The 116297-nt window shown below is 39.8% G+C and overlaps 8 protein-coding genes across 10 annotated transcripts; 3 read left to right on the forward strand and 5 right to left on the reverse strand.

The window, feature by feature from the left end:
- Positions 1–5420: 5420 nt before the first annotated feature.
- Positions 5421–27519, reverse strand: LOC310958888 (AP2-associated protein kinase 1-like). 2 transcript variants are annotated; one of them, XM_083930040.1, is made up of 20 exons: positions 26576–27519; positions 24471–24589; positions 23289–23397; positions 22835–22977; positions 21909–22030; positions 21452–21533; positions 20969–21101; positions 20725–20828; positions 20316–20398; positions 19992–20152; positions 19430–19551; positions 18757–19095; positions 18209–18348; positions 17903–18111; positions 17717–17806; positions 15438–15533; positions 15055–15162; positions 14746–14916; positions 13449–13556; positions 5421–7800 (listed from the first exon to the last, which is right to left on the reverse strand). In XM_083930040.1, exons 1-20 carry the CDS (start codon positions 26736–26738, stop codon positions 7082–7084), a joined length of 3321 nt encoding a protein of 1106 aa, XP_083786166.1. In that variant the 5' UTR covers positions 26739–27519; the 3' UTR covers positions 5421–7081. The 2 variants fall into 2 exon arrangements, with proteins under 2 accessions (XP_083786166.1, XP_083786167.1); XM_083930041.1 differs by lacking the exon at positions 5421–7800 and adding an exon at positions 11263–12901.
- Positions 27520–29045: 1526 nt separating this feature from the next.
- anxa4 (annexin A4) lies at positions 29046–40184 on the forward strand. Its single transcript, XM_083930048.1, has 13 exons — positions 29046–29160; positions 30918–30967; positions 32236–32323; positions 33047–33141; positions 34405–34518; positions 36525–36615; positions 37094–37173; positions 37569–37625; positions 37713–37806; positions 38070–38165; positions 38676–38734; positions 39607–39729; positions 39940–40184. The coding sequence occupies exons 2-13, from the start codon at positions 30959–30961 to the stop codon at positions 39994–39996; spliced, it is 963 nt and encodes a 320-aa protein (XP_083786174.1). The 5' UTR covers positions 29046–29160; positions 30918–30958; the 3' UTR covers positions 39997–40184.
- An 8664-nt stretch (positions 40185–48848) lies between these two features.
- On the forward strand, positions 48849–50769 carry LOC310958894 (prolactin-releasing peptide receptor-like; the record flags this gene model as incomplete). Its single annotated transcript, XM_083930047.1, has 2 exons — positions 48849–49297; positions 50136–50769. 2 exons carry the CDS (start codon positions 48849–48851, stop codon positions 50767–50769), a joined length of 1083 nt encoding a protein of 360 aa, XP_083786173.1.
- Positions 50770–53804: 3035 nt separating this feature from the next.
- brf2 (BRF2 general transcription factor IIIB subunit) lies at positions 53805–57600 on the reverse strand (the record flags this gene model as incomplete). Its single annotated transcript, XM_083930046.1, has 4 exons — positions 53805–55121; positions 55409–55730; positions 55856–55915; positions 57450–57600. 4 exons carry the CDS (start codon positions 57598–57600, stop codon positions 54290–54292), a joined length of 1365 nt encoding a protein of 454 aa, XP_083786172.1. The 3' UTR covers positions 53805–54289.
- A 1125-nt stretch (positions 57601–58725) lies between these two features.
- Positions 58726–73150, reverse strand: rab11fip1b (RAB11 family interacting protein 1 (class I) b). The gene is made up of 6 exons (XM_083930039.1): positions 72704–73150; positions 65061–65485; positions 62991–64974; positions 60845–61693; positions 59853–59967; positions 58726–59646 (listed from the first exon to the last, which is right to left on the reverse strand). Exons 1-6 carry the CDS (start codon positions 73066–73068, stop codon positions 59440–59442), a joined length of 3945 nt encoding a protein of 1314 aa, XP_083786165.1. The 5' UTR covers positions 73069–73150; the 3' UTR covers positions 58726–59439.
- Positions 73151–75232: 2082 nt separating this feature from the next.
- On the reverse strand, positions 75233–76967 carry gpat4 (glycerol-3-phosphate acyltransferase 4; the record flags this gene model as incomplete). Its single annotated transcript, XM_083930134.1, is given in 8 exon segments — positions 75233–75337; positions 75526–75616; positions 75786–75875; positions 76080–76154; positions 76256–76500; positions 76504–76529; positions 76532–76555; positions 76961–76967. Coding segments are annotated over 8 exon segments (663 nt in total).
- Positions 76968–79591: 2624 nt separating this feature from the next.
- On the reverse strand, positions 79592–86194 carry cabp1b (calcium binding protein 1b; the record flags this gene model as incomplete). The annotated part of the gene is made up of 7 exons (XM_083930261.1): positions 79592–79617; positions 80568–80640; positions 80778–80852; positions 81033–81142; positions 81398–81541; positions 81630–81660; positions 86153–86194. The coding sequence occupies 7 exons, from the start codon at positions 86192–86194 to the stop codon at positions 79592–79594; spliced, it is 501 nt and encodes a 166-aa protein (XP_083786387.1).
- Positions 86195–106759: 20565 nt separating this feature from the next.
- ggt5b (gamma-glutamyltransferase 5b) lies at positions 106760–115017 on the forward strand. 2 transcript variants are annotated; one of them, XM_083929829.1, is made up of 12 exons: positions 106760–107001; positions 108753–108880; positions 108962–109057; positions 109554–109749; positions 110889–111049; positions 111210–111356; positions 111466–111596; positions 112091–112278; positions 112390–112481; positions 112592–112701; positions 112779–112889; positions 113262–115017. In XM_083929829.1, the coding sequence occupies exons 1-12, from the start codon at positions 106829–106831 to the stop codon at positions 113406–113408; spliced, it is 1680 nt and encodes a 559-aa protein (XP_083785955.1). In that variant the 5' UTR covers positions 106760–106828; the 3' UTR covers positions 113409–115017. The 2 variants fall into 2 exon arrangements, with proteins under 2 accessions (XP_083785955.1, XP_083785956.1); XM_083929830.1 differs by having other exon boundaries at positions 112190–112278.
- The last annotated feature ends 1280 nt before the right edge of the window (positions 115018–116297 follow it).

Below are 116297 nucleotides of genomic sequence, written 5' to 3' on the forward strand. Positions count from 1 at the left end.
ATATAGTAAAATTGTGACATCACAACTGTACAGTGGTCCTGACGGCTCATTTAAAAGGCACCGTTCCTTTATACGGACTGTGAACATTTCTCCGTGGACTGAGCATTTGGATAATTTCACAGTATTTATGTAGCACCTCAACCTGCTTAATTATTTTTAAAAAAGACCTGCAAATCTCACTTTTTACAGTATGGGGCCTTTAAAGAGATAAATATGCTTCCAAGTGGCCTCAACTTGGCCGGTGTCACAGTCTACCTTGGCTGCACAAAAAATGGTAATCATTGACGTCACACAGCTAATCAACTCCATAGTAAAACAAGTTTGCCAGCCACAGTGTAACTTACACACACAGTCTTGAACTCATTTACAGGAAAGCCTCAGACTTTTCTATTTCCATTTACGTATACAAATCCTGACATGTTTACTGTGATGAAATCAGCTCGCAAGCTGGTACACCACTCCTTTTCCCATGTGCTCTTAATCTCTAACTAGATCTAAGCTCACATGACATTTTTCGAATTGTTGCATAAAAGCAGCTCATCTTTCACACAAGCTCAACTCACCCTTTCCTTCCTCAAGTAGATAAGAGGTTTAAGCTGTAGCTTGCATTTTTTAGTGCTGGTTTATTGGCGGCTCAGTCCGACAGTCGCCACCAGCAGACACCTGTTTTTAGTCTTTTTTCCATTTTACCTCTGCATTTTGTTTAATCTGGCATTAATCAAATGCAGATAAATCAAAAACTTTCCTGGAAAGACTATAATGTTGGCCTCCCTACCTCAGATTCAAGGATGACACTGCCAGAGTAGCATGACGAGCAACAACATTCTGCTGAATCTACAGGAACAGGGACTCATTGTCCTCATAAAGTAAACCTAAGCAAGTCTATCAACACAGCAGAGACACAAAACAACATCTTAGCCTCTCCAAGACCATGTGATGCTCTACTTGCCATCATGTCCCATCTCAGGTAAAATCTGGCAATAAGGCACAAGCAGAAAGACCAGGATGCCATTATGTTTACAAAGCTTTAATAAAGTTTAAGAAATATGCAAATACTGTTAGCATGGCAAGGCAGCATGGTTTACAAAAAGTATAAATCAAAATTACAAGCATAATTTGAAATCATATCACTTTAAAATAAACTTACTAAGGAGACAGCTCAGCAGAGATGATGTTTCTTGAGAATCCCTTCTGACATGCCGCCTTACGCTGTAACATTGTAACCACAGACATGATATGTTTAAGTTAAAATACCAAGACCAGACAAGATTAGCAGGTAAAAAGTACTTCCAAGAGAACTAATAAAGGTCTGTTCACAACTATGAACAATTGTTAAGCAGTAAAGCAGGTAAACTGAGCTTGAAACCAAATCTTAACATCATACTGGTTCCAGTACAGCTCTCGTGATCAGACATTTAGGATTTTATGTAACTTGCCTGTCTTTTCTTAAAACCCTTGTGAAGAGTTTACAGTGCTTCCAAGTAACAACAGTTCCTTTGGCATGTTTGGTTTCTTTTGCAGCACATAAGAGGCTTGCAACCATGTTGGAGAAACAATATGACTGCTATTAAAGGCACAGTCCGTATCTTAATTTCAAAAACCAAGAGGGCAAACAACTAAACTGCAATAAATCAAATTGATCTACTTTCTTTTAATACAAAGACTACGGTCACAGTGCAAGCCTTAGTGCTCAATTCAGACTTAATGCTCAGATTTGATCTGTTAAGAAATGATCCGCATGTGCAAAAGAGCAATAACATGCAGCAGGCTGTTGTAAGGACATAAACATGGAGGCCATTGATGTCCTTGTTCATGGCTTCACTTATAAGTGAAGTGCAGTGATAATGGTAATGAGGATGAGGAGAAAGAGAGGCAAAATGTTTTTGTTTTGGTGGAGTGAATGAATGAATGCAGCAAAAGTCAGATGCATTCCAATGTGACTGTTCAGATGGAAGTTGTATTGCAAAAATATCAGACCTGCATCTGATTTAGGACCACGATCGGATCGATGGAAGAAAATCGGAATTGAGCATTAAGGCCTTAAATACAGTATGAACGTAGCTAAAGTGGCCCAAGTCAGAAGTGAAAAGATCAAATTGCATGTGATTTGTGCTGTTCACAATGTTTTGAAAAATCAGATCTGAGCCACATATGATTACTATCTGATTTGGGCCACTTTGGCTGAAACTGAAAACAGCTGCTTTGATGATGCTGGTAAATATTATAGCATTAGAATAATACAAATTAAAACAGTACTGTTTGTAAAGGTTTGAGTAAAACAGACCCATATATCATAAAGAAAAACACTGAATGCTGTTTATTCATTAACTGACTAAAACTGCTATTTACATGGTAAGATTGGGCCTTTTAATCAACACTGTTTTTGATATCCTAAATTTGGTTTTAAACTGATTCCATGACCAATCCTTCAAGTTCATCATAAGAACTTCCCTGTCCAAGTTCACACTGTTTGTAAAGTGCTGAAATGATGCACTGTTGTGCTGAGACTGGAAGTAAATCAATGGCTGAGGTAGAACATCAAGTTTAAACATGCAATCATTTGTAACAGGATCATTTACTTGTTTTAATACTGCAGTAATAGTGTAAGAGAGACTACATTAGAAATGTGGGTAATACTGCGACTCAAGTGTACTTTGGCTCTTTCTTAAGTCTCTAAAAACTCTGACTTGGACACGATTTTATAATCAAGGTTTCCCCTGGGAGCATCTCGGTTGAAAAGGTGCGGCAGCGAACGGATCATCCAGAGGTCTTCCCCCGATAGTCCAGGAATGCAGAGGCCCCACAGCTACCGAACCAACGGCGGCTTGCTGACCGATCCTGGAGACGACCCGGTGCACCGCCACTGGCTGTTGGAGCAGTGGTGCCTCTGTGTGCAGACGACGGGCCCGAATACCAAGAGACTGAGGACCCGGAGGAGGTGATAATGGGACCAGGTGACACTGTTTGCTGGTTTGAATCTGCTGTGTTCCAGATGTATATATGTGAGTATTCGTAGGAACTGCCTTGGTGGTTTCTTGCCTCTTTCCAAACGGTGCCTGGAGGAAAACATCAGATGTCTCAGCAGGTTTATGAGATGCACAAAAAGAGGAGCAGCTGAATGCCATCTTGCTTTCTTTTCCTGGCGTTTTAAAAGGGGCCAGCTGGAAGACATCAGAGGTGACTGGGCTGTTCGGGGGCTGGAACTGGGATACTTGGTTGACAGGTATGAAAGGCAGGCTGGTGGAAGTAGCTGGTATTGTATGGTGCTGTATGCTCCTCTCATCTGATGGCAACATGTGTTTATTAAAGACATGTGCAGCAGTCTCCTGCTGGATCCTCGGCCCTTGATTCTTCGGAGCGAGCTGCACAGAAGCCACATCCCGAGCAGCTCGCAGTACATTACTGTGGAGCTCCCCCTGCAGGTCTGTATGTGGAAAAGACGGGAGAGAGTTCAGATATGAGGATACATACTTGAAAGCTTTGCTGAACTCTGAATCTGAAATGAAAGAAAATATAATATTCGCTATCTATTACAGATAGGGTTGTTGAGGAATTTGTACTCTTTCCATGTGAGCTTTAGACTTCTAGAGTATCATATTTGTTCTCTTCTTGTGCTATTTTGGGTTTTGTGAGCTAAAGAATAATTTCCACTCTGGTGGAAAATAAATGTTTGTCTGGACAATCTTTCTCAAGTAGATCAAAACCCATTAACATGAACTGGTGAAAGGAAAATCCTGTTGGGTTTTAGGAAAAGAAAATCAAAGTAAAGTGGCAAAGGTGAAACATGTTCTTGAGTTCTTTTAATTAAATGTCCTGAATCTTCAGGCTCAGACGGGTGATGTGAAAAATATCCACTGGATATCTAGTTCTGATCAATATATCAGAGTTCCAATAATGATATATCGGTCGAAATACACGTCTCTGACACGCATTTTTTTTAATAAAGACCTCTTGAATTTTGTTATTAGAGAGTTGCGACCAAGATATGTATTTAGCAGGACATTTTACATTTAAATAATAAAATAATGGACGATTTGTTGGCAGGTCTGCGGAAATGATCCTAACACGCGCACAGGTGCAGGTTTATGCAAGCAAAAACTGATGACCTCTTAAAAGGTAAAGACAAAGAAAAAAAACAAAAGAAAAAAAACAATGGATTGACATTTTAATGGGGCATGGATGCCTTACCTGAGTAGAATTAACCTGCTATCTGAGCAGAATAAGAATTTGATTAGTGCATTACACAATTAAATCTCCCCGATTATATTATGTTTCAAATGAACAAATCATTTACCAGCTCATTCAAGCCCTCAGTATCTCAGCCAATGCAGATATCTTTGCATGCAAGTCTGATGAGAAGCTATTGAAGGAACACTCCTATCAAATTAGCATTGCACTTCTTTAATATCGTCATAACTCGTGATGGACAGTTTTTAGGGAAAAAAGGGACACAAATTCATGCAGCAGAAACAAAAATATCATCTTCTCCTTGCCAAAACCTGGGGCCTACATTGTCCACTATGCAACTCGACCACTGAGTTTGGGCAGTTTCAGGTTTCTTATGCTAGTAGCAGCTAATGTAGCAAAGAGCCGCTAGCATTGGGAGATCTATCAGAATTTTAAAGTAGTAGTCCCTAAATGCTGTAAACAGACTGTAAATACTAGTTTAAAGATAAGACAGTGTCTACAGCAAAGTGGTTTAAAATGTGGAATAGACCTATAAAAGCTGAGTATCATGTACATTCATTGAGTCATATCAACCAATATTCTGGACAACAAAAAGAATCTTACAATCAATACTCAACACGTTGACATTCACATTTGTATTTTATTTGCCATCCCTTTATAATTCTTTAATTATCTCACAAAAATAGAAGGAGCACACAATAACACAGCTCTGACGCAGGTGTGGGCCAAGACAAGAGGTGTCTCAAAACACTCAATAGTATCAGATAATTGACGGATTTCATTTTTGGCAAAAACAACAGAGAAAATGAGGGGCTTCTGTTTCACATCGCGTGTTATTCTCACTAGCTGCGTGGCTTTACCGATTACAACAGCACACTGGCGGCTACAGGGAGAAAGCTCAGGAGTTGCATAGGTTCAAACAGTAACTGCAAATGAGTTGTTCAGAGGAAGGATCACAAAGGGTGATAAATACAACATAAGCCTTCACTTACACATGCAGTACCTACAGTGAATACACCTTTGAAACCAGCCACTCCTTTAAATTTATTTATTTATTTTTTTTCCCAAGAGGACGTCATTCAAAAAGTTCTACGAAACGAAGATGGCCTCTCCAAGACCATGTGATGCTCTACTTGCCATCATGTCCCATCTCAGGTAAAATCTGGCAATAAGGCACAAGCAGAAAGACCAGGATGCCATTATGTTTACAAAGCTTTAATAAAGTTTAAGAAATATGCAAATACTGTTAGCATGGCAAGGCAGCATGGTTTACAAAAAGTATAAATCAAAATTACAAGCATAATTTGAAATCATATCACTTTAAAATAAACTTACTAAGGAGACAGCTCAGCAGAGATGATGTTTCTTGAGAATCCCTTCTGACATGCCGCCTTACGCTGTAACATTGTAACCACAGACATGATATGTTTAAGTTAAAATACCAAGACCAGACAAGATTAGCAGGTAAAAAGTACTTCCAAGAGAACTAATAAAGGTCTGTTCACAACTATGAACAATTGTTAAGCAGTAAAGCAGGTAAACTGAGCTTGAAACCAAATCTTAACATCATACTGGTTCCAGTACAGCTCTCGTGATCAGACATTTAGGATTTTATGTAACTTGCCTGTCTTTTCTTAAAACCCTTGTGAAGAGTTTACAGTGCTTCCAAGTAACAACAGTTCCTTTGGCATGTTTGGTTTCTTTTGCAGCACATAAGAGGCTTGCAACCATGTTGGAGAAACAATATGACTGCTATTAAAGGCACAGTCCGTATCTTAATTTCAAAAACCAAGAGGGCAAACAACTAAACTGCAATAAATCAAATTGATCTACTTTCTTTTAATACAAAGACTACGGTCACAGTGCAAGCCTTAGTGCTCAATTCAGACTTAATGCTCAGATTTGATCTGTTAAGAAATGATCCGCATGTGCAAAAGAGCAATAACATGCAGCAGGCTGTTGTAAGGACATAAACATGGAGGCCATTGATGTCCTTGTTCATGGCTTCACTTATAAGTGAAGTGCAGTGATAATGGTAATGAGGATGAGGAGAAAGAGAGGCAAAATGTTTTTGTTTTGGTGGAGTGAATGAATGAATGCAGCAAAAGTCAGATGCATTCCAATGTGACTGTTCAGATGGAAGTTGTATTGCAAAAATATCAGACCTGCATCTGATTTAGGACCACGATCGGATCGATGGAAGAAAATCGGAATTGAGCATTAAGGCCTTAAATACAGTATGAACGTAGCTAAAGTGGCCCAAGTCAGAAGTGAAAAGATCAAATTGCATGTGATTTGTGCTGTTCACAATGTTTTGAAAAATCAGATCTGAGCCACATATGATTACTATCTGATTTGGGCCACTTTGGCTGAAACTGAAAACAGCTGCTTTGATGATGCTGGTAAATATTATAGCATTAGAATAATACAAATTAAAACAGTACTGTTTGTAAAGGTTTGAGTAAAACAGACCCATATATCATAAAGAAAAACACTGAATGCTGTTTATTCATTAACTGACTAAAACTGCTATTTACATGGTAAGATTGGGCCTTTTAATCAACACTGTTTTTGATATCCTAAATTTGGTTTTAAACTGATTCCATGACCAATCCTTCAAGTTCATCATAAGAACTTCCCTGTCCAAGTTCACACTGTTTGTAAAGTGCTGAAATGATGCACTGTTGTGCTGAGACTGGAAGTAAATCAATGGCTGAGGTAGAACATCAAGTTTAAACATGCAATCATTTGTAACAGGATCATTTACTTGTTTTAATACTGCAGTAATAGTGTAAGAGAGACTACATTAGAAATGTGGGTAATACTGCGACTCAAGTGTACTTTGGCTCTTTCTTAAGTCTCTAAAAACTCTGACTTGGACACGATTTTATAATCAAGGTTTCCCCTGGGAGCATCTCGGTTGAAAAGGTGCGGCAGCGAACGGATCATCCAGAGGTCTTCCCCCGATAGTCCAGGAATGCAGAGGCCCCACAGCTACCGAACCAACGGCGGCTTGCTGACCGATCCTGGAGACGACCCGGTGCACCGCCACTGGCTGTTGGAGCAGTGGTGCCTCTGTGTGCAGACGACGGGCCCGAATACCAAGAGACTGAGGACCCGGAGGAGGTGATAATGGGACCAGGTGACACTGTTTGCTGGTTTGAATCTGCTGTGTTCCAGATGTATATATGTGAGTATTCGTAGGAACTGCCTTGGTGGTTTCTTGCCTCTTTCCAAACGGTGCCTGGAGGAAAACATCAGATGTCTCAGCAGGTTTATGAGATGCACAAAAAGAGGAGCAGCTGAATGCCATCTTGCTTTCTTTTCCTGGCGTTTTAAAAGGGGCCAGCTGGAAGACATCAGAGGTGACTGGGCTGTTCGGGGGCTGGAACTGGGATACTTGGTTGACAGGTATGAAAGGCAGGCTGGTGGAAGTAGCTGGTATTGTATGGTGCTGTATGCTCCTCTCATCTGATGGCAACATGTGTTTATTAAAGACATGTGCAGCAGTCTCCTGCTGGATCCTCGGCCCTTGATTCTTCGGAGCGAGCTGCACAGAAGCCACATCCCGAGCAGCTCGCAGTACATTACTGTGGAGCTCCCCCTGCAGGTCTGTATGTGGAAAAGACGGGAGAGAGTTCAGATATGAGGATACATACTTGAAAGCTTTGCTGAACTCTGAATCTGAAATGAAAGAAAATATAATATTCGCTATCTATTACAGATAGGGTTGTTGAGGAATTTGTACTCTCGAGCTTTAGACTTCTAGAGTATCATATTTGTTCTCTTCTTGTGCTATTTTGGGTTTTGTGAGCTAAAGAATAATTTCCACTCTGGTGGAAAATAAATGTTTGTCTGGACAATCTTTCTCAAGTAGATCAAAACCCATTAACATGAACTGGTGAAAGGAAAATCCTGTTGGGTTTTAGGAAAAGAAAATCAAAGTAAAGTGGCAAAGGTGAAACATGTTCTTGAGTTCTTTTAATTAAATGTCCTGAATCTTCAGGCTCAGACGGGTGATGTGAAAAATATCCACTGGATATCTAGTTCTGATCAATATATCAGAGTTCCAATAATGATATATCGGTCGAAATACACGTCTCTGACACGCATTTTTTTTAATAAAGACCTCTTGAATTTTGTTATTAGAGAGTTGCGACCAAGATATGTATTTAGCAGGACATTTTACATTTAAATAATAAAATAATGGACGATTTGTTGGCAGGTCTGCGGAAATGATCCTAACACGCGCACAGGTGCAGGTTTATGCAAGCAAAAACTGATGACCTCTTAAAAGGTAAAGACAAAGAAAAAAAACAAAAGAAAAAAAACAATGGATTGACATTTTAATGGGGCATGGATGCCTTACCTGAGTAGAATTAACCTGCTATCTGAGCAGAATAAGAATTTGATTAGTGCATTACACAATTAAATCTCCCCGATTATATTATGTTTCAAATGAACAAATCATTTACCAGCTCATTCAAGCCCTCAGTATCTCAGCCAATGCAGATATCTTTGCATGCAAGTCTGATGAGAAGCTATTGAAGGAACACTCCTATCAAATTAGCATTGCACTTCTTTAATATCGTCATAACTCGTGATGGACAGTTTTTAGGGAAAAAAGGGACACAAATTCATGCAGCAGAAACAAAAATATCATCTTCTCCTTGCCAAAACCTGGGGCCTACATTGTCCACTATGCAACTCGACCACTGAGTTTGGGCAGTTTCAGGTTTCTTATGCTAGTAGCAGCTAATGTAGCAAAGAGCCGCTAGCATTGGGAGATCTATCAGAATTTTAAAGTAGTAGTCCCTAAATGCTGTAAACAGACTGTAAATACTAGTTTAAAGATAAGACAGTGTCTACAGCAAAGTGGTTTAAAATGTGGAATAGACCTATAAAAGCTGAGTATCATGTACATTCATTGAGTCATATCAACCAATATTCTGGACAACAAAAAGAATCTTACAATCAATACTCAACACGTTGACATTCACATTTGTATTTTATTTGCCATCCCTTTATAATTCTTTAATTATCTCACAAAAATAGAAGGAGCACACAATAACACAGCTCTGACGCAGGTGTGGGCCAAGACAAGAGGTGTCTCAAAACACTCAATAGTATCAGATAATTGACGGATTTCATTTTTGGCAAAAACAACAGAGAAAATGAGGGGCTTCTGTTTCACATCGCGTGTTATTCTCACTAGCTGCGTGGCTTTACCGATTACAACAGCACACTGGCGGCTACAGGGAGAAAGCTCAGGAGTTGCATAGGTTCAAACAGTAACTGCAAATGAGTTGTTCAGAGGAAGGATCACAAAGGGTGATAAATACAACATAAGCCTTCACTTACACATGCAGTACCTACAGTGAATACACCTTTGAAACCAGCCACTCCTTTAAATTTATTTATTTATTTTTTTTCCCAAGAGGACGTCATTCAAAAAGTTCTACGAAACGAAGATGTTTAAACCCAATTGTCTTACCTTTTACCATCAAAGAACATGTGAATCAGTCAGTAACTGCGCTCCATGCATCTGGTAACTACATTGTATTTGATATTACGTGTACGCAAGAGGAATTAGTATTAGTGCACTTTATCAGCATTAAACCACAGTTTGACTGATTTGTTTAACGTTCCGAATTCTTGTTATGCTTCAATACCAAATAACAAAAAAGAAAAACAATGAATCCTGGTTAATCTTTTTAAATCACAGAATTGTATGGAAGCCCCGGGAAGCAAGTGTATTTTTTTGGCGATACATTTTCTAAAATTCTGTGTTTATGACTTGAGAACAGATGAAAGAAAAGTTTTACCAGGATTGTTTATGTTGTTCTTTTTTTTCACCTGTGAAAAAAAGAGTTTTGGTCGGTATTTTTTTTAATTGTGATAGAAAATGGATCACCAGAAGAAAAAAACAAACAAAAAAAACACTTGCCTCTCAGGCCTTGCCACCTACAGAAGGAACTATTTTAAGTAGATCCTCCAAAAACAATGAATTTCTACATCACAAAAAGGAAAAAGAGAGTTGTCATACCACTGTCATCATGCATGAGAAACAAAACACCTTGGTCTGATCCTAAAGAAACATTTTTATTCCTAATTCGAGCTGATTATTTCAAACCCTGGACAGCTGATTTAATGCTGAGTGGTGTGTCTCCACTGTAAGACAGCTCCAACCCTTTCACACTTCACAGAGCCCCTCACATGTGAACCTATCAGACAAGTTCTCTTAACTATAATATGGAACGCAGACTTTCAGAGGACAGCGAGACTGGGGAGCAGTAAGCCAATATCCAATTCTCAGATGTAGCTCGGACTTCCTGAGAGAATTTAGAGGGGATGGGGTGCTGTGCTTTCAGAAGAGATTTTAATGACAACATGACCGTCGTCATATTTGCAGCAAACAACAACACAAGTAGGCTACTGGAAACACATCCAACAATTCTGACTCCACACACACGCACCCATACCCACACGTACTCATAACACTGTATAACAACACACATGAACATAACATTCAACAACACCGCCATGCTTTTCGATATGAATTATGTGATCACTGAAGCCGGTAAAGCAAAGAAACAAAACTTTACAAAGCACACATTTTTCAGAAAAAGTTCTACTTTAGGACTAAGATTCAAAGAGATTAAGCGCCAACTTTCCAGAAAACTGTCAACTGTTTTGAATAAAAATATAATCCTTCATCAGTCCATATAAACAAACGTAACACAGGCTCACTTTCTTCTCACAAAAGGTAGAGGAGGTGGAATAAGACATAGGATTCAGCCTAATCTCCAGGTAGAACAAAGACCAGGATTATCATCTATACATTTTAATGTACTGACAATAATTGAGTAGATGTAACCAAGAAAAAAAACTTTCTCAACACACAATTCCACAAAGGGGAATGAAATATTTATATAGAGTATTCTTCAATATTATTCAGTGATTATGGTGTCAGAATCATAGATATTTTTAATTATAGACTACTATTTATTTCTTACATTCATTCTCTAACACTCTATTCATATTAACATTTATTAACAGGAAAACAATGTCATTTTCAGTCATATATATGTCTATATATCTATATATCTATATAGATATATAGACATATATATATATATGAGATTCCACAAGTAAAGCAATAAGTTTTCCACAAGTAAAGCTTTATGACAATGACTTAATATATATATACACAGGAAGAATAACCAATTCTATGGTCTGGATAAGAGGCTGCAGGGGTTGCAGATATCTATTTACATAAATCAGAAGTGAACAAATCACAGGAATGTATGAAGGATTGCACAATGCGGAATGAATGTTTATGTTGCCATTTAAACAAAAAGTGCGAGTGAGTGATCTTTTTTCAAAATCCCATATAAGACTGTTTCTGTTAATGCCAAAAATGACCTGGATCGTCATAAATAGTCTGTCTCTTGATAAAAGTTACTGTATTTCTACGACTTACTATTGCTGCTGATTATTCAAATTATTTTCATGATTTCATGCATATTTTTTGATTTATATGGTACACTGCATGAACACTGTGGAATGATTCCGATTTGTCATTTAATCCTAAAACAAGCTGTTGCTTTCCTCATGGATAAAATTTGAAATGAGATCAAAATATTAGCAAATGAGAACTGGTCCTTGCTTGGATTAATTTAGTTTTCTAGTTATATTTAGAGTTAGCTCACAAATCGTCTCCACCTGTCAGCATTTTATTCACAGATTATTTTATGGCACTTCACCGTTACGTATGATCGGGGAAAGTTTAACTGCCCTTCTCTCCATCACAAACACTCAGTATAGTGTTTGTAGTGTAGGTCGTGGAATTATGGCTGTTTTGTTTCCAGATTGTAGTTTTTCCTTCTATTCTATAGCAGCTTTAAATTGTTAAAGATATTCCATCCAACAGCTCTTGACAGAGGTCACATTTATGCTACCGTGCAAATCAGGCTACATGACTAAGTTTCCCTTTTATAGAAGAAATAAACTGACCTCGTTTGGATAAATGGTCATTTAACATTTCCATGCTTTTTACTTTAAAAATGTGCAAATAAATCTAGGGAGGAGGATTTAACACAAGGCAAACAACGACAATTTCACTTGTGCACGATAAGAACTACAGCCACTTATAACTATGCCTATTGTACATTACAACAATGATCTTCTATTGTTTGCTATTAGACATAATGCAATATTGCTCAAACAAACTGGATAGCAATAATATATCCTGATTGACAGAAAGACGGAATGGTTTAATCTTTAGAAAGGATAGTGTTAGTGCTCTGGCCACTCTTTAAACCAATGGATGATACATGATGTGTCGAGACTACAACAAAGAGAAAATATGAGTGAGAGGGTGAGAGATGAGAGGTGAAGAGAAGCCAGATAATGCAATTGATACGGCGGAGAGGGGCAGGTATGAAGAAGCGCTGAAAGGCGAAGGACGTTTCTACTGTAGGAACTAGAATGGAGAAGACAGCCGAGGGGGTTGCAGGAAGATAGCTAAGACAACAGTGTTGATTGCCGTTATGCTATGCCAATCTATAATCCAGTGTTACAGCTTCTACGGGAGGGGAAGGGGGCGCCGCCTACAAGTCGATGAGCTGGTCCACCAGCAGCAGGGAGCGGGCCAAGCTGGGCAGGCTGGATTCAGAGCCACCACTGTTACTGCGCGAGTGGCCTCCTGAAACTGGCCGGAGAGACAAGAGGGAGGGGGGGAGAAGCGGGGGACGAGACGAATACAGGCAAACAGAGGGAGGGGGAGAAGCAGAGGAGCAGGAGTTACAACAAGCAACATAGCAGTCAAGGAGGGGGGGAGAGAGGTCAAGAAAGAGAGAGAGAGAAGAGAGAAAGAGAGGGCAGAATTTACCCATTTACCTCAACTGGTTTTAAAACATTCTGAGGATGTAAAATTAGTGCAGGCAACTGATCCCGTTATCAGCAGGTGTGACTATTGCATTCGTTATTTTAGCTAATCAGCATGCAACTGAGGGAAACCCAATAAACAGCAAATCACTGTATCTTTAAAGGAGCAATAAGCGTAAATTCATTATTTCTAGACTGGAGGAATTTAAAAAATTGACATGTTCCATAAAATGGTGATGTTTTGCTCGGTGTAGATATTTGCTCGCAGCAACAGCAGACCTAGCGGTGAAGTGATTTCGCTTTTTGCTCCTTTAAGCTTCAGTACCAACTTGACCAACCTGTGCTTGCTGTTGGAGAATGCAGAGACTTACCCTGGGAGTTCTTTCGGCCTGTGACGGGAATCGGATCAAACTCATCCTCTGTGCCAGCCTCTGCAGCGGCCTGCTGGGGCTCCAAGTCTGAGATCAGGAGAGACGAGTCTGCGGAGGATCAAAGAAAGGTGGGTGGTTAAAAGTAAGTATGAAAGCCCAGTTGTCCCAAAAAACTCAAGTCAAAATTTTTTTAGATAAGGGGCGAAATGATAAAGATGGATAAACATTTTCAGAAATCAGCAGTAACTGCAAAAAGCACACTGGAAGCTCTGCAGCGGTAGAAAGCCTGTCTGATGAGATATTATGAGGAGAGATCAGGAGTAATTAGGATCATGCAGCTGCTGCACACAGTCAGGCAGTGAATTAGAGCTGGCACTGGTGTCAACAACAGCTAAATGCCGCCGTTCACCAGCCAAGAGCCAACAACTAGACCACAGCTGTGGCGCTCTCGATTCGGTTTGGATTTTATAGATTATTCCATTCAAAAGAAGCACAAAAAACTTTTATTAATGTGCAACAGATAACATTTAGGCACGACCATCATTCTATCATACACAAGAAAGCCAGTGTTTGAACAACTAAACACATTGCACTTTGCTTTCCTGCTCAAGTCTCCTTCTTATATAATAGAAGCTTACAACCATCACCTTGGTTCTGTCAGATCTTTGTGTGCTTTTTATTATTCAGTATTGATGCTGACAACACACTGTCTACCTATGACCTATGAGGTACGCCGCTGGTTTCTTTGGTTTATCTTACTGCCGGTGTTCAGTACCGATATCAGACTGGCAGCTGATGTCAGTCAAACTCAGACATCGACAGGTTCCTTCAGCCGGGAGATGAAAAGGAGCATTTCTGAGAAATCACCAAAACCCTTATTAATCTTATTACTTAAAAATAAAATAAAAAAATAATCAGTCATTTTATGAAAAAACTGGTTGACATCATTTTTGACTGCAAAACTGGATGACTAATTGAGATTTAAGTTGTGCTTTAATGGAACTTTACAGTTTCTTCTCCTCTGATCTTAAAGGATCACAGTTTAAAATTATTTTTTAGAACAGCAATAAAATAACTCTTTCTGGATAAAATGGATAACATAGAACAGATTAAAAATGATCACTCATCATCATGAAAAACAATATCGATTCAAAGCGTATGTAAACAAGAATTTGTCAAGCATTCTTTGGCAAAATTTGGATCTTTTGAATACTTCTTGTAGGATAGACACATTTCTGTCGCTCATTAGAAACACTGGCGTTCATAATCATGTGAATGTAGAAGTTTTACAGCGTACCTGATATAGGCTGTGCACAGTCCCCAGACAACAGACTGAAATCATCCAAAGCAGAGGCAGCGGAGGTGGGAGCAGAAGAGACAGAGGATGTGGCACTGCTCGCTACCGGAGGGACGGACGGACCAGAGATCAGAGAGCAGCCCAGAAGAGAGTCGTCTGTGGTCAGAGGGTCTGGGGGGAGGGTAAAGTTTAGTTAGCGTTCTAGAACAAAGAGGATAAGGAGACATGGCCCTAAGATCTACATTGTTTCTAAAATGCACTAACCCTCTAACATAGGTTGCTTCTGTTCTCACACACACACACACACACCTTTTGCAGACTCTTCCACAGAACCACCGAAGGGATCCGACAATGACAAGAGGTCAGGAAGCATGAGTGAAGATGTGTCTGGAGACTTCAGTCCTTCAATTAGCTTCTCTGAAGGCCAAGGAAGAATTAAGAGATGATTAAGGACACACACTTACATATATTTTTTATTATTATTTATGAATTTTACCAAGGATACATCATGACAACACATGCTTTTTTCAAGTTTTAAAAGATTTCTGATATAACTTGTTTTTTCAATGGCTTAAAGGAGACAAAGGTATTTCATGAATGAATCCTAATTTATAAATTTGACAAATAAAAAACAAATCATATACAGGTGAATTGTGTGTGTGAAGTATAGATCCACAGAGGGAGATATTCACCTGGTGCATCTGACAGTTCGAGGATACCAAAAGGATCCGGGACAACCAACAGTGAGGCTCCTGAATCCACATCTAGAATGCTTGATGGTCTTTCAACTAGGAAACAGAAAACAGCAAAGAGTTATAATCCATTTAGTTGGTGTGTTTCAATACAAATGGTTCAAAGATGGCAGAAGAATTTAATTATAGTACAATATAGTAAAAGAAAAAAACATTAATATAGCAGCAAACTAATATTCTCAATGTAAAGATATACTGGAGTCATAGTGTCCTGAGCAAAGAATGAAGTCACTCTTCCTCTATCCAGGTTTCTCTGTTGTTTGTTGTGACAGTCTGGCCGCGCATGCATGTCAGTGCATGTTAGTGCGTGAGAAAACATTGCTATTTCATATATTGTGGTGAGAGCCGCCTGGAGGCAATCCCAGTCCGCTTTTTTCAGTTAGAATAGAGCACCTTTAAATCCAATTTAACACAACACAGCAATTCCTTGTGAGTGCATTTGCATCACCCCACAAGCGACACTGCTGCCTAATATAGTTTATGAGCAAATTCATTCTTAAACTTTTCTTTCTCGTTAAAGGAAACCTATAAAAAATAGTGGCTTACTGTCAGAACTCTTTACATTAACATCATTATAGTCAGGTCATTTAAATGTTGGAATTTCTTTCATTCTGACCAACCCCTTTATTTATGTAATGGACATGGGAAGCACTTGCTTTTCAAAAGCTTCTTAAAGCTATCAGATTAATCGATCAGGTGCATTAACAGGTTTACATTACATTATGTTCCTTTGAACTCATACTGTACACTGCATTATGTGGTATCAGCACAATAGTGAGGTATTGAAGTGGGATGTCAAGATATCTTTACTCAGTCCGAGCTACCTCGCCAAAGCGATGATAATGTCTGTTAGTTTAACCACTCGGACCAAGCGTCCAATTGCTGCCAAGTGAAGGGAAGTCCTTTTACCCAATATATAAAATATGCAAATGTACAAAGCTATTTTTTTACTTGAACACTAGTAATACTGCGCACATTTCCCATCAAATTGGTTTAAAGTTCAACAAAATATTTTTCCACAGTTGAAACAAGATTAAATTTCTATTGTGTGTTTGCTTGCTACAGCCTCTCGTTCAGTGTTTCAAGCTTTATCACTCTTATTGAATAAGATAATAATAATAATAATATTTCAATAAATTAAAGTAAAAGACACCATTTTTTGAAGCAGAAGAAAATGTAGCCGTCGCTGTGTAAGAAAAGCATTTAAATTGGTTATATCAAGCTGTGTTTTGACCAAACACAACACGTCAGCGTCACGCTTGTGTGCCACCGGTGTTTATCCCACACAGAAACGAGCTTCTATAACGGTTCCGACTGCGTCAGCAAATTTCAAAGCATCTAGCAGCAGGGCAGACAATGACAGACAGTGAAATTGTCAGTATATGTACATTGTAGATTACAGTTTGCCCTTGAATAAACCTGTTCCATTCCCCAGTCTTGCTTCCAAGCCACTGGGCCAAAAATCAAGGGAGAGATTAATCCATAGCAGAGTGTACTTCTCCAGACACAGCATGCTCTGCTCTGCCCATGTTGCAACATGTAAATAAATAGCCTATTTATGAACTCACTATTATCAGCCTTTTGTTTGAAAAATAGACTTGAAGTAGTGATAGAATGATACATCGGTCGGCCGATATTATCAGCCGATATTTATGGTTTTTTGGTTTATGAAACGTTGCGGGCTGCTGCGTTCGCCGTTTTTTCCCAGCATTATTTACAGACAGGCGTCCACAGGCAGCTCAGTGTTGCTGGAGACACCTTTTTTAAGTCAAACAAATATTTCTTTTTTAAAAATTGAGACTCGTAACATTTGTTATCATCATTGTGTAATTTTTATGTTGTAAATTGAGGGAGCAAAAGTAGTATCGGCTCCAAATATCGGCTCAAGAAAATCGGCAGTCCGTATGGGCCATTGGCTAAGGCAAATGAAAAAGAAATCAGTATCTGCATCGGACCTTAAAATATTCATATCGGTCGATCCCTAACTTGAAGTGTAAATAAACGCAGCTGAGCCTGACAGAGCTGGTGCAGACAGCTAGAGAGATTAAAATATGTATCTGTTGAGTGAGACATGTGAATGAAAAGTGCTTCTGAGACGCCTGTGGTCTAGACACCGTTTAGGTCTGGGTTTGTTGGGACAGTGTGGCTGGGTCTATACAGAAGCAAGAAAAGAAGAAAAAACATTGATTCTGTAGACGAAAGGATAAAATGTGACATGCCAGTATCTTGGGTTGTATCATCCACAGTCGAGGTCTGCAAGCCTGGGATCAACTCCTCTGAGAAGGATTGCTCATTTTCTAAAGGTAGATCTGGAAAAAAAAAAAGTAAACTCATAGTTGTAACAGTTTGCCACATTAAAAAATACCACACATATACAATATTCACAGTAGTACTAATAAAAGCACCAGTAGGCTTTTTGTCCTCAGCCTTGAACTCCTCTGCAGTGAGGTTGGAAAAGTTGTCATCATCAAATGGGTTCCATGCAGGCTGTGAGGGGGTGTCGGTGGCATCGCCGGCCGCAATAATAGTGGGTCCAGCTTTGTTTTGATCCTGGTTTGCATCACCAACACCGAGCTGAATAAGCTGGGCCGTGCTTGGTTGCGATATAAGTGATCTATGGTTTAAAAAAAACACATAGAAAATATCATAAATAAGACAAATGATGATTTTTAACTATTCTTCAGTTTTATTCCCGTGCACGTGCAACTTACTGGTTGAAGGCGGTGTCTCCGTTAGCTCCTTGTGACTGCTGTGAGGAGTCACTCACTCCAACAACGCTGCTTGTTGTGCCGTCACTCGGTGTGCGTTGGTGGCCGCATTCTTCGGTCGTCTTTGGAGAGGCCGGTGGAGTCTGATTAACCAAACACAGAAGTTCGAGACCAAGTTGAGAGGATCTCACAAGTCTCACAGCCAAATGGTTTAAATGTTTTTTAATTTTAATGTTAGACACAAATTGTGTTGACTTGCCATGCTATTAAGTTTTTCATTTCACTGAGTCACATTTATTTGAAGCAAAAAGTCTCAGACCAAATAAAGAGAAGATGAGGAAAATGATTGACAGATTTAGAGCGTAACAAACAGGGATAGTAAATATTATTACAAAATGTTTCCCCCCACAAAGTCACAATTGATGGACAGATGGAAGAAGAGAACACCAGGCTATGCCGCTTAAGAAGTAAAAAGGAAGTAATTCATCCAGACAGCTCTACAGTGATGATGTTCAGGAACTGGTTGAAGCTGGATGGTGAGCAGAACTTACCGTCTCAGCTGCTTTTTGGCTGATCTCGGTGGAGGCGGGCTGAGCCTGGGCAGCTGATGGCTCAGTTATCTGCTGCTGCTGAGCTGCAGTTGGCTGACCAGAGGCCAGTTTGCTGGGCGAAAGCTGAGCCGCTGGCTGCTGAGCCTGCTTGCGTCGAGCTGGGCGTTGAGGTGGGGCCGGGCTTGATGGAGTCTGAGCTGCCTGCTGGGAGATGGCCACAGAGGGAGGGGTGGTCTGTTGCTGAACTACTGGCTGTGCTTGTGGTTGGACGTCAGCCTTGGTGACTGGTGATGCGATGGCTGCTGTCTCTGCTCCTGAAGCTGCGGCTGGTTGCACCGGCTATCACACAAAGATAAATGACAGAATCTGTTACATTTGCAAACCAACTTTGTGCTTCAGGTTCTGCAAGCAACTGTGGATTTACATTTGTGTAGGGATGATACATTTGGTTATTTTCATCCATTCATTTTTTTCATCCATTCATTTTTTGATTCAGGATATAGTCTATTATATAAAAAAAAACAATAAATTTCTCTCGATCTACTAATGCATTAATCATAAGCACTCAAGTAGAGACCTTTATATGCTCACCCTGACACAAACAGCCAAACATGCATTTTACTTGGTATAGTACTAAGCTCCTGTCTGTTCAATAGAATTTGTCAATAGGCACCTGCTTCTGTTGAGCCACAGCCTGACTTGAGTTGTTTTGTGACTGGACGAGTGGTAGAATTGAAGTCGGTGCCTTCTGTGACTGCAGAGCTGCAGCTGGCTGAGAGAGGTTTAAACTGACTCCTGTGGGATGTTAAAAAGAGCAGACTGCAAATTACTCAACAGCTTGGAAACATTTTAATCTCTTAAATTCACTTAGTTATAAAGATGTGCAACAATGTAAAAATAAAGCAACATAAACAGGTCCATCTGACCATTTTTTTTAGGGGGGGGGGTTATAATCTGTTAAATGCTGAAAAAAAGGTAACAGGTACAAAAACTGTTATCAGCTGAACAACATTTCATAGTGTGGAGAAAATTACTACATAATCAATTTGGGCTTGTGGTTGGATTGTTTTAATTGGCATGAGTCTTAACCTGCATACATGATCTGTTCCTGTTGAGAATTGCAGTAATCAATGTGTGCATAAAGGATTAGAGGGATTCCTGTCTTTATGCACATCTTTACTCAAAAGCTCTTTTTTTTCCTATGACGGGGAATAAGGATGGAGTGCTGTACATACCCACAGGCTGAGCTGCACCACCAGGGAGATTAGCCCGCTTGCGAGGGGTGAGAGCAGCAGGCTGGATGGGTAGGATGCCAGCCGCAGGCTGGGTATGTGTTGCTTTGGGCCTCTGGCGAGGGGTGATGGAGGTTTCGGTGGTGGGAATTGGATCTGTCAGTCTGGCAGCAAAGGGAGCATGTTGGCTTTCTTGTTAATCACGGCAAATAGTGTTAACAAAATTATTTAATGAGTATCAGAAAACTGACTGTACCTTATTACTTCCACAACATTCTGTAATACAACATCTTTAATGGTGATACAATATAAGCAGGTCATGCTTGCCTGGGTTTAGCCTGGTTCTTCTTTGCAGCCGCAGCCTCACTCGCTTTGACTGGCTCAGGAAGTTTAGAAGGAATTGGAGAATTCTGGATTATGGAAAGAAAAATGCCAAATCTTTTGTTTTAAGGTTGACTTTTCATAAGACAACTACCAGTGACCATGGTATTGACATCATTTGACAATGTAAGCCTCCTGATTCTTGCAGTTGGTAGTAATAATGAATAATGAATAATGCATAATGTTAATGCTAACAAGCATGATCAACAGTTTTTAACTGATGAATTAGTCCAGATTTCCCTCCCACAGTGTGACAACTGGTTGGTCAGGCAGACAGCCCATAGTAGATTCCACTGAATAAGACACATGAGAAAGACAAATATTTCAGCTGATGCTGGTGCTGAAAGAGACTGACCTTCACATTCTGAACAGGGCAAGTTCGCTGAGCTAGTTTAAAAGCAAAGTGGGACACCTGGTAGATATCTGGTCTTTTGTCTGGTTCTGGCTCCAGCATGTACCCTGAAAAAACACCATGGGGAACCAAGAGAGTTACAGTCTTCAGTAAGTAGATATTCACACTTAAACTACAAGTGCATGCCTTTGTGAAAACTGAATTTGATGTTGTTGAAAACAATAATTAATGTTTAAAAGGAACTAACGAATGAGGCAGTGAAGATCATAAGAGTAGCGGGAGTTGTCCGGAATGGTGAAACTGCCATCACAGATGGCCACCTGGCTTTCACCAAAGGGCAGAGTGAAGAAGCACACTTTGTACAGCAAACAGCCCAGCGCCTGGAGAAGACAATTACATCCACGTGCCGTCACACAAAACACAAGAGACAGGAGGAGAGGACAAGAGGGAGAGGAAGAGGAAGAAGGAGGAGATTATTAAAGAATATCAATATCAGCTGGTCTACTGTTAAAAACTTGGGTTCCACTGTACAACGTACAGTAATCGTGAATGACAGTTATTAGTTTCCCAAAGTATACCATAATCAATAGGTTAATCATGTTTTACGTCAATGGAGGCTGTGGTGTTTAGTTTACAAGATATATACAGTATGTGTTTTAAGTCCGGTAAGCTCTATGAGCCATTCTGCACATCCGTCAAGATTAAAAAAAGGTCTGTCCTCCTCACTCACCCAGATATCTGCTTTTGTGGTGATAATCTTGTTATTGTAGAGGTTCACCATCTCAGGGGCACGATATGATAAAGTGGTGTACCTGAAAGAAAACATGAATAAATAAGTATGACCAAAAAAGGAAAAAATTAGCAAGAAGAAATAAAAAGTAGCCTAGACAGTATTATGTGCTCATAAATGCATAAATGATGATGAAAATAGTGATTTTAACTATTCCAAATTACATTCTGGATCAAGTGACAGGTTGTTTTGCACAGAAATATTAACAATGCTGTGCAGAACTCTGCAATCCATATGAGGATGAAAAATGCAATTAGTCTATAAAATAACACCGAAGCTGCTCATGAATGGAAAAAAAACCTGCTGACAGTTTTGTGTGCAGCCATTCTGTAGCTGAAAGGAGTGCTAATGAATCGAAGCTGCAAATATTGTCAGAAGGACAAAAAGAGGCACAAACTTTTTAATCTCTTCCTCCACGGTGGCCACCCCTTCAGTCTGTGGGCTCTGGAACTTGTTAGTGGCGCTGCCAAAGTCACACAGCACATAATGACCCTTGTCATGCAGGAGGATGTTCTCCACCTGTTGATATAGAAGAGATGAGACTCACACCCAGTCATGTAGGGCAACGTTGGGAGGGAAAGGACCCTGTTAAGGTGGTGCAATGTTTGACCCATTCACTAACACTTCATATTAAGGTCCATGTAATAATTAGGCAATGTGGACCTTATAAAGTCCTCATAAAAATGCTTAACTTTTTAACTCTTAGCTTAACTGCTAATAAATTAAGTTTTTCTAAATGTCTTATAATATAACAATAAATGTGTTTATGATGCTATTAATAACACGTATATCTACACATAATGGTAATAAGTATCTTATAAAGGACCCTATAAGGCCATTATTACCGGCTCACCAATGCTTATTGAATCCTAAACTCAAGGTGAGGCCCCCTTCATATTATGACATGCAGATTTAAGTCAGAGTCAGTACTGGCATGTTCCTTTCAAAATGCTCCAACGGAATTCAGAGTTATATGTAAATCAGGGAATCTGCACTGCAATAAAAAGTTGTGTTTCCATATGGATCAAAGAGTGACAGTGATGTAAAATTAACGCAACAACCACAGATGACTGCGCTCGGAAGAAATGGATAGGTACTTGAAGTATTCTGAAAACTGACAATGTCGTCTCCCTTATAGAACTGTGCAAAAAACACAGCTTCACCTCACTCGAACATAACAAACATGATTCTTCAAACACGCAGCATGGTGATCCACAGTAGGCATTGCCCCTGAGTTAACGCAGAATGAGCTGCCTGTCCTGTCACACACACACACTGCAGAGCAGAGCATTACTCAGAAGAAAAAGTGTCAAAATGTGTCACCTTAAGGTCTCTGTGGATGATGGGTGTCTTGCGCTGGTGCAGGCGAGAAACAGCATCGCAGGTGTCACAGAAGATCTGCAGCACCTCAGCCTCAGTGAAGCCGGTCTGCAGCCTCTGATTCATCAAATTGACCACCTGACCCCCTGCAAAACCATATCCAATTATACAGCGGCACAAACAGCAGGGAATTAACCTCATTGATATGATTGAACATTAAAGGGGGCATCTTATGTTCATTTTTAGGTCCATACTTGTACTTTTGGTTTCTACTAAATCATGTTTATATATGCACAGTCAAAAAAACACATTATTTTTCTGATACCGTCTGTCTGAATAAACCTGTATACATCCTAGGTCTGTAACGCTCCATTTTATCGCCTGTCTCTTTAAGCCCCTCTCCTGAAAAACCCAGCTCTTTCAGTAATTGAAGATACATTTCACTTTCAGCACTCACCCTTGCAGTAGTCCATAAGTATAAGAACCTCCCATACATCCCTTGATCCCATAGCTGTAATACTGGAGTCCAGATAACCAACAATATTCTTGTGACCGACAAGGTCTTTCTGCAAGAACACAAAGGCACATTCAAGAGCATTAACAAACCACTGTTCAATAAGGTTGCAACAAAAATCCCAACCACTTCTAAAATGCTGCATAGTGTGCACGTAGAATGTGACCAGGGAAATGAATGAAAGTATTTCATGATGGCTTGATTTTCTACTTTGAATTCAACATTTAGAAAATATGCCACAGAAGTGACTAAAGGATTTGCGACACAAAATCAACTACAGAAAGGGCAGGAAATATTTCCATATTTTGCTGAAAAGAGGTTAATAAGAAGTTTAATGTCATTGCCCTTTATTTTCATTCAATCTGATCAGTGTCTTGCAATGCAGTTTGAGGTCATCACCAGCAGAGGGAACTGGGATGGGGAGCTGAAATCAAGAAGCGATTAAATAATGAAAAAATGTCAAGGATTGCGGCTGAGGTGAAGCACTGTCTGTCTATTAATGTGTGTGTGTATGTGTGTGTGTGTGTGTGTGTGTGTGTGTGTGTGTAAGAGGGGGGAGAGTGAATGAGAACGAGAGACTGACAGGTAAAGAAAACATGTCAATAAGAATGACACCAGATATCTTTAAAGTAAGTTTTAGGGTCCCTTAGCGTTGGTTTGAAAACAAAACTAGAACCTAAGTTGTTAGATTATACTCTACGTTATTCTGTTAAATATTTAAACAATCAGCCATTTTTTTGTAATTTGTGCATCCATTGCTTCCTTCCTTCCTGAGTGGTCCTACAGTGGTCCTGAAACTCACTGGACAATACATCCCAGGAGGGAGGCAGAACATGCAATACAAAAACTATGAAAACAAAAACAAAGCACAACAAGAACCAGATGAATAAATACAGCATGACCATCCGAACAATCCTGCTGCAGGCTGTATGTGTACCGGATAAGAATGTGTTCTTAGTAATTATTGAAAGAACAGAGAACTTGCATGTTTGGTTGTTAGAGATTTGACAATTTTAGAATCAATTTGTTTTTCTTTGTAGTTGTATGATCTTTTAACCCCCCACAGAAAAAAATCACACACGCTCAGAGTGAGAACAAGCACAAACATTAATCTCAGCAACTCACCATTATTTGAATCTCGCATTTGCACACCTGCAGATCATGCTCATTGTTGACATACATCCTCTTCAGGGCGCAACGCACCCCTTGATTTGTCCGCACAAGGAACACAATTGCAAAGCCACCTGCAGGATTAATAAAGAGAACAAAGGAAAATGTCAGTAGATTACCAAAACCTACTGTAGATGCACTCTATAAGATCGTAACCAGGTTTCAAGGCAATCAATACAAAAAGTAAAAGGTGAAATTCTAGCATCATCACACCATTCTCACAAGTTTTCTTATGATTTTGGAAATGTAGCTGGCATACTAAGTTTTAACACCCAAACACTTCCACAACTGTTACAATCTGTGTCCATGTAGCCTAACATCATTACGGACAATCAGGACCAAATGGTGCAGCCTTATAGCGTTATGTATTAGTCATGTCATTGCTGCAGGCTTTACGTTGAGGCCTACATTGGGGCCTAACCATCTGGTATAGCTCAGACGACAAATTCACTTTGCAGAGTTTAATTGTGACAGGGTCAGCGATTTCAGGCAGACATTGCGGCTTATACTGCATCGTCAACTTGAGATGAGTGAAATGGTATTGTATGGAACTGTAGCACTATAAATTTGAGAACATGGGTGCCGGTTTAGGCTGCATCGATACTAATAATACTGTAAAGATGTAATTACCCCAGCTATGGTTAAGAAGATTGATTTAATCAAAAGTCTATAGAGTTAAGGAATGCCTCGGTTTGACAACAGTCTTACGAGTATTTAAGCATGTACATCACTGCAATATTCTGACATTTAATCTTTAAACTGTACTTGTATTAGCATGTATGCAGTCAGCATAAAACTACTAGGTACTGTTGGCTCCCATGATGTTTAAAGAAACTGTTTTACTTATCTAAAAACACTACAAACAGGAATATAAGAATAACAAAAAAGGTATTCCCAGGTATAAAGGTTCCAAATTTAGCTAATTCTCAGATTCATACCTGTATTTTGCTCTTCGACTAGAACATGTTTTCTTTAAATGTTCAAAAACCACATTATTTTTTTCATTCTTTCAGTCTAACTGTGCCTGCACTAACACACGTGCTGAAAAGCTTTGTGTTAGCAGCTGTCTCTTTAAATCCAGTCTGCTGTGATTGATAAGAGGCCTCAGCATCTACGCTCTCTGTGTCTCTGTCCTGTCATTGCACCCGGGTAATGATCGCTTATGTTTGTGTGTGCATCGGTGCTGCTACACTGCTATTTCCCAGCTTGGGAAAGCTGCACTTTCTACCTATTCAGTAGTTATGACCTAACAACTTACATCACATCCTATTTAAGCGCCTGTCTCTTCAGTCTGCTCTGATTGGTCTACTTTTCCGGGTCTGCTACATCTGCCCTGTCTTTACCATCAGCCAGGGAATGACTGTAACGGCACTGTAGTGGCACTTTCTATCTAGTATAATTGAGGGATCACTGTACAGAACCCCTGACAGCTCATTCAAAGACATAGTTTTTGAATACGGGCTGTGTGCATTTCCTTGTGGATTGAGTGTTTTGATACTTTCACATGTATAGCACCACAACCTGCTTTATATCAAAAAAAGCCAAGGGTCCCATTTTAGAATATGGGACCTTTAAATGATGTATAAAATGTCTGTTTTGATCTATTACAGGCCTCAACTTCAGCATCAGTGATTTGGTGCAGATGCTGCCACCGGTATCTATAAAGAAATGTGCCATCTATTAGCTCAACTGTACACTAACATTCAGTTATTCATTTTAAAAATGTATCAAGTAACTTCTCCAACCGTCTGGCACCAGGTAGGTCCCCATCTCCTTGAATCACACTTCTGAATCATAAAACAGCTATAAGAGGAAACTGTTGTGTTAGTCAGAGTACAGGAGAAAGCAGCAGGCCTCTTTTTTTTTTGCATTCATGTATCCAAGATACACAAAGCTGCATCATTCCAGTGCAGATGGCATAGGGTTACATCCCTGCTGTCATTTGATTCATGCATTTGGCTTACACAACAGACATCATACCCTGGCTTCAACAACACAAATATATGGGAGGGAAAAAACAAACAAATGGCATCATTCGGGCTTGTGCAACCCATTCTCACCTTCAGCAATTATCTCCTCAACAGTGACTTGGTGCCGCCCGACAGTGAAGGCTCTGCCAATGAAATTTCCGCCTGCATGACTGGACCCAGAGCTGCCGCCTCCTCCTCCAGAACCGGGCCCAGAGCTCACCAACTCCCGACGAGAATCAAAGAACTTCCTCATGTTGTCCAAACGACAGGTGAGAATATATGTGCGGCTTTAATCAGACAGAGGAAGTGCTTGTTTCCTGTGCACTGAATTACTGCACTGATGAAGGTAATGCAGATGGTAAGACCGAAGGCTTCAAGAAAGTCTATTTGCAGTGGTGCCTTTTGTCACTTATGATGTTGACAGATTTTTTTTGGTGGCAAATGTCCCATTTGCTTGCAAGCCAGTTGGTGATAGCTATTAGAGCGGTTGCGACTATAATAGCTGTTATGTAAGTGAATTACACCACACAGGAGGCTAAAGCATCTCCGGAAGAAAGTCTTTCTTTTAGCTGTCCATCCAGCTGTTCATGGTCGGGCTGCTGCTGCTGCTGCTGACGATGATGATAATATTAGGTCCTTCTTCTCCATCTCGTCCAGCCATTACCAAGCTAGCTAAGTGCTAGCTACTTACGCGCTATGACATTTCGTGTAAGGTTATCCAGGTTATCCTTGGAAGATATTGCGACGTATCCGACGTGTAACTTGTTTGATAGCGTTAACCGAAAAAATATTTCCATTCTCAGTCAAGAGAAGCAGCCGTTACATGGCACATAGCTGCCCCCGTTAGCTATTTAATTGCTCCCATTTACATTAAAACTGTGATTTTTTTTTTAGTAAGCTAACGCATTAGCGCGAGGCAGCCGTTCACCAACACAAACACGCGCAGACTCGACATAAAAATAAAAGCCTTAAGTGTTACTAAAAAAAACTGAATTTGACATCTATTAAACACGTTAAGGTAAAGGTTTCAACCCAGCAGCCTGATGTCTCTGCAACCACAGCAATCTTTTGGCTGCCAGCGATATCGCAACATCCTAGCTGTTGCTGTTGACGCGCGGAAGGAATTATGGGTAGTGTAGTTCAGAGCGCCGCTGCTGCAGCATCAACCCCTCTCGCGTATGTGGTCATATGCTGCGTTCATGGTCCAATCGCTCGGCTCGTATATTTCATTTTCTGTGGAAAAAAAACCTTAAAAAAACAAGTTTACATTTAAGAGACATTAGGTTAAAAAAAATAATAATGCAAAGTTGCCAGAAATCAGAACTGACATGATGGGGTCCCTACAAACATTCAACAATATTGAAGTCTCTCACTTGGTGAAAGGAACTGCAGAGGGTTTAACAAATCAGTGGCAAAATAGCCAGTATTTGGTTAAATGTAATTTGTCTAATTAAAAAGAAACTACAGTCTGTTTTCTTGTTTCTCTACAAATGTGTTACATGGTAAAACATGGATAATTTAAGCTATTTAAATTAGATCTATACCAGGGGTGGACCAGATCACTAGTGTAAAAGTACTAATACCACACTGCACAAGTATTTCATTGAAATTGTTACTTGAGTAAATGTATATCTGGGAAAATGTACAAAAGTTCAAGTACTAAATGCAAAACAAAGGCCACTCTGTACTCACTGGTATCGTTTTTTTTATCTATAAGGCCCTTACTGGACAACTACCATATTACCTTCAAAACTGCTCTGGAACTCATATGGACTCATTGCTTCATGTTGCACAAGCTCGGTCTGAACTTCGAAAAACTGCTTTGTGCATCTGACTCCTGGAACAAAATATAGCACCTCCTATAAAGCATTATATATTTATAATATGATATTTTCATATATAATAACTTAAAATCAACTCACTTTGATGTTGGGGCACTTCTGAAATCTGATTTTAAACCTCCCAACCCCTACCTGTTACTGTTTTACATAACTGTATTTTATTTTAAATGTTAAATTTAACTATTAAATTATTTCCCAAATCAGGAAACTTTAATGACTTTCAATTCTTTTTATGGCAATTCTCTTTGTTGTTGCTCTGTTTTTCTTTCCTTTTTTTCTATGTCTTTGTAATTTACCTTGATGTCACTGTAAATGAGGGTCGCCCCTCTATGATTAACCTGGTATAAATAGGTTGGATGAATGAATGAACTCTGATGTCATTAGATAGCCTACTTATCTATGCAATAATGTAAAGGCGTTTTACACATATACAGTCTATGATTTTACAGTTAGAGTTGAAGGAGGTAGAGCTTTATTTACAATGTTATTCAGGAATGCAACACATTCTTCTCTTGGTTGTTTTTGCAAAAACAATAAAAAATTATTGTGAAATATTTGTAGTGAAGTAAAAAAAAGGGGGAAAAAAGCATAATGCCCCCCTCTGAAAGAAAAGTCTCAATAAAAGTGCTAGTACCTCAAACTTTCGACTTTCCGTGAATGCATCAGTAACTCGTGAGCGCGTCCGGTCCTAACGTGCACGCGAAAGGAGGGTCCTGTCATAATTTGCATCCAAGTGGGTGGGACGCGAGAGCAGCTGTAAGTTATAAGGTTTACTTTTCCGGTACGTTGACGCTTTCTTCGGGGTTCACGCGGAGTAATTCGTCTTCAGGACAGGTGAGGTGTTGTGCAGACTTCGGTCAGTCGTGTTTTCGAGGTGTTTTGCGGAATGTGATTCCGGAGAAGTAGAGCTCAGACTGAGGCGGTTAGCCCGCAGGGTGTGCCCACTAACTTCACGCCGAGTTAACTGTTAAGCTGCTAAGTGCTCTGCTTCCTGAATCTCCTTTTCTTTGCATTCTGCTATCTCTCTAATGAAAGCTGTCCTGGACATTATAGTGTAGATTTGGGGCGTACATTTCAGTTGCAATCCTAACTTTGAAAACATAATTCTAGTGTCTTTAACTTGGAGGATGAATTCCCTTTCCTACCATTTCTCCATTGCTCAATTTCCAATGACGTTACAGGGTTGGGATCCAATAACTCGGGATCAAAGTAAAAAAAAAAAAAAGCTATAACCAACAATATAGTAAATACATTTTTTGAGATTAATGCAGGGACAGGAAACAGTTGCATCCTGGATACTTATCCCAGATATAAGTTTGCCAAGTTAATGTGACCTTCAAGCCCTGTCAATGTACACATTTACACAAGGTTCATTTAAATACATTGTGTTGATACTACTGTGTAATACCTGGAGCTATTTAAATGAAGAAACACAAGCTGTCCTTGTGTTTGTACAGGTGAGGAGTTCATTGCATTTACACCTTTTGTGCTGTAGAAATAGGATCCACTTTGTGTTTATTGACAGTGTGTGTGTAGAAGTCACCTGCCCCGTATTTACACAACAGACCACTCAGGTGTGGCTGTTGACCTACTGTACAGTGTACCGCAGTGTTCATTGGTAGTTATTAGGATTGTCAAAAGTATCGATACTTTGATACTTTTTTTTTATATATCACATGTTTAAAGTTAAGAATCTACATTAAACATTTGATAATCTCGACAGGACAGTATTCTCCTCATTTAATGATATGTTGTTTGGTCTAAAAAATGTCAGAAAATGGTAAAAAAAGGTTGCTCGGTGTTTCCCAAAGCCCAAAACATGACACCCACATGTCATGTTTTCATCATTACTAAAATATATTCAGTTATCTGTCATAGAGGAGTAAAGAAACCAGAAAATACATTAGACATTAGATGATGTCTTTGGGAAAAACTGATCAACATGTTTCACCATTGTCTGACTTGTTATGGACCAAACAACTAATCAAGAAAATAATTAACAGGTTAATAAAATAATGATTTGTGTGCCTGTAGGGCTACATTTCTTTTTGCCATGGTTTCCAAAGAGGTATCAAGTATTGTTTTTATTTTTCAGTAGTTTTAAATAAAACAGACTCTCACTGTGTTTAAGTGTAAAGGCAGGGAAGTCTCCCCGACGTAAGTCATCTGGGCAGTGTGGACATACACTTTCTGCAGCACTTGTAAACAAAATGAGTCATCTCAATATGTTTTTCACTAAATGTATTTGGACAGATACATGATAACTGCATCCGTGGGTAAGTTGATCCCTGCCTGAAGGGAAACAGGAAGGAGTGAAACCCCACTACTCTTGATCTCAGTGGAGTAATTACAGGTGTGTCCCAGTCGTCCTATAGGACGTCAGCACAGACACAAGAGAGCCCATGAGCAAATGTGTGTGACTGAAACCCCCTCTGAGAAGATGAACTGCATACAATATTGATCAGAGGTTAATGAGGGTCACCTTTAAAGCTGAACAGTTTACGTCCCCTAAACCTGATGCTGCAGCTCATTAGTTCTCTTTGTATCATAAACAAGTGATAAATTATCACTATGTATTTTTTCTTTTGTAGCTTTCTGCATCTCCAGTTCCGAAATCCTCACTCTTCCTACAATGGCAGCGGTAAGTCGTGTCCCACAGCTGCTGTTCCACCTGTGCACATTGACAACAAGCAACACTAAACCACTACATTTACATTTATTTGCACCAGTAGGGACTGTGCACTGGGCACTGGAGGGTTTTGCTGCACTTGGTTTTTGCATAGGGCGCTGGGCTGCATCTTTTATTCAAATTCTATTGCAATGATATGGTGCTGTTGTGATTCACAGTTGCTACTGCAACAGGTGATAAAAGTCTTAGGTTTGTTTGTTTTATTGTTTATGTCACAGTAAACAGAGACACAGATCAAAAGTGCGCATTTTCTTCCTAAAGCTACTTATAACACCACTGTGCAGTTCAGTGCAGTTATCAGCGGTTTAGCCCATTTAATGATTTTAACTCAAATTTCCCGACCCTAGCTCTGAAAATTATTCCCCCAGATGTATTCAAGTTTGCGATTCATTTCTCAAAAAATGCATTTAAATTTTGTCCTGTTAAATGATAAAATGCATCTCTTTGTGACACACGAACGGATGATACTGTGTACTTGCATTATACTTTAGCTTTATAGATTTAGCCTTTTAAAGGTCCTTTCCAGATGTTTTGTTCTTTTTAAACAACAGGTTATGTAGTTAGTTAATAAGCAAGAAGGCACTATTGCATTAAGTTTTATGCATTATGTTCTATGGTCATTTTTTAAAATGTCTTATAATGTATTTGTATCACACTATTTATTTCACAAGACATTTTTGTTGTATGTAATATTTCTAACTGTGTCTCGGTGTACCTCTGTGCTGTCTTGTTGGCTATGTGTTTAAAGTGGATTGCAGCTCTGTGTAGCACTATTGTCCGAGCTAAAACAAAAAAGGATGATGTATCTAAAGACATATTTCTGTAAACTACTTACAAATTCTTAAAACTACATCTTCTTGAATATGCAAATATTGGTCATTTCAAAAGTTTAACTGCTGGATACAAAATGCGTCCTGCTTCGCTCAAAGGTACATCCTGTCTGTGAGTCTGTGTAATGTTTTTTCTTTTTATCTGTATGCCTTAAACTCATATTTACTCTGTACGGTGAGCACAGGGAAACGTTCCCCCTTCAGCAGATACATGTGAAAAGAGCCTTTTAGTGTCCATCTGCACTTACGTCGTTCTGCACAGCCGAACTCAAATATCAAATTGAAGTAACAATAAGAAGACAAAAAAATGAGCGAAAGGGGCCTTTAACCTTTGTGTGTGTTTCCAGTTGAATAGATATAATTTTGTCATTAACTGTCATTAACTACCAGATTGGAAACCGTGGAACAGTGACTGAAGCGGCAGGTTTTGACGCAGAGGCAGATGTCCAGAAACTTAGAGGAGCCATGAAGGGAGCTGGTGAGTGATCCAGAAACCATCATTTGCTAAAGATATGTTTGACCGTGTCATTAAGACCAAACCTCAATAGCGGAAAAAATCTATATTTTTTCTTTTTTTTTCAGTGACTCTCCTCCTCTCCAGGAAAATTTGAAAAACTTTATTTATTCAGTGTTGCTTGCGTTGTCATGGCAGCTTTCTGGTTTCATAGTCCATTCATTGTGCCGAGCGCGTCCTTGCACTTTGCCTACCTCACCTCACCTCTACACACTAATGTTGTAAATCTTCCCCCACTGATATACAGAGGAAATTAATCTTGACTTTGCTGATCAGGCAGGAAGTAGTCAGAAAACTAATCGCATTATGGGTTGCACTGTTCTGAAGCAACGTTAACAGGTATGTACCACTCAACGTGGTACATCTTAACGAACATTCAGCCCCTTTTTTCACTTTCAGCCTATTTATAGCCTGGAATGTTGATGTTGTTAGGGTTTGCCAGCGTAATCATATTCCCCTGACTCTAGTTTGTGCTCTATTGCAAACAGGTGGTTTCTATGAGATACCGACAAACAGCCGTGTGTTAGGATCGTCTCCAGGGTTGCAGGGATAGAGTCGGATTCTCTGTGGACTGCTCAATATTAGGGCTGAACCATTTTTCTTTAATCAAGCCCTTATAGGAACATTTCCTTTTAAGACATATATCAATCAAGGCTATAAGATTCTATAATGTATTATTTTTTCCAGGCACTGATGAGGCAGCTGTCACCGAGGTCCTAGCACACCGTACCATTGCCCAGAGGCAGCGCATCAAAGAGGCTTTCAAACAAGCAGTGGGGAAGGTGAGAGTTTTGACGGAGCTGCACTTCAAGGCAGCAAAAAAAAAATGTATTTGTGTTTTTCACCATAAATCAGTCTGTGAAGCAGAAGAAGCAGAGCTTAGTGATATTGCCAAAATCTTCTTTTCTGATATAGGTCATGTCATATCTCGATAGTGATATCTAAAACAATATAGCTTGTTTTCTGGTAACTGAATAAATAAATAGTCTATATGAAATAACCACATGGTAAAGCCTTGTGGTTTACTCCTGTGTGAATTAAATTAAGTATTTTAAAGTAGTAAGAATTTTTAAGTATAAGTATTTTTTTTCATTTTATAAAGAACTTTTTTGCAATTTTTAGTTAATGCTTTTCATTATCAATTTCGATTACGTGATTGTGTATCATGGTATCTCCATATATAATTTGATCATTTATCATCTTCCAATGTAATCGTATTATGTGAATTATCGCCCAGCCCTGAGAGGAAGTGAAAAAAATGACAGTCAGAGCAGCAGAAGAATAAGAAAAGCAGCCTTGAGAGAGACTATTGGCCGCAGCAGTGGATGTGTCGTCTCTTAGCCCCTCATTCCATTGTGTTCGCTCTTTCACTCAAGGTTCCCGTGCTGACATAGTTGCTGATAATGTGCAAGTTAACCATTAACCATAAAGCATAAATGTATACCACCTGTAAACAAATAACAGGACAGAGAGGGCCTTGTATTCTGTAGGAGAGGAGACTGTTCCCCTTCCATTAAAAAAAAATTACACTGAACCCACAGAGGTCTGCTTCCCTGCTTCCCCGATGATGTGGATCTATAGATTAACCTAAAAGGGAAGTTCTGTGTTTATTGTACTGACACAATGAGATAATAACCAGCCCACTGTGAAGGGTCCGGTAAGAGGTTGATAAAGTTATATGAAAGTTCAACTGAGGGAGCTGGGGAGGGAGGGCGAGGAATCCTAGCAGGCAGAAAGAGTGAGTCATGTTGACGCCCACATGTGGTCACACAGGCGAGTTGTGTGAAACAGCTTTTACAAAAGTGTGTCCAGAAACCACACCCTCTAGTGGAGACGCTCGTCCTGCTGCTGGAATGTCTGAAGTCATGTGTAATGTCCACGTTGGCAGCATAACAACCCCAACAACAACCCCATAGGGCCAAGATTATTAGCAAAGATAATACGCTTTCATTACAGATTGCCCCTCTGGATTTAAATGATTGAAGTACTGGGGATGTCTGGTGGGCTGTTTTCATGTTAATCCATCTGCTCCCATCCTCCTGCAGGACCTGGCTGATGAGCTGTCCTCAGAGCTGAGTGGGAACTTCCGCAGCGTTGTTCTAGGTCTGCTGATGTTGGCGCCTGTGTATGATGCCTACGAGCTGAAAACTGCAATGAAGGTCAGAGTTTAGAAAAAGTCTAGTGACAGATAAGTCTATATTTTTTCTGTTGTCAACACATCCCAGGAAAAGACCAAAACTAACAATGAATTCATCCTCCCAACAGGTGTTGTCTGTGTATTGTCCAAAGCCTGATTTCTCTTATTCCCCTGTGCCACAGAGTTTCATCTTTGGCCCAAAACACATCAGTCACACCTTTTGCATTGTGGGACAGGTTCCTTCATTACTATGAGCCTGGGCACTGTGGTTTCTTTAGAATCAATCTCACATACACCTATCTGCTCAAGATGTCCTGATAACACTTTTTCCTTAGCAATTCCAACACATGAACTTGCGGTTTGGCCGATACAAACTACCCCTTTGATACCAGCACGTAAAAAATAAATATAGATGCTGTAATGTGTAATGTTAGCTCTGACCATCATTACACTCTCAGACCAAACCAGAAATCATTCCTTTTTTTTCCCGCTCTAAAAACAGTAGTTGTGATAGTAGGCTAGAAGAACTGTGGTGAAGAAGAACTGAATTCTAGTAAAATGGCTGTTTTATCCAGATCAGATTCAGAATTATAATCAGAAAACTTTATTGTCCATTGCATTGCATTGGGAATTTGGTAGGTTAAGAATATGTATAAGAAATGAATACATAAAATGCAGTAGGCTGTACAACACACAGGAAACTAAAAACACTTGCCGTATTGTATGGGTGAGTCAAACCCTTAAGATTTATTGATAATTTTGATTGCTGTTGGAATTAATTATTTCTTTACTATGTTTTTCCTTGCTAATTGTACAAAACTACTTTGATTTTACAGTAAGTGTATCAATTATCAATTTAGATGATTTAATTGTGTATCATGATATCTAAATATATAATTTAATCACACTACGATTGCATTGGAAGATGATACATGATCAGAGTGAATTATCGCCCAGCCCTGAGAGAAAGTGAAAAAAATGACAGTCAGAGCAGCAGAAGAATAAGAAAAGCAGCCTTGAGAGAGACTATTGGCCACAGCAGTGGATGTGTCGTCTCTTAGCCTCTTATTCCATTGTGTTCGCTCTCATCACTCTTTCACTCAAGGTTCCCGTGCTGACATAGTTGCTGATAATGTGCAAGTTAACCATTAACCATAAAGCAGAAATGTATACCACCTGTAAACAAATAACAGGACATAGAGGGCCTTGTATTCTGTAGGAGAGGAGACTGTTCCCTTCCATAAAAGAAAAACAAAACAAAACACTGAACCCACAGAGGTCTGCTTCCCACTGACCGTTTCTTTATTTCATGATGATGTTGGTCAATAGATTAACTGACAGGGAAGTTAGGTGTTTATTGTACTGACACAATGAGATAATAACCAGCCCACTGTGAAGTGTCCGGTAAGAGGTCGATAAAGTTTAGTAACTGAGGGAAAAAAAGCAAAATCCTCGCAGTCATGTGGTGAAGAAGAATTGATTTCTGCTGAAATTAGTGTTTTATCCAGAAGAAACTACTTTTTTGGGAAGTTTTTTTTTTCAGGACTAAATGATGTCATAACTGATTGGTTAGGCCATATCAGAGGTATTTACTATACTGATATATAATGGAACAACTCATCAGTGCATCAAATGTGTATTCATCCGCGGCTGAAAATAGTCCCCAACAAATACACATTTTACTCCTGTTTGGGTAACATTTGTTCAAAACTGCATCTGCCAAGCTCTTTAAGGAAATTATTTAGCCTTTTTTAAAATAACGGTTTGCATCTGTGTTTTCTCTTCAGTACATTTAGGAACAAATGAGCTTTGGGCCTGAGAGCCACAGACAGGGTGGGGAAGCTGGAAAGTATTTAAAGTTGGACACACGCAGTTGACAGTTGACAACAAAAATCTAGATTAACAGACTCACGTTTTAAGTTTCGTTTCCTTTAGTTCAAAATCTTATCTCATGTTTTCAGTGAAAAGCGTCACACCCTTCTTGCGTCTTCATATCTTTTTTTTTAACACATTTCCCCTCATCGACAGGGTGCTGGAACAGAGGAGGCCTGTCTCATTGATGTTCTTGCTTCAAGGTCAAATGCTGAAATAAAAACCATCACTGCGTTCTACAAGAAAGGTAAGTGCGTTCCTTCTATGAATAGTGTCTGTTAACGCCCATGGGTCCTGTTTGACATCCGATATTGTGTATCCGTGACAGAGCCTCTGTTCTCTGTTTGAAGATGAACGACATCTGTTATTAGAAAAAAGTGGATGGTATAAATTATTCATAAAAGCCATGGCTGTTCTCTGTGTGGCAGTTTATTGTTTGCTTATTAGTTCTTCTGTGGTAGCAATGAGTCTGCAAGTGTGTCGTGTTAAATGTACATGTTTTGTACCAATTAAACGGGCATGGCTTGTGAATTTCGATGAAAACACAAAGAATATTAATGAAACTATTCCGCTGTAAATATTTCATTTCCAAACCTCCTTTATTTTTACTAATCTCATAGGAAACTCATAGAAAGCCATGTAGGCAGTTTGTTGAGTCCTTTTCTAACACGCATTCAATACTATGCTTTATATTTTAATTGCTCCTCCTGTGCTTTTCATGGCAGAATATGGAAAATCCTTGGAAGACGCGGTGTGCGGGGACACATCAGGAATGTTTCAGAGGGTTTTGGTCTCTTTACTCACGGTGAGTCAACAGTAACCCTTAACCTCTGCTTGCTTGGGCCGATGTGGATGTTTTAATCGCACATTATTATGGAAAATGTAAAAGTGCATTCTATAAAATTGTAATTCAAAATCAAGTTGATGAAATAAATTTGATTCAAGTATAACAATTCTAAAAGTAAAGTATTAGTATTTGCGTCCTATCTGGAAAACATCCCTTTCACTTGGAGTTGATTTGTGAGGATTAAAGTGTTTTGAGATGATTGTGGAGGAACCAGATGACTTGTTTGTTTTACTAAGAGGAAACAAAAGTAATTTCTGCGTCATGAAAACACAATTTCTTCTTTTTTTTCCTCTCCATTGTTGTGCAATCCTTCACCGGTTTTCTCTCAAGCTTCCGTGTCTTCTGCATTGCAGGCCGGACGGGATGAGAGCGACAGCGTGGACGAGGCCCAGGCTGTTGTAGATGCCAAGGCAAGATTTCAGGTTCTTTAGATCAAAGTGTGTGTTTCAATTATGACTCCCAGGTTTCAATTTTGTTTTTATCATATGTGATAATAGGAAATCTATGAGGCTGGTGAGGCTCGATGGGGCACGGACGAGGTTAAGTTCCTCACAGTGCTTTGTGTGAGGAACCGAAACCATCTGCTGCGAGGTATTTTTACAGCAGATTCACAAACACCGTGTTCAGAACTGCACACTTAATATCACTGTGTTTATAAGTGTCATTTGTCACATGAAAGTACTTCCTTTTAGTCATGTAGTAGACTCTGGGGATTTGACTGACCCTTTACAGCAGTTCTTGGAGCAAACACTCTTTGTTGAATCACTTTCATATTTAATCGTGCAGTGTGTAGTCATGAGTTGGATAATGACAAATCAAATCAGTGCGTGACAGTCATTGTTTTCTTCCTTCAGTGTTCGAGGAGTATCAGAAGATTTCTGGGAGAGACATTGAGGACAGCATTAAGAGGGAGATGTCTGGCTGTCTGGAGGACGTCTTCTTGGCCATAGGTCTGTTTTTGCTGTGACATGCTCCATCAAATACACATCTATTGCTGATTTATAAAGAGTCAGCCCTTTAAGAGTCAACTTTTAAGTTCACATGAGCACAGAAAAAGAAAAAGCTAGAACCCCAAAACCTGTTTTACTGTAGACATAAATTAAAAGTAAATACTGTAGAGTGTAGTACTTGGAGTGCAGAAAAACACCGCAGTGACTGTCTGGCACCAAAGATCTAACAATTAGAAACGTTCAGCCACAAGAGGCAGATGTTTTCAGGACACATGTTGTTACGCGCTGTTTAAGCTATTTGTTGGCTTCATGTAATAGGAGTATCTGTTCAGTCGGTGGTGAATCACCCTCATTGTAAAGCCTCTTTTTAATTTTTTGGGGATCACCCTCTCTGCATGGAAATAGAACATATAAAAAAACATAAAAACATTGGACTACTACATACTTTTAATATATACTGTTGTGAAAGCATTGCACCTCATGTGCTGGAATTTTCTTTTTGCTCTACAGTGAAATGCTTAAGGAACAAGCCATCGTTCTTTGCAGAGCGATTATACAAATCAATGAAGGTAATTACTTTGCTCCTCCTCCTCAGGAAAATGTATGTATGAAAATGTATGAAAACATATTTATTCAGTGTTGCTTGTGTTGTCATGGCAGCTTTCTGTTTTCATAGTCCATTCATTCTGCCCAACGCGTCCTTGCACTTTGCCTCCCTCACCTCACCTCTACACACTACGATGCAAATCTTCCTCCAACTGATATACAGGGTTTTTAAAGTGACCATGGTGTAATAGGTGGGATAATGCCTTCCGAGGTGTCCATTATGAGGAACTATTACTTTCGGATAATGGACACCTCAAAGGGCATTGTCCCACGTATTATATTAAAGACAAACTGAGGACGCACAAGCTTGTCTTAAATCGTCTGAAGTCTGAAGGTGAGAAGACAACAGACCAGACAAAAACAATGTGCAAATATTGCACAAGAGCGATAAACAAACAGCTCAATGTGATGGAGAAGCTCCGACCACCTCTGCTTGAGAGACTTTACTAAAGGCCAAACCACACTGACAGGGCGATTTATAACCCCTGTTAGAAATCACACAAGATTAGATCTAACAAGATAAAGATGTGCATTGGTGTTTATATGAGGCTTTTTTCTGTAGTTTTTAAAGAATGTCCACCTTTTTCCCTGGGAAAGGTTCGACAGCACGAACAGTGTGAATTTGCAAAGATCTCAGCCTGAAAATGTAGATATGCTGATATTCCTTAAAAAAACATGTAAATTATCCGATTTTAATATCCCTTACATATATCATGTCATTTGGTTCATTAGTTATCAGTCCACATTCTAACAGGAGTTATATCGGCCATCAGAAAAGCAGACTCATGTAATCATGCTTTAGCACTGTGTAAACACAGTTTCTGTCTCCTGTCAGGGGCTGGGCACTACAGATAGTGTCCTCATCAGAATAATGGTTGCGAGGGCAGAGATCGACATGTTGGACATTAAAGCGCAGTTCCTGAAGATGTATGGCAAAACTCTCTACTCCTTCATCAAGGTGAGGCGCCTAAAACTAGGGGCGGTAAATACTGTAGTCAGCAAAAGCTCTGCAATGCACCAGCTGTGATATTATAATAACATAACTGTGATTCAAACTTAACGTAATGTATGTACACTTTGTTATCGATTTTTGCTTCATGAGACTGATTGCAGTTATTCCTCTAAACTGTTCCTTTGAAGTCTCACAGATCTTTCTCTCCCTGCACAGGGAGACACATCTGGGGACTACCGCAAAATCCTACTTGAGCTGTGCGGAGGGGAGTAAAAAGAGCCATCACAACGACGTCAAGCTCTTTCTTTATTCCACATTCTGAGCTTTTATTCATTTTTATTTTGTCCTGTATCTCAACTTCTCTTCTTCTGTGGTCTTCACATTTCACTGATTGTCCTCAGTGCCTTGTTTTACTGTTTGTACTGTAATCCCAATTAAACCAAAAACCAGTGACCTTTTTACACATGTCTGTGTTTTTGTTATTGATCCTGTGCTAAGGATTAATTAATGGTATTAGTTAGAGAGAGATATATATGCTTCTCACATCTTTAAGAACATAAAAGATTACTGTTATTGGCCTCCAGCTCCCAGTCTTGTTACACCACAACATTTTCATCACTGTCCAGTCAGTGAAGTCCATTTGTTTAATTGCCAGCAATTACTCATTTGTTGAGTCAGCCCCTCTTCATTTGACTCAATTACATTAACGGGATGCTAGCTTGATTTGGCAGGCAGTAAAGTGTGCTCTAATCAAGTTAAGGAGAATGTCCCATAGCTCATACAAAGCTCCATCTCAGAGCAATACTTGGGAAATCATGTGCAGTGGTTGTACTCAAGGTGACCACTAGGTGGAACCAAAATAACTACATGAAGTTAGTAGCAGTGCTAGTGAATCTATCAGCATCCTGTATATTTGTGAAAAGCACAGATGTCTTGTTTTTCACTGAGCTGCAAAATATGACTCGAGTGCATTTTAGTTTCTCAGTAAAACTCTTGTGATGTAAAATGTTTGTTCCACCACAACATAAGCCCAACTACTCTTGAAACTTGCATGTGCTGCATATACACGTTAATACAGAACCAGTGCAGGCGTTACAGCAACACACTCATCTCTGCAGGCTATATGCTCATTCTGTGTGGCACCAACAGGAAGGAGAGACATCATCAGACTGGTTTTTCACTAGTCATCATAACACACGGACAAAAGACTGCATCCATTTATGTATTTCTCTGAGGGCGCCCCCCCTCCTGTGGCCATCTGCTATAAGCCTCATTTAGTAATTTCAGAGGTTTTCAAGGCGCAAACTGTGAAGTTAATCCTAGAAAAGTAGTTCATTTGTGCCAGGATCTTGTCCCTATATCCTTACCTAAAGCAACTGAAGTCCCTGTTGTGCAAATGTTATTATCGGACACTATAACAGGAGAAATATATCAGTATATCATTCAAATGAAATAGTTTTTAAAGAAATGCATTTTTTTTATTATGTTCAATATAAATCCTTTTTTACAAGCACTTTCGATTATTTGTATTCATGCTTGAAGTCTATTCATTAGACACAAAGAGGATTTGTTTTTTCATTGTGTACAATAAAACATGCTCTAATGAAAGTAAACCGTTTGGAAAACACAGTAAAAGATCCTTCTTTTTTTAAACGAACTGCCCCACAAAAAACACTTCCTCTATCAACTATTCTTGGTAATAATATGAAGAAAGTTTCACAGCCAAGATTTTAAATGTTCATTAAAAATAACAAGTTTGAGGCATGTAGAAAATCCTTGATACATTCAGAAAAGCCCTGGCAGATGTGCTAAACAAATGAGGTTAAGTGGGTACAGCAAAAAAGAACACCAGCACTTCACATTACTGAAAGGATGTACTAAACATAAGGTGACATGGGAAGGTTGTCCATAGCCACTCTCGCAGCATCATCTCTTAATATTCCTCATAAGAATGAATAAAATACTGCAAATATCACCATGGCAACGGACATGCACGGCAACAGCAGACATCCTAGTGCAGGCGAACTCAACTCCTAGTGCAAACTAGAACCTCAGTGTAGGGGAAAATGGTGAACTGTTCCTTTATGGTGAACTATACAATTATTGTTGTTAATTTAGCCTTTGTGTCGTGTCTCATTTAAATTTCTCTCACAAATAAACTACACAAACATTGTCATCTTCATATTCACATTTAGTGCTGCGTACATCTGAAGACAGTCTGGGGTGGCTGTCTGAAACGTGACCACAAAGACAAAATTCAGGTGGTAAAATATGTTACAAGGTTTCCGAGACGAACACCATCAATCAAAATATTGCAGTGTTTTCATTGCCGGGGTGCTGAGTACATGGGAGACAGAAGAACAACAGAAGATAATGTCAGACAGAGGACGGGCCTTTGTTCAAGTCACAAGGATGGCAGAGAAAAAGGAGGTGGTGCCTCAGCAGTCCACAGGACGATGGGATAGGAGTTGGGGAGGGATCCCATTATGAGGACCCTGCAAAAAGTCATGAATAGATTTTGCATTTCTTCAAATAAATGATGAAAATATTCATCTATTTTCTAACATTTAATCACGAATCAAAGCCAAATTACAGACTTAAGGTGGTCGACAAAATGCTTTAGGTCCTTATAGGTGAATAGTAGAAGGATAGAAAGGAGTAAAATGTTGATTCATTGAGTGAAATCAGGGTAAAAGACGATCAAGACCTGATTAAAGGGGCTAAAGTTGAGCTCCTGGTTTTGATGAAAATGAGTATGAGTATGATATATGTAGCATAATGTTGATTATAATGTATATAACTGATTAACACTGTCTAAAGCGAGAACTGATGGTATACGTCATCTGACATGGGGTCCATCCCATATGCTGTGTCATTATTTAGTGTCGTCCTCCTTCATATTGATCTCCTATTTTAATCTGACCATATATCCTTGAGTGGGCTTAAAGTAATTTCTCATAGGCCCTAACTAATTCTATTTGTGGCCCTTTTTTAAAGGGGGGGGGGGGGGTGTTATGTATTTGAAAAGAGTATTGATTATTGTAGCTTCTCTCATCCCTCTTAAACAATACATTTCTCCAGAATCAGGTAAAATAAATCGTTGAACATTGAAAAGATAAAGTTGTCTGGTGATTTGGAGAGAGAGCGATTGTCTGAGCTGTTCCAAGGTTAAAAGAAGCCTAAGGGTTCAGTTCCTGACTGACTGACGGACTGACGGACTGACGGACTGACTGACGGACTGACTGACTAACTGACTGACTGACTGACTGACTGACTGATGGGCTCAGACCCACTGAACACACACAAATCTTTGGAAAACAGTCACATGGAAAGGCCAAAGCTGTTGTTGAGAAGTTGAATACGATTAAATACAAAACTCAACTAGGTTACCATGGGCCCAGCGGTTCCGACTTTTTCAAAGACCATGAAGCACCGTAATGCCCAACAATCAGGAGTTTTCTTACTCCCCGGGAATTTTTATATTTCCCCCCCGTCATCAGGCCCCAGGGCTTGAGCCCTTGCGTTCGTTTGATGTAGCTGCAAGTGTAATGAGCTGGAATACAAATGATGTGTCAGGAATTTGCAGACAGCAAGAGAATGACAGGCCGTCACTGGGACACACTGATATTTAAAGACAACACCTGACAGACATTTACATGTGATGCTCACACACACACACACACACACACACACACACACACACACACAGATTTGTATCTTGATAATAATCCTTATCATTAAATGTTCATAAATCATTAAATCACTTTTCTTATTTTTGACAATCAAGACAAATTAGGCAGAGCCAGTTATTAAGTGTGATCAGCTGTAGTTATAGTATAAACAGGAGAACAGGCAATGAAAAGTGTCAATATGAAATATAACGTTCATTGGGGAAAGTGACATTGTGAAATAAAACAGTACTAGCATTAAACAAAATGACCTGAAATAAACTCAATGTGAAAAGAAGCAGGATGTATTGTAAAACACTTCATGATGAGCTGAATTTGAAACATTTATTTGCTAATTGTGGTGGTTATATATTCTGTCTATATTTATTTTATAATTCTTTTGATAATCAAGTGAAGTGAATTGAAGCAGCATCAACAGCACTTTTCAAAAAGTTACAAAGTGCTTTACATGGTTGAACCACGATTAAAACATTTCAGGACTGCATTGAGACAAATAGCCTTCAATCGGGCAATTAAAGATCCCATACTGGAAAAACTGAGATTTCCCTAAAAGTGATTTATTATAAAGCAGGTCGGGGTGCTGAATAAATACTGTGAGTAAGTATCAAAATACTAACTCCACAGAGAAATGTACACCTTCCGTATTCAGACACTGAAACGAGCTGTCAGGACCTCTGTAGGGTTGTGTTATCACAACTATATTATTCAACGTGTCTCTATATAGGCTGCAATGACAGTGCAGTAATGGAAAGAGCGCAGGTGCAGAAGATCCAGAAATGCTCTTTTGGGAGGTGGGCTTGAAGGGACGGAGTGTTTCAGACAGAGGTTGAATACAGATAGGTTCAGACGGACAGAATGAGAACAAGACTGTGTCTTTTTCAACATTAAAGCATGTAAACATGTTCTTGTACAGTGTTTTTAAAATGGGCATATTCATTATATATACAGGAATATATACAAGTACAATAAACCACAATTTATTTTCAATATTCCTATTTTCAGTGCAATCATTAACTGCTGTAAGCTTCCAACAAACACACAATTCACAATTACCTTTGTTCAATGTAAGCGGGAAGGTTACACGGAAACTGATTGCACGAATGTGTTTCTCATTCAATTATAAGTTCAATGCAGCTACGGTGCCGTGTTAATGTTTTTGCCATTAATTAAGTGATGAATTCTAAACAATTGAAACATAGCATTTAAGTGTGAATTTATTTAATTACAAGGTTGTTGCAGCGCTGTATTGTCTCTTTAGGCTTCTTTTTTACTACCAAAAATGTTTTGCACTGGTCAGGGGGTACATTAAAGCACATTGAAACCATTTTTCTAGTAGAAACCAAAATACAAGTATACACCTGAAAATAAACATTAAAATGCCCCTTTTAAAACCCTTAATAAAGCATGCCTTATCTAAATCAGCCATATATTACTGCATGTGAATGTCATAGTAGTTGGAAGATCTTCTGCAAACAGAACATTAAAACTAAAGTTAAACTATAATGATCTGATTTTAGTATCTACACTCAAGACATCTAATTACCTGCCCTTTCTGACAACATTATACGCATTTCAAGTCAAACATTAGATGATTTTGTGTAAACATTTCAGTTTATGTAATTAGCGTTTCTCATTGGGGAAAACACTTTGAGACACACTTGGGTAGTGATGATGGCTTAATAGTCATGCCCCTGGCAGCAGGTGTTCCACCTCCTTACTGATCACTCCACACTGGATGTATTTACATACACTCCCACTTACGCCGCTAACTCCATCTGGTATGACCTCTGACGGCAGCCACAGGCATGCTTTTCTTTATGAAAGCATTGCGCTGGCAGATAATTATTTTGCTTCCTACAATGCCGTCATTAAAACCTGTGGTAATATGTGACTGTGAATAGATTCCTTCAGAAATCATAAAATGTGTTTTTTCTCTCTTTATTGTGAGGCACTGATTGGCAATCTCGACTATATGAGAAGGCAGGGCTGTCATTATAAGGTATTGCAGATGTGATGTTTAAATGTGTACGGAATATGTTTTCACAGCCTTGCTCATCAAATGAACATAGAGTAAACACACTGTATGTGTGTGATACAGTGATTGAGTTTATAAAGCCTTTTTCATGTCTTTTATATGATTTCATAAGCAACCAGAATATGTGAAATGGGTTTCTTTTTCTTCTGTGGCTACTGTCGGACATTTGGGGCAAATTTCCAGCTCATGCTCACTTCTAACATCTATTGTCTTTCTGTAATGAAAAGGTCATTTCCATTAGTATTTTTTAGCAAAATAAATAACATGTCTTAACTTCACTCTGCCATTTAGAACCAGAGGACATGCAATTGTGAATCACAGTGCACTTTAAAACCTTTTATCCAGTGATGCTTTATGGACATTGGAAGCACTCACATAACAAGGTAGGTAGGTATTTTTTCTGTCTGTGCCAAAGTGTGTTTCAAAACAGTTTCATATAATCAGTGCAAACAATAATCGAACCGTTCTCTGATAGAGCCCTGCACATGGCGCTAAACAGATCAATAACTACCGTCACTGTCAGTATTGAGATCTATCGGTCCTGACCACCAACTAATCAGTTTAAGATAAAATGTCATCGTCAAGTCCAACCCAAACATTAATCTTCTTGGTCTCTGCCATCTTATTGGCTTGCTGTCATTTCCACAGACACCCCCCCCCCCCAAACACACACACACACACACACACACACACACACACACACACGTCTCTATGTCTCTCCCTCTCTCTATCTTTCTCTCTTTCTAAAACAGCTTCATCCCACTCACTGTGGAGAGGCACACAAGGAAGGTCGGCTCTTCATACTTAGTCCTCAACTCAGTCTTTACACTGAGAAACACTACCAGAGGTGAGTAACTGTATGATTCTGTTTTATTCTCTGTGTTTGTTTGCATGTTTATTCTTTTACATGCCTAAGGTCATAGGCTGGATTACCATCTTTTTATCCAAGACAGAAGACAATAAGTGAATAGAATAGAATAGAAATATAATTAGTAATAAAGTAATGAATATGTTCTTAATATTTACAATCACTTTTTACATTATCCTTGTACAGAATTCAAAAGTCACACTGCTTATGAATGCACACCATGGATTATGCATTTCTATTTCCAAAATCCTCTTTTTTCTCTTTACCCAAGAAGTAATGACAGATATATTTATGTATCAGTTCTGTGTTATGTAAGACTTCTTAACATTATAATCCACAGGCCTTTATCTAGACTTCTACAAATAAGCCTGATTATGCAAATAATGTTGTAGATGCATATGAGGCTTTGAATATGCTATAGAAATAATTCAGGAGGGTACAGACTCTGTGAATATGAAAATATCTATTCATCATCTTTTTTATTACTCTATTATTTAAAGCAAGTCCCCACAGACTGAGCTCATTTTAAAAATGAAATTACTAATTTTTCTTATGGAGCATTTCATATCTGTGAGAATGATCTTTTGAACCTGATTTAAAAGAGAATTGTTTCACTGATAATTAGCAGTGGACAGCCCACAAGATGGGCACAGTGAAGTCAGCATCCTTTTATAAACTATGCATAAAAGATATTCTCTGCATAATCGATCATTTCATTTTCAAGTGCAGAGCTCTCTACGTACTGTGCAGTATGTGTACTTGTTGACTGGTCTAAACACTGAGACTCTCACTGTTTATGAAAGTCTTTGCATTCATTAATTACATACGGAAAAATGGTTCCACTCGCCCCCCTTTGTACTTGCTTGATATCAGACTATTGTGGAGTGGGCGGATTCAAATGTCTGGACGCAGGCAACCTTTGTACCTCTGCAGTGTGCAGCTGTGGCTCAGGAAGTAGAGCAGGCTGTACTTTAATCATAAGGTTGGAAGTTCCACTCCACTGCACTCCACTGTCTGCATATCCAAGTGTCCTTGAGCAAGACACTTGCAATGGGCAGGCTTCTAGCGATGCATGAATATGTGTATGAATGGGGGAATGAGAGGCAAATTGTAAAATGCTTCCGTTAAGATAAAAAGGACACTATAAACATGCAGTCCTTTTACATAGCCTACTCATCGGTAACAGGAACTTGACTGCAATATGAGTGCTATAGAAAGGCTAAACAGTTAGTGTTGATGCTGCATTTGGAAATTATGCAATATGGTCTGTTAAAAAAGATTTGTTAAAAAGTGTGATTAAATTATGTGAAAACCATTTTTAAAAAAGCACACACGTAGACCACTACATTGACTGAATGACTCTCTGAATGAAAAAAAAAAAAAAAAAAGGAAAAAGCTATGGCTTAAAAAATGTCCTTCAGGATGAGTCATTACAAAAATCTAAATTATTTGGCTCCAGAAAACAGTTTGTCACTGCAGGAGTTTTATGTTTTAAGGTGTGTGTGTTATTTAATCCACAACTTGTAGTTTTCATTCAGTAATCTCATTCACTATGAGGCACGTGCTACAAAATAAAAGCATCAGGACATTGGAGTTAGGTACTAAGTCTGCTCATATCATAAAATGTATCGTGAATACATCTTAAAAAGTAAAACTTATTCTATAGCCTATATTCATCCATAGGAGATTGCACATATGTTAGTTGCATTAAGACAAGAAACTGAAAACCCTCAGTTTCTGTGACTATGATCAAAAAAATGTTGCTGACGTTGCTGCACGTTTAAGGAACATGACCATCATGGGAGGGACATTTTATAGTTTAAAAAGCAGATCTTGCGTCAGATTTTAGACATTCAATCAGCAAGCTGACTTTGTACTCAACATAATGCTTTGAAGTGATTTTCCACTGCAGGTTTAATATTTAGAAAAACGCACGTCAAAGGGAATGTTATATTACAATTTTCCTAGAATTCTACCTGTCATTCACTCTCCACCGAGTGATTGTAATATTAAAGTCGCAGTCTGTGACTTTTGTTTGATCATATTCACTGAAGCCAACACTATGTTCCCATAGAACAACATACATCATCCGGATTTCGAAAAAAAAATGTGCCTCTATGTGCACCTAAAACACTTTTAATGTTTAATAAAATGCATCAAAATCCAGCACATCAATCATGTTTAATAAATATTCCAGGCAAATGGTCTGTAAATCTAATTGCAGACACAACCCTGTGATTTGACATTTTCATCATATAAGTGGAGGATGCCTAATGTTGCATTGCTCATTTTCATAATGCCTTCATAATAATACACCTTTAATGGTGTGCAATGTACCTCCTACTGTGATAATATGTTGGTAAAGGTAATTAAATGCAAATACCATGAACAGGATGTTGTTCGCAGTTACATTTGTATGCATCCAGTTTGATTTGACCCTTAGAAAAATTCCTAATGTTCTATCATAACAGCGGCAAACCTGTTTTATTGTATTTTGGGCAGTGCAGGTACCGGGGGATTGAGCTTTGTTGCCATGGAGGGTAATCACAGTGGCTTGGCTGGAACCACGCAGCCAACTGCGTCAGGAGACCACACAGATGGGCACATTTATGAGGTTGCGGTGCAGAACAGCTCCACCAACCGCAGCTCCCAGTTTGCAGATGTGGCTCTGCTGCAGACGTTCAAGCCTCTCATTATCCCTTGTTACGTGCTTGTTGTGGTGGTGGGCGTCTTTGGGAATTACCTCCTCCTCTATGTCATCTGCCGAACCCGCAAGATGCACAATGTCACCAACTTCTTCATCGGCAACCTGGCCTTCTCTGACATGCTCATGTGTGTGACCTGCGTCCCTTTCACTCTCGCCTACGCCTTCAACCCACACGGTTGGGTTTTTGGCCGACCGATGTGCTATCTGGTGTTCCTCATCCAACCGGTCACAGTCTATGTTTCAGTCTTTACACTCACTGCTATTGCTGTGGACAGGTGGGTGGATCTCTCTGCACTGCTGACACTTCGCTCACAAGTGACATTTTGAATTAATATTCAGTGTTTTCTGTCCTTTCTTACTTTCTATATTTACCCACTCTATATAATTTATTTCACATTTTACACACCATTAGCAGTATGACTGGAGTGACAACCAGGATATTCAAGTCATTGATTCATCAACAATACATACAGCTACATGAGTCAAACTCTCATTTATTTGTCAAAACAACAACTTGTGAATGCATTTGTGGATTCATAAACATTTGGCCCGTTCACTGCAGTTTGTGCCTGAAGAAGCCAGACAAAAAATCCAATTATCCAGCTCTACAATTCCAGCACAGGAACTATGTATGTATGTCCTGCAGCCATGTCCCCTGGTAGACCCTTGAGATCCAAACTGTACTAAAAACAGCAACAGTTTTTGCACTCGAATTGATGATTTTTCTCCCTTTAGAGCCGATTACAAACACAATAATGGAGGCTTTTAAGCACCAGTTGTAAACGTGCCTTGACTTATTACTGCTCCACTGCTGTTTTATTATGCATGCCTCTGCTCTGTTTTAGAAGCCTTTTCAGAATCTAAAGCTCTGCCCTGATAATTGTTTTAGGTTGTCTTGATGTGAAGTTTGTGCTGCATATCTTACATAAAAACATACTATATAAATGAAGCTTATTGTAAAAATTACTATAATTCACTTTTGTTTTTGGAAAGATCAATTAAACGCACTTCTTTGCATAATAATGAATAATTCTTGTATTGGATCATGATAAGACATGCGTTCATTAAACATTCCTTCCGTCTTATTATGTAGTACTATTTTTTTCATTGCAGATATTATGCGACAGTTCATCCCCTGAAGAAGCGCACATCTGTGGCTACCTGTGCCGCCGTCCTCACCGGCATCTGGCTGCTGTCCTGTGGGCTGGTAGCTCCTGCAGTCATCCACACCTACCACGTGGAGTTCAAAGAGGAAGGCTTCACCATTTGTGAGGAGTTCTGGTTGGGTCAAGAGAAAGAAAGGCGTGCTTATGCATATAGCACCCTGTTGGTCACATATGTCCTGCCATTGTCAGCTGTCTTTGTCTCATACCTCTGTATTACTGTCAAACTGAGGAAGTGTGTTGCACCAGGCCATAAGACACAAGATCAGGCAGGCGCTCAACAAGCTCGCAAGAGGAAGATCTTTCGCCTGGTTGCACTCTTGGTGTCTGCCTTTGCGGTGTGTTGGCTTCCTATTCATGTTTTCAATGTGCTGCGGGACATAGACATTCACCTCATTAACAAGCGCTACTTTTTACTCATCCAACTGCTGTGCCACCTGTGTGCCATGAGCTCATCTTGCTGTAACCCCTTCCTCTATGCATGGCTACACGACCGCTTCCGCACCGAGTTGCGGAAGATGTTCAAGTGCCGTCATCGCATTGGGGTGCCTGCTAATCACTGTGCTGCCAGTGTGGTCTTGTAATTACCTGGTGAAGATAATCCTTTTGTCATTATTTCAGTGCAACGTGCTGATTCATCGTGAATATAGGTGGACGCTTTGATTTGCCAAACTAATATTCATCCATTGGCCATCAGTAATCATCATTTGATGTTCATCCTCTGTGATTCAGCCTGGCATTCATCCATCTTCAACCTCTTGTCCCTATCGGGGTCACGGGGGGCTGGAGCCGATCCCAGCTGACATCGGGCGTAAGGCGGGGCACACCCTGGACAGGACGCCAGTTTATCGCAGGGCACATAGAGACAAACAGAGACAGACAATCACTTACCACCACTTATTTTCAATTTCCAAGGGGCGTTATCAACTGTGTTGAGGATAATACCTCTGGACACAATTGGATAGGCCTACAGTCAATCAGACCAATAATATGACGAAACAAAGAGCCTCACATGCATTGCGTGGTCCATTTTGAAGCAGGGAAAAAATATGGCAGCCGGGTCACAAAAGCCCACCACAGAGGCGAGGTGAGTGGCTGTTGGTGCCTTGCTGACACACTCCAGACATCTAGCACACCTAAATATCTGGAGCTGTCAGGGACTCCAAGAGCCAGTGAGGCTGCAAGACGCAGGCTGAGAGGGACAATCATACATCAGGGATTCTTTCTGGTAAAAGATCTTGTAGTTGGTGGCTCCTTGTCACCCGGTCAGTGCGAGTAGTGCGAAGACCACAACTTCAAGACTCCAGACACAAGACAGCAAGTTGTGTTGTGTGAACAGTTCAGCAAACTGATGACTTTGAAAGTCTTGTAGCGGGTTTTTTTTTTTTTTACATAAGTTGCACTGGATGCCAGTTCCATTCAGTACATTCAAGCATGGCACTCCTCTATCAGTGATCGCCCCACATGGGATAAACAGTTGTGATTGGTCCACACAAGGCCAGTTTGGCTGAACAGGACAGGGACCAGACATATCTGTCAGTGCAAATGAAACATGAGCTCTGCAGTTTTGTCTGGTTTCAAGCCTAATGAATATCCATAAATTTGATTTCAATCCAGCCATTAGAGTGTGAGTGTGTGAAGCATGTGTGTGCCCCGTAAACTGCATGGCAATCTGCCAATTTCATCATTATATAAGAGGACATGATTGTCACTAGATAAAGGGTCAATGGGTTACTAGTAACATTATGTCGTATCCTCTGGGGACTATAAATATCAGCAGCAGGTTTCATAAAAAGCAGTCCATTTGTTTGTCATTGTAGATGTAAAAAATAAGCGTGGCTAAAAGATAAAAGTTTATTACAAATGTATTACTCTTGATAGTTAATTCAACATTGATAAATGATGCCAATAAAATCTGAGAAAGCTGTGAGAGAAAACTGTTGGGTTGTAGAACCCGGAGAAAACTGGATATCAATGCTAGTGTATTTGAAATACTTGAAGGGATAGTTCAAATTATTGAAGGGGAATTGTATGTTGTAACTACAGTCGATTGCAGCCGGCAAGTCCCCAATTTGAAGAAGCACACAAGAACCGTTTTACTGCTCCTTTTGTGCAGCTAATACACTGACAAGGATACAACATCCTTTCAAAAATCTGAACTATCCGTTTAATGCAGTGTATTGTACATCCAACCTGTATAATGTCGAATCTAACTTGAATTAATAAGAAGATAATGACCTAGTGATGCAGAAGAAATTAGCATTTCCTTTAACGAATGAATGTAAAAATATAGAATGACCTAGAGCAAGCTATATATGAGTTTTGCATGATGAACGAAAGAAATCGGTATTCGATATGAAGAGAACATGATGCCGTCAGTTCAAATTGTGTTTGGAAACGTTCCCTGCAGATGTAATTGTTTCTACCAGGGCATTGATGTCAGAAATTATCATGATAAAATTGCATTTATTAAACTGCTCCCTCTGGGCTTTAATTTTCTTAAAGCCCAGGGCATTCTAATGCACCCTTACATTATAATTCATCAAAGTATATCTGATAGCATTGTATAACTGCTGTAAAAAAAAATAGTTTGGTGGTTGGTTCTGTGTTGCTTTCTGTGTCCTCGGGTTTCGCTCAATTGCTTCTTAAGGTTTTATACAGAATGTGCAAAAGTAATTAACATGGTTGTTTTCACTTTATTCCATTCCATTATAGCTGTCATGTTATCTGGTCTGTATTCTCTGAAACGACATTTGTCTCCCTCCTGGAGACAGATTGGGCAGATTTATCTTGACAGCGGTGATGATGCAACAAAGTTTTAAGTATTTCCGTCACTAAAATAATGAAACCTCTTCAGCAGCGGTGTGGATGTCAAATACGTAGTTTTATTTTTTCTCTTCTAACCATTTGCTTATATGAACGGACTCAGTGATCAAACGATTACGGTTGCAACCTGTATTCAGTGTACTAGTCTTATGACTACCACAGAAGCGTTTGTAAATTTTGTATATGATTTGGGGTGTGAGATTCAAAAAGGTTTGATCTGTAGCCTGTACTTACAATACACTGTGGAAAAATTGTGAATAAAAATACAGAAATCGAATGACCTTTCTGCTTCAGATCAGTATGACTGCATGATGAAATTAAATTATATCCAACTTGCTGAGAGTGCAATTGCTCCACTGAAATTACATCATTGGGAGGACAGAAGTGTTTTATGCATATTAACTAGACCTGTTCAGGACACAATGTGAGAATTCATTGATCGTTCCATCATGCTTGGGTCTTGCCAACAATGATGTAATTTCCCTGCAGTTGAATTATGTTAACGCTACGGGTTTTCATCCTATGAAATTCCAATTAAGCACAACCCTCTTGCTGTTCATCACATGGGTTTTATTATTCTGTGTAAAATAAAAATAAAAATTATAAAGAACAGGACACATGGCACAAGGGCACAGAAGAAAAAGAAACATGTGAAAACTAAAGAAAAATGAGCCTGAAAGCTGTTCTATACATACAGAGGCTGACTTTGTACACTGCAGCGTGCAACATTGAATCATGAGCTAGTATCCTAGCTCATATTCCAAAAAAATAAATACATATTAACTTAATGAATCCAAGACCCCATTGTTCTTTTCTTTGGGAAAAAACAAACAAACAATAAATCACATACTCTGCAGGAGGGTCTTAATCTGAAAAGATGGATTTGGACACTGTAATGAGTCACAGCTAATAATCAGACCCTCATGTTGGCATTTTCATTGAACTTGAAATGGAGAAGTAATACCTCATAAACCTTTCAGCGGGTATGAAAATACTCATTAAGTAGATATTCAATCCACAGAATGAATGCTTCACTGGAGGCTGGGCATAATAGACCTTTTTGTCAGCAAATGTCTTAATATGTCAGGAAGCAGGAAAAGTGCAGGTGTTCCTAATAACATTAACAATGGCTCTGTCCTATCCAAGTGCCCCAGTTAGTAGTGCCAGTGAGCCAGTATGCACAATACCAGGACTCTGAAACTGAACTAGTTAACAGAAAATCATTTCACAGTTTGAGTAGATATCCTCACACTGAATTTTGAATGGATGCACTGCAGGTTATGATTTATCACTCTCAGACAACATCCTCTGTGTCAGAGCGAACTCTCGAGCTTCCCGGGGTGTGCGGATGTATGAGTCAATTTCACTGTCTGAGATTTCCTCATCGCCAGTTACATCCTTGAGCTCGGGCTGCTCCACTCTCCTTCTCTTAGGATGAGTCACACACGGTGGAGCAAACAGCACCCTCTTCCCCCAGTTTGGGGCTGGACCGTGGCTCTCCTGAGTGTCACTGTGCAGCTCAGGCACTGTGCACAGATTATCATCTCCATCTCCTGGTTGCGTGGCCCTTTCCTTGTTCAGTTCACATTGCTCCACAGAGAATGCATTTGGATTCTGCTCAACAAGCTCAGAGACTTGGGAGGGCCCCGTCTCTTCAGTCAGAGAGTCCTCACAGCTGGCCTGACACTCTGCTAACTGAGCGTCCTCGTGGGCTCTCAGAGCCTTCCTCAGCAGGGCGTACCTGTTCTTTAGAATATCCTCCACCTGCTTAACAACATTGTCTGGCGTCACTGGTTCCCTGACCCAGGGAATCTCCTTACCCAGCTCACACAGCACCTTCTTTATCTCAGCTATTCTCTTCATAGCTGCTCTGTGCTTACTCACTTTGGCAACCTGACAGAATTTGTCCAGAGAGATTTTCAGGCGGTGCTTGTTGGGTTTCAAGGACTGCCAGGACAGATAGAGTGCCGCCATCATTATGGGGATGGGCTTACGGCCAGTCACAATCCAGGAATCTGCGGCCAGCTCCACCAGGGCCACGGCTCGTTTGGTCAAGACCTTGGAGCTCTCAGCCAATTCTTCAGGAACATGAAGTGAACTAATTTTGTACCTGAGGGAAAGCAAAAACCTTCAGTACAGTTACTCAACAACTTATCTTGAAATCTTTTTAGAAATGTATCATTTAAAGCATTACTGGTGTATGATTTAGAGCACATCATGGTTTTCAATTCTGCGTTGTAGCTTCCCAGATAGACAGTTAACTTTAAATTACTTCCATGAGATCGACTGGCATTTGCAACTTAGATCTAGGTTAAACTCAGTAGTTGCCCTAAAGAATTCAACATTTAACTTCAGAGGGATCAACTTGAGGTTATAACCCTTCAGTCATTCACTTACTCCTGACTGTAGGTCTCGATCACATCAGTGACGTTGACGAGCGGAGCCTCAACATTGAGAATCTTCACCATCTCTTGGTAAACCACTCCCACCACCATTGGGTCGGCCTCGAGCAGGCAGCTGATGGTTCCCATGGTTATGGGCCAATTGAGCAGTCGGCAGCATAAAAGCACACAGCAACCGGCAAGAGCCTCTTTCTTCTGGAGGCTCACTCTGATGAAACTTTCATGCTGATAGGCCCGGTTGAAATAGGTCTGCGAGAGATCCTCGATCTCGCAATTGACCCTCAGAATCCGACAAATGGCTTTCACACGCTGCACACCTGCAGAGGTTTAGCAATTAGATATGAGCATGTGGTAGATTTCTTCACTGACCAGCCAAAAAAACAATAGTAATCTATTAAGTGGTTGGTAAAAACCGAGAAAATCCTTGGAGAGAAGATCTTACCTTTTATCAGGTTCATACACGGCTTTTTGGCCACAGCTGTGGTCCGACTGTAGCTGACGTCTGTAAAAAGCACACAGATTCAAGTCAAAGACAAAAGGTAAATGTAAAAGTGTCAAGTGGTTGGGATTATCAAATATATCAATGCAAGTAGAAATTGGCATGCTATTCAACTATACAGAAGTCCTGTATAATGCAGGCGTCACTCATCTGATTCACTTTACACGAACATAACTGCATCATAAATGGAGCAGTAGATAACTCAGTGCTTTGAAGTTTCCCAGAGCTTTTCAGGCTCTGAGCTGGATTGCCACCTGAGCAAAGCGGGCCCTGGGGCCCCAAACTCTCAGGGGTCTTAAAGCTCCCACATTCACTACGTGTCATTTGCCTTTTGGTAAATCTAATTAAAATGTACAACTGGCATATGAAACATTACAGTACAATATATCAACTCAAATAAAGAGGACATGAAGGTGGCCCTTTGTCAAAATGTATACATGGTTCATATTCCTAAAAAAAAATCTGTATTTAATTAAATTACCACTACAATCCCCTGATGGATTAATCTGGCCCTGTTTAGATCCATGACGATGTTGCTGCAGGGCGCACTGGGCGACATGTTTATCTTACTCTGGACAGTTCACTCCTTTGCCCTTGAAAGAAGATCTACAGTGACGCAAGGACGCTGCATAGTTGTCATCTTAGGGATGCCCACTACATTGTCTCATTTACCTCTAATGGTGTCTAGACATGCAAAAGAAATGCCTGGGTTTTTAGATATCTGTCTCAAACGTGTATGCCTTTATCTCCATAGAATGAAGGTGAATGAGATTTTGTTTATGGTGCTCACAGTACTGTAAAAAATGACATCAGGTGTGTGGAATTTGCAGTGAACAAATTCATTAAACCAAAGCCTCACTGAAAGTGGTTCAGGTAAAATCTTCTCCTGCTGTTAGGACGCAACAGTCCTTGTAGTCCCTTCAAAGTGGTTACAGTGATCAAAGTGAAGTCTGGTAACACTACAGGACCAGTACCTACATTCAGATATAACTTTTGGGAATAGCATGACCTGTGTAAAACCTAAAAAAAATACCAATATGAGTTTAATGCAGATATATTAGCATCTGTAGTTTGAGATGCTTGAGCTATTAAAAACTATAAAGGCTATCTACCAGAGATCCCTTAAAAGTTGATAATAATAATAATAAAAATGATAATAATAACTTTAATTATGTAGCACGTTTAAAAGTGTTTTGACAAACAGACAAAACACATAAATCCATACACATATACAGACCCAGAGAAACGATAGGACGCTTTTGATAAACAGTAAAAACGACAAATGAACAATAAAAAAGTGAAGATAAGGTTAAATGACAGTAAAAAGACAAAATAAAAATAAATAGATCAAATAAATAATAAATAAATTAAAAAGACATCACGTAAAAGCAAGTCTATTGAAATGTGTTTCTGCCACCCACAGCTCCTTGTATAGTAAGCAAATAGGATGTATCAACATTGATTATGCTGCCTGTGTATGTATATATGTTGTGCATGAGAATTAATGTTAATTGTAGTAATTCGTCAGTGTTCATACCTGAAACTCCGACGTACTCATCGTTGGTCAGAAGTCCTTCAGACACCACAGAGCCGCAGTCCACACACACCATCTGGGTCTGACAGTACAGGTCATCGCCCACGACGTTTGAGGAGCCGCAGCCCGGGCAGCGCAGCCCCGCAGGAGACATCCTCCAAACACACAAGGGCTCAGATTAACGATACTTGTGAAACTGGGGTTAAGTCATTTCCGCACACCTGCAACACACGGGAGAAACTGCAAACTGTTGTCGGACTGAACGACCAATCAACGTTGTAGCAGGTCTGACGAACGCGAGTCAAATATGTCCGGGTAGATACAAACGACCCGATGTCAATGGTTCCGCTTGGTTGTAGATGCAAAGACGGTCATCTGAGGTTACAATGAAGTGACAATCTTTAGCTATCCTCATAATAAACCTATAACCTTAAAGGATGAATATGTATCTTCATTAAAAGCTATATTAAAAAAAAAAATACACCCACAGGGCGTTTTGAGCGGTACAGAATGAAAGTATTGCTTTTCCATTAAAAAATATTTAGTCTGAATTAATATTCACATTTCCTATTATGGGTTTGACAATGACTTTCTGTCACTTTCTGTTTTTATTGTACCTGCCAATAGCGTTGGGAATTGTGGGTTGCCAGGGTTGCCTGTTGTTGGGTGCAGCTACTGTAGGCTGGCACTGGGTGAAATGGAGTTTTTCCAATCCTGCAGCTGCTTATTTGTCCCAGCAGCTGAGTGACTGGAGACGGGCAAAAACCAGTCAATATAGGCCAAGCATTCACTCCATGGACTGAGATAAAGGAGTTCAACAGAATTAAAACGCACACCGAAATGACAACGTTCCTCCTTGATCGGTAAGCTAACTTTAATGTTCACTCAGCTGTAACGGTTAATGGTAACTGTCCTCAAACTCCTCTGCAACTTGTTTTTATGGTGTGGTTTGCTGGAGGGAATGGGTTCAAACAGGCTCAGGTCTCCTGTAGGCTAGTAGGCCGGGTCTAACCAACCTGGCAACCTGAGTGATGGATTTCTGTTGTTGCGACTATGATCTTGAGACACTGGATGTCGCTGTTCTGCTCATTCTCCATATTCAACCTTTAATATTAATCTAAGGAAGTATATCCTACTTAATCCTACTTTCTCCATTGAAAATTATTTTGCGCAGATATTAAAAACCTGAAGAAAAGTACCAGAAGGAAAAATATAAAATAGTGAATCCCAAATAGCACACATACTAAATTCACATTAGAAAAAAGAAACTTCAGAGAGCTTGCAGAAAAAAATATATTTTATTATGCATATTTCAACACCATCAGCTAATTCAGTGTGCATCATGTTAATAAGCTGAGTAAAGTGCATTTTGGGGGTTAGTAGAATCATGTAAACTTTAACATTCAGTAGAATAGCAAGACATGTTATCTACAGTACATAACTAGTGCATAGCTTTGACAGTAAATTAAGGCTTTTCTTCAAATTGGAGATAGACAGAAAGCTGTTTTTTTAACCATAAATACAGTAATGAAGTTTTTTCAAGTTGGCAACATTTGGCATTTATCAAAGTAATGTCTGACAAAATGTTTTGCTCAATATGAAGATAGTCTGGACAAATAGGCCTACACAAAAGAGGTTGTTCAACACATAGCAAAGTGTCACAAATACGACTGGAAAAATGTTAAATATCTTTATAGTCAACATCTTTGATTGCAAATCGACAATCCCTCGATTGAACAGATCTGAGCTGAAACTGCTCCAGCTTCTGCAAGATTTCTTTTACAAAATATATTTAAATCATTTTTCATTGACCAGTATGGGGAACTTGAACTCTTATCTGTTCAAACCTTGTAAACCTAAACATTTACTCCAGCTACCTTTCATAAAATAATCCACAAGTAGGCCTACTTTGACATTTCTGTTGCAGTACTGTCAGATACTGGGTCTGAACTGATCGGGTACAGTGGGGATAAAGTGCCAGCTGTGGATCCACCTAGGCAGCTTTCTTTGGAGAGTTCAAGGACATGAGAATACTTGGCTGCTCTTCCATAACACGCAAAAGCAAGTTGTCGATGTACTGCTCCAGCTCAGATATCTTTTTGTCTCTCTGTGACAGCTGCTTTTCCTGTTTGAGCACCAGAGTGATGAGTTCCTCCTGAGTCAGCTGAGAGTAGGGCCCTTTCAGCCCAGTGCCATTTACCTGTGAGAGTGCATAAAACATGAAGAATATGTAACTGTATGTTAAAACACTAATATTAAACAAAACACTGATTTGTAAGATCTGAATGTTGATTCTGTTTAATGAACCAGACAATCAACCACTTCAGGATAAATACAGAAACTTTCCTTTGTTATTTTGGGAGCGTAAATCCTTTAATCGCCATAAAAGCTTTGAAAAAAAGATACCTTTGTTTTCTCCTGAACTCCAGAAATTATTCCTGTGGATTTGTTATCTCTCTCCCCCTGAACGACTGCAATAGACTGCTCTTCCAGAGGATTAAGGGGCTTTACGGGATGAAGTCTGAAATGACAAAATAAAAAAGAAAGACGTAGGCATTGGCTAGAAGGTAATGAAAGGAAATTGAGTATTGGTGTGCAAGTTGGACTCAGTAATTGTTTTTCTACACATCAAAGAGTAGGCTATTTAGCCTAAGGACAAAACAGAATATGGTAGTTTGTACTTTTTTATGTACACACAAACATCAGATAGAACACAATTAAGAACAAAAAAAGCAATGACGCAGGAGTATGAATAATAAATGAAAGGATGAATAGAATAGAAATACTTTATTGATCCCAAACTGGGCAATTGCAGTGTAACAGCAGCATTACACACAAAAGTAGTTTTATTGCCCAAAGTGGGACTCCAACCCACGACTCTGAGATTAAGAGTCTCACTCTCTACTGACTGAGCTAACCAGACAATGATAAGAGACTCTACATTAGAAATGTGCAGCGTGATCTTTTTTCTTTTGTGAAAGGGGATGATATTGGGAGCTACTGGTGTTTGATCTCAAATTTATGAAGATAGACGAGTTATATAACTAGGGATCATCACTGGAGCTGATCACAACAGCCTTGATGCTAATTCGGGCCAGGGATCTAAAAAGAGGTGGGGGTGTGGGCAATGGCCTACTAGTCCCCCTTCTTTCAGCACCCTTGCTTGGACCACACCGACCCTTGACCAGGACCTTCATTTTGATCTCAATGACACACCTGTAAAGTTTCGCAACAGCATCTTCTGCGGTTGGAAACGCTAGCGAGGTGACAACATCTGTCCACAGACAGACAGACAGACGTATAAACACCTAGCAATATCCTTGAAACTGCCTGTTTGTAGTTCACGCTATTGTTAGTGTGACTGGTAAATATTCTCTAGGGGAACTGAACCTTCTCACCTGCGTGAAGTTACAGGAGGCCCCTCCTTCCCTTCCTTCTCAGCGCTCTGCACTGTCACAGGCTGGGACTCTTGTTGTGGAGCATCCTGGATATGCACAGGACTTCTGCCCCCTGCCTTGGGGTCACATGCATGGGTTACACCGTTATCAGTCACACCTGTATCTGGAACATGGTCTCCCTCAGTGTTTGGGTTGATTGAAGTGCTCGACGTGGCGTCTCTCTTTGCAGGAAGTGGGGCGGCGCGAGCCTTTGAGGATTTGATTTTTGTTTGAGAGGCGCCATCTTTATCAGGAACTTGTGATGCGACTGGAGGCGATTGTACCGGACCTGTGTCACCAGAGGCTGTCGGGTCATCTTGGGGTGCATTTTCTTCTTCGTCATCTTCAAATGGATTTAAGCCATAAACAATTGGAGCTCGTTTTGCCTCTGAGCCATCGGAAGACGGGGCTGTTTTGTGTTCAGATGATGGCTCTTCTTCCACAGAACGAGGTTTAGATGGCGCAGGACGTTTACTGTGTTTGGCTGCATTTGATGTTTCTTTAGTGGAACTTTTCTGCATCAAGCTCTGGGTGTTCTTTGTATCCGTAGGATACCTATTCAGAGGAGTGATCATTTGCACTGAGCGCTGAGGGAGAACGCTGACAGTTTTGATGTCTTTGTCTTTACTCTTCTTGTTCATTTGTGCCAAAAGTTGTACAGAGCCGTCCTGCTCCCTCTGACTCTGTGTCTCAGTTTCATTCCTTCCTGGAGGCTGAGGAGCCAGTCGCCTCTCCCGTTGAGTACTAATGGGATTCTTTTCATCAGTGGAAATGGGTTTGCTTCCCACTGATGATGCAGTAGATTGAACCCTGCAAAATTAGACAGACTCCATGAAATTTAGGCAAACTCAAGCGTTTAATTAAAAGAAGTCTCATGAGGATGACAAACAAACCCTTTTTTTAAGGATGTTGAAAAGGAGATTCATATCTAGTAAACCTTTGTGTTGTAAAATTAGAGAGCAAACAAAGGAGAACACAGAAAATTACTTAAATTTATAGTAATGCAAGTATGTAGTGAAATAAAGGACAAATGCTTTGACAGGAGACATAATGGTACTTTTCAGGTTCATACTTGTATTTTGAGTTTGTCCTAGAAAATTTAGATGATATTTAAGTTATTTTCTCACACTGTCTGTCTGAATATACCTGTAGTCATCCTTTGTCTGAAACACTCAGTTTTAGCGCCTGTCTCTTTAAGCCCTGCTCCCGATAAGCCCAGTGTGTTCTGATTGATGCGTTTCCACACCTGCACTCTCTGAGTCTCGGCACCATCATCGCAGCCAAAGAATGGCTGTAACGGCACTGTAGCAGCACTTTCTACCTATGTATAATATAGTTGTGACATCACAACAGTACAAAAGTCCTGACAGATCTTTTAAAGACAGTTTCTCTATACAGGCTGTGTGCATTTTCTCTGTGGATTGAGCATTTTGACACTTTCACAGTATTTATAAAGCACCTTGACATGCTTTATAATAAAAACAAACATTTAGATCTCATTTTTTTACAATATGGGACCTTTAAAATAGTAAGCAAATGACACCCTAAGATCTCTGTGAAATTACAGCCAACTTTCACTGTCAAACTCTTAATTACCATCGTTTCAAGTGATTTTCTCTCTACGTTCATATGACACCTATTCTAATAAGGTAAGACTGCACAATGAGCCCTTAATCTCAGTTGACAAAAGAAACATTCTCCTTGTCTCACACGTGTATGTGTCTGCAGGCTTGTACCAACTCTAACACACTCAAACCAGCACAAAGCTATGCAATTTTCACGATGGTGTCAGGTTGCGTTAGAGGAGAAGAGTTGCGACTGACTGAAAAACAGAAGACAAAGATAACACTCTGCAGTGTAATGCGTGTAATGACTGACTTTACATCGTTTTCATCAGGCATTCAAATTCAGTTTGACTACCTCATGTGCCGTTCTGCCCCTGGTCCTGTTCTGTTAATGATAACTGAGGCAGGTTACTCCATCTAGTCAACACCCACAATCTTCACTGTTTCCCACAGGTGGATTTCATAGGGTTTCCAACTACTGATGGTGTAAGAGTGCATGTCAAGTATATTTAAAAACAAAAAGGGGGGTTGTAAATTCTAACCTTTGTTGTACACTTGGCCCCCTGGCTGTGCTGCTGTCAGGTCCAGCAGGTGAGTTGGGAATCTCGTCAAAGGGATTTGAAAAGTCTTCATCAAACGGATTAGTCGAAGACACTTCCGCAGCCACTTTAGGTTTCTTCCCTGCAGCTTTGTGTTTGGTTTTACTTTCCTTCTTCTTCTCCTCTTTCTCCAGCCTCCTGGCCTCCTCTTCTCTCCTGCCCTTTTCAACTTTCTCCTCTTTCCTAATCCTTTCCTCCTCCTCAATTCTTCTCCTTTCTTGTTTTTCTACTATCCTCTTTTCCTCGGCTAACTTCTTACGTTCTTCTTCTTGCCTCCTAACCCTCTCCTCTTCCTCTTCTTTCCTCCTTCTCTCTTCCTCCACCCTTATCCTTTCCTCTTCCTCTCGTCTAATTTCCTCTTCTGCCACAATCTTTTTCCTTTCTTCCTCCAACCGTATCCTTTCCTCTTCCTCTCGCCTAATTTTCTCTTCTGCCACAATCCTTTTCCTCTCTTCCTCAGCCCTTATCCTTTCCTCTTCCTCTCGTCTAATTTGCTCTTCTGCCACAATCCTTTTCCTTTCTTCCTCCAACCGTATCCTTTCCTCTTCCTCTCGTCTAATTTGCTCTTCTGCCACAATCCTTTTCCTTTCTTCCTCCAACCGTATCCTTTCCTCTTCCTCTCGTCTAATTTGCTCTTCTGCCACAATCCTTTTCCTTTCTTCCTCCACCAATCTCTCACACTCTTCCTTTTCCCTCTGAGTCTTCTCATCCTCCTCTTTTCTAATCCTTTCCTCTTCCTGCCTTTGTATCCTTTCTTCTTCCTCAAGTCTCCTCTTTTTTTCACGCTCTTCTTCTCTTCTCACCATCTCTTCCTCTTGCCTCCTTGTCTCTTCCTCAGCCTTCTCCTCCTCCCTCCTGAGCCTCCCCTCTTCCTCCTTTTTAACTTTCTCTTCTTCAATCTCTCTTTCTTCTTCCTCCAGTCTATTTTGCTCTGCTAATTTGTGCTCCTCTTCTTGTCTCCTTGTTCTCTCCTCTTCCTCTCGTCTCCTTCTCTCTTCCTGAGCCCTTTCCTCCTCCATTCTAATCCTTTCACCTTCCTCCCTTTGCCTCCTTTCTTGCTCCTCAAGCCTGCTCTTTTCCTCACGCTCCTCTTCTTGTCTTCTCACCATTTCCTCTTCCTCTCGTCTTCTTCTCTCTTCCTCAGCCCTCTCCTCCTCCATCCTAATCCTCTCTATTCTTACTTTCTCCTCTTCAATCCTTCTTTCTTCTTCCTCCAGTATCTTTTGCGCCGCTAATTTACGCTCCTCGTCTTGTCTCCTCACTCTCTCCTCCTCTTGCCTCTTCCTCTCTTCCTGAGCCCTTTCCTCCTCCATCCTAATCCTCTCTATTCTCACTTTCTCCTCTTCAATCCTTCTTTCTTGTTCATCATGTTTCCTCTTTTCCTCTGCTAATCTTTCACGCTCTTGTTTTTCTCTCCTTATCCTCTCCTCTGTCTCTTGCTGCCTCCTATCTTCCTTAGCTCTCTCTTCTTCCTCCCTCCTAATCCTTTCCACTTCCTCCTTTTTAACTTTCTCCTCTTCTGTCCTCCTTTCTTCCTCCTCTTGTCTCCTAACCCTCTCTTCTTCCTCTTCTTTCCTCCTCCTCTTCTCTTCCAATCTAATTTCCTCACCAACATCCTCTTTTATATTTTCTGCTTCCTCCTCCTCCTCCTCCGTCCATGGTGAATATTGCCTCACCACCTGTAGTGAATCAGCAGATGGAGAGCTTTCAGGGACGTCCTCCATGGATCCGTGGCCTGAACTGTTCAGACTGAAGTTTGAGCTGACGCGAGAGGTCCGAGGCTGCGGCTCTTCACAGTATACATGACTGCCATTGATGCACACGTTGCTCTGTTCCACAGCTACATGTTTTTGGTGAGCAGAGGAAGAATCTTTGCTGTCTGAACTGCCTGAGCGTTTATGGATCAGGAACTTGAACTTCTTTTTACCTGAAGGGACATGGGGAACGTTAACATGTAACATTTAATGAAACAGGAGACAATAGAGAATAAGTGAATGGTGATATAGTAATAACCTTCAGAGGAATCCACATTTAGACCAGATGACTGACTGCCGCTCAGTGAGGAGTTCTTCGCAGGTAGAACGGACATGGACTGAGACATGTTCCTCTGCAGGTTAGACTTGGTAGAGAACAAAGACTTCATCTTGTGTTTTTTCTTTTTCTCATCCTTGCCCGCAGCTACCTCACCGTCCCCCTTTCCCTCCTCCTCGCTGTCTGTCAGAACCTGGTTTGATGGCACCAAGTTAGACGTGGCATCGGATTCCTTTTTCTTGCCGCGGACTTTGTCCTTAAACTTGCCCAGGCGAGATTTGGATTTTCCGGCAGCGGAGAGGTCAAACATGCTGGCGGTCATGTTGTTCCTCATGAACTGGATGTCCACAAGCACCTCTCCTCTGTCTTTGTCTGCCTTGCCAGTCTTGTCCAGCAACTTAAACCACCTGTTTAAGAGAGGCTTCTTATAAGAATGCATGTTAACAGATATGTTGTGCAAACTTTTTTTCAATAGAAAAGGACATTCAATGTTAAACAAGATGTCACCAACATCTTGTTTCATTGTTGGCTCTCTAAAGGTAAAAACATTCTTCAGAACCATAACAGCTGATGTTTTCTGACATAATCACCTTTGAAATTGATTATTTTCATTATCAACTGATCTGCAGATACTTTTCTAGATTAATCATTTGGGTCTAATAAAAGTCAAAAAGTAGTGAAAATGTCTTGTTTTGTCAGCCCAAATGCCAAAGATATTCAAATATGACACAAAAAAAATTGGAAAATATTGTTGGCAAGCGTTAGGTAACATTATCATTCACTTTGAGTTTGTGTCCCCTGGTGGATGTAAATCCAGTATTCATTCTCTTTTAGCTCTGTCTTTTGTCTATATCAACTACTCATAGCAATATCTGGCTCTCTAGCTGATAGCAGGTAGTGTAAAGTGTTTTTTTGGAGCTTTTTAGCTAAAAAACAAAACAGCTGCCTGCTGTGTCTGAAAAAAAAAACTGCTATGAGAGCAGTGAGATTGAACCAAAAAAAAACAAAAAGTTGCAGATTGGGCAGCTAAACAATGAGGTGAATCGCTCTTAAAAATTAAAATACAGTCTATATAAAAAAAATATATATACCTACCTACCTACTGTCGATTTACAATAACTTAACTAACTTTTAAGAGCTGATGCTCCGCACACTGCAATAAAAAGGTGCCACAGAGAAAAGAGTTATATTAATGGGGCATCATTTCCCAAGAGTGCTATTTATTATAGAGTGTAATCTACTGAATGGCTTCAAGAAGTCACAAAGACCAAGATTCATGTACAGTATGTTGATGTTTAGTCCTCGTCAGTTTCTTTGTGGAAACTATGATCTATCCCGTAGCAAATGGAGAGTGACTCAACAGCTTTTGGATGTTTTTGGAAAGTCTGTGAGGATTTAAGCACAACCAGCAAACTGACCATGGAGGAAAGTTTTATAAATAATAATACTGTTCTGCCTGTGGCAGCCTCTAATGTGGAGAAGTTATGAATGTTTCTACTGTGTGTACTTTTTTCTTTTTTTTAGAACCGATATTTGAAAGGCTTTATGAATGTTGTTCCTTTTTCATCCAGTGTCACGGATGATAATAAATAGTGCTACTTTAAGATTAGACTTGTAGTGTTGTTTTACGTAGCAGGCTCTCTGATAGCTCGTAACCAACTGCCCTGGAGACATTCATTGTCCTGTCTCCACACTGAGCATATACCGCCCATATATGCCCAGAGATCTAACCCTGCAGATAGTCAACAGACCAGTCAGCCCCTTGAAGGAGGGTTTTTTAATCTAACAAGATTAGTCTCTGCTCATCAAGTTCACAGCGAACCAATCTGCCATAAACCTAATCATCAACCTTTAAAAAAGCACATTTAGATCTAGCTTAACAATAAATTAGCAAAGTGACAAACACTAGCAACTTAAAATGTAAGTCTTGCAGAAAAATCTGAGCATACTCAGGAGGATAAAGGTGGACAGATGTCTATTGAGACCAGGTTGTGTCAACTTTGCACTACTTCTGCACCTGCGTCATGGTCCAACACTGACCCAGAAGGGTCCACGAAAAAGCAGAATACTTTAACGGAACAACGAAAAAGGAGCAGTCAGCATAAAAAGTGTCTATCATGCAGAAATCTGAGGTCAGCTCACCACTGAACAAACAACTCCAACTGAAATCTGGATTCCTGGGGAAATGAGGAAGGGGCCGTGGGCACATTTGTGTGTGTGTGTGTGTGTGTGTGTGTGTGTGTGTGTGTGTGTGTGTGTGTGTGTGTGTGTGTGTGTGTGTGTGTGTGTGTGTGTGTGTGTGTGTGTGTGTGTGTGTGTGTGTGTGTGTGTGTGTGTGTGTGTGTGTGTCTACACGAAGAGCATATTTCTGTGTTGTAGCTGCATCAAAAACTTGTCTGTTCTTACGATGTGAAAACAGAAGTTTACCTTCAAAATGCACATTTTTGGTTAAAAAAAAAAGTAGTTTTAAAAAAGAAAAAGCATTACTTAATATTCTTCTTATCATGAGTTTGTTTACCAACATCCCCCCAGCCCCATTTTTACCTACCACCTCTCCCTGAGATGCAATTGATATATAAACCGAATAGTATCTTCCTTTTAATAAATCAGATATGATGTTGATATTCACCCTCCTACTCCCTCAGCAATGCTCAGATGTGTTGCACAAGCAAATTAAGGAGGGAAACATATTTTCCTGGAAGTTGCCAAATGAGTGAGATTGCAGTCTCAGCCCCCATGCCGCCTGCTGATGAATAATGGGTTGAGATGTGCAAATTTCAGGCTTCGACATTAGAAATGTTCTACTGTGGGATATTTCATGATTTGCCTGATGGACCCCCATCAACACAACACTGCTTGGTAGATATTGCATTTATTTATCATGCAAATGAAGAGTGTTTTCTATAGATGTTATGTCCTTACTCCAGTGCACATTTACATTGACATTTACAAAGATGTGAAAAAGAATATCTATTCCATTTCATCAAATCCTCTTTGGCATCATCTGTTGGAATAGTAGTTATACAATACCTCTCCCTCCTCATTATGGTCTAACAATACAAATTAAATATTGGAAAATGTTAGCTGGAGGGACTTGACATTAAGTCAGTGTCCAAGTCCAGCAATCACTCATTTTTAGCTCTGTATTTTGGTCTCAGGTTTATTTAGCTGCTCAACCCTATGTTCAACAGCTATTTGCTAACTTCTTATAGTGTCTGTTTGCCATGGTGTGTGAGAGGTGGTTTTCAAGGCTTTTTCACAGAAAACAATTACCTGCTATAGCTGAAAAGGATGATAATGGGAGCGGTGAGAGTGGACTAAAACAGTGAAAGTACAGGCCTTAAAACCAAAGCCCAGCGCTGAAAGATGAGTTTGCTTAGTTGAGCTGAGGGGAACTGCAGAGTTATGCAATAATTCTCAGTGGGTTCATAATTACAAACAGTCAGTGATCTACTGTTAATATTAAAATACGGATTATACCTTCTTTAAAAGGACTTTGAATCCGTTTTGGCACAAAAGTTGAGTTTCAAAGCTTATTATTGAGCGTAGCTGGTCTGAAGCTTTCAATATTGTCATAGATTAGACTAAACTGATATTTTACCCCTACTTCATGGGCGACTTTAAAACACCTTTATCCATTTTTAAGGAAAATATAAAATCTACAATTCCGTGTCAACTGCACAAACTCCCCAATCCTTTGAAACTCATATTAGACTCTATAAGGCTTCACAGAGATGAGAGGAACTGCAAAATCTAGTATAAACTCTGGGTTTATGAAGCCCTTTTACGTACAAGTATTAACGTAATCTATTGTTAACATATTAACATCGATCGCAGCATATTCTTATACAGTATCATTTCACAAATGTGTTTCCTTATATTAATGATTCTGGAAAACCAGCGATTAAAAAAACAACCATTTTGTACAATATAACATAGTATTAGTATTTCATATTAGTACACTATTCTGTAAAATAGTATAACAAAATACAATTACACTGTACAACTGATAAAGTATTAGTATATTATAGTACTAGCACTGTGCTTTACAGTGCAATACTATATAGTATAACGTGGTATATAACATAGGGAATATTATGGTAAAGCACATTATGCTTTACTGTAGCATAGCACAGTGTGGTATGGTATAGTATTTATATTCTTGCTGTATATTATTAACACTGCAGCCTATAGCATGCTAAAGCATTCTAGATTAACAGTGCACAAATAGCATATAAAACTATATAACACTTTATCTTATAGTATAATATAATGACATTTATGGTATAATCACAACCCTGACCTTTGAACTACTTTCCTGATACCAACACATGCCACTAAATCAAATACATCCCACATGAATTAAAAAAAGAGAAGTTGTAGGCTAGTTCAGTTTCAACAGAAGGAAGTTGCAAAAGTGTCAGGGTGTTGAGCGTGTGCAGGAGGAAGAATTTAAAGTGGCTTTCACTTAACAGTGCTGATTAAACACAGTCATGTGACAGCCCTGTGAAAAGTAAAGAAGTGTTCTGCTCTTCTGTACAGACAGAACCACAATAGGATAATGCATGACTCAACATTTTAAAAATGTATTCTACTTTCTGCACACACACATCCTTCCCTGTGAAGCCTGAACTACTGATAAGACAATGCGCCGCTCAAGCCTTTCTTATCACTGAGCACAGCTGTGTGAGTGGGAGAAGAGCTGAATGAGTAAAAACAACTCAACTGTGATAGTGTCCAAGGCTCATTGTATCAGCCCGCGAGTCAGAGAAGACAAAATTAAGGCCTCCAGAGGAAATTTGTAAAACTGACTTGTAATGTGCTTTTCAGAACAAAATCAATACATGCTAAGGAAAGATTGACGTACAGTAAATGTGTTTCAAATGACAAAATACAGGATGAAAGCTGTAATTCAGACTCGCTGTGCTGTACTGCGCACGCACACACATGCGCACCACAGCTTCACAGCGCAGGTGCTCTCAGGCCTGACAGCACTACAATAAATGTCATTCAACTCGTCAGCAGCCTCAATGATGTGGGTGTTATAATGCCCTTGTAGTTGATAGTGTTATAAAGTTATTAAACAGGCCTTTTTCAAAAAACATATTTTGTCATGTCAGAGTAAGAAAAGCACGGGTAAATAATAAAACGTGAATCTTCCTCCAGTAACTAAATACATATCTGTTCATTCTGACCAGTTTCCACCTGTGCTATCTACACATTTCTGTAGACTGTTGAGTGAATACTAACAGTATTGCCTTCTTAAGCAAGCACCACGTTCAAAAAATAAATAAAATAAATAGTAAAACTTGATGAAATAATTGCTTTCGGCGTAAATCATGTACCTTAAACAGTAGAGCTGTGTACTGGTAGCTCATGGAACATGTTTGTCAGTACAGACCTTGCTAGATTGTCTCTGCTGCCTTCGCTGTTTGCTTTTCATAGATAAAAACAGTGAGGAATGTGAGACTGAAGCTGGATTTAAACCTCAGTGTCAAGGTACATTCCCTGAGCTCACAGAGGACTACAGAAAAATCAACAGAAAACAAGTCGAGCATTTGTGCAACGTCTCAAATCACCTCATATCCTCATAAAACTATGCATGTATAAAATGCAAATCTGAACCTACGGTCAAGGGAAACCAATATCGGATTTTTAAATCAAACAGAAGCCATGTGATCAGAGATACACACACTACAAAACCCAAAACCATGCACGGTTAAACATGCACTGTACACCCAGGTGAAGTTTAGCGTAGCATGCTGAGCGTTGGACACAAGCCAAACCCGAGGAGCAGGCAGAACAGTATGAAAGGTTATTTGTGACCAAATGCATTTGAAGCACAGTTCTCTTCATGCTTTCAGATCTTACTTGAACTATGGATTTTTCACTGTGATTTTCACAAAACAAACTTAGAGTGGGTGGACCGTTTGCTCCGTTTGATAAAAGGCTTAACGAAACATGAGCAGTAATGAAATCGAGCCTTGCTATGGACTACATTGCAAGTCATGCAATTATTCAGGACATCAAACAGATCCAAACAACGACAAACAACCCTGGAGAAGGAAGTCTGTGTTTGTGCATTTAAACTGGTATGCAGTCTGCTCTTGTATAATACCTGTCACACGGTGGGGGACTAAAATACAGTTTAGCGTATCAAAAAATGTTCCATTTTTTAGTGAACTAGAGATATGGTAGATGGGTCTTGCGTTTTAAATTTTAACAAGGATGTCTTGGATTTAAAGGTTAAACATTCTTATTTGACTTATTTGACTTATTTGATGCACTGAAGAGCCTATTTTCTGCTTAAAAGGAGGAGATATAATGGTTATTACTGCCCCAGTAGCACCAGCAACCTGTAAAACCTGATCACCTCATTACTTCACCTACTTTACTCGGTGTGAAGGCAGTGTAATGTGAACCTGAAACTCTGATGTTGTATCTGAACAAAACTGTGAGTCACTTGGACTTCATAAGAAGTCTGGGTATTCTTTGGGGAATCTGCCCGTTGTTCACAAGCTCAGTCAATGAAAAAGGTGAATCCTTCGACTCACGTCCTTTGCCTGGAAAGTAATGTTGATCGGGACCCTTGAAGGCTGCTGCCAAGGGAACAAATCCCTTAAGCTGCACCAGAGCGAGTGGACAGAATTCATAAAACCCACCAAAGCAGGTCTGTGTAGTGATGCGTGGCTGTGTGTGCGTGCTCAAATACCTCACCTCAGTGGGAAAAAAAAGGGCAAATTTCAGAGGGAACTCACCTCCAGAGTCATTCAAATGTAAAAATGAAGGGAAACATATTCATAAAATGAATTGGGTTTCAAAGATGCGGCATAATGTTATTACTAAATTTAAAAGAAAACATGGCAACAACTGTAAGTATTAAGGATTTAATATGGATTATAGAGTTTTGCCCTCAGACCTCAGAGCTGAAGTATGACAGAACCAGCAGTTGTTCCCCTGTGGTGCAGATGGGAAAAATACCCAGTCTTGATTTCACCTCCCATGATCCTCATTTACATGCAGAAGACTAAAATCAGTCCAAAAAGTGCATACTGTACATGTATAGAACATACAGCCTTGTATTCAGAGGAATAGAAACAGATAAAGTGATCATGTATAGTGCCAGATTATTTTTCAAGGATAAACGTTTTGTTCACATAAGCAGCACTTGATTTTGACATAGCCCAATCTGTCCTCAGGGTCAGCTGCAGCTTTCTTTCAAGAACCAAATGCCTTTTGATTGCTCAAAGAAACTTCAACTAAATGATTTCTTTTGAAGCTCAATGATGCCTCCTTTAAATTAGAGGGACTGTTATTTGTTTGGTAGAGGCTTACAGGCCTGTTAGTAGATTCATTCTTAATTGACAGAAAGTTTCAGCAACTGTTTTCTGTTTTTTTATTATGATAACACTAAATGTCTTTGGGTTTTTTTTACCCTTGGTTGAACAGGAAATGGTGGGACCTTGGCATTTGGAGTATACTTACTGACATTGGACAATGAATCGAGGAAAATGATCTACAGTAATAATCGTAAAGTCAATAAATTAGAATAATGGTTAGTTGCAAACCTCTCTCTTACTCCATCCAAACAAATAACCCTCTAGCGTCATGCTGTGTGCACTCACTCGGTCTTGTTGCGGGTTTTGTCCTCACTTAGTTGCAGCAAGTTGATGACAGCCTGTCCGAGCAGTTTGTCTGGACCCACCAGGGCCCGGTGCAGGACGTGGACATGCAGCGTGGTGCGCTCCGTGCCTCCTCCACCTCCTTTTCCGCCGCCCTGCAGCAGCTGCGGCAGGTCGAAAGCGGCCTCCTCCTTCCACACCGGTGCCACGCTCTTCTCCACCACCGAGGTCTGGAACTTCTCCTTGCCCACTTGCATGAGCGCATACGCATCGTTAGTGCCGCTTTTCCCCTTTATCCTGAGGCCTCTCGCTTGGTGTACCGTTACCTGGACGCTTGTGGGACACCACTGCTGATCCGCCAGAGACATGCTGACCAGTACTTGTTTCTGGATTAACACAACAAATTAAATCCCAAAACAAAACTCGGTGAAGCCTACCATCGGTTCACCGTGAGACTGGACAGACGCGAGGAATAGTACTTTTTTCCCCAATGAGCTTCGGAGAACTTGAGGAAACAGCTGATTGGGCGTGGTTACACTGAGAGGGGCCCTTGGTTAAGACAAGACACTCCCCCAGATTAACCGATTACATGAGGCATGCTGCCTATTGGAGTAGCATTGGAGTATTCACACCACAACAATCATTTAGTGGAGCCAACAGGTCACACTTCATCCTTGTTGACACCTGCCAGAGTGCATTAGCATCACATCAGCTGAATCACATTCATTGATTTACTTAATTAAATTGACAGTTTTTAATCATCTTAGTCCCTCTGTTAGTTTTGCCTTTTCATCAAAACATGTTTATGCGACTTTTACTATACTCTGTAAAAATGTATAGTCACTGTCCCATTTACCCCTACAATAAAATCTTCCTGATCTAAAAACATGAGACGTCTTCTCTATTAGTGACGTGTAGAGACAACAGGATACCTGACAAGGCTGTGACAGCTGAGAGGGCTCATGTGGTTGGATTCAGTTTCACATGCAGCTCCAGTTTGAATCTCAATCAGGCTGCATTTCAGATGGATTGAATACTCTCATATACCTTAAATGTGTTTGTTTGTTTTGTCTTTTAAGCCCATTAGTGGACTGGCGCCCTTGTCAAAGGTGATTCCCTGTGTTTACCTCTGGACATGTTGGGATAAACCAGGGGTGCCTAATCCTGCTCCTGGAGAGCCATTGTCCTGCATGTTTTAGGTTTCTCCCTGCTCTAACAAACCGGATTCTAACGATTTTCAACCCCCTAACAAGCTTCAGCTGCTTGATAACAAGCACATCATTAAACTCAGGTGTGTACAACCAGGGAGTAACCTAAAACATGCAGGGCAGTGGCCCTCCAGGAGCAGGATTGGGCACCACTGGGATAAACCTTCAACTCCCATGAGCCTGAGCAGGATTAGGTGGGTATGCTCATGCCGGACGTTCATGTCTGGAAACTGACTCCTGCTGTTGAAAAAAGGGAACAAAATAAACACGTTGTTGGTCAAAAACAAAACAAATTCTAAACTTACATTATCATGGTTTTACATTGCATACCAGACTTCAAAGTTTGATCTCAGTTTCACTGCTTCCTGGTGCCCGGCAAAGATTAAAGGCGAGTACACATATAGAGCCTTGAGCCAATTAGAAAGGTGACGCACTGGTGTATTGGCACTGCCACTGTCTGACTGCGATGTAACAACTGTAGTACTAGGCACTACTAGACACTTTAATCAGATTTACAACAAGCTCACATGCCAGTAAAAAGAAGGCAGGAAAATAAAAAGTCACTTTAGGACAATTCTATGGACAATTGTTTTCCTAATTTCACAAACATTAATGAATAATGATTTTACAACGATAAAAACATACATTTAAAACATTTTTTCTTTCACTCAGATTCTTTTAAAAATGACAACAAATCAATATAAATTCACATTCACCATTATGTAAGATGTCACTGTATATGATGAAAGAGTATTTATCACGTCATGCATTCACTGTGTCCTTTTGTTGAATCTCCATTGCTTTTCTTCTCCTTTCCCGAGGTAAGGAAAATATTACCCACCCAGACTCAACACAGTGTCATTAGTGTCTTCCACAAATAACTAAACATTAGGGGGTAATACTGTACACAGTTTCACTCAAAGCTTAAAGCCAATAACGATGTGTTTTGTGAATCAGTGTCTGTGTTTTATGTCAGTGGAAACCTCTCTTTCTAACAACCATCCATCCATATGTTCATATGTGGCAGGTACCAAACGCTGCAGACAATGGCCCAGCTACTCATCATACTCAGCAGACAGTTCACCATGTCAAACTTACTCCTGTTCCAGAAAAACTTGACCCCAAACCATATGCTTCAAGCTTCTTTACGCCCAATTACAAAAAGAAATACACAGGGGTGAACAAAATGTACTGTGTATTATAATCCAATACACACTGAGCTAAACATCCTGAATGACTAATGGTTGCAGAACAGCGGGACTGGCTACAGTATAATGCAAGAGCAATGCAAATGCCGATAAGATGCACTGTTACCTATTGGCCACTAGGTGTCTGTCTTTGACTTCTGATCTTTCAAACCAGATGTGAGGAGAGGATTTAACCGTGACCGCTGCATCATTCCCATCAACCTGCCATGCACCTGGCCAACCTTAGAGACAAGTTAGACTCAAGTTCAGCTCAAAAGCAGCCATCTCTAATTTATCATGATTCATTCTCATTAGGACAGAACACACACACACACACACACACACACACACACACACACACACACACACACACACACACACACACACACACACACACACACACACACATCACGGGCACAAACGTTTCTACCGTGTAGCTGCCATCACTAGCAAAGATGATGACATCAATGGGTGTTGTGTGATTTGTGAATATACTGCCATTCTTTGGTTTGTTGTTCTCTCTGAAATTAAATGAGTTGGTTTAAGACACAAACACTTGTTGACAGGTTATGTTCTTTGAAATAGAGACATTTACCAAAAGATTCCTGTCCTGATAAATATAATGAATTCAGTCAATGAAACTGTATCTTAGGAAAGGGATATTGCTCCTGAATATTAAATATGTTGTACCTGTTATGATAGGTGACGATTGCTGTCAGAGCTCTCACACAGATGCGATAACACATCAGATGAACCTTCTCGCTCAGGTAGAACCTTAACCTGTAGACATGCAACGTAATGCCACAACAATTACTCCAGTCCTCTTATGATGTACACGTCAAGGTTAGATTTTGGCTAACATGCATGTGGTTACGCTGAATTAGTCATGTAGCGTTTGATCATCTTTTTACCCTTGTTACAGGGACCTTCCCTTACCGTATCTTATGCTTGCTTTAACTGTTATGAGAATTGGAAGAAACTTACTCTCTATTTGGTAAAAAGCTCACCAAAGTAGTAAAGACCAGAAGCAGACCAATGCCAGTGACATCCAGAGTAACCCTGCAGAAAAAAAGAACAAACCGTTTGCTCAGGACTCAACCTATACAATGAGATGAATCTTACTGTCTAAACCACATAATCTGCTTGTGGGATGCTCTGACCTGAGAGGCAGCAGGACGCTGTAGCGGAAGAGGACTCCCAGGGGCCACAGGACAGTAAGTCTCAGATTGATATGACGGAGGTTGTATTTGCCTCGAGTCAGCAAGTTCCAGCTCTCCAGTTCCTGGGCCGAAAAGCACTTGGTCACCTCATCATGCAAGATACTCTTCACACCTCCTCGGCAGAAGAAGAAGAAGATGTCAGCCATCTCAAACTCCAGCTCTGAGCGTAAACAGCTGGCAGAACTTCAGAGCTCCTGGATCTCCTGCTGCAGGATGATGGAGGCTCTTTGGCTATGATCCCTACAATGAGAACAAAAAGAAGAAAAACATGCATTAGAGTTTACAGTCAAAATACCACAGATACAGCAATTTTGACAGAGACATATTGAAATGTTACTTTTTTTACCATTAGTATAGAGTAGCTGATTATTTCACTTAGCTCCCATCTCCATTCCATCCCCACTAATTTAAGAGACAAAACGTTTTATTAGATTATGTTTGCTGTAATGTTTGACAACATAAGAGTGACAACCAAAGACTTACAATAAAGGACTAGTTTGCAGGATTTTCTTATAATCATTTAAAATAATTGTGTTTTTGTCATTTGAGAACATGCCCTTCATATAGGGAGTGGGTCCAGTGGCCTGTTGCACCACCGTATTTCTACAGTTGCAGAACAGAACAAAACAAAAACCAAACACTAACTCTCCATATGTTCTACTAACATGCTGGGTAAAGGAAGGGATAAGCAGAGGTGTATTTAGTTGTTTGCTATCTGCTGCCTCACCACTAGATGGCACTAATCATACACAGTGATCCTTTAATTTAATATAATACTGCTGCCTGGCAGCCCTGAGGTTGGACAAGTAGTAATAAGAACTGTAGGCCTCCAAACTGCATTTAAGGTTAAATATTCAAAGAGGATGTCAGCAGCATATAGTGTGATATAATCGGAGTGATTAAATTAAGCAGCATGATCCCTGGAGACAAAGTGACAGATCTGCAACAAAGAACGTACTTTTCTAAGAAGATGAGAAAACACTGCAGAGAAATTGCAGAAACATTCATCACTAGTCTGGTCCAGTTTCAGCTTCAACCTAAATAGGTGTCAGTTGTTATGGATTGGGCACCTGTGCCACCTAGACCTGGAGAAGGACATTTAAAGCATGCCATAACCTGACCTAAAAAACAGGGCTGCAGCCCAGCGTCACCCAAAGTGTGTGAAGGGGCGGTATCACAGGTTTTTCCTTCCTACAGCTGTCAGACTTTACAATCAGCACTGCTCCAGTTAGTCCACACACACCAAAACAAAATAATAAATAATGACACTTTCAATCACATTGTGCAATACTTTTATTTTTCCTCCTTGCCTTAGTGTAAATTTTAAAATACTTAAAAAGATGCTGTATATATTGTTCCTGTTATTCTTATATTTTATATTTCCCTCTGTTGTATATTGTAAATTATAATTTTATGATCATATTGTTCTACTATTTATTGTTTCTATTGATGCTTCGTCTATGTGTGCTAACCACTTTGCTGCAGTGAAAGGATATTTCCCCTTTGTGGGACTAATAAATTAATATCTTATCTTACCTTGTGGAAGACAAAGAATTCAAAAGTGTACACACTCCTATGCCAACATGTACTCCCAGACCTGCTTCATTAAACCAAGATGTAGTAAGCGCAAAGTATAAGTACAATATAATATAGGACAACACACACACAAACACTTTATGCATTGTTTCTGTGCTCAAGTTCCAATAAAAACCTTTATTTTTATATATTCTGCTACAAATGTCAGTTGTTTCTTGCATGCATAGTTTCACACACTTAATAAAAGTAAAACCACTAAGTAATATTTGCGTTTTAGAAGAATATCTCAACTTTATAGCATGCATATACACCCCATGTCCATTTATGAACAGTCAAACAAAAATTTAGCTGCCCCAGGTACCAGTAAAGGACATTTCAAGCAGTCATTTTGAAAATATAACCAATGGACCCTATTTCCAAAACACTCTGCATACACTTACTACACTGAATAAGACTCAAATCATATTTGTGTAAACTTTCTTTGGCGTTTTTCATAAAGAAGCAAATACTGATTCTTTACAAATATAGATAATGAAGGTAAAAGGGTAAATATATTGATATTAGAGTTTATGCTCAGGGCAGTTCATGGACGAGGTGGAGAATTCAATTCATCTTGAGGTATTAAAAGTATAAATGTTGCATCAAAGTGAGAATCACTTCAGGACTGTTCTGTAGACTCAGTAGACTCACAAAACTCAGATGAACAATTTATCACAGCTCTCTAATACAAATTAAAGCAATGACAGAATATCTCTTTCATGAATGGTTTACTCTGTTGATCACCTACCACTGTGAATTAATGTGCTGATGATCTGTCAAACTCTATCTGTGTGTTCATGCAGAGAAATATTCAGAATTATTATTATTATTGTAACAATAATAATTATTGTTATATTATATAACATACATAATTAAAAAGGCCTTTTGCTGGAGTCAAGATGAGCAACTCACTGTTACTAGAGATAATTTCCTTCTGGACTTTTTTTGCAGTTGAAAGAGTCTTATACAAACTGAAAATGACATGTATATATATATATATATATATATATATATATATATATATATATATATATATATATCACAGTAATATAGGCATAATGTTATTAAAGTCAGAAGAAATGCATCAGTGCTACATATAATACAAAACAAATGTTGGCTTGCCTTATACAGTAGTAAAGGGACATAATACAGTACAGAACTGAGAGAGACAACCTAATGCACAAAACACAAACACGCAGCTTCGACAGGATCACATGAAATATTTCCATATTGCCATATTTCTTTGTGCTTATTGTCAGCCTCATAGAGGAATGTGCTGTATCGGCTTGAGTGTTTGCAGGCATACTGCCGCCTGTATTCTTTTAAATTGCTACAGTGATCAACCGAGTTACCATTTACCCATTGACTCAACGGCCACATAATTATTAGAAATGGTGTAACTACGAAAAGAAACTAAGTTTTTTTTTAAATATACATTGTAAAAGTCAGAAATGCAGCCGTTGGTTTTATTTATGTTCTAAGAAACAGCAGCAGCATATGATCAACAGTGTTGCTCCCGGGCTGTAGTCGTCAGACTTTGTGCTTCAGCGTGGCAGTTTCAGGGCATGGTTGATATGTTTTTTCTTTCTTTGTTCGATGACAGTTCAGAAGTTCAAGATCTATCAGTACTCCGTGTGGGTCGTTCTCCTCTTCCTTCCACACTCCCATGTAGTGCTTTAATACATTGACTCTTTCAGGAACTCATCGAGACATCATCCGCACAAACTCTGAGAAATAACAAAAAAGGACAAAGTGTTTCTTTAGTTAGAAAATAATCAGTGAAATATATGATGCAGCTCAAGTGGGCACAGCTGCTCCATAACATAAAGGATACGCATCACGATAGTTAAGGATTGGTACCTCTGTAGTTGAGGTATTGGTGGGTGGGTGGAGATGCACGGTGCAGCAATAACAATTTCATGTTAATGGAAGGGCATAACCTGAGTTCCACTTCATTTCACAGAGGAGAACTTAACTCGGCAGAATGTAAATCAGGCTTCAGGTCCGTTCCACCATGTAAACCTTTATGAAAACTGATTATAATCAGCTTGGGCAACACAAACACCATATTGTGTATATACTATGTCGAGATAGACAGTATGCTCATTTAACAACAGTTAGTTAAAGTATCTAGCCTGTTTACAATGGAGAAAATGTCTAATGTTAAACGCTGGACATGGTTCTTTTCTGACATATACCCAATCTCAAAAAACATATTAATTATTTTAACCATGATATACTGTACATACATTACATAGTTATTCTTCAACCTTGCTGTATCAAATGTCATGTTGGACATCCTGTCTGTTGGACTGCATGTAGAATTAAGGGCGAAATGTGATATGATGTTGTTGTAAGTAAAGTTGTGCTACTGAGAACAGCAGCTTTTTTTCTGATATTTCATCACTTACTGTCTGTATGCATCTTTTTCACTGTAGGTAATATATGAGGTGCTGTAATCCCTTGGTATGGAGATAATCTGACAGACCTACTGCCGTCATCCCCTCACCTCTGTGTCAGCATGGTATTGGAATATCAGTGCACACGTTGGGATTTTAGTATGTGCGTGTGTGTGACGAAGTACGCATGTTTGATTTCCAGGCTCTGCACATGGTGAAATGTGTTATGCTATTTTAATCGTAAAGCATGATGTCGCATAGCGCATAGGATGCTTCACCTTCAAAGTCTACGTGCCCATCTCCGTTGAGGTCGATGTCCCGTAGGATGTCCTCAAGGTCTCTGTGTCCGACCTGGAAAAGTCAGGTTGTGGGGTAGGTGTGAATGTCAGGCAAGATACACCAGTAAGTAAACAGATAAGATACAAACAGACACCATGAGTGATAGAAAGCTACAGAGAGGAGTACAAACACTCTTAGCAGCTCTGTACCTGTTGTCCTAAAAGTTTTTTCATTGCTTCTCTAAGTTCTGCTGTGCTGATCTGGCCATCACCATTAGTGTCAAACTGAGAATGAGAGAAAAGACACAAAATCATCAGAATCATGACAATTTATTACCAAAACTCTCCTTTCTTTTTCGTTGCCTCTAAAATAAACTCTACACATATGAATTAATCAGTTTTACCATGATTTTCAGGCCATTGGGAAATTATTTTGAACATATTGCTCTCCATGTCTTTCCTCACCTCCTTGAATGCGTCCCTCAGCTCTTTCACCCCAATCATGTCTGCAGTTTCAGCCAGAAGTTTGGGCCCCATGAGTTCAACAAAGTCCTCAAAGTCAACATGTCCTCCCACTGTTGGACGGATTGAAAAGAGGAAGCTTGGTTAACCCTCAGGGTATTCTCCGAGACAAAACATGAAATACTTGATTTGTTTTGTTTGCACTGGATCTAATGAATGGTGATGCTGAAGCTTAAGCACTGTTTTTAAAGTGGCTGAAAAAGCATTGAACTCAAACCTTCTGCGGGGATGATGACTTGATTTTCAATGTTTGTCGAGAGGAATGGGGGTTGATGCACATGTATACACAGAGACGCAGTATTGCTTACAATTCATGTTGATCTGCTGGCTCAGTTCTATTAGCTCCATCTCTGTCGGCATGTAGCCCATAGTTCTCATGCAGTTCCCCAGGTCTTTGCAGCCGATAAACCCATCTTTGTCTTTGTCAAACTCCTTGAATGCCTCACGCAACTCTGAGAGGGAAAATATAAAAAATATTAATTAGAAAAAATGTGTAATCTATATTCATATTCTTTGTTTTCCCCCTGAGATGTGACATACCATCCATTTCTTCGGGCCTCAGCTCTCTGTCCTGTGAAGGATCACAGTGCGAGGTTAGGATCCAAACTCTTTTGATATTTTTTTTTAAAATCATGCCAATACGCCAGGACTCCTCACACATTATGACACTGTAAAAAGAAATAAGTAACTGCAGGTATGTGCCGCAGAATGCCAAGAATCTTCTTGTTTCCTTCCAGTCAGAGAGGAAGAGCTTATCAGTGAGATCCTCTGCTGAAGAAAATATGTAGACTCTTGGCACTCTGTGACACCCTATAGGGAAAATAAGATGTTAGGTGATGGGATGGAAGTTAAGGAAAAAGATATAATGTAAGATGGAGATGCAGAGAAAATGGAAAGAAACAGAAACAGTTCCTTTATTTTCCAGTCAATTTATCTAAAATGACTCAATCTTAACCACTACATCCATAACAGCCATGTGAGAGCTTGTTATCAGAACAGTCATTAAAAAAGAGGTCGTCTACATTGAGGATTTCAACATCACTGTATTCTTAAATAACAAGACCTTGACTTGTGTTGTCAATGCTGGAAATAGACGAAGAGAAATAATTGTCATGTAAGGACCATTTCTGCCATCACCATAACTGGCTTTAATAATCCGCCATCCTGCAACAAATGACCACCTATGTATATGACTAAAGCATTATAAGTCGTGCGCATTAATATACACACAGACGCACATCCTTGCATTCAGCATTCCATATCAATAGATTTCATATTCTTAAAAAAGACATCTCCTGATTTCCACCACGTGTATTTGCATGCTGTAAGGGCTGATGTTACAATGAGCGGTGATTACTACACACATTCATCACACGTGTCTGTGTATTGTGTTGTGTTCTAATCTCTTGGCATGCACATGATATTGTCTGGACTTACGTACAGCCTGCCGGCTCTCTGCGAAGCCCTTGCGTAGAAAGATGCACGCAGGCCCCAGTACGTTGTGCATGGTGGCTCCGTTCTGGGCCATGGCCACTAGCGGCTCAAGATAGGCCCCCCCAGAACCCCCCTCCTCACAGGACTGCACTGCTTTGTAGTTCTTCTTTTGGTCCTGGAGCAGCATCCGGGTGGGGGGGCCAGACATGGGAGCAGGGGCAAAGACAGGGGTAGAGACCATGACTCAGATTGTGGCAGCATGGAGTCAACAAGGAGGTGGAATGGAGGGGGTAACAGACATATGTATGTCTGTCATAGAGTGTGGAGTCAGGTCAGTCATAATGGAGGAAAGCACCTCCGTCAGGGGGAAGAGGTTGTTATTTGTCATGACAAGAGCAGCTGATGCTGTCCATGAATCTGTCCTGCAGGTCACAATGCACAACAAAAGACTACCAAGCCTCTGTCTTATATGTCAGGTCATGCTTTATAGATAAAGCCAAATGCAACGCTATATCACACTGACAGCTTCATGTAACTGCTCTTTAATGTTTAGATGTTCATTTTCTTGCCTTGCAGGATAATTATGATTTATTACAGAATGTGGTCTTAGTTTTACACTTTTGACCATCTTTTCAAACAGTTATGATAACATTTTCTAACCAAAGCAATTGCTGAGATCTGGAAAAACAAAATACATATTTTAAAGAAACTCGCACATTAGCCAAACTTAATAGGAGAGAGTAAAACTATAACCCAAACTGTATGTTGTAAACATTAATCACAGTTTACATCAGAGTAGATAACTATCGTAGCTGTGCGCCGCTACAATCATAGATTAATTACCACTGTTTGCACACAGTATCTTCTCCAAATGAGGTGGTTTAGATCATATGACTGCTCATGTTTCTTGCCCCATCTAATTTGCTGTACACGTAAAGTGGTAATGTCTCCGTGCTTCAAACTCTCAACACTGACTTCACTGATAGGATGCACAAAATGAACTTCATTAGGGTTATATTAAAAGTTCACCCACCTACACATCTCAATCCCACACATTTTTTAAATCATAACTGGTTGATGGTGGAAAATAAGAAGTTGCTTATCACTTAAAATTGTGAAAAACATGGCACCAAAGTACTTTGTTGTAACTGAGAGACGATGTAGCTACTTTATAAGCTACGATCTTATAAGCTTGACAGACTTCTTACCTTTTCTATTCAATATGCAAAAACACATTACTTTACAGTGCAGCAGTATAGTGGAATAATCTGCCCACAAATCTGAAAATAATTATTTCACGGAGCGTGTTTAACGTTGCATTAAAGAAATGGTTGCAAAGTACAATGTAGCACAACTTTTTATGACAAAACTGAACATGTTGACATAGCTACCCTGTCACTTGCTATGTATATGTGACATTGATTGTATTCTCTGGTTTGTTCATGTGTTTTCAGTGTGGAGGATCACAATGGAAATAAACCTTTGGGCTTTCTTGAGTTTTTATCCTTAATGATTTTAATGTATAATGACTGCTCTTTAGTGTTATGTGTTTTTTTAGATCATCAAATAAATCAAATCAAATATGGGAAATATGCATTATCGTTGTTTATTTGCGGTGATAGATAAGCTGATATTACAATTACGACAAAAATAAGACCAAAGTTGTAATAAAATGAAATAATCCTCTAAAATCCAGTTTGTCAGTGGTAAGAAACGTCCACATAAGTTCACATTTAACTGACAGCATTACAACTAATGACATAGTCCAAATGTGTTACTGCATTGTCTGGAGGTATGAAAGAATTTAAGGGATTGATGACTCATTTGTATTTACAGACTGATGCTGGGATATTCACTTGTTGTTTTTGTGCACAAAACAGAATAATTGCGTTGTCCAGAAGGGGAGGCTAAAGTTCAGCCAGCCATTTGATTATAATCACCTATTAGCCAACCAACCAGGGGGGGAATGTTGTTCTCCCATCAGTCACCCCAATTACAGAGAGAGCTACAGGTTAATTAAGAATAGACATTCACTGCTCACCAGCGACCAAAAACAACTTCCTCTAAATAAAGCCAAATATGGTCTGACCATTGCTCTGACTAATATTTGAATTAGAGAGAAAAGCAGCCTGATCTTGCATAACGCAGAACACAAGAGACAATTCAAAGAAGGACTGTATTCATACTCTGTGACTATGTACTGCAGTAACGTCTCTTCTTGCTTATAATACATGAAAATGATGGTAAAGTCTTTAATTACCGCCATGTGACATCCAACTCAGTCGAGAAAAATCCAGCAAGAAGTGAATGGAGTGGACTCACTCACACAGGGAATTACCAAGGAACCATTTTTACTACTGCTTTATATCTCAGACATGAGCTAGAACCCGTTTCTTATAGGAAATGTAAGACATCTACATGCACACATAATGAAAAATGTATATGCATGCACATACAACATGCATATAAACGACGTATTATATTCTCTACAAATGACCTTCACGCTCCATCTGTTGCCATGCCAGTCCTAATGCCAATTCATGCATCCCTGCAGTCTCCACCACAGGAACGGATGCCTACTGGGTAATCTGACCAAGTGATGCATGGAGCAGGGCTGTCTGTGGGTATATCGTGCCAGAGAAGTACTATGAAGCCACGCGCTTGCAGTTATATAACCCCCCCCCCCCCAAAAAAAAGGCTGAAGTCAAGCAAGAACTTCTCTAGCACTCCAACACATTTTGCACAGATGGCATCAACAGTTGCATGTCATATAGTGCCTCCTCAAGGATGTGCAGCTGCTGATATGAAATCTATTTGTGCCCACTTCACTGAAAGTCTATTCAAGCGATCGCTGACTTGATGAGGACAGTAAGAGCTGTGTATTGTACTGAAGAAAGCTTGCGCTTTTTAAAAAAATGGTCTTCAATGTAATGTAATGATTCAGAATGTTCTTCATTCATTGTTCCTTAACTGCACATCTATGTTGTAATCTAAAAAAGCCTCAATGTCACTGGTACATTCGAGCCAATAGAATCTGATATAGTTGAATGAGCACACCTGTTTGTAACATCTACACTGACAGGTGCAGGTTCTCCTTCCGCTGGATGGTAAGGTGGCATCACTGTGCGGTTTGACTGACTCTAACGTTTGGTGACATGATCCAAATTCACTGACTTCATCTCTGCCATCAGGTCGAGCACAAGCAGCCCGGACCAACTCCTTTGACCTCTGTCTAAAAGGCTAACAAGGGTTTCTAGGGAATGCAACCATGCACAAAAGAGCATATGCATACAAACATATGATACAGATGATACAAATTTCATATAAGCACTGCTCTAAACAATTCCTTAAGTACATGCAGAATGAGTTTGCAGCAAAGTCCTGTGCAGTAATTAAGACTTTAAGCTCCTGGGTTGGAGAACACAGACTGAAGTTTTATTCTCCCATGTGCTTGGACTCCGGCAACACAAAACACAAGGTTCAGTTCAAGACAGCCTGTTAGTGAATACCCAGTCAGACAGTACACAGGGTTCAGTCAGTACAGGTCCAGTCAAATCGGTCAGGTTGGGGTCACATCATGAGACAAACATGCAGGGGATTCAAGGAGACCACAACAGAGCCGACCTTACCTTCTTGGTGAAAATTTTGAGCGACTTTACAGAGTTGCCCATTGCAAAGAAAAATCCTTCTTGTTTTATGTTTTCTCTCTAACCGTGTCTGTGTTAGTATGCCTGTATGTAAGTGTATGCATGTGTGTTTGCATATGTTGCTGGGCATGCATGGGAATTAGAGTGATTAGAAAGGGAAAGAGGGTTCAGTGGGTCACTGACTAATATAAGAGGACATTTGGGAAAAGGCAGGGAGGAGAGCGGAGATATCATAGGAGGCAGAGGAGGTAGGAGGGAGAGGACGAAGAAGTGTACGGGGAGGACCTAGAGGCGAGGATGCCGGGAGGTACGAGGGGAGGGGACACCGAGACAAAGGAGCAAATATGTAAACAAGGACAAAGGACAGATCAGAACAACACAAAGATAAGCGAGGGAGAGGAAGCATGCATGTGTTCAGAGCGAGATGCAAGTGCCAGGAGTAGAAAAAGCAAGATTGCCTATTCATTCCATCCTCTTTCCTGTAGTGTCTTTCCTCCCTCCCCTCTCTCTCTCTTTCTCTCTCCCTCTCTCTCTGTGTCCGTCTGTCTGTCTCTTGCCCTTTTTTACCCTCGCTCACTCCCTACTCTCACGCACTCTACAGTTTTAAAACATGCGAATGTGACAGAAGAAGCTCGTTCGGACAAGCATATTACCTTCCCCAGAGCGAGACGCTGGAGACACTAATCCAAACATGCACACACACACACACACCCGAACACACACACACACAAACACACACACACACATACACACACACAAACACACACACACACACACACACACTCGATTAAACACACAGGGATGTGGGGCTGTGGAGCTAAAAATATAACACACGCTCGGTCTTCACCCCCTACTCTCCCACATTTCTCCTGACTCTTCCCCCAGCATCCATCCTTCTCTTTCTCTCTCTCTCTCTCTCTCTCTCTCTCTCTCTCTCTCCTTCTCTCTCTCCCTCTCTCACACACACACACACACACACACACACACGTAGAAGCATCACAATGTCATGTTAAGCTTGAAGGGCACGGATTCAGATCAAAGCCAAAATGAGCAAGAAATGACACATGGATTGTGAACCACCAAGAATGCAAACCAACCCATGCAACGGCACACGCACACACACACACACACACACACACACACACACACACACACACACACACACACACACACACACACACACACACACACTTGGAAAGTCTATTGACTGAAAGAGTTTGCGTCGCTACAGATCAAACACCTCAGCAGTGAAAAGGAAAAAAGTGAAAGGGAATTCTGTAATATTTAGAGGTACTTGCACTTCCACTTTATGTTTATACTTTTACTTCACTACATTTCAGAGAGAAATAATGTCATTTTCACTGCTACTTTGCAGATTTAGATTTTACAGATTTACATAAATAGGACTAGCTTATAAAATATGATCGATTGCTATATCTTAATGTACTGAACAATATATAAAAGGGTTTGTTTTGTCTGCCGTTCGACCAGCTAGAACATTAAAATCTCATCAATGTTGTTGCATTAGTAACAATAATAGCATAAGCCGTTCTGCATAATGAGTACTCTTTGCCAATAATTATTGTGAAATTAGGACTTTTACTTGTAATGGAGTAGTTTAGCATTGTAGTTTACCACAAAGAAAGATGTCTTTCAGATTAAAAGGTCCCTATACTAATTACCATTCTCACTGCATGTGCACTGGAGGCTTCGTGTTTCAACGTGCACTTGTGTAACTTGCATTTTGAATCACGATTCGCTTCCAAACAACCTATGATGTCACAAAATCCTGCTCGTACACGTCTTTAGTTGAGCAGAGATAAACTTTCTCACTTCAGGAAATTAATTTGCAAACAGCCTTCCAGTGTCAAACTGCACATACATCATTCTGCAGTCAAACATCAATGTCAGAGGAGGAGTTGTTTAAGAGTCAGAGTGCTTCTCCCACTATTGACTAAAAACCACAACACGCAGTAGTTTTTAACATAAGCATTCACTTCTGCAGTAACACTAATAAACATCCTTATTTCCCTCTCCTGTTCGACCTTGTGTATTCTCTGCTATTTTAATAAACACATTCACACCGAAGTCACTTCAGATCTCGGTCCCATTCAATATCTCTGCGGCTCCTCTATGTGGTTCTACGGATGATTCACCCAGCTTCTCACCGGAGGCTCATTGTGAACTTCAGAACACATCAGACGTCAGACACAGGAGCCGTCAGCTCTCATAATGTCAGACCATAGTGTGCACGGGCATGAGATCCATTTCTCCTCTCTTTCTCTCTCTCTCTCTACATCCTTCTCCTCACCCTTTCTTACTCACACACAATTGACTTTACAGAACTACTTCAAGAGGACATACCAAAAACATTCACTAACATCTCAGGAGAATATTCATCTGAATGTCTGAAGATTATTTGGGAACTTTTTCCGGGAATTACAAATTTACAAATATATTCAAATGGATTTTTACAAATTATTAGTTGCACACAGTGCAAAGAATTCTTTATCCATTTAATAATACTGAAAAGAAGGAGGAAAAATAAAGGGATACAAATAAGAAAATTAAATATTCATAATGTGAAAAGAAAAAGATGGATTTTATATGAAAAACAAAAAAATAATTTACATAAATACATAAATAAATAATACATTTGAAAATAGGCTACATGTGAATGCTTATAATTATCATTTTATAGTTTATTCCTCTTAATATTTCCCCATCTTTTTAAATTCCTATTTATGATACTCCTATGACCCATAGACACGAAGCTCACTCCATGAGGAAATATTAATAATAACCTTTTTAATAACGATTTTGAGGTCAAATATAATTCTGTTTCATCCACTGCCATCAAGTTTGTTAAATGAGCTGTGAAAGGATGGGATGGAACAAGCTCTTTTGCGTTCATCATCCACCTGACAATTGTTCTTTCATTATACGGCAGCATTGTCATTTAATCATGTCACTGTCAAACCTTCTCTAAAGCTACTTCAGTGTTTACCTTAGTGTATTCTGTTGCTAAGACAAAGAGATGAAAAAGAGGACAATGAGATGATTTTGTGAATGCATTTTTGTTGTCGTCAGAGGGCATGTAGGCGGCCCAAAAACATATAACTCACACTTGCGTCATCTTCTTGTGCTTGGGCTGAGACGTCACAGTTTTCTATCCCTCGGCTGATTAACTCATTCAAATCAAAATAGTTAAAATCGTCATTTCGTGCAGCTTATTCTACTATTGCTCTGTTATTCCAGATACTAGATGAACGATTAGCCTGGTTAAACGTCTAGTGCGTCAGCAGTACGGTAAAAATATTGACAAGTCTCATTTCAGTCAATTAAACCTCCTGTTTCTCCTCTGACTCGTTTATCCCGTCCTCTGTCTCTCACTGAAATTTTCCCTCTCAGCCTCAGGTCTCCATGAATATTTAGTATCATCACGCACACGCGCGTGCTTCAAATTGCAGCACGTGCAGTTGAGTGTGCAGGCTTTTTTATATTTCGATGCCTAATCCTCGTCTCGAAAAAGGGATTTAACCAAAGAGTGAATTTTCTACCTCCTTCTTTGCCAGCAGATATAAAAATATCCATGTGTGTCTAAAAATAGCCCGTTATACTGTAGACATACTGGAGGCATATGCTGTGGTGAATACGATGATCTCTTTCCTCTCATTTCCACTCGGCTCTTTCTCCTTATTCTACTCATTTTGCCTTTTGTTGCAATGCATGCCTCCTCTCTCTTTTCACTCCTCAGACGTCATCAAGGTCAGTGTGACCCTGGCAGAGGAAAGATGGAGAAAGGTTTTGTGAGAGCAAAAAAAAAAGGGAAAAAAGAGGAAAGGGAATGGCAGACAGGAAACGCCAACGGGTGCGAACGTGAGATGAGTAACAGGAAAAACCAGGGGAGGAAGAGAAGGGCTAATCTGTGTTTGAAGACCTTTCCTCACATTGTCTTCAGAGCTGTCAGGTGGGAGCAGGGAAGTGAGAGTTGACGAGCGCTTGTCTTATATAACGATCATCAGGTCTGCCAGCACTTTTCGCTCTTTGTTCTCCTCCTGATTTCTCTGATTGCTTCGCTTCCTTCTCTTTCTTTCCTTGCCCTTTCACTTCTCCTGTCTCACTGATGTGACACACACTCAGTGAACTGATAATCCCTCTCACTCACACACTCCTTGAGTCGCGACCTATTAGTGCAAACGGTACTTGCTCCCTCTGCTGGTTAATAAACATATCCTTTCATCTAAATTTAAATTTAAAGAGAACATCATGTCTTTAATAATATTCCCTCATGGTGGATAACAGAGGTATTTTAAATAACAGGTCTGTACTGCATTCCCAGATTCCCAGAGAGGGTATATTTTTTTGGACAAGGTCACCGAAGGTCACAAACGCTGGGGGATGTGGTGATTGTTAGAATCTCTTAAAATAGAAACAGGACAAAGAAAGGTGCTCATGCTCTGCCTTTGATCAAGGTGCACTCTGGCTAGTTTAAAGGCCTGAATGTGCAGTAAATATTTTTGGTAATCCTGATTTAATCAAAACCTGTAACCATCAAAGCCGTGAAACACATGCAAGCTGCATCTTGCAGTTGTCCTCACTCTAACCCCCACACTGGCCTTTTTTGTTATCATGATTCATCTAATGAATATGAACGTGTGAATTATAAATTGGTAGCTTGGAGAAGCATGTCAACACATGATGGAAAACCTGCACTTCAATTCAGCTTAAATTTGCTCTGTAAGGTAACATGTTTGCCAAAGGGATTTAATTATTTTTCACCAAGACAAACAAACAAAAAAAATATCCCCCTCTTCCAGTAATCAGGTCTTGATGGGCTATTTTTAGCTTCTTCCACTGGCAGCGCATGGGTTCTTTTGGGACTGAATGCAGTTCTCGGTGTTGCGTAAGAAAAAAAATGAAATGAAATGAAATGTTTAACATCTCACCCCTGCGTTCTCCAATGCGCTGCCACATCTATTCAAGGAGCATTGAAAGCATGTTATGATAACTGCGTGGACACTAAAATTAAACAGCTTGGGTGAGATGCAGAGCAAAAAAAAAACAACCCTGTCTCTTCCATCATTTTCTACCTTTGCTGATATGACTTATCTTCATGGTGACATCTCAGAAAACAAACAAACAAAAAAACTTGATATACATCATCACCAATCCAACCCAGTCTCACCAATAAGAAACATTCAGATCTGCAGCTGCATTTGCCAACACAGCTATTCAAATATGCAATAAAGCTAAAAGAGAAATGGCTCACTGATTCCCAAAAGTTCCAAGAATATCAGGTGGAAAATAGAAAGAGATCATTTATAGATGTGATGGAAACGACGAAACATCATTTCCACACACGTCAGCAGCTCTGGAGACTTTATATAGCACACCGCTGCATGGATTTTGCCTCACTGGAACCCCTAAGACTGATTGAAGCTCTGGCCTGGATTGAGAGGAGTTATTTCTGGAACACATTAGTGTTCGGGGAGGTAATTGTCTCCTCTTGAGCTTTTTATCATCAATGCAGAGAGAAGGATTTCAATGAAACAAGAAAAAAAGACAAGAGGGAATAGACAGACGGTTTTACTGTTAAACTGAATGATGTGTTGGAGTCACAGGAGAGCCGACTATTAGAGAACAGGTGATGCAGGGGAGGAGAGATACACCTTTAACTTGTTGTGTACCCTCACTCAACAGTGTCAGGAAACATTTTTGAGGTGAATGATTAGATTTGATCAGAAACTGTTACCCTAACCTTGTATCAGTATATACACGCGTTACCTACCTGTGTGTGTCTGCGTGCGCTCTCATATTGAGAAGTTTTCCACACAGAGGGAAACTTGATCCCCCTGCTGTTGCTCAGGTGACAGGCTCAATGAAAGCGGCTGTTATCATATTCGGAGCAGCTCCCCCCCCCAATCATGAAACTGATGGAAGGAGCCAAATTTGGACTGAATACATGCATCCATTTTTAATCTGCTCAAGTGGTGGTGACAGGTCCAAGTCACACACGGTTTCCACTTAACCTCCGCCTGCTGTCGACCAATCGGCTCTGCAGCTGTGATGCACTTTTAATAAGCATCAACAGCAAATTTGGCAATACCAAACTTTTACTTTGTTCAAAATATGGACCTATGTTGGCCGAGTCGCTGAGATTAAAACCCCTACTCCCTCTTTGGGATAAGTGTGAAGGTCAGATAAAGGACTGGATTGTTTTCCTAGTCCTTTCATATCTCATATCATATATTTATACTCTCATTGTAAATTCATATCTCATATCATATATTTATACTCTCATTGTAAATTAGCTTTCTTATTTGTAGGTGTTTTTGTCCCACCTGGCTCTAATTTTACCGTTTTGAAATGGCTCTCGTAGGAAAAGAACATTGGATGAACTGATGTAGTTTTTGTATTTGTACTAAAACAAAAAGTTAAGGTGTGATTCTCTATACTAACCCACCTTAAATGAAAGATAAAGCACCACTAAAATTGTGTGCCAGTTCCCATCAAACTAACTGAATTGAGATTTATGATTCATGATGCTGGTGCTGATTTATTTAATTGAGACACTGAATTTTTACCCTTTGCATTGTGACAAAACAATTGTGTGCACCAGTGAGCTGATTAAATTGACCTTTTTTTGGGTGCATTTCCACAAACAACCATTCTCTGCACAACTGTTTCAAAAGTTGAATTTCCCCTCCGTTTGCCCTCTTACCTGCCCAAAGACTGACTTCACAATGGGATGAAGACTAGAGTCGTGTTCAGACGCGGTTGCGCTCAGTCTTTTGGTTGTGCGGCTGGATGCGGGCTTGACAGGTGCGCTGGTCGCAGGTGGGTCGGAGCTGAGGCTGGAGGATGACCCAGTGATGACTCTATCCCTGGGCTCGAAGAAGAAAGCCGCATCGTCCTGTTGTTTCGGATAAGAAGGAGTCGGAGAGGTCCTCCTGTCCCGCATGGAGCCGCGGTGCTGATGTGCTGCAGGAGGCGGCTCACCTCGAGAGGAGTCGTGGTGATGATGGGAGTATTTGGACCTGGAGGAGTTGCTGCGCTCTTTCTGATGCCGACCCGTCCTGTGTCTCACATCCTCCTGAGGGTAACCATCATCCAGGAGACTCGTCTGCCGGTGAGAGTGTCTCTCCTGTCCTCGCTGATCACCTACACGTCGAGGGTCGGCGTGTCTCGGTTGGCAGAGAGGTCTCCGCGCACTCGTCTCGCAGTCCTCCGTCCAGCCCGCATCATCGCTGCCTCCAGCTCCGGTGGGGTGATGGTGAGCGCGGTGGCTCCGGTGGTCGCGCGGACCGCTGCTCGAGTGCGCAGACCTGCGGTTGAGCCCCGATGATCTCAGCAGAGAAGTAGTGGACTCGCTTTTGGGGAGAGAAGAAGAGCTCATCTTTGGCTCTGACGGGCGGAGTGATGCTTGTACTGCTGCTGCTGCTGCTGCTGCTGCTGCAGGCTGTAGATCGAGTAAAGGGGAAAGAAGGCAGTCCTCCACCACGTGCAGGTGTTCAGCATCAGCCAGTTGAACACCCACTCTCTAATTCACATCCACACACATGCACATGACCATCAATGCACGGGGCGTGGGGGGAGAAGTTGAAGCAGCAGCCGAGCATTTGCAGTGAATGTGAAGTCCACCCTGATGTGACGCTTCACAGGGAGCTCCGCCAACTTTGGATGAGAGCAGCGTTCTCCTGTCGTGTGTCACACGCAGTCCACGCAAAGTTCATTAAGACTCACGTCACTACAGATCATTTCTGGCACAATGAGGTGTATTCGCTTTTACTGTACAAGCCATGCCTTTGAGAGTTTCCGTTTAGCCGCTTGTCGAATTTTTACACACACCCCTAAATGGCCTATTTTACAAGCATCAAGGGAGAAATGATGTTAAACCCAAAAAAATCAACCCAAGTTGCTTCTGTGTCTGTGACGTTCATGACAGTAGACAGAGGTCATTTTCAAGCGTGTTCAAAAGTAGCAACGTGTCCAAATGTGAACTTTAATTTTTCTTGCCACAATTCAATGACTCTGGACAAATGCAAGATGGACTCACAATAAAGCGATCTCATGACAAGATGTAAATAAAGGATTACTGGGAAAAGAATAACAAAATGAAATCATGTACACTTCAGATGTTTTTATCTGTTGATCTTCTAATAGTAAGATAACCTTTCTGGAATTTACACCAAGGCAACATTTACACCGAGGATAAAGAAGTAAAATGTGATATGCAAAACATAACTGTATTTGAGTTGAACATTTTCCATAGTGAAACAAAACAAGATGAATTCATTTAAGACGCCACTCTTTGCTAAAGGACTGTTATGTGGCTGTTTGCACTTTGGACATCAGCATTTTGGATTTTGTGAATGAAATCACACACAAAAAAGAGCCATCCATCACATAGTTTCATCTCTTACAATCAAACAAAGTCAGTCTTCTCAAGCAGAGTCCTTTCATCTTTAATCTCTATTATCTTAGGAGGAGAGGTCAATTTTCAGTTGTTCGGTAACTTATGGAACTTTTTGTCTTATTTTTTGGTTGAAATTAGATTTTTGTTTACTGATCAAATAAAAAGTACTGACCTCTGATTTTCTTAAAAAAAAATGTTTTATAGTATATATTTGGCAATGTGTATAGTGCCCCCCTTAGTTTAATTACAACTGTTATTTTCATTTAATTTATTACACCTAAAAATAAATAAAGCAAATTCAGACTCTTTTAGCTTCCAAATTTTTCCGGTGTAACACACAACATGGTTGCATAATCTGGGTAAAAAATTGGTGCCAAGGTATGAACGTAGTGGATTGTTTGAATGTGGGTTACTCAAGATTACAGCATCGGTCAAAGGGGGAAAAAAACAAACACTAATAATAAAAGCGTGACACTTTCAGTCTCATCCCATCTGCACACCTACGGTCATAACTCTCACAGCAGATGTTCGGGGATGCAGGGCAAAAGTGTGTAATGAGGTTAATATACAGAGCCAATTAGACACTCTCTCGAAGTGCTCTGAAGCACAGCTCTCACGAACTGTGCTTCACAGTGCAAAGCTGAGAAATGAGCAGATTTTTTGCCCTCCACTCTCTGGGGAATTTTTGTTCTCTGACATCTGTGTCTCTGTCTCCTCTGCTCCAGGGAGAGGCGAAGTATCTTCACTCCATCGCTCCCCATCCTCCCTCCTCTTCAACATCGGCCTGCTTTAACTCCCCTGCTACACTTTTATGCTCTTTGCATTTCACCAAGTGCTGCTGAGCCACTGTTACTCTGTACAGTCATTAGGCGTAACCCTGTCAGTTACACTCATCATACTATCCACATCCTCTCCTTTTTTATGATCTCAACTTTGGGACTGGCTTATCTTCATTGACCCCTTCCTCTCTCTATCTCTCTCTCCTGTTCTCCCCTTCTGTAGACATTGGGCTGCAGCAGGGGACGTACAAGCCTCAGGGTGCAATATGGCCCATTTAATGTCCACAGAGACACAGAGTAAAAAAAAAACTTACATTTGATGTGTAGTAATAAAACAAAATAAACATTTCAAAAAAAAAAAGAGCAACTACATCGAAATAAAACCATAAAAAAAATGTAAAAAGAGAGCGAGAGATGACACTGGGGATTCATTGCTTAAAACCGTGAACAAAAACAAAGTAGCTTGTTTTTTTTTAACTCTTTTGGGGCCATGTCACATTCTATTTTTGCATTTATCCCCTAAGTCCAGCCTGACATCACCCTCTCCAACTCTCAGCAGGGTCAGATGGCCAAACTAACTTTTCATGGGAAGTGAAGTGACTGCTGCTCTGCATTCACAAACTGCACAATCATTGGGACTATATTCTGGTAAAACGTAGGACAAAGGACAAAAAGTAATCTCAGGGTGCATTTACATTCTGGAGATCTGAAGACTGTATGACACGTTAAAAACCTTCATAAGAAGTGAGAAAGAGCTCCTTGAGCGAAGATTTAATTTATCAACTGTTTCAGGTCAAGTTTTCTGTCAAGGTGTGAGCTATCTGCGCTGCCTTTGCCGAGGTTGAAGACATCAAATAGTTTTTCCTCTGATCCATGGATGTATGCTGTCAAGTAGCAGACCTCTTTGTTGACTTAAAATCCTCATAAGTAAAGAAACAACGTGATTGGTTGATGTCTTCCGGTCGCCGCCTCAAGATGTATATAGAGGAAACCCTGGGGCTGGGTCAAAAAAAAGATTTTCTGACAAACTTCCTCATTGGAAGGATCCAATATCGATACATAAAAAGAAAAATCTGTATTTTTTATAATGCTCCAAAGTTAGGCTTCATTTCATAGGCTTGGGAAATACTATGAGATATCTGAATGAAAATGTCACTCAATACTCACTAACTGTTTAGGCAATACCTGACCCTAGTATAAATGTATTATTGCGTCATATATGTTTGGTATATATATATTAAAATCTAGCTTAAAAGGACAAGATCATTGAAAACTGGAGTGTCCAGGGCCCAGCTGATAGAGGGACCCCAAACAAATAACAACAACATCTTTAATAAAAGTCTGTAGACGTAAGAGAAACCTATATACAGTCAACATGTTCTGAAGTAATATACGGTATATTATATATTCTGTGGGAAAAGATAATGTACTGATGTTATACATTATATGCTCTTTGACAAATATATGTAGAAAGTAGGTAATAAGCCTACTTATACATCCAGTATACTTTTTGCAGTGACATGAGTCAGTTTCTTTTTTTTTTACGTTGACTCTCACTGTGTCTGTGATCACACCTTGCACCCCTATTAACCTCGTCCCCTGGTGAAGTTTAGTATTACTGAAAGATTAATCAGCAGGGTAAATAATTAACCACATGGCAGCTTGGGGCCTACAACGTGAAGAAAGAGCTCCTTCACCTGAAGCATCAAAACATTTTGCCCACTCATCTAATGAGTACTTGAATAACACAACCAGGATCACATTTAACCTAGACACTGGTACTTTGACAAAGATCAGATGAAATCTTTGTTGTCATTAATCGACTGATATGATAATCAAACACAGCACAACCCCTTTAATAATCAAACATGAATGCATGAAGACTGTCAGTTCCTCTTTGTCTTAACTCTACAGTATAAGTTTAATGGTATATAATCAAGAAGGTTTGCATATATAGATCCTAAACTATTATGCGATAGATGCTATTAAAAAATAATGGACCAACACATATTATTTATGTATAATGGAAATATTTATAATCATGCAAAATCATAATGGGTTCAGCTCAGTTTACATAATCCTTTTAAAGAATCTGTCTTAAATGAATTAATTATCACAACTATTAATAAAGTTGGTAAAATATGTAACAAAACAAAATGATGTGTCATTCCTCCCTACTCTCACAGCCTGTTAGAGAGTGAAATAACCAAGCACACGTTTTCAGGGCTGTATTCAACTGTAAAGTCAACAAGCAACATTCTGATGTATATATTACAGTTATGAGATGCTAACAAGCATTGTGCATCATTTGAAGCTATAAACATGTCAATAAATTCCATCATGAAGGATGAGTATCTTGGGTTTTATTAATAACAAAGTAGTCTTTACATAAACTTTACAAAAAGGCAGAGGTCAAGGTTCCTGGGTTGGTCCCACATACAAATGTTTATTCTGATCTACCTCATGAGTGTTACTCCTTCCTCTGGTTTCCTGTTAAGAGGATCTCTGATGTCTCCCCTTTCCTCTCTTTGGAGGATGTAACGGAGGCTTTTGTCTATTTGGGCACTGATTCATGAAGTACCAATGTAATAGTTTTTTTTATCAACTTTGTCTGTATAATAACTAATAATAATGACACTTGGTATGTTCCTGATCATTTTAAATAGTATTTTAACAAATACATCTAGCAAGTCAGCATTAGAATTAAGTCAGCAAAAGAATCAAACTTTAAGAGGACCATGTTTAACTCTCCTCGTCTGCATTCATACTGTATGAGTTGCTGTTGTAGAAAGACCCTGACACCAGTCATATCTGGTTCCCTGACATGATGCTCTCAGTTTTCCACCCAGGACCTGAGCTGCAATTTGTGGTGCAACTAACTGCCTCAAATGTTTATAACAAGGAAGGAAATCAGTCAAGGTTTGAATGCCGGCAATTGTTTTTATTTCAAGTTAGTGAGTAAACCAACTACTGCGGTTTACTTTGCTTCCCCAGGATAATCCACTCCTCAATACTGTTTTGCAGGGAATCCCAGGTACATATATCAAAGGTCCAATGTTATGCTCATTTTTAAGTTCATACTTAAAGTTGAACTTTAAGTTTCTACAAAAAGCATTTTTACATGCTTAAATGTACAAAAAAAAGAGAAAAAGACTCAAAAGACCTTCTCATACTATCTGTCTGAATATACCTGTAGTCACTTTCCGGCTGAAAAGCTCCTTTTCAGTTCTTGTCTCTAAAGCCCAGACAAAATGTTCGCGACAAGACGAGTTGAAACTTGCAGAGTTCTGGTCTGCAACGCTTGGAAACCTGACAGTTCACTAGACGAGACGGTGTGTCATCTCTATGACTCTCATAACAATGACTCTCTGAATGAAGACAGTGTTAGTGAGATACTTGCTACAGCTGCATTCCTAGTAGTGATGAAATATCGAAAATAACATTTTATTTCCTTGATTCACTGCTTTGTTCTTGGTTACAGCGCTTCTTCTTATTAGATATGCACCGATCCAGATTTTCCGATCCAATCCAATACCGTTACCTGACCGTTACCTGGGCTGAGCTTACCCGCCCGATGACCCGATCTGATACTACTGTTGAATGAATAAATCGTTTACCTTGCCATGTGAGTGAAGACATCAAGCTTGAGATAAACATTTAGGCTTTTAAAAAACTAAACAAATTAACACAAATACAAATGTACTTCGTATTATTTATTAACAAAAAAATAAAGCTGAAGTGTACATTAGCAACAAAAATAAATAAATAACACTTCCATGTAAAGTGCCCTGCAAACAGATATTTTAAAATGTAATATAAAAACCTGAAGTGACTATATTGCTGTAACTGTATTGCTGTTTATGATATTAATAAACAAGAAATGACTGCATCAGAATGCTGGATCGGCCTCATTAATCTGATATCCGATCAAGTTAATTAGTCAATTTCGGAGCCGATATGTGCATCTCTACTTCTTATTCTTTATTCTTTAGCTCGCTCGACCCTCTTTCTCTCTCTGTTTTTTTCTCTCTCTTGCGCATATGCTTGATGAGCTTTCATCCAAAACTACCATTTCATCCAGCTGACAGTTTGTAACTGACTTGACCAGTGGACCTTGCTGTGAGCTGATTGGCTGTTGAAACAGGTGACGTGCTGAGTCACAGGTAACACCATCAGCCGGCTTGAGCCAACATGACAAAGGCAAGTTCACATCACTACAACGTTTACTTGCAACGTTCTATCACAACGTTCTGTCGCGAATCTTGGTCTGAAGCCTCCAGAAAAAGCCCAGTCTGCTCTGATTGGTCAGTGTTTTCTTCCACATCTGTGCTCTTGGCGTCTCTGCACAATCATTGCAGCAAGATAATCCTCTGTAATGACACTGTAGCAGCACTTTCTACCTACACTGGAAAGCAAAATTAGAGAACAAATTATAAATACTTGATTTATTCTGAAATACTGTTGTTTTTTTCTTGTTCAGAATGTGATATATAGATATCCACTGTGGCTATACCACTGCTGTCCTAGATCTGGGCTCTGGGCTGGTGATTTTATTGTATCAATATTCTTAGTTTCAAGGAACTGCTTAACCTGTTTTGCAGTGTTACAGAGGGCATTGTCTTGCATGAAAACTGCAGCTGATTGGAAGACAGTTGCAGTGAAGGAATTGCATGTGGTGGAGATGGAGGTTGAACAAGAGGCCCAACTCCTGCTGCAGAAAAACTTCCCACAAACCAAGACATGACATTGTGTAGGGCTTTGGACTGAGGAACAACTGAACCCAAAGTGTTTAAAGAAGTCAGTTAAATTTGGCAGAGGACGTGTCCAGATCTAAACCCCATAGAGAATCTCTGGGAAATCCTTGGTAACAAAGTAATGGCTAAGAAACCCACTACAGTTACTGAACTGTGAAAGAGACTGAAGAAGAATGGACGCAGGTCAAACCAGAGCAGTGTGAGAAACTAGTGATGTCCTGTTGGCGGTGATGTGCTGAAGTCACTTAAAGCAATGGCCTCTAGACTTCCTAGTTAAAAAAAATTTACAATAGGGGATCTTTACAAAAAACTTTGACATGTTATTCATTCATTATAAAGATTGTGTTCTACCTGATAAAACCCACAATCAAACAATTCTGGTACTCCTGTTATTGTGTTTCGGGAGTTTTTTCTTTTTTTAAATAACTGTAGGATTTTAGATATTTTGGCAATTTATCAAAATAATGCATAATTCAATGTTAGCATTTGCTCCAGCCGCCATTTTTCTAGCTTTCGTGGCACTGTCGAAATGTAAAATTTTAAACCAAATTGGTGTTGGCTGGGATTATGTCACTTGATAGAACATGGTTAGCTCATTGGGTATAATTGACTAACACACTGTCGAAAACAAAGAGTCCAAATTCTTGAAATGGTTCTTTGAATGAGTGGGTACAAGGCCATGTTCATGTGCTTATTTCCAATCAGCCACAGCTGTATGAGGGAGATGTTAATTCCTTTAAGCTTAAACTGCTTAATTTCCACCCACTCTAATAACGGTTTCATCACCATAAATGGAGGGCTGGTGCAAGTTCAATCAGTGTTACTGTTATCAGACACAGCAGGTGAGTTTCACTTTGATTGTGGTGGAAGAAAAGGAGAGAAATAAAGACTGCTGCAACTTACTAGTGAACCTTCCTTCATGAAAACCAAATACACAAAATGCAGCTCTAATTCAAAGCACAATTGTTATATCTGTGATTGTTTCATGGATTAATAGAATTAGGACGTGACCTTGCTACTTCGCTACAAACTGTGGAATAATAACAACAGCAATTTGCATAAAAATGTAGTCCATAATCAGCCTGTGAATGTTCTCATTTATTATATAGTCCTTAATATTGTTCATAAATACTCTGTTTGAAGCATGATTGCAGATGTACTGCAACAAAACATAGCTGCATAAATGAACTGCACCAAAGTGTATTTTTTAGAATGATGCATTATCTATGAAATCAGTGTGTAATCCAAATGATCTTGAATGTGCTTGTCTATCTATAACGATCCTCCTCATGATGGATGACTCAGCCAGGAGAAATTGTTTTGGAACTATTTATGCCTCACAGAAAAAAAACCATTTTGGTCAGTCATCTGTCCATCAGCCTCCGCATTGTAACATGTTAGCAATTACATATTCCAAGCTATGCATTAACAAAGAAAAGACAATTGATTGTTAGGGATCATGGATATGAACCTGAAGAATGAAAAGGTTACAGACTGCAAAAAGAAGGGAAGAAATGCCTGCCGCTGGGAGGGCAGAATAATAACTATGCACTATTTATAGGAACACAACGACCTACAGTATAGTATCCTTGCCAGATATGCTCCTGCACCATCTGTGTGCTTTTCATCTATGAAAATATAAATGATGACATGACCTGTATTTTACTGAGATCGATTGGCTTCATAATTGAAAAATAAATGATCCAACTCCCTGTGATTACAATGTTATACTGCACGCATTCACACCCTTTTGCTGTATGATAAAAAGAAGAGGTCATGTGGCCGTGACACTAGGCTAATGCAACAATAATTACCTTTCATGTGTGACAAGCTTTTCTATTTACAGGTCTTGTAAAAAGGTTATTGGTTACTCTTTAATATCCCTGGTGTGAAGAAGTTTTATACTGATGCAAGGGTTTGCACTTGACCCATAGAGAAAGAGAGCAAGTTAATCTTCATACATGACCACCACTTTTGTGTCCTTTGAAGCATCAATGCAATCCCCAGACAAAAAGTCCAACCACATCACATAAGGCAAAGAATGTCAGGGCAACTAGCATGCCCATTGAGCCACCAGCTGAACGAACCAATCCAATTGGTAGACTAACTAGCATGCCAAATGCTCTATAACAACTAGCATACTGCCTAGCCACCATATACCTATATGAAACAATCTTTAAATTAACAAATCATACACTTTGTCTCCCACCATTAGCCAACAGCATGCTGGCTAATGGCAAAATGCTGCACCATCCAGCAAACAAACCAACCGGTTCAGCCTCTTCGGCCACCTCATCAAAGCAAGCAACATATCACACACTTGTGTCTGTATTACAATTTAACATTATAAGTTCTGGACTTACCTATCTTTGCACCAGTCACTCACTTTTCCTCTAACCTTCAACCATTTACTGGAACTGGCTGCAGTGTCAGCCATGTTGTTTACCTGCTTTTGGCTCCACCCCCTTTCCTACTCATTTAATAGGGGCCCAATATCAATAAACCAGCCTAAACCCTGAACCCTCACAGACTTAACTGACATCACCTGGTGGGTGGTTGAGTGAGAGAGGCTGCAAGGGCTTGAAATGTTATAAACAGTAATGGGACAGCACTTTGCAGTGACATACCATGTTACCTTGACAACACCAAAACATGTTATGTACAACTGTGGGTTGAGGACTTTTTATTTTACCTTTTTTACCTTCTTTACTGCCTAGGAAGAAATGGATGTCTTCCAGGCTCTTTAAAGAGTGTGAAAAGATGAATCCATGTGTTCTTGAATTCCTATGATTGTATATAGATAGATACAGACATATGTAATATGTAATACTTAATATGTAATACTTAATATTGTGTTACTATGTAAACTTAATATACCAAGCTGACCACCCCACATAACGCTTCCCGGGTAGCTCAGTGTTTTAATATTACAATGCTATGAATTGTAGGTAATTGCCTCAGGCAAGGTCTGCAGCAATGCAGACTTATGGAAAATGTTCAGAAAGGGCTCAAAATGTCTGCTTGAGAGCCCTCATGCACCTGAAAATTTGACAGTGACCACCCTAAGTGAGAGTGCAGTTTGGGATTGAGCCATGGAAAATACTGATCCGCCAACAAAACCCCTACAGCCAAATTCCACTAAGCAGACTATAGGTTGCTAACCACGCTCCTCTGCCTCTGCTGTATACTGTTTGAAAAGGTTCTTTCCCACATGTAGTCTTCTTCCATTGTGTCCCCCCTGTACTGTCACATACAGACCGCACAGTGTTTCTGACCACAACACAAGGTCTTATAGTAGCAGTAGCTGTTTCCTGAGGGACTTTCGTTTCATGCTTGTTCAAATTACTTGCTACTTGACTTGTTTATTCTCACAAACAATATCCATTTCTTGTTTCACATCTAGTGAATATACTTCTAAGTGTTTACTCTCAGAGGCTGCTTCAAGACACTTGAGCATGTCTCCAGGTGTATGACACTTTTCTACACTTCCCCATCACCCACGGGACCTGCTTTCCCAGAGCGACTGTTAAAGCTAAATCCCCAGACTCTGAGAGCATCATCTACAGTCTTGATTTTGCACATTTAACTCCTCTGTTGAAAGGAATTAAAGGTACCAACCAAGGTACCAAACCTATAGACCTTTGTCAGCTAATGTCATTCAAATTCACTGCAACAGGGAATAAACTAGGACTGTTTTGGAATGTTTATGTTTACATCTTTGAAAAGGTCTATAGACTGATGATGATGTTTCATTGGTGATCACCGGAGACAAGAGGCTCCCTACTGAAAATGTACACACCATCTCCCCCTTGTGTTGAAGTTGTAACTTGGACAGTACTGGACAGAATGCATTTAAATCATATCGAAATGCTCTACTTCAGCATTAAAGTTGCTAACTTCTTTGCAAATGTATGCATTATTAATTTGCAACATGTCTGTCTCTGTTCATCTCTATGTGCCCTGCGATAGACTGGCGTCCTGTCCGGGGTGTACCCCGCCTCACGCCCGATGTCAGCTGGGATCTGCTCCAGCCCCCCGCGACCCCGACAGGGGCAAGCGGTTGAAGATGAATGAATTAATAAATATATAGTACATTTAATACATACTGTATTGTAGGGACTAGCCAGTCACTGCACTATAGGTAGGGTTTAAAATCACCCAAAATAAAATAATTTAATAGGAACAACTGCCAAGTTACAGTACAGTCTAGATGAGTGTTGCTGTTAATATTCATTAATTAAAACAACTATTTGTTAACTAAGATCCAAAGCAAGATAGTCTTTGTTGCAAGGAGAGCTGTCTCTCACAGCTCATATAGTTCCCCAGAGTTCTGCCCCAGCCAAAGGTCAGCACCGTGGACAGCAACAGCAGATGCCACTTTTTTGTCAGAGCACATTCAGCACCTGGTTCATTCCTCGGTCAGTGACCGGCACACTGGACTTCCAGGGACAGTCGAGCAGAGCTGCATTTTGAGGGCACTAAAATTACTGAATGCATTTAGGATCGGAATTTCCATTTCCCAGTACAACAGAGGGCATTTCCTTTCCTTTGTCATGGCCTAAGAGCCGGGTCAGGACAGTTGCAGCCCAATAGGAGTCAGGCAGGTCGACAAAAAGAAGCAGCACAAACAATGGGTTTGGGTTAGGGCCAAAAAAAAAAGATGATTGATCTGACAGCTGTGTGAATTCTCTTTTATATTATGCAAAGAGACTTCCAGCACAAACACCGAAACAGTTGGGCAATTGTTAGTCAAGACAGCAGCATTTACCAGATCATTTATATAGAACACATGGGATTTAATATTCCTCGCCACAACCTAATCATATGAGATCATGTGCAATTAGCTGATGGATTATCAGATTGGCTTTCCTCCAACCTGGCTGGTAGATTTGGCAATCTACCCGCCCACATGCTCAGTCTTGTTGCCCACTGCTGAAGTCACCTGCAGGGCTGAAATTTGTTTCTGTTTCTGTATCAACTTCAAGCTGAAGTTAAAAGAATTCAAGTTTGAGATAGACTCTCAGAGGTGTTGGCAGCTGTATTGTGCACAAGAGCTGTATTCCCAGTCTAGGCTTGTGCCACTTTACACAGCTTAAGGGTAGACTGGCCATCTGGAGAATCCGGGGATTTGAGCTCATCGATATGTTGCGACATCAAAAATCCAAAGAAGTTTGTTTAGTGTTTTTCTTCATTTGCTGAGCTACCTATGATGCACCAGTTTTACAATGATGTAAACATTTCAAATACTTTAAGATGGTTGTTGAGGTAAAAAAAAACAGTATGACAGGCAAAGACAACATTTTCCTATAAATACATACATATAATACATATGGGGAAAAAAGCATTCAGAACGTTTCGACAAGTGAGAGCAAAGGTAATTATTTTTTTCCAATTTGAATTCATCATTCCAGGATCTCAAATCTTCTTTTCTTCCATAGTGCTCCATATTCAAGTAATTATTTACTAAAACAACCACTTCTAACTGTGGCAGTTATATCAAGTCTCTGTACTGAGAGGCACAGGTGCATTTTGTTTTACTGCCCCAGGCACTTTTTACACACGTCATATACCTCACACAGCGAAGATGCTGCTGTCTTGTATAAAAAAAAAGGGAAAAAAAGCTTTGACGTCTTTATATAAAGATCTCTAGCATGTGTTATTTAGGGGAGGGGGTCATTGAATGCCTCATCAGAACATTGTGGCTCTTAATAACAGTTATTATTATTACTTTTCGAATTTGCTCAATGGAAATGCACATACTTAAAGTTACTGGCACAAGCTATTTATAAAGACGTAGAAGCTCCAATAGAAAAGAACAAAATGGAAAAACTATTTTTGCTTGATTGACTTTGTTTTTAGGCTGATTGGTTGTTGTTGGCTATTACTTTAACTTGGATTTTAATAACTAACATATAGCCAAGTGGTTCAGTTTAGGAATGACACACATTATACATTAAAAATACACACAATTCCAGCGCATGAAAAGCTACAGCTGTAAGAATTTACCCTTCAATATGTATGCATGCTGCTAAGCATCTAGAGGTTTCAATTTCTATCAAACCTTTTCTTTAAAATGTTTTATGTGGAAAAACGTCATGACCATAAACATTTGAGATGGCAAAATTAATGCACAGAGAATTTATTGGCAAACCTCTTCTCATATTAGCTTAATGTGGTCCCTGTTTAACCTCCGTTTAAAGAACCCTGTCTCCACTGTGTCACTGACACAGAGGTCACATCCAGTGTAGAGTTTAATGGTGCAGCAGGGATGGGTCTGTGTTTCCTGATACTAAGGGTTAGTGAGAAATGGTTGAAAAGGGGGGGAGCGCGTGAGGAAGCTCTGTCAAGTTGTCTGGAACAGATTAAACAGTTCTGTTTAAAACACTCAACTTATTTACTGCATTGCGCACACTCTTTGAAGTTACACAAGAAACACTGATAACTGGGAATACCCATGGTGTCATGGTTATTTCCCCAATATTTGAGAGGTTAGTAGGACATATTTACACGCTTGTCGTGGGCACTGTCATACTGTCCGGTCTGCCCCTGTGCTCGTCACTTTCACTTCGGCCCAGTAGCCAGTTGATGGAGGGGAGGGGTAAAACTCACAGGATTAATAGGCACTGTTCAGCGTGTGTGCGCACTGGGCGGCAGGAGCAACAGTTTCCTTTCAACACAAAGTTTCATCCTCACACAGAAAGTTTTAATGGCTAAATACAAGCCCTGGCTGGTGTGCTGCTTCATCTTGGCCGGTTTACTTTGCGCGGTTGCCGTCGTCTGCATGTGCATCGTCTCACTGGTGGACAGAGAGTGTCCCAGCGGCAGTTTTACGCGTGCGGCTGTGTCTGCAGACTCCAGACGCTGCTCCGAGATCGGCAGGTAAGTCACTCTCCTAGAAGGTTTTTGTTAAATCGAAAAACATCAGAGTGTGTCTTAACACAATTTATCCAAAAGCTTGGAATTAATTACTGCTTTGAATTTTAAAGTTATTTTGTAGGCTTCCCAGAAAGCCAGGTGACACTGATTCAATGTTGAAATCAATATTTTTGGTTGAGATGGACTATTCAGTGCTTAATAATATTGAATCAATGCTGGCAATTATTTCCTTATTTCAATGTTAAAAAGACAATCATTGCCCAAATAAAGCTGGATTGATTTGATATTTTTCAATGTTTATTAAGGTTGAATTTAAGTTGAACTAACTGTGATTTTATGTCAGCATTGATCCATTGTCCATCAATGTTTTCAGGTTGCAAACCTGATGGGAAATGAATGCGACAATATACAACAATACAAATGTTTTGTTGAATTCAGTGTTGGTTTACTATCTGGGTGAGTGTGTTGTTAGATTTAGGCTACAGTAATCCCATCACATGTGTCTTTATTCACAGAAGTGAACCTTACCATAACTCTGATTGCCATCAGGCTGCAGCTTGCCGCTCCATGTGGTGGAGATAAAAAAAAAGCTGAAGTGAGCAATGGGATAAGCAGTTTAAGAGATTTGATAGGCTAAAGAATAGAGATAATGCCTGTGCAGACAGGACCCGGTTCTCCTCACCTATTGTTGATTTATTTCCACTGACTGTAAGATAAAACCAGGTTTTCAAACCCACAAACTGATGTTTATCTTAGAGAATGGGCCTCTTTCTTTGATGCACGCTTTGATGCAGTCATTTATTTGGTGGTGAGCCACAATGTGGACTCGGTCAATCTGTCACCATAACTCCAAATATAGAGTAAGGTGAGGGCTTTCTTTTTTATCACTGGAATGTGCATGAAGCTCTTCCTGCTTTTGTATTCAGTCGAGCTTTTTTTTTCCTGACATGCCCTTCTTAATTTCCCAGTTCACAGCAGAGACAATGAATATGAGCTTCATGATTAATGCACTACTTAAGGCAACGTGTTTATCTGATGAGAGAAACTTTTAAGGGCACCTTTCTTAGTTTCCAGTCTGCAGATTAGATAAGATAAGATAAGATAAGATAAGATAAGATTAGATAAGATAAGATAAGATCAAAATTTCTTTGTCCTGAGGGAATTGTTGTTCAGTAGTGCAAAGCATAAAGACATGAATCAGTATCAGTAAATTGTTTTTCTCTTCTTCCAACCAAAAGGCTCTGTGTCGACCTGACCTTAACTAAGCCAAAACATTCTGGACACTGCTTTTTCTTGTTGCTCAGTGAACACATCTGATCCCATGCCAACCTCTCTGTAAGAAAAATGCATTCAGAGCTTTCAGTGGCAGCTTAGACTTCAGCTTACATGTGTAATAATGTATAATTAAGTTGGATGAGCCTTGTTAAAACCAACAAGTTGTCATTTCTGAGGAAGATAGTTTAGAGTCAAGTATAAGAAAGAAAGAAAAAGATGCAGCATGGCCTGCAGCTTCCTGGAATGTTGCCTGAAGTCTATCTCATGTATCAGCACAAGGTTTAAACTTGCCTCTTGGCATCAATTTTGATGAATTAACTCCCTGCAAAACTGACCACAGATCTGCAGTGATGCGTGTAGCAACAAAATGTGCACTTGTGTGTCTGTGACTGGGAAAATATGTAGTGATTAGTTAGGTAGTTAGTGACTGACTATTTGTTCACACATCTCCCATAAATCCAGTGAAAATGTTTTTCCAGGAACATGCTTCAGCAAGGGGGGTCAGCAGTAGATGGCGCCATTGCAGCTCTTCTGTGCACATCTGTGGTCAATCCTCAGAGCATGGGGATTGGAGGAGGATCTATATTCACCATAAGAAATAAACAAGGTGGGTCTTCTCATTCATTTGTGTGACTCTAATCAAATTGATGGATTTGGATGATCAATCTAATTGCTGGTCTCTTCTCAGGCAATGTTAAAGTCTACAACTTCAGAGAAACCGTACCACAGTCTGTCAAACCTAACTTGCTAAAAGACTGTCGCCCCACATTTGGACTGATCAAAGGTAGGCAGAATAGTCCATTGGTGTAAAGTAGCTTTTTTATACCTCTTCCTCCTCTTGTAGTCATTGCAATGTCATCCCAGGAACTCCATTTTTAGATTTGCATCATTTTGGCTCATTCTCAACATTATTTTTTGCATTTAAGGATTCCTCTTACAGTCTAGTAGAAATAAGTTGGACCACTTTAGTTTAAAGGGTTTATAACACACTATAGTGTAGATGTAATCAGATAATAAGCACCCATAGTAAGTGTTTATTTAGGTCCCTCACATGTTATTGAAACCACGTATCAAATTCAATTAAATTGTCCATGTAGCTCTACATATGTAATTAAATCTGTTGACCTGAACACATTTGATCACCAGTCAAAATTCAAAAACATGTCTATGTATTTGTATTGCACGTCCAACAGTCAGTCCACCTGAGTACTCTGAGAACTATAATTGGTTTCGATTATCTGTTTATTGCAGCTGCTCTGTTTCCCACCTGTACATTGTAGGAAGCCAGTGGATTGGCGTTCCCGGAGAGTTGCGGGGCTATGAGGCAGTTCACAAACAGTATGGGAAGCTGCCATGGGCCAAGCTGTTTGAACCAACAATTAAACTGGCTAGGGAGGGCATCAGTGTGACAGCAGTTCTGGGAAAACTTCTGGAAAACTCCTTTGTGAAAGCTCACGTAGAAAAGTCGTCTGTCTGGTACGGCATCTCACTAACCGCTACTAAAAAATGTATCAAAAATGTAAAAGGGGAACAATTGTGCTCGTTTTCAGGTTCATTACTTCTGCTACATTATTTTGGGATTCTACTAGAACATGTTTACATGCTTTAATTGTCAAAAAAATACATTATTTTTTTCATACCGTTTGTTTGAATATTCCTGTATTCACCCTCTGTCAGAAACGCTCAGTTTTATCCCCCATCTCTTCAAGCCCCTCTCCCAAAAAAGCCAAGTCTGGGTCTTCTGCACCTGTGCTCTTGTCGTCTTTGCACCATCTTTGCACCCCGGGGAATAACTGTAACTACACTGTAGTGGCACCTATATATAGTATATATGTGACATCACAACGGTACAGAAGTCCCTTTAAAGCCTCATTGTCTGAAGACTGTGTGCATTTCTTTGTGGATTGAGCGTTTTGATACTTTCACGGTATTTATATAGCACCTCAACCTGCTTTATCATTTTAAAAAAATACAGGACCTTTAAGAATATCTACTTTGTAGCAACCTGATAATAGACGTTTGAGGGCACAGATGAACTGGAGCCTTTTTTCATCCGTGTGTCACTGCAGAAATCCCTGAACAAAGGGCTTTCCTATAAATCCCTGGTTGAACTCATTTCATGCTAGTTTTATATAACCCGTTGGGGAACAAATGACTCACGTTAAATAATAGTTTTACCCATTTGAGACACTCATTTGAACACTGTTTCGATCAGTGAATGTTATATTTTAATAGCAGAAGGGTGCAAACTATTTTTTCTAGCATTTCCTGGGTTCCATTCCAGGGTTTACTGACCCAAATGCAATATTTAAAACGGGGTTAGCTGGGATTTATGTGTGGCATGATATTTCTCAAAGACTGTGTTTGCAAAGGATGCAGAAATTCCTGCAGAACATTTGAGAATATTCATTGATAAGTAATTAAGCACAAAATATGTATGTGATATATTATTCATTATATAAAATTAATGTCACTGTTTGTTAACAATGTAGCCCAGAGAGGTCACAAATCACCCATATATGATGTAAATGAATGTGGATCTCTCAGTGTATTCTGTTTATACTTCCTGTCTTATATGTTATAATATGTTCTTTTACATTGATACTCTTTTCCAGTGAAGTTTTCTGCAACAGAAACAAAACCGTTCTGAGGACAGGAGACATCCTGAATTTTTCTAAACTCGCAGAAACCATGGAAACAATTGCAGAGAAAGGGGCAGATGCCTTTTACACTGGCAAGATAGGACACGATTTGATCCGAGACATAGAAGCCTCAGGTTGGTGTAATTTAAGCATAGGTTGGGCAAGCTCAGGGGTGTTTACTTGAATAGACAGAAAACGAAAACATACTGGCATGTAACGTAAAAAGGAAAATGATTAAAAGTAAAGAGAATTTAAGATGAACAAGCTGTTTATATGTCCTTCGTGTTTCTATAGGTGGGACTTTGAAAAAAGAGGATCTGAAGTCCTTCAAGGTGCAGGTGGAGGATGCATGGACAGTTCCTGTTGGGAATTATCAGATGCACGTCCCTCCACCGCCTGCCGGGGGGGCCCTGCTTGCCTTCATTGTTGGACTGATGAAAGGTCTCATGCAGCATGTGATGACTCGCCTGTGATCCCTTAAACTGACCGACCTGCAGTTGACTGTCTAGCACAGTAGTTTGTAAAGTTGGTTGTTTTCCTTTTTCCGCAGGGTTCCTCTTGACTCCAAATTCCCTGGATGGTGACCAGAAGATTGAGACCTACCACCGCTACATAGAGGCAGCTAAATTTGCTAATGGACAAAAGAGGAACATTCATGATCCTGTCTTTCATAACAGAAAGGTTGGGATTTTAGATTTTTCATTATTTTAGAACAAAAGATATTGAAAACACATTCAAAAGGCAAAAAAACTAAGAACACCGCTTTACCACTGTTGTTAAAGCTGCACTAACAATTTTGAAAAATGACATTTAGATGAGTTGTTTGTAGTGACAAACCTGCAAAGAATTGTCACCAGATTCTGCACTTCCCATCAGCTCTGAGCAGCATTTTAGAGACTAGCAGCTCATTGTTTTGGTTTACTTAACTTGACTGTTTTATTACTATTCTTATCAACCTTGTTTCTAACCTTCTCTCCCTATGCTTCCTGTCTTTATTTACACTGTAAGCTGTGTGATTGTTGGCTGTAACAAAATATCTTAAACCAATAAGAGAAAAAAAACAACAGAAGCCGAAGAAAGAAAAATAATCAGTTTATGAATATGAATCATCCCAGCAGTATACAGAATGTTTTTTTTAATCCTCGTCCAGTCTCATCATTACATTCATCTTTCAGAGTGCAGATCATTTGATTGATCCTTCCTTTATTAATCGCATCCGGGAAATGATTTTTTCAAACCGCACCCATGATAACGCGTACTACAACAATTCCAAGACCTCCCGTGATCACGTTGGGACGACGCATGTGTCTGTCCTGGATGATGATGGACTGGCAGTGGCTGCCACCAGCACCATAAACCAAATGTGAGCAGGAAGCCTCTTCAAGCAGAGGATGTATATATTTCATATCAAATCATATCACATCTACTATGATGTAATAAGTATCCGCTCAGTCTACTATGTTTTGTTCTGCAGATTTGGAGGAGGCATTTACTCCCCACGAACAGGCATCATCCTCAACAATGAGCTGTCCGACTTCTGTGGGAGAGCAGACACAGTGAGGGCAGGTAAAGTCAGGAAAACATGAACCTTCAACCTCAAACATGTGATTGAAAGACATTACTTATTGTAATTTCGTCTCTTATCAGTCTGATATGCAGTGCAATTGTTATCACAGGTGAACGGCCTCCTTCCTCAATGACTCCAGTAATACTGGAGTCAAAGTCTGGAGGACTCCTTGTGATTGGTGGATCGGGAGGAAGCCTGATTACCTCAGCAGTGGCCTTGGTAACTCAATTGAACTCTGCATGCTTGTTTTTCTGCTTCCTCATTTGTTTGATTACATGATTCTCTTATACTTGCAGTCTATAATAAATCGCCTGTGGCTGGGGATGAGTCTGAAGGATGCCATTGCTGCGCCTATAGTGTTTGTTGATTCTCAAAACAATGTGAATTTTGAGCCTGGTTTTAACAAGGTGAGTTACTTGTTTTTACACCCTCACTGTCCATTAGTGCCATTCAAATTCACTAGACTGTGACCGTCTATCTAATGAATAACGTTTTATGTTAATAGCTTCTGACAGAGTTTACCAGGACATAATCCTACAAAGTCCGCTCCAATTTACCTGTAATCAGTTTTGAAACCTGAAGTGGGAAGCATAAGTGGTATTCATTTCTGTGTGTGTGTGTGTGTGTGTATGTGTGTGTGTGTGTGTGTGTGTGTGTGTGTGTGTGTGTATGTGTGTGTGTGTGTGTGTGTGTGTGTGTGTGTGTGTGTGTGTGTGTGTGTGTGTGTGTGTGTGTGTGTGTGTGTGTGTGTGTGTGTGTGTGTGTGTGTGTGCCCTCAGTCTGTGAAAGATGGCCTCGGAGCTCTTGGACACAAATCTGGGAATTGGCCATACTGGGTCAATGTAGTCAATGCTGTTGAAAAAGAGAAGGGATGCATTACAGCCGTATCGGACAGCAGGAAGCAAGGGGTGTCAGCTGGATACTGAAGATACAGACCATAAGGGAGTCCCACCTCCACCCTAAAGACTGACTGAACCTTTAGTCTTAAGAACAATGAATGTGCCAATAACAAACTGTGAGCAAAATGTGAGCAATTTGGTGCTCAGGCTCTTTGCTGATGAGCAATACAATCAATCAAGAAACGTAAAGGATTATTAATTTCAGTTAAACTTTTATTTTCATATGTACGTATTGGTTGGACAACAATGCACTCACCATAGTAATTGCAGGGATCAATGATGATTCAAAAGAAGTCAGATGGGACTGTCTTCCCCATAAAAAACCACCACATCATTACGGTCATTAGTATAAGCAGCTTATTACGACCCATGTTTACATTTACGGTGGTAGCGACCTCTAGTGGCTAAGGTAATAATGACAGGAGCTAAAGAGGAAGTAAAATGATGTAGTATAAAGAGCAACAGGAAGGAGGTTGGAAGGATTCCGGTGTTTGGGTCCTGTGTAAAACCAAAAGTCAACGATGACTTATTACGTTACGTATGTGACTACGTAAATTGAGTTAAGTAACAATCTTTTTTCTAACCCGAATTAGGTAATTTTCTTGCCTAAACTAACTGACCGTTTCACAGCGTTAACCCCATGCTTAAAACTATGACCGTTGCAGGTTTGAGGATGTGTTGATCTATGCCACCAGGGGCGCTAATTAGGAAGATAGATGTTACAGGGTAGGAACCAAGCCCCCACCACAGCGACTCCCTGGTTGATCCAATACGGAAGAGCCAAAAACTGCAGTTCACCGAGTGGCCAGTAGGAGTAGTTTGCACAATAGAGCAGTTTCTCATTAAAAACAGTTTTATTGTCTGACTACTCTGGTTTCTTCCCCTGTTAGTCTTCCTTTTAGTGATGTTGTCATGTTCCCAGATCCCAGCAACCCACTTGGTGAGTGTGACCAACAGAAACGATGGACAAAACTACAAATATAAGACCTAAGTTAACCAGAATAATCCTTTGAGCCCCCCCCCCCCCCATATATATATCTACACACACACACACACACCTTGATTTCATTACACATAAATGATGTAGACAAACGCACAGTAAGCAAACCACGCACAGTAAGCAAACCATGAACCATGAGGCAGCTACTCATATGGCTTAGATCTGTTTTTATGTGCTGTAGAATTACACACTCCTGACCAAAGTGTATTCTTGCAGCAGCGAGCCCTAAAAACATAAAAACAAATCTACTGTAGTCCAACAAAACAAAGCTAACCACCTTGTCATACAGTCTATTGATAGCAGTGAAGTTTTTGTTTTCTGACTGAATCTTGAAATGCTGTGAAAGAACTGTTTTTTGTAGATAAGCCATGAAACCCTTTCAAAGTGACATCCTGAATAACATGTGAGTTGAAGGCTGTCAGCTGCCCTTTTATTGTGACCTTAAAGATTTTACTGTATTTGGAACAATCCTATTCAGATCCATGAGCGTACTGTGATCTCTGTTTTTAAAAATTAAGGAAATGTTGTGGAATATTTTTTTAAGCTGAAATGTTGATTCACAACTAACCAATGTATTTCCACACCACCAACATGTACTTTTGTATTTTCTCTGTGTTTTAATGTCAAAATGTTTTGTAAAATAATTACACGTTTTTTACAACTTTTAACTGTGAATATCTGTGTTGTCACAACAAATCATAAAGTCCAAACAAAAGCAAGTGATGCTGAGTCTCTGATTGACAGCAGACGTGTACTTTTACCCTGAATGTTGCGTGATCTCATACTTTGTTCAACCCCAAAATCCTTCAGTATGCTTTTGACCGTAAGCTACAGCTCTTTAAACATTTATTCTTTGTTCTAAGTATGGTATGATCAGCAATAATCTGCTTCATGTTTTCCTGTTTGCCTTGTTTCAGAGCAGCACTTTTGCTCGGAGACAAAGATGGCAGTAATGAGATACATTTCAGTGGAGAGGCCCATGAATTAGTAATGATTTCTTAAGTGGATTCTGCTCTGTTTTCCTTTGAGGCCCTAGATGTGAGTTATGAGAACATTCAAATTATAGTCTGTGTGAAGCACCACTGTCTTTCTTGTATGACAAATGAGTTAATGCAGATAAGATGGGACTTCATAGCTTCATGATGTGACCCTCTTTGTATGAATAACAGCCATTTAAAGCATCATTTTTCACTATGCAGAAAATGTATTTCCCTCAAAGCAGAAGCATTTACATAATCCAGTGATGACTCTGGCTTCCTCTGTTTGCACACTTTTAGTCACAAAGTCTGATGAGGCAACTTATTTTAACAGTCTTGGTATTGTACACGCATTCTGTTTGTGTTCATCATTATTCAGTAAGTGTCATGTTAATGCAAGTCAGTGGGTCAAATTAAAACCACACAGGCTCTGATATACACAGCTTTTTCCAATGCCTTAAGGGTAAGTAAAGTGAAGTTGCATAACTTTGACGTTCATTTGAACTACTTGGAAGTGAGGTTGTGCTTAATTGGGCCTTAAAGGTAAATTCTAATGTGAATAATTTCTGCATTCATCGTCTCTTTAAGATGCATAGCGTGTAATATTGGTGTACCTGATTAAAATCAGTGTCAGTAAAGGCAAGAATTCCTGAGGTGTCAGGTAAATGGCCCACTATACACCTGGATATTACTGGACGTAAAAAGTCAAGCTGGTGAATGAGCTAGTGATTGTGATGAAATGTTAAATGGACTTATATAGTGCCTTTCTAGTTTTCTGATCACTCAAGGCACTTTTTACACTACTTCTCACTCATTCACACATACATTCACAAGGGGAAGCACTTTGGGCTTCAGTGTCTCGCCCAAGGACACTTCAACATGCAGATTAGAGGTCTAGGTGCAGCAGGTAGGTTGAGTTGCTATATAAATACTGTTAAA

The sequence above is a fragment of the Echiichthys vipera genome (genome assembly GCF_963691815.1).
Source record: "Echiichthys vipera genome assembly, chromosome: 16".
Classification (NCBI taxonomy): Eukaryota; Metazoa; Chordata; class Actinopteri; order Perciformes; family Trachinidae; genus Echiichthys; species Echiichthys vipera.

Coding starts and splice junctions, on each gene's coding strand:
- anxa4 (XM_083930048.1), top strand. Junction 36,616..37,093: donor CACTGCGTTCTACAAGAAAG/GTAAGTGCGTTC, acceptor TTTTCATGGCAG/AATATGGAAAATCCTTGGAA. Junction 37,626..37,712: donor AGGCTGTTGTAGATGCCAAG/GCAAGATTTCAG, acceptor ATGTGATAATAG/GAAATCTATGAGGCTGGTGA.
- ggt5b (XM_083929829.1), top strand. CDS start 106,829: ATGGCTAAATACAAGCCCTGGCTGGTGTGCTGCTTCATCTTGGCCGGT. Junction 108,881..108,961: donor CACCATAAGAAATAAACAAG/GTGGGTCTTCTC, acceptor GTCTCTTCTCAG/GCAATGTTAAAGTCTACAAC. Junction 112,482..112,591: donor AGCAGACACAGTGAGGGCAG/GTAAAGTCAGGA, acceptor TTGTTATCACAG/GTGAACGGCCTCCTTCCTCA.
- LOC310958888 (XM_083930040.1), bottom strand. CDS start 26,738: ATGAGGAAGTTCTTTGATTCTCGTCGGGAGTTGGTGAGCTCTGGGCCC. Junction 21,534..21,908: donor GTGGAGGAAGAGATTAAAAA/GTTTGTGCCTCT, acceptor GTTTTCTTTCAG/GTACACCACTTTATCATATC. Junction 13,557..14,745: donor CTGTGCACAGCCTATATCAG/GTACGCTGTAAA, acceptor GATCCTCCGCAG/ACTCGTCTCTCCTGATCTCA.
- rab11fip1b (XM_083930039.1), bottom strand. CDS start 73,068: ATGTCTCTGGCGGATCAGCAGTGGTGTCCCACAAGCGTCCAGGTAACG. Junction 61,694..62,990: donor GGGCCAAGTGTACAACAAAG/GTTAGAATTTAC, acceptor CTAATTTTGCAG/GGTTCAATCTACTGCATCAT. Junction 59,968..60,844: donor CCTCCTGTAACTTCACGCAG/GTGAGAAGGTTC, acceptor TTGTCATTTCAG/ACTTCATCCCGTAAAGCCCC.